A 144,179-nucleotide genomic window follows, 5' to 3' on the forward strand; every position below is an offset into this window, starting at 1 on the left:
AAGGATTTTGCTATGATGGTATATTAAAACTTTTGCTTTGTGTTTTATTTTTATTATCTAAATGAGAGATAAAGTTTAGATTTGACTCACTGTAGATCAGATGATTCCAAGTGTTTTCAATAAATAATGTGTCGTCAATCTTCTTTCTATTCCCTACAAATTGTTGCTAAATTAAAACATCAGACCAAGCCCTCGACCTGCCCCAACATTTTTCAGTTTTTGAAGGATGTCACTAGCCTGACAAGCCAGATCCACATCAAGATGTTTGGTCTGGAAACTCACCATTGACAGCTCAATCCGAGGGGCGGATAAACGGTTGTCTTTCAAACTCCCTCTGCACGCGATAGGATAGCGCTACACCAACCAGAGCAACGAAGGTGAAACAGAGCTAGCTGACTGATTAAACATTCGCCGTATCCGGTCGGCTAAACTCTGAACACATCTTCCCTTTTTAAGAATGACTTCAGTGCCGTTCTTTGTTCTTTTCTCAGAGAAAAGCTTAACTCCAAGTCTTCCAGAGTCACGGTTAATGCTGATTCGAAAGACCGCCGTTCGCCAGTTTCTGTGTTTACTAGAAGCACGCAAACGCAACTCGGCCGTCGTCATTATGGCTCCGCCCACCAACTCTATACTCGATGTGATTGGCCCGACCAGAGTTAGGGGATTACAACTCAGAAGGGTATTGAGAGTTGCTAGACGACACTCGCGGGCAGATTAGATTTGCTGCCGCTAGGGTGCGTCTAGATTTCTAGGATGGTCACAGCTTTCAGTCGCTCTCAAACGTAACAGCTGCGCGCACTTGTGACTGTAGCTCCGCCCACACGATAAGCTTCCAGCCGCTTGGTTTTATTCGGAACTGTACAGCGTATCTTTCTTTTATAAATGTGATAAAACTAAAGACTTTTAGGAGATGTGAAGTCGCTTTACTGAGACAGTCATTACACAAAAAATCATATATTTTTAAGCTTAAAAGTTACTCTGGCATGTTGGCAACCATCTGGGCACAGGGCTCTGGTGTGCACATCAGCCCACCACACATCAAGCTCCAGTGGCCACAGAGTTTGGCCCATTACAGTCACTAGCATGTCCCGGTTTAATGAGTGCTGATAAATCCATGCAAAGGATGATGGGTAACGTAGTCTTTGATGGAATGACAGTCTGTGGTGGTGGAGTGCCCTCTGGTGGTAATCAGGGGCACTCTCACCGGCGAATTGCCACAGTTACAAGCAGAAGAAAAGTCAAATCTGAGCATTTGGTGGCACTAGAGGGTACATTATTGTTATTTTAGACTGTTATTCAAAATATAATATAACAAATTTGGATGATGATGATGAAATGATTTGGTTGTGTTAATTTTTTTCTTCTTCAGAAGCTCCATTGCCAGTTCTCTCAGCTCTTAAACTGGTCAGTTTTCTTCTGGCAGCTTCTCTATATCTGCTCGTGACCGTCATTATAGGAGTCAAATATTACAGAGCTCATGGTGAGACTCTCTCTCTCTCTCTCTCTCTCTCTCTCTCTCTCTCTCTCTCTCTCTCTCTCTCTCTCTCTATCTCTCTCTATCTCAATTCAATTCAATTCAAGAAGCTTTATTGGCATGACAAAAACATACATTTTGCATTGCCAAAGCATTAAGACAACATAAAGTGATTTGTAACAACTGATCATAAAAACTTAACAAAATATTAATAATAAAATAAGTTAATAATAAAATAAATTAATAATAAAAACAACACAAAATTCAGAGTAAAATAAATTAATAATAAAAATAACAAAAATATGAATAGTAAAATAAATAAAGATTTATGATAAGAAAATCAAGCTAATTTTAATATAGAAAACATGTAAAGGCTGAACATATATACACTATATACATGGGTGCAGGTCTAAAGGGAGTGTGTATTGGCTGTGAGAGTGTGTGTTTATCTCTCTCTCTCTCTGATCTGTTCTCTGAGAGATTAATTTAAACTGATCTATCATTTTTACACTGTGAAAAAAAAAAAGGCTCCAATTGAAAATGTTCTAGTGACTGATCACATCTAAATTTTTCAGTTGGCCAAATTGAATTTATGTGAATTAAATTGCATCAATTCACAGATTTTCAATTCGGCCAACTGAAAAAAATGGATGTGATTAGTCACTAGAACATTTTTAATTGGGGACTTTTTTTTTTCTTTTTTTTTTACAGTGTATGAATTATTAAGATATTAATCAGTCACTAATTCTATATTTTGTGTGTTTAACAGCTCAGTCTGCTGAGATCGATCAATATGCAGTCCCAGAGGAGTGAAAGTCTGGATGAATGAATCCTATTCTGTGTTTCTCTTTTTTAACATTATTCAGTTACACCTATATATGTGTCTGAATTTGACAAAAATAAGGCTCAAATTTAACTCTGCCTGAGCTACTACAGCTTTCCTTTAAATCGTATCTTTATCATATTTTTTCTTCTGTTTTTAAATGTTCAGAATATGTTGAAGTAAATTGTCAAATGATTTGTAATTGAAAGGTTAGTTCACCCAAAAAAATAAAGAAATCTGTCATTAATTACTCACCTTCCCGTCATTCCAAACCCGTCTCATATGTTTAATAAACACTGCAGTGTAGCTGTGTAAAGATCTAAATCTAAAAAAAAGGGGGGGGGGGGAAACAGTCACATTTGTCTGTGTGAATACTCAATCAAAGAAGCAATGGCGAAAAATCAGTTTTTTAATAGGCTTGGTGGGGCCGGAAACTGCACAGGGGTCATTTTACCTACACTTCCTTTGGCTTTGAGTTGCCAAATGGCTCAATATAAATGACATTAGTTTCATTTTCTTAGTTCTCGAAATCCTCACCACTGGGTTTCAACATTGTTGTCGCAACCGATCTGACTGACCTGCCCTTTATCTGAAAACCTCATCAGTTCCTCAAAACACTGACGGACACACGTCTATCTGTTGTTGTTCTTGTAATGTTAGGCAGTATTGTTATACATTTAACTGCATTACCCAAGATGCATAGGGGGTACCCAGAACGGGAAGGGTTTAATTCCCTCAACTTGCCTGATGCATGGAGGAGATTTTGACAATAGGCCGAGATGATATTCAAAGGGCAAATCGAAGGAGGAACATTGCAGCTATCTCAGGTTGTGGGTAGGGGAGAAAGGCAGAGACATTTACATATGTGATGCCGAAAAATAACCACATCTTCGCACGCTACGAATTCCAAGAGAAAATACAAGCGGAAGGTGAATGTTTTGATAATTTCGTCACAAAACTAAAATTGTTAGTTAAAGACAGGGGATATGCCAATCCAGAAGATGGTAAGAGACAGGATAACTGTCTCTTAATAACTGTCTCAGCATAAATGCCATAAACTCCACAAAAGTGAAGGAGAAATTGCTAAACTACGGACCAGATTTAACCCTTTGAAAAGGCCATAGACATTGCACAATCTCACGAAATAGTAGCCTAGAAATCTAGACGCACCCTAGCGGCAGCAAATTTAATTTGCCCGCAAGTGTGGTCTAGCAACTCTCAATTCCTATCTGAGCTGTATTCCTCAGAATCTGGACGGCCCAATCACATCGTGTAGGCTATAGAGTCGGCGGGCGGGGCCATAATGACGACGGCCGAGTTGCGTTTGTGTGCTTCTAGTAACAAAGTCTTCTAGTAAACACAGAAACTGGCGAACGGCGGCGGTCTTTCGAATCAGCTCTGCCCGCGCCTCCGGAAGACTTGGAGTTAAGCTTTTCTCTGAGAAAAGAACAAAGAGCGGCACTGAAGTCATTCTTAAAAAGGGAAGATGTGTTCGGAGTTTAGCCAACCGGATACGGCGAATGTTTAATCAGTCAGCGAGCTCCCCTTCACCGTCGTTGCTCCGGTTGGTTGTAGCGCTATCCTATCGCGTGCAGAGGGAGTTTGAAAGACAACCCTTTATCCGCCCCTCGGATTGAGCTGTCAATGGTGAGTTTCCAGACCAAACATCTTGATGTGGGTCTGGCTTGTCAGGCTAACGAAATAGCACAGGGACAGCTTAAATCTATGGTCGGACAGCACAGTATTATGCACGCAACAGGTTATGCATGCTGTGTTCAAACGAGGCAACAAACAGAACCTTACAAAAAACGCCATCCGATCAAGACAGCATGAGATCTGCAACATGCTGAAGAAGCGCGCAGGTGCATAGAGACAAGGAGAAATGCCCAGCTATGGGTAGACAGTGCAAGAAGTGCAGGAAACCAAACTATTTTGTGAAGGCCTGCAAATCGTAAAGCAAATGTGAAAACAAAAAACTGTACATGCTGTGAATAACCACATCGACCAAGTTTTCAAACCGCCCCAGGAACTCTCATCTCCACTATTATAAAAGAGCACAACAACGTGACAAATGAAAAGGCTTTTGCTAAAATTGAAATAGGCTTAAAGCTACAGAAAATAAAATATAAATTGGACACTGGGGCGAAAGTGACCATAATCCCAGACAATAAAATTGGTGTCAGCCAGTGATGCGCGGTTTGATCCAAAACGACCGGGTGCCTGCGGTTACGAGTCATCCAAAAATATTTTTAATGATATTCGGGTCGCGGACGGGTCGGGTCGTTTGAAATAAAGATGCCTCGGGACAAAACGCCCGATTTCCCAACACGTTAAACTGAGCAATTGTACCATTTTAATAGGCTATCCTTTTTTAAACGCATATAGCCTAGCTCAGTAATGTCCAACACGATCACATGATAATGCGTAGTAGTGCAGTCTCGTGGAATGTACAGTCTTGTTCAAAATAATAGCAGTACAATGTGACTAACCAGAATAATCAAGGTTTTTCGTATATTTTTTTATTGCTACGTGGCAAACAAGTTACCAGTAGGTTCAGTAGATTCTCATAAAACAAATGAGACCCAGCATTCATGATATGCACGCTCTTAAGGCTGTGCAATTGGGCAATTAGTTGAATTAGTTGAAAGGGGTGTGTTCAAAAAAATAGCAGTGTGGCATTCAATCACTGAGGTCATCAATTTTGTGAAGAAACAGGTGTGAATCAGGTGGCCCCTATTTAAGGATGAAGCCAACACTTGTTGAACATGCATTTGAAAGCTGAGGAAAATGGGTCGTTCAAGACATTGTTCAGAAGAACAGCGTACTTTGATTAAAAAGTTGATTAGAGAGGGGAAAACCTATAAAGAGGTGCAAAAAATGATAGGCTGTTCAGCTAAAATGATCTCCAATGCCTTAAAATGGAGAGCAAAACCAGAGAGACGTGGAAGAAAACGGAAGACAACCATCAAAATGGATAGAAGAATAACCAGAATGGCAAAGGCTCAGCCAATGATCACCTCCAGGATGATCAAAGACAGTCTGGAGTTACCTGTAAGTACTGTGACAGTTAGAAGACGTCTGTGTGAAGCTAATCTATTTTCAAGAATCCCCCGCAAAGTCCCTCTGTTAAAAAAAAGGCATGTGCAGAAGAGGTTACAATTTGCCAAAGAACACATCAACTGGCCTAAAGAGAAATGGAGGAACATTTTGTGGACTGATGAGAGTAAAATTGTTCTTTTTGGGTCCAAGGGCCACAGGCAGTTTGTGAGACGACCCCCAAACTCTGAATTCAAGCCACAGTACACAGTGAAGACAGTGAAGCATGGAGGTGCAAGCATCATGATATGGCCATGTTTCTCCTACTATGGTGTTGGGCCTATTTATCGCATACCAGGGATCATGGATCAGTTTGCATATGTTAAAATACTTGAAGAGGTCATGCTGCCCTATGCTGAAGAGGACATGCCCTTGAAACGGTTGTTTCAACAAGACAATGACCCAAAACACACTAGTAAAGGGGCAAAGTCTTGGTTCCAAACCAACAAAATTAATGTTATGGAGTGGCCAGCCCAATCTCCAGACCTTAATCCAATGGAGAACTTGTGGGGTGATATCAAAAATGCTGTTTCTGAAGCAAAACCAAGAAATGTGAATGAATTGTGGAATGTTGTTAAAGAATCATGGAGTGGAATAACAGCTGAGAGGTGCCACAAGTTGGTTGACTCCATGCCACACAGATGTCAAGCAGTTTTAAAAAACTGTGGTCATACAACTAAATATTAGTTTAGTGATTCACAGGATTGCTAAATCCCAGAGAAAAAAAATGTTTGTACAAAATAGTTTTGAGTTTGTACAGTCAAAGGTAGACACTGCTATTTTTTTGAACACACCCCCTTCAACTAATTGCCCAATTGCAAAGCCTTAAGAGCGTGCATATCATGAATGCTGGGTCTCGTTTGTTTTCTGAGAATCTACTGAACCTACTGGTAACTTGTTTGCCACGTGGCAATAAAAAATATACTAAAAACCTTGATTATTCTGGTTAGTCACATTGTACTGCTATTATTTTGAACAAGACTGTATATGCTAAAATTAGTTTTGGCATGCATATGCAAAGCAGTTTTTCGCATGCTTATGATACACACTTTATGGCGTGTATATGACGCTCTTGGGTAGGATGGGGGTGGTGGGGTATATGAGGGGTGGGTGGTTTGTGCGTATAATACGCCATAAAGTGTGTGCATAAAACTCATTTTGGCGTATACATTCCAGGGCAGGATTTTTATTAGGAAAGTCGGGGGAGAGACGCACACTTCGATTACACTAGATAAACACATGCACCACCTTAATTGTTAAGAAAACGAAACGAAATAAATTAATAAATCAAGCCTTTATTTACATTTATGCATTTAGCAGACACTTTTATCCAAAGCGACTTACAACTCAGGAGTACAAGAAGCGATCCGTCAAGAAGAGGCAAAGAAAATGCAAAACGTCCCCCAAATACCAAGATTTGTATACTGCTCAGAGTAGCTAAAACCAGAAAAGTGAAGAAGAAAAGAGAAATAGAGGAGGAAGAGGTTTTTAATTTTTAATTTAATTTTTTATGATAAGATTAAGCGCTCATGGAAGAGATGAGTTTTTACCTTTTGTCTTTTGAATGAAGCGAGTGATTTTGTCGTGCGTAGAAAGGAGGAGGGAACCGGCGAACGTTCAACAAACTTTAATTCAAAATAAATAAACAAAACGGAAGTAAACTGTGGGCAGCCCTTCACGGACAACTGCCCGCACACACACTTAAAATAAGTTTTGCTTAAATGTTTTTATCATCTCATACATCTGTTTTGTAATTATTTTAAGTGTACCCATAACCAGATTTTGTCATTGAATTTGTTCAATTATAAATGATTTGCTAGCTAGTTTTGATTTGGTATTGAGTGTGTACTTATTGCAATACAATATAGTCACTTTAAAGCAGCGCTCTCCTACATATTTTGCTATTGTAACTGCGCTTTCTTCCGCCGTTGGTATAAGTTGCATTGGTTGGTTATAGACAAGAAATCTTGCTGATAATGTTTCTTTAGTCTTTCGGCAACCCTGCAGCCTGAACCACCGTAGACGATCCACCCTTACAGTAACATCTTATTCAGCACTGGTTGTCTGTGTCCACACTGGATTTAATGGTTCATCTAAAGCTGGTAAGTACTACCAAATATGATCTACACAGTAATACACTAAACACAGTGTGTAATTCAGTCTCATCACATCCATGTCTACCTAACTCAACCATAATTCTGGCCTGTTCTCCTCTGCGTGTTTGTACAGGAAGTGATGCATCTATAAGACAGGCCGTGTGTTTGCCAGTGTGTCATTAACGGATCAGTATGGAGCTCAGGTCACTTCCTCTAATGCTCTGTGAGTATTATTTTCTCATTTATGCTTCATTTTGCATTTTGTATAATGAGGTGGTGAAACAGTGTTTACCTGTATTTCATCTTTTTAAATATTCATTCAGTTTTTCATTTGTGCTGCGAATATTGTGAGTATTAAATCCATCTGCAGCTCATGATATCTGTGTGTGAAAGTGAAAAACACTTGATGTGCTGAATGAGATCAGTGCATTACTGTGATTCTTCAGTCGTCCAGTGAGCGGTTTATAATGGCTTTGTTGAATTTCATGTTCTGTCATGTTCTGTAAAGTTGTCTTTGTTTTCTTCAGCGGATCTTCACTCTCTACATTTAGTCTTTAATTGTGATGTGGAACTCAGATGCTCAGATGTGGATTTAATTTCAGGTTTTGTTGTTCTGGAAACTCCTGGAGTTGTTGAAGAGTTTAGAATAACCATGTATAGGATGATATTGTAAGACGGTTGTGCAGTTTATGGAAACTCTGACCAGGGATATTAATATCCATAATTATGCAACTTCCCATGTGAAGCAACTTCACACTGTAGTTTGAGTTCTGTCATGACAGCATCGGCTTAAAGGGTTAATTCATTGATTTAGCATTAAGCTTTGTATTTAAACTGGGTTATTAATGTAGTAGAAATATTAAATTATTTTTTTGACTTTGGTGCCTTCTAGACTGAGAAAATACAGAACGTTTTATTTTTGTCTCATGGGCAAAGCATTATTCTGCTGTAAGAACCACTAACCCAACAACACAATCTGTGTTTGTCTGAAAAGAACTTGAATTGGTGTCCAAAAATAATAATTATATATAATCAGCAGAAGATTTTAAGTTTTCTTGAGTGACTGATATTGTAAATTAATATTGTATTTTCTCAAGAATGAAGATGTGAGAATGCAGCAGGTGTGTCTTTTGATTCTTCAGTACTGCTCAACACCACAAAAGAGATCTCAACACACAAGATTAGTGTTTCATAAATAAAATAATAATTTGTTACTTTTCTTAGAGTAACATTAAACCTGGTAACATTTTAACATTAAAACTTCTTAGAGTAAAATAAACCTGGACTGTCCATTAATTGATTATAAGGTAGATGGACTGTTTCATGAGGAATGACCCAATTAAACTTTTCAAGAAATGGCTAAAGACGCAACTTTTTCTGCAACACTTTAAAGGGTTAATTCACCTAAAAATGAAATTGATGTCATTAATGACTCACCCTAATGTCGTTCCACACCCGTAAGACATCACCATTGGTACATCTGTCACGTGATTTCAGCAGTATGACGCGATCCGAACTGCAGAAATCACATTGGTGTCCCGAATCATTGATCGATTCACTGATTCATGAACCATTTGAATCTTTATTTGAGGATTGAACACAAACGCGGAAGAGAGGTCAATGCTGAATAAAGTAATCGTTTTTGATATTTTTGGACCCAAATGTATTTTCGATGCTTCAAGAGATTCTAATGAACTAACTGATGTCCCATATGGACTACTGTGATGATGTTTTTATTCCCTTTCTGGACGTGGGCAGTATAGTGTGCATACACTTGCATACGCTCTCAGACTAAATATAAAATATCTTAAACTGTGTCTGATGATGAACGGAGGTCTTACGGGTGAGGAACGACATTAGGGAGAGTCATTAATGATATAAATTTCATTTTTGGGTGAATTAACCCTTTAAAGATTAATTTTTAACACTTACTACTATATATACTTTTTAAATAATATTTAATATAAATACTTTAAACAAGTAATGTTATTTTGATTGCTTATATTGCTCTTCATTTGTAAATTGCTTTGGATGAAATAATCTGCTAAATGAGTAAATGTCAACATAAAATATTCAAATGCTTATTTTAATTATGCATTTATGTATGAAAATGAATGTGGAATTTCTAACCAATGTTTTGTAATATATTAAAATAGGTCTGTTCTGTAACAACTAATAAATCACTGTGATTTGTCTCTCTTTTGATTTGTAGTGCTGATTTCAAACATCCAGCCTGGACAAACTCAAGGTGATTTATACATTTCTTTAAAATCTTCACACATTACATTGTGTAACAGACAGAGAAAGTGTTTAGCAGTGTGTTGAGTACAGCAGGAGTTTGTTTATGCACAGACGAGCTGTCTGACACACATATCTAATATTATTTGTGTTTAGACTACATTTTACATGTGATGATGCATGTAGAGAGACCAAAAGCTGTTCCAAAGATGTACAACTTTTTTGTTCTGTGCATAAAACACAAAATAATATTTTATTTTATTTTATTTATTTATTTAAAAAAAAAATGTTTTAATTCTTTTATTTTAGGACAGGTTGAATTCATTTAATTTGACTCATGAAAAATGTTAGATATTTAATCTTAACTTCTGTTTGTTCAGTTCTTCCAGAGCCACCTAAAGCTGTTCTGACTGTAAAGCCTGAACCATCACAGTTATTCAGAGGAGAGACTGTCACTCTCACATGTGACATACAGGGGGAAGGATGGACATACACATGGCTGTGTAATGAAAGACTGCACGACTCTAAAGAGAAAGAGTTCAAGATCATTGCAGAGCGCACAGGGATGTGCAGGTGTTACAGCTGCACACACTCAGGCTGCTCTAGATTGAGTGATAAAGTGACTCTGACTGTGTTTGGTGAGTGATCATCACTGATAGAAAGGGTCTTGCACAACTGGTATATCAGCCCAAAAAGTGTCTATTTTCTTCATTTTTGCAGTGAGTGACAGTTCTATTATGCCCTGTCTAGGTCAAAGGATGTAACATGAAGAAAAAAAATATTTTTTAATTTATTTATTTATTTTAGTTTTTTATGTAAAAACGAAATGGAACAATGTTTATTAAAAATAAGAGATTTATAATAATACAGTTGGGGATTTAGCTTCAGGGTCCGCCAGAACCAACATAACAAACAAAATTTGTATATGCCTCAAATTCACTAAAAATAACATTTAATTACTTCATTAACTTCCTCATCCAAAAACAGGCAATACAGTTTAACAAAATAACTATATACAATTATATACAACAGGGCTCTGGCTGGGCCATTCAAGAACAGTCACAGAGTTGTTGTGAAGCCACTCTTATTTTAGCTGTGTGATTCGGCCCAGTCTGAGGTCTTGAGCACTCTGGAGAAGGTTTTCGTCCAGAATATCCCTGTACTTGGCCGCATTCATCTTTTCCATTCGTCGTCCTGTCCCTGCAACTGAAAAACACCCCCACAGCATGATGCTGCCACCAGCATGCTTCACTGTTGGGACTGTATTGGACATGTGATGAGCAGTTCCTGGTTTTTTCCACACATACCGCTTAGAATTAAGGCCAAAAAGTTCCATCTTGGTCTCATCAGACCAGACAATCTTATTTCTCACCATCTTGTAGTCCTTCAGGTGTTTTTTTTAGCAAACTTTCATGCATATTGCACTGAGGAGAGGCTTCCGTCGGGCCATTCTGCCATAAAGCCCCGACTGCCAATTACTGTGGAGGACTACAGTGATGGTTGACGTTCTACAAATTTCTCCAATCTCCCGACTGCATCTCTGGAGCTCAGCCACCGTGATCTTTGGGTTCTTCTTTACCTCTCTCACCAAGGCTCTTCTCCCCGATAGCTCAGTTTGGCCAGCTCTAGGAAGGGTTATGCTCTTAAGAACCTTAAGTGCAACAGATTTTTTTTTTGTAACCCTGGCCAGATCTGTGCCTTGCCACAATTCTGTCTCTGAGCTCTTATCACTTCCCGAGTAATTTTGAACTGGATGTGGGGAGTAATACCAACACTTTATCTCCCGGTGCGAATTGACGCAGTCTAGCTCCCCTGTTGTACAGCTGCCTTTGTCTGTCCTGGGCCTATAACAAATTCTCCATTGATAGCCGCCCCAACGTGTGGAGTTTTGTTCTCAGGTCCAGGACATACTGAATTTCATTTTTCGCTGCGGAAGGTCCGTCCTGCCAAGCCTCTCTAAGGACATCCAGCACCCCCCGAGGCTGGTGCCCATAGAGAAGCTTGAAGGGGGAAAACCCCGTGGAGGCTTGTGGGACGTCGCGTACAGCAAACAACAGAGGTTCCAGCCACTTATCCCAATTTTTTGCGTCTTCGTGAACAAACTTACGAATCATGGTCTTCAACGTGCGATTAAAACGTTCCACCAGACCATCTGTTTGTGGGTGATAGACGCTGGTGCGAATCGATTTAATGCCCAATAATTCGTATAGTTCGCGGACCGTCCGTGACATGAACGCCGTGCCTTGGTCGGTGAGAATCTCTTTCGGGATTCCCACCCGGGAGATTAACAAAAACAGTGCGCCTGCCACACTCTTCGCCGAAATAGTGCGGAGGGGCACGGCTTCCGGGTATCGCGTTGCATAGTCCACTAGGACCAATGCAAAGCGATGCCCTCATGCAGACCGTTCTAATGGCCTGATGAGGTCCATACCAATTCTTTCGAAGGGGACCTGCACTAGTGGAAGGGGGCACAATGGTGCTTTTGGGGTGGCCGGTGGATTCACCAACTGACATTCACGACAAGACGCGCACCACCTGCGCACGTTCTCGTGAATGCCCGGCCAAAAGAAGCGGGCCATTAGACGGTTAAGTGTTGCTTTTTGTCCTAAATGCCCTGCCTGGGTTGTATCCATTTTTGTCTGGGTAACTTGGGTCACCCGATACAACCTATCCTTCAAAACTGCAAAATACGGATAGGTGAGCGGTTGTCCCGGTTGGAGGAGGTGGCCGTCGATGGAACGGACCTGCTCAAATGCATGTTTAAGCAATTCATCTTGGGACTGTTCCAGGGGAAAGTCGTCGCGATCTGTGAGAGGAGCCATCTCCCGACCACTCGGTTCCCCTGAAACAGCTTCCCGAGGTCCCGAATCCACCTCTCCCAACTGAGCGACCACCTCCCTCCGCTGCATATCTTTCCCCCAAGAGGCATCCGCACATAAATGCCCTAATAATTTATGGAATGCTGGCCAATTGGTTCCCAGAATCAAAGAATGCTGGAGATGCGGGTTAACTGCAGCCCCCACACTATGCTTTTGTCCCCGAAATTGAATAACGACCGGCACTAAAGGATACTTCACCACTTCCCCGTGTACACACCTCACCGTAACCGTGCGGCTGTTACCCAATGCCTTGGGCTGTATCAGGCTTTGGTGGATGGAGGTCTGGTTACAACCTGAATCCACTAAAGCCTGATAAGTACCCCCCTTGATACTCACAGGTATTAGGTACAATCCAGCTTGATCGAGGGCAGCTTGCGGCGCGTCGGGGACCCAGACCAGCGTGCCCACCTCCATGATGGGACACCGATCAATGAAATGTCCCGGATCCCCGCAGCGGCAACAAGCTGGCCCAGGCCTCACCGCCGCCCTAGTGGCCGGAAGCAGGTCGGCAGATTGGCGTGGAGAGAAGGCGGGATTGGAGGGAGAAGAGACAGTGTCTGGCGCTGTCGCCCCTCCCCTCGGTGCCGGGCGGGGAGGTGGCAGAGGCTCCCCAGAGCCGCCCGTCCGCCATCTTGGGGCCGGTTTGGACGGCACTCCCCCGCGAGTCCTGGGAAAAGGGATAGGGCGAGAGAGAGGGGGGTTTGTAGCAGGAGAGAGAGAGAGAGAAGCAGATGGTAAGTGTTCGCCGACCCCGAGGCACGCCACCAGCTGATCCTCCGCCAATTGGATGGCCTGGTTCAGCAACGTCGGGCGGTGGCACTGGACCCATTGCGTGGTCTGCTTGGGAAGCCGCATGACGAACTGCTCCAGTACCACTCGATCTATGATGCCATCGACGTCGCTTCCATCGGCCATCAGCCACTTGCGGCAGGAGTCCCGGAGCTGGTGCGCGAAGGCGAAGGGCCGGCCGGAGTTGTCGAGGGTCAGGGTCCGGAACAGCTGCCGATGTTGTTCCGGACTCCGGCCGACCCGCTGTAGAATGGAGCGTTTTAGGTCTTCTTAGACAAGGAGATTCTGGACTGGCAGTTGGTGGGCGGCTACCTGCGCCTCCCCGGACAGTAATGGCAGGAGCCGCATTGGCCAGTCCGAGCGGGGCCATCCCCTGGACTCGGCGGACCTCTCGAAGAGGTCGATGAATGCATCCGGGTCATCCTCGGGCCCCATCTTCGATAGCTGGAATAGGGTCGCCGAGTCAGATGTAGCAGGGGGGGTGGCCCGAATCTCCCGGTCGATCCAGCTCCGGAACAGCTCTCGGTCTTCATGCTGGGCGCGAAGGAGGACTTCAAACCGTTTTTCTTGCTCCTCCCTGACGGCCAGCAGGTTTTGATGTTGCTCTTGGTGAAGACCGGCGAGCGACTGGACGATGTCCGCAAGTGGCGTCTTTGGCGGGGTCTGCATTACGGCGCCGATCTTCTTCCTTCCCGGGTTTCGGCACCAGTGTAGTGAAAGTTTGTGGGATGTGAAGGAAGAAGACGGGTTCGGCTTTGACTGGGACTTGCTCTCTTTATTCAGTCTTGTCAAAAACAAATAACAAACACACGTGTGTGTGTGTGTGTGTGTGCAAACTAAGTTTCTCCATGATATGGATCGCTCCTTCTCAATCAGACTTTCTTTGTCAGTATATCTCAGTTTCTCTGCTGTGCATGCGAAGTCTCAGTCCAGGTCTCTCTCCCCCTCTCTCAGTTCTGCTGGGGTTTAAATGCTGTCTCTCCACGCCAATTACTGCAAACAGACACAGGTGTTAGTGATCTGCACTTGACCTACTTGCTCACCGCTCGGCTCCGCCTCCTCTCGCCCACTACAGACCTCGCAAAACCACGCCCCTCCTGCCACAGAGGTGATGAAGGAGACTTTTATAAACGATGAGGAGTTAGCTGACCAAGCAAGGATGGCACCAATCAGACTGCAGAAAACAATCCGTTCTTCTTCCTGGACAGAATACAAACAAACACCTCCCACAGAAGAGAACATAAATACAGTTTAAAAGAGATGTGACACTTCACTTACACTCACCTAAAGGATTATTAGGAACACCTGTTCAATTTCTCAAAAAATGCAATTAACTAATCAACCAATCACATGGCAGTTGCTTCAATGCATTTAGGGGTGTGGTCCTGGTCAAGACAATCTCCTGAACTCCAAACTGAATGTCAGAATGGGAAAAAAAAGGGGATTTAAGCAATTTTGAACATGGCTGTGGTGCCAGACGGGCCGGTCTGAGTATTTCACAATCTGCTCAGTTACTGGGATTTTCACGCACAACCATTTCTAGGGTTTACAAAGAATGGTGTGAAAAGGGAAAAACATCTAGTATGCGGCAGTCCTGTGGGCGAAAATGCCTGGTTGATTCTAAAGGTCAGAGGAGAATGGGCCGACTGATTCAAGCATTTGCTGCTTAGTTGTATTTTTTTTTTTTTTTTTTTTTTTTTTTTTTTTGTGGTTTTATGTTCTTATGTACAGCGCTTTGAGAAGCTGCTTTTAAAGGCGCTATATAAAATAAAGTTATTATTATTATTATTATTATTAAGCTGATAGAAGAGCAACTTTGACTGAAATAACCACTCGTTACAACCGAGGTATGCAGCAAAGCATTTGTAAAGCCACAACATTCACAAACTTGAGGCAGACGGGCTACAACAGCAGAAGACACCACCGGGCACCACTCATCTCCACTACAAATAGGAAAAAGAGGCTACAATTTGCACGAGCTCACCAAAATTGGACAGTTGAAGAATTGAAAAATGTTGCCTGGTCTGATGAGTCTTGATTTTTGTTGAGACATTCAGATGGTGGAGTCAGAATTTGGCGTAAACAGAATGGCCCTCATTTATCAAAAGTGCGTACACCCAAGCCCACGGTGACTTTGAGATTTATCAATATGGACGTTGGCGTACGGCACGCTCAAATCCTACGCCAGCTCAGGAGGCGGTGTACGCACGTTTTGAGTTAGTGCGAAAATGCACAGAAAAACTATTCCTAACACCACAAAACGCACTGACAAAGATATGCTATATTATGACCCACTGTAAAAAAACAACAACAACAACATAGTAATTATAAACTTCAGTGTTTATTTTTGTGCAACGTAGACTTCAATGTTTAATTTGTGTGACTACAGGCTACCAACGCATTTGATTCCTCCAGTTGCGAGCCTGCCCCGGCAGCTGCGCACGGACTGGGACTGAATAATTCAGACCCACAAAATAATAAAAATTACATTCTTCTTCTTTTAAATAATAATAAAATAAATAATAATGACATTCTTCTTCTAAATAACAGCGTCATTAATAATAAAAATCATAATAATAATAATAATAAAAAGAATCTTACAAATTGTCATGCAATTATTAATGTGAATGAATGGTACTCCACATCACATCATCATCATATCGTACACCCCAATACATGTGCCGTGATACGAAATTAAATGCTAATTGTTTCAAAACGTGCTGTAAAATAATGCATTGTGATAGGTCATTTATCCTCCAAACAGCTATTTAAACTGCTGGAGTGCGCTTCTCAACCTCCGCATTATTAACAGTACTCGTAATTTGGGTCCATATTTGTTTTTTTTTTGGGTGCCTTTAATATCACTCTTTAAACTCCCAAATAAAACAACTTCTTTTTTTTCCACTTCCCTGATGGTCTTGATGGGCGCGTCTCAATCATCTCACTTGACCATTGACTTATGTCCTAATCAGTGCCCTGACTAGTGGACTAGTAAGATGATTGAGACACGCCCGATCTCCACGCCGGAGTTAATCGCAAGTTTTGCTTCTTTGCCTGTTTGGCGTGTTATTCTAATAACGATCGTTTTCAGCCGCGGCATTTATCAAGGGCAAGAATTGCGTACATTTGGATTGCAGAGGTGCGCATAGCTTCATAAATCAGGCGGTGAGAGGAGTGTAAGCATAATCTTACGCCAACATATACGCCCGTTTCTACGCAAGATAAATGAGGGCCATTGAGAACAGGGATCCATCATGCCTTGTTACCACTGTGCAGGCTGGTGGTGGTGGTGTAATGGTGTGCGGGAGGTTTTCTTGGCACACTTAAAGCCCCTTATTGCCAATTGGGCATCATTTAAATGCCACGGCCTAGCTGAGCATTGTTTCTGACCATGTCCATCCCTTTATGACCACCATGTACCCATCCTCTGATGGCTACTTCCAGCAGGATAATGCACCATGTTAGCCTGACAAGCCAGACCCACATCAAGATGTTTGGTCTGGAAACTCACCATTGACAGCTCAATCTGAGGGGCGGGATAAACGGTTGTCTTTCAAACTCCCTCTGCACGCGATAGGATAGCGCTTCCACCAACCAGAGCAACGAAGGTGAAACAGAGCTTGTTCACCGTATCCAGTCGGCTAAACTCCGAACACATCTTCCCTTTTTAAGAATGACTTCAGTGCCGTTCTTTGTTCTTTACTCAGAGAAAAGTTTAACTCCAAGTCTTCCAGAATCGCAGTCAAAGTTGATTCGAAAGACCGCCGCCGTTCGCCAGTTTCTGTGTTTACTAGAAGCACGCAAACGCAACTCAGCCGTCGTCATTATGGCCCCGCCCGCTGATTCAATACACGATGTGATTGGCCCGTCCAGAGTGAGAGGAATATAGCTCAGAAGGGTATTGAGAGTTCCTAGACGACACTTGCGGGCAGATTAAATTTGCTGCCGCTAGGGTGGGTCTAGATTTCTAGGCTAGCACCATGTCACAAAGCTTGAATAATTTCAAATTGGTTTCTTGAACATGACAATGAGTTGACTGTACTAAAATGGCCCCCACAGTCACCAGATCTAAACCCAATAGAGCATCTTTGGGATGTGGTGAAACAGGAGCTTCGTGCCCTGGATGTGCATCCCACAAATCTCCATCAACTGCAAGATGCTATCCTATCAATATGGGCCAACATTTCTAAAGAATGCTTTCAGCACCTTGTTGAATCGATGCCACGTAGAATTAAGGCAGTTCTGAAGGAGAAAGGGGGTCAAACACAGTATTAGTATGGTGTTCCTAATAATCCTTTAGGTGAGTGTATATTGGCCTCTTTGGATGTAATATCATAACCTCTGTTTCTCCAATTACAGAGAGACCTAAAGCTGTTATGACTGTTCAGCCTGAACCATCACAGATATTCAGAGGAGAGACTGTCACTCTCACATGTGACATACAGGGGGAAGGATGGACATACATATGGAAGTGTGATGATGGACGGTACAACTATAAGAAAGAGTTCAAGATCACTGCAGAGAGCAGACAGTTGTGCACCTGTTATGGCTGCAGAGGAACAGGATCAGACTGTTCATACCAGAGTGATGCAGTGACTGTGACTTTGTTCGGTAAGTGATCTTCACTGACAGAAAGGATCTTGCTCAGATGGTATTTTAAAACTTTTGTTTTGTGTTGGATTTTTATTATCCAAATGAGATAAAGTTTAGATTTGACTCACTGTAGATCAGATGAATCCAAGTCGTTTTCAATAAATAATGTGTCGTGAATCTCCTTTCCATTCCCTACAAATTGTTGATAAATGAAAACATCAGACCAAGCCTTTAATCTGTCAAAGTACACAACTTCATTACTTGAGTAAAAGTAAAAGTACTGCTAATCAAATATTACTCCATTACTAGTGAAAGTTGTAAAAACAGAGTAAAAGTACAGAAGTATTTGCTTTCAAAAGTACTTAAGTATCAAAAGTAAATTTCTTTTTTTATTTCAACGCATTATTTTATTATTGTTGTATGAATGTACACTATGCCATCATGGTTTAAGCAGGTCAGTGATGCACCATCACTGCATACGACTACCTTAAACTAATTTAAATACTTGTTTAAAAGTTACAAAGCCCTTTACAGAGCTACTGTCACTTTAATGCACGGATCCAATACACTGATACACATCTGATATTCTCCCAACAGTTTCCATTCACTTAAGACAATCAACTTTGTTTATGTGAATACTCACCAAAAAGGAACATTTTTACATCCGTTTTCTTCCATTTTGCTATAAACTGATCAGTGTTCAAAAAATACTGGGAAATCATTGAACTTCATGAGACTCTACAAGAATGATTCCTGATAGGCTTTCTGCAAAACTCCAAACACCTTTTAATGAAGAAAAAAAAACACGAAAATACGTTTTCAGAAAATATAATACTCAAGTAAAGTGCAGATACTCAAAATGTGTACTTAAGTCCAGTACTCAAGTACATGTACTTAGTTACTGTCCACCTCTGGCATTTGGTCAATGTACATACATGTATGAAACGAAACGCATTTCTTTGTTAACTGTCGCATAAATGTTACTTGCTCGTTTTTATTCATAATGCAATCTTTCCCTTAATAATATACAGCCACAATATTATACAGCACAAAACCACCCACCAAAGTCATATTAATTATTTTATTAAGTAAATAAAAAATGTAAATTGTACTTTTAAGATCAAATTAATCATTTAATTCTTTGAAGCACTGGATTTATCTGAGAGTTTAAAGTTTACTTGAACCTCTTGAACCTCCCATTCTTGGCTAAAGTTCTTGAGCTTGTTTTGGCTACTCAGTTAAATAATCACCTAGCACTGAACAGTCTATTTGAACCTTTTCAATCTGGGTTTCAAACCGCTTTAATCAGGGTCGTAAATGATCTCCTTATTGCAGTTGATTCTGGTGCATGCAATATTTTGGTCTTATTAGACCTCAGTGCTGCTTTTGACACTATATGTCATTCTATTCTGCTTGACAGGCTGGAAAATTGGTTAGGTCTTTCTGGAGCTGTCCTTAATTGGTTTCGGTCCTATTTAACAAATTGTGCCCAGTTCGTTGGCTTGGGTAACTACAAATCAGATACCGTGCCTGTTCAACAGGGAGTTCCTCAGGGTTCAGTACTGGGTCCAATTTTATTTGACATTTAAATGCTTCCGCTTGGGCAGATCATCAGGAAATATGGTCTTGGTTTTCACTGCTATGCGGTAGATTTACATCAACACTAGTCCTGATGTTCATTGCTCATTAATAGCTTAGTAAAGCTGTCTAGCAGAGATCAGTATTTGGATGCAGAATAACTTCCTGAAGCTGAATAGCTCCAAAACGGATTTCATGCAGATTGGTAAAGTGGCGGCTACTCGTAAAGCCGAGCAGATCAGTTTGATTGGTGATTCCTCCACGGTAATCCTTCACAGGTGCGAAATCTTGATGCCATTTTTGATCCACAATCAACATGACATCATGACTTTGCGTAAACATACACCCCACTTTCTAAAGGCAAGTGACGTGTTATCTATACGCATTTTGAGCTATCCGCGTGCATGTCTACGCATGTGATTCCGCGTGTATGTCTACGCCGTGTGATTCCGCGTGTATGTCTATGCCTAAACGAAAATCATCATCTCCACGTGTATGTCTATGCCTAAACGAAAATCATCATCTCCACGTGTATGTCTACGGCGTGTGATTCCGCGTGTATGTCTACGCCATGTGATTCCGCGTGTATGTCTACGCCGTGTGATTCCGCGTGTATGTCTACGCCTAAACGAACCATCATCTCCACGTGTATGTCTACACCTAAACGAACCATCATCTCCACGTGTATGTCTACGCCTAAACGAAAATCATCATCTCCACGTGTATGTCTACGCCATGTGATTCCGCGTGTATGTCTACGCCGTGTGATTCCGCGTGTATGTCTACGCCTAAACGAACCATCATCTCTGCGTGTATGTCTACGCCTAAACGAACCATCATCTCCACGTGTATGTCTACGCCGTGTGATTCCGCGTGTGTGTCTATGCCTAAACAAACAATCATCTCCACGTGTATGTCTACGCCTAAACGAACCATCATCTCCACGTGTATGTCTACGCCTAAACGAATCATCATCTCCACGTGTATGTCTACGCCGTGTGATTCCGCGTGTATGTCTACGCCGTGTGATTCCGCGTGTATGTCTACGCCTAAACGAACCATCATCTCCACGTGTATGTCTACGCCGTGTGATTCCGCGTGTGTCTATGCCTAAACAAACCATCATCTCCACGTGTATGTCTACGCCTAAACGAACCATCATCTCCACGTGTATGTCCACGCCGTGTGATTCCGCGTGTATGTCTACGCCGTGTGATTCCGCGTGTATGTCTATGCCTAAACGAACCATCATCTCCACGTGTATGTCTACGCCTAAACGAAAATCATCATCTCCACGTGTATGTCTACGGCGTGTGATTCCGCGTGTATGTCTACGCCGTGTGATTCCGCGTGTATGTCTACGCCGTGTGATTCCGCGTGTATGTCTACGCCTAAACGAACCATCATCTCCACGTGTATGTCTACGCCTAAACGAACCATCATCTCCACGTGTATGTCTACGCCTAAACGAAAATCATCATCTCCACGTGTATGTCTACGGCGTGTGATTCCGCGTGTATGTCTACGCCATGTGATTCCGCGTATATGTCTACACCTAAACGAACCATCATCTCCACGTGTATGTCTACGCCTAAACGAACCATCATCTCCACGTGTATGTCTACGCCGTGTGATTCCGCGTGTGTGTCTATGCCTAAACAAACCATCATCTCCACGTGTATGTCTACGCCTAAACGAACCATCATCTCCACGTGTATGTCTACGCCTAAACGAATCATCATCTCCACGTGTATGTCTACGCCGTGTGATTCCGCGTGTATGTCTACGCCGTGTGATTCCGCGTGTATGTCTACGCCTAAACGAACCATCATCTCCACCTGTATGTCTACGCCGTGTGATTCCGCGTGTGTCTATGCCTAAACAAACCATCATCTCCACGTGTATGTCTACGCCTAAACGAACCATCATCTCCACGTGTATGTCCACGCCGTGTGATTCCGCGTGTATGTCTACGCCGTGTGATTCCGCGTGTATGTCTATGCCTAAACGAACCATCATCTCCACGTGTATGTCTACGCCTAAACGAAAATCATCATCTCCACGTGTATGTCTACGGCGTGTGATTCCGCGTGTATGTCTACGCCGTGTGATTCCGCGTGTATGTCTACGCCGTGTGATTCCGCGTGTATGTCTACGCCTAAACGAACCATCATCTCCACGTGTATGTCTACGCCTAAACGAACCATCATCTCCACGTGTATGTCTACGCCTAAACGAAAATCATCATCTCCACGTGTATGTCTACGCCATGTGATTCCGCGTATATGTCTACACCTAAACGAACCATCATCTCCACGTGTATGTCTACGCCTAAACGAACCATCATCTCCACGTGTATGTCTACGCCTAAACGAAAATCATCATCTCCACGTGTATGTCTACGCCATGTGATTCCGCGTGTATGTCTACGCCGTGTGATTCCGCGTGTATGTCTACGCCGTGTGATTCCGCGTGTATGTCTACGCCTAAACGAACCATCATCTCCACGTGTATGTCTACGCCTAAACGAACCATCATCTCCACGTGTATGTCTACGCCTAAACGAAGCATCATCTCCGCGTGTATGTCTACGCCGTGTGATTCCGGGTGTATGTCTACGCCTAAACGAACCATCATCTCCACGTGTATGTCCACGCCGTGTGATTCCGCGTGTATGTCTACGCCTAAACAAACCATCATCTCCACGTGTATTTCCACACCGTGTGATTCTGTGTGTATGTCTACGCCTAAACGAACCATCATCTCCACGTGTATGTCTACGCCGATTGATTCCGCGTGTATGTCTATGCCTAAACAAACCATCATCTCCACGTGTATGTCTACGCCTAAACGAACCATCATCTCCACGTGTATGTCTACGCCTAAACGAACCATCATCTCCACGTGTATGTCTACGCCTAAACGAATCATCATCTCCACGTGTATGTCTACGCCGTGTGATTCCGCGTGTATGTCTACGCCGTGTGATTCCGCGTGTATGTCTACGCCTAAACGAACCATCATCTCCACGTGTATGTCTACGCCGTGTGATTCCGCGTGTGTGTCTATGCCTAAACAAACCATCATCTCCACGTGTATGTCTACGCCTAAACGAACCATCATCTCCACGTGTATGTCCACGCCGTGTGATTCCGCGTGTATGTCTACGCCTAAACGAACCATCATCTCCACGTGTATTTCCACACCGTGTGATTCTGTGTATGTCTACGCCTAAACGAACCATCATCTCCACGTGTATGTCTACGCCGTGTGATTCCGCGTGTATGTCTACGCCTAAACGAACCATCATCTCCACGTGTATGTCTACGCCGTGTGATTCCGCGTGTATGTCTATGCCTAAACAAACCATCATCTCCACGTGTATGTCTACGTCTAAACGAACCATCATCTCCACGTGTATGTCCACGCCGTGTGATTCCGCGTGTATGTCTACGCCTAAACGAACCATCCTCTCCACGTGTATTTCCACACCGTGTGATTCTGTGTGTATGTCTACGCCTAAACAAACCATCATCTCCGCGTGTATGTCTACGCCTAAACGAACCATCATCTCCGCGTGTATGTCTACGCCGTGTGATTCCGCGTGTATGTCTACGCCTAAACGAACCATCATCTCCGCGTGTATGTCTACGCCTAAACGAACCATCATCTCCACGTGTATGTCTACACCGTGTGATTCCGCGTGTATGTCTACACCGTGTGATTCTGCGTGTATGTCTACGCCCTGTGATTCTGCGTGTATGTCTACACCGTGTGATTCTGCGTGTATGTCTACGCCGTGTGATTCCGCGTGTATGTCTACACCGTGTGATTCCGCGTGTATGTCTACACCGTGTGATTCCGCGTGTATGTCTACACCGTGTGATTCCGCGTGTATGTCTACACCGTGTGATTCTGCGTGTATGTCTACACCGTGTGATTCTGCGTGTATGTCTACACCGTGTGATTCTGCGTGTATGTCTACACCGTGTGATTCCGCGTGTATGTCTACACCGTGTGATTCTGCGTGTATGTCTACACCGTGTGATTCTGCGTGTATGTCTACGCCGTGTGATTCTGCGTGTATGTCTACACTGTGTGATCCCACGTGTATGTCTACGCCCAAACAAACCACCATCTCCGCGTGTATGTCTACGCCGTGTGATCCCACGTGTATGTCTATGTTACCGGCCTCAGACCTAGGGGATATCTGGGCAGGCAGCAAATGATACACAGGCAGTGTGCACTGTGGATCGGTGATTACACTGTGAAAAAAAACACGAGAGGACAGGTTTGATGTCTTTCCACAGCGGCAGTCAGTTTATTACTGATAATTTCTCTTTAAATCTCTTTTCTCTTTAAAAGGATTTAACATTTCAAAACTTCGACACTCTTAAAGTGCATTTGGTGAAAGACAAGTTAACAAACAACAAATATACAAAAATACATATAGTTGTATGCAAAACATACCAGTTTGTACATATTATTATGTATGTATGCTTATATGCAGGTCAACATTATATGCATTTAGATTCTGGCATAAATTTACATTATAAATCAGATACTGTATACAAAAAGTGTCAAAATGCACACAAAGAGTTTATCAAGAGACCAGAAAGTGTTAAAGACCAGATTTCAGAAGAAAATACATTAGATGTCATTACACTTGCTGTATCAATTTGATATAATTCGTCTCTTATTTAACTCATGCACATACAGAAAAAATACATGTGGTGACCACTCAAAATGGAGACTGAAACGAGAATACAACATACTCCCAGAAACGTAATTCTAAAACACATTTAAACAAGAAGATATTGACATGAACTCAATATTTCAGCATGATAAACACTTTTCTAATGTCAATCAATTTAAACCATGCACAAATAACGATTAAACTCATTTTAGCTGTCTTTTATAATCTTTTGTAAATTAAAACTTTTTTTATAGATTAAATACACTTTCCAACTCACTTAAACTCTATGCATAACACTTGTTCATTTACCCAAGTTCAATGAAATTAACCTTTTATTGAGTGAGGTTCATACCTGTGCAAAAAACACGAGAGGACAGGTTTGATGTCTTTCCACAGCGGCAGTCAGTTTATTACTGAGCGCGCTGAACTGGGGGAAGTAACTCTCTCGCGTCTTACATGTGCGCAAAATGCGCCATCTAGTGGTGTGGTGGCGTAGTGCCACAAAGATGTTATATACACTCTAAAAACTTATACTATGATTTACTCAATTTTTTTGGTGAAACATTTTTACACTAAAAAAATTGAGTACATTTTAAAGCAGTGAAATCAATTATAGACACCATATGAACTGAGTAAATGTACGTTAAGTAAAGAAATTAAGTAGATCTGAGTAACTGCATTTGTTACATTAACAAATTCAATTGAGTAGAAAAAATTGGGTAAAAAGCATTTAAAAACCAAAATTTATGACTAATATGAACTGTTTTTATTTATGAGTATTACTAACTTGTGTAGTATAACTTTAATTCCCTCTAAACCTTTGTAAAATACTCCACAGTCCACACAAACACACTTATACATGACATGGCCTTTATTGTCGACGAGTAACGTTACAGCATATATTACTGTTTTGACATGTGAAGAATAACAGTTATTTTACAACATTTAAACTCATGTAAAAAACATTTTAGAAGTAAAAATTAAACATTTAAAAGTATTTCAAGTGTAATCAACCGGTCTGTTATCCCATTTCCACCGTATCAGCGCTGTTTCTCGAGCCTGAGATGGACTAACGTTAGCGGTCTGCGGGTGGACTTTGAACTCGAGACCGCTGTCCTGCGTTTCATTCGTAGCTGAAAGATGCTGCGAGGCGCCAGACTCCATAACCTGACAATAAACAAACAGTGCCCAGTTTTAATAAGATTTTATTATCCGAATTAATTATATTCATTATCTTTACGAATAAAGTTGTGTGGTTTGAGCAACACAGCAGACGTTTTAAAGACCAACGCCACACGTTAACTTAAGGTGACTCACACTGTCCCTGTATGTTGTTTTGAATTAAATAAAATGCCTTTTAGCACAGTAATGATTATATAGATAAAACAAAACATACAAACCTGAATTTCACAGACGAAATGCCCCAATTCTGCGACGCTGAGAAGAAGAAACTGCTCTGGTGACTGAGGAGAATTCAAATATCCGCACTCACTCAACCGTCGAGCTGTCGTGGCGTCAGAGGGTGGGGGAGGGTAATTTCTTCAGTGTGTGTTAAATATTAATAATCTTGATTTTAAATAAGTAATATTGTTGGTTCTTGAAACAGATCGATTTAATTCTCAAATATTTTGAAATAAATTTCACAAATGTATTTAGTATATTTAAAATAAATAATTGGTTATTTGAATACTAAATTATTTTAGACAAAAAAACTTAAAAATAACTATACATTTTAGACAAAATTAACTGTTGGATTTTTAGTCAATTATTTTGGTATGTTTAACTAAAACCATCAAGTAAATGATATTGAGAGATTTTATTTAATTAATAAAGTTAATTATTACTGTGATATTTACTAAGCCACTGAATTATTTTTTAGAGTGTATTAACTCAGGTCTTAATAGAACAATACCCCTTTTGTGGAAAAGGAAAAAAAAAAAACTTTACGAAATGTGTACATATTAATGAGGGGGGGGGGGGGCAACTTATATATTACATTTTCTCAACCCCTTACATCTACGCATTACATTACTCACAGTAACAGAGGAACATATAGTAAACATCATTAATATAAATGATAGAAATCATAAGTATTAAAAAATGATGATTGTATATTAACTCAAGAAGATCGTGAAATATTTACAGGCAAACCCAGAGTAAGTGTGAAGCCCCAGAGTTCAGTGTTCACTGGAGACACAGTTACTCTGAGCAGTGACGTGAGACGCTCGACTGGAGAGAGACTTATCTGGTACAAAGACTCCAAGATAATAAAAACTGGAGATGAAACGAACACACTGAGAGATGTGAGAGTCTCTGATGGAGGAGAGTACTGGTGTGGTGTAGAAAACTTAACAGACGGTCATAGAGTCACGCTAACAGTAAGAGGTGAGAGCTGAGGGTAAACTGATTTATATTATATTATAGAAATGCATCAACACTATCTTGTATTGTCAGTTAAACGTCAAATAAGGTCTTTGCTCTCTTCACAGAGAGACCCAAAGCTGTATTGCATGTTCATCCTGATGGACGAGTGTTCAGAGGACAGACGGTCACTCTCACATGTGACATACAGGAGACAGACGTCACTCGCTGGACCTACACCTGGAATAAAGATCATTCAGAGATTCATGACAGTCAGTCACAGGAATACAGAATCAGTTCTGTTAATGAATCTCACACAGGTCATTACAGCTGTAGAGGAAGAGAGACGGGAGGATCACGACACACACACACCAGTGATGAAGTTACACTGACGCTCTCCGGTGAGTGTGAGAATCTCCTCTTCACATTATCTGACTACAAATCTACATTCAGACCTCTCTGATTATTTTATCTTGTTCATTTCTTAACAAAATAACAAATGTTGAAAGAAAATGTGCATTATTGTGTTTAATATTTATTATTTTTTTAATCATAAAAAGTTTTGATGAAGATTTGGTTTTGTGTCATTTATCGGGTTCAGAAGCTCCATTGCCAGTTCTCTCAGCTCTTAAACTGGTCAGTTTTCTACTGGCAGCTTCTCCATATCTGCTCGTGACCGTCATTATAGGAGTCAAATATTACAGAGCTCATGGTGAGACTCTCTCTCTCTCTCTCTCTCTCTCTCTCTCTCTCTCTCTCTCTCTCTCTCTCTCTCTCTCTCTCTCTGATCTGTTCTCTGACAGATTAAATTAACCTGATCTATCATTAAGTTTTGTTTTGTGTTTTACAGCTCAGTCTGATGAGATTGATCAATATGCTGTCGCAGAGGAGTGAACGTCTGCTGTCCGGATGAATGAATCCCATTCTGTTTCTCTTTTTCAACATTATTGAGTTATATTTTAATGTCTGAATTTGACAAAAATAAGTTTTCATTTGAATCGTATCTTTATCATATTTTTTTCTTGTTTTCAATGTATTGAATATCCTTATAAGGGAATTATTCTATAGTTAAAGGAACTGTATGTAAGAAATGTATTTCAATAAATCATAAAAAGGCCCTGATATGTCTCTAGACATTAAGAAATCATGTTAATTTTAAATACTTATATCACTGACAACGGTAGTCCGGCCAGGATATTGTCATTTAAAAGTTGTTGTTGCAGCCCTCAACTGATGTGGATGTTGACATGTTGTGTTTTGGCCTGAAGCTCCAAACACAAGCACTTACTTGTATCTTGGCTTGAAGCTGCTTGCAAGTCATCTGGGCTGTTAAAGTGGGCTTCGGATGTGTCCGCAAGGCAGCTTATCAGCCTATGTGGTATCAGCTGGAGGACTGAGTGTTAGAGCTGCAACAGGGCCAGTGAGGTCATGTGTGGAACTGGGGAGGTCAGCTGCTTCATTCTGCAGTGTTTCACAGTGTGCTGTGTGCTGATACAACCTCCCTTTGGTGGGTGTGTGGTGTTTGCTTGTTTGTGACTTGAGATGGGTTTTTGATGACCTCCGAGTTGCAGCTGGCCTGCCTGGTTCCCACTATTACTGGCCCTGGGTATTATAATTCTGCTTGGTGTGTCTTTGGATTCTAATCAGCGCTTGTGATTTTTATAATGAAGTCTATTTGATTGTATTGCCACTCACGTCTCTCTTAAGTCCTTGCCTTCAGTTGCTAAAACTTATCTGTGTGTCTTTTACTGGGAGTTATTTTCCCTGGCCTCTCAGCAGGGTGGCGTAGTCGGATAAAATTTAAATGGTGATTAACATCTCCCTCCATTTAATATAGATAAACATGCCACATAAGGAACATCTGGGGGGGCAATTTGCAACTTAGTAGGTCAATTGGCAACAAGATTGGGTATAAAAAGAGCTTATCCGAGTGGTAGTGTCTCTCAGAAGTCAAGATGGGCAGAGGATCACCAATTCCCCAAATGCTGCAGCAAAAAAAAAAAAAAAAAAAAAAATTGTGGAGCAAGTAACAAGTTTCTCAGAGAAAAATTGAAGTTATCATCATCTACAGTGTATAATTTCATTCAGAGATTCAGAGAATCTGGAACAATCTCTGTGCGTAAGGGTCATGGCTGGAAAACCAGACTGGATAACTTGTGCTCTCCGGGCTCTAAGACGGCACTGCATCCCATACAGGAATGATACTGTAATGGAAATCACAACATGGGCTCAGGAATACTTCCAGAAAACATTGTCGTGAACATAATCCACCATGCCATTCATCACTCTATGACTAAAACACAATAGGTCACAAAAAAAAGCCCTATCTAAAAATGATCCAGCAGTTTTTTAGGCCAAAGATCATTTTAAATGGACTGTGGCAAAGTGGAAAACTGTTCTATGGTCAGTTTTGTGTGCCATATCATCCGGACTAAAGAGGACAAGGGCAACCCAAGTTGTGATCAGCGCTCAGTCCAGAAGCTGCATCTCTGATGGTTTGAGGTTGAATGAGTGCATGTGGCATGAGCAACTTACTCGATAGGCACCATCAATGCTGAAAAGTATATCCAAGTTATAGAACAATATATGCTCCCATCCAGACGTCGTCTCTTTCACCTTGCATTTTTCAAACTGACAATGCCAGACCACATCCTGCTTCAATTACAACATCATGGCTGCGTAGAAGAAGTATCGGGGTACTGAAATGGCCAGCCTGCTGTCCAGATCTTTCACCCTTAGAAAACATTTGCCGCATCATAAAGAGTAAGATGTGACAAAGAAGACCTAAGACAGTTGAGCAACTAGAAGCCTGTATTAGACAAGAATGGGACAGCATTCCTATTCCTAAACGTGAGCAACTTGTCTCCTGAGTCCCCAGAAATTTGCAGTGTGTTATAAAAAGAAGAGGGGATGCCACACAGTGGTAAACATGGCCTTGTCCTAACTTTTTTGAGATGTGTTGATGGCATGAAATTGAATCTCAACAATTGATATGTCATCTATGTTGTATTCTGAATAACATATTGAAATTTGAAACTTTGAAACACATCATTGCATTCTGTTTTAATTCAACTGAAGCGATGATCGTCAGTCCTTTGCGCTATAGAATGGCCGTCTACACAATACTCGTTCCCTTATCTCAGGGAACCGAGGTTACGCTAAGTAACCGTAATCCTTTCGAACGGTCAGTCATATTGCGTCTGCTAGACGCATTGTAAAGCTATTCAATCACACCGTTATGCATTTACGATGGCATCTCTGACAACAAATCCAGCCCATTGGAAATCTTGTATATCTTGTATCTTGGATCAAACAATGACAACACTCTCAAGATGAAGTTGTAAGAAATGGCATGTAGCCTCTTTATTTTCTCTACACTTAAAAGTTTAGTTAACCCAAAAATGAAAATTATGTCATTAATTCTGGGCCATCGGATTTCAACAAAAATTTCTTCATTTGTGTCAGAAGATGAACGGAGGTCTTATGGGTGTCGAACGACAAGAGGGTGAGGAATTAATGACATCATTTTTTATTTTTTGGTGAACTAACCCTTTAATTCTTCTCTGTTGCTCGCACTCTCTTCTTTAAGTACAGGAAGTAGTACGTCTATAAGACAGACCGTGTGTTTGCCAGTGTGTCATTAATAGATCAGTATGGAGCTCAGTTCACTTCCTCTAATGCTCTGTGAGTATTATTTTCTCATTTATGCTTAATTTTTGCATTTTGTATAATGAGGTAGCGAATCAGTGTTTACCTGTATCACATTTTTTAAATATTTATTGAGGTTTTAATTTGTGCTGCTAATATTGTGAGTATTAAATCCATCTGCAGCTCATGATATCAGTGTGTGAAAGTGAAAAACACTTGATGTGCTGAATGAAATCAGTGTATTGATCATTACTGTGATTCTTCAGTTTTTCATTTTGCGGTTTGTAATGGTTCATGTGTAAATCGAACATAGTGTTACGTTCTGTAACGTTGTCTTTGTTTTCTTCAGTTGATCTTCACTATCTACATTTAGTCTTTCCTTGTGATGTTTTGTGGGTTTTAGTTGTCATGACAGCATCAGCTAACTATTCTTAGGAGCGTGCATAAGCTACGTATCCACCACAGGAACTTTCCCCAAGAACAAGAGTGGGTGGTACTTGTTTTTTGACTGCAGTATCCTGGGTCTAAAGTGAGAACTTGGAGTTGGCTGGTTTTGTTGTAAAAACTGCTTGCACGCTTGCTGGAATGAACGATCTTTGGTGAATGCATATACAAACAAGCTCTCCATTTAGGATTTGAACAAATATAACCCAAGCCCCTTTGATGACGTGGATGATAACGTTACTGTTCATCATCTGTCTGTCATCGTCTAAAGCCCGCCCTGATGATTTGATTGGTTTAAACAGTTTCTGTTCAGGCATAATTACTCCTCTATGGATCAAGTCCAGACCGAACCACCCAAGCTCAAATGTTGTGGGTGGGGATGAGTTCGGCTGCCATCCAGGCTAATAATTTTCAATGTCGCCAACATAAACTTGTTGATCTTTCCTTGCTGATCTTGTATGCTTTAGTAGGTTCTGGAAAGTGTTACCCAAATGGCTAACATTCCCTCTTGGCCTATAAGGTGCGATGACGCATTGAGGAGAAATCCCAGGGCCTTGTTCAGTTCTTGGTGTCATGGCAGCCATGGTGGTGTGTTTTTTAGTAGTGCCACATACAGCAAATGATTTCATAGACATAGGTTTCCCTTGTCATGTCATTCTCTAAATAAATAGGCCTACTCTCTGGCTTCATCTAAAAATATTGTTACAATCTAGCCTGACAAGCCAGACCCACATCAAGATGTTTGAGGAAATGGTCTGGAAACTCACCATTGACAGCTCAATCCGAGGGGCAGATAAACGGTTGTCTTTCAAACTCCCTCTGCACACAATTGGATAGCGCTACACCAACCAGAGCAACGAAGGTGAATTGGAGCTAGTTAAAAGATTAAACTTTCGCCGTATCCGATCGGCAAAACTCCAAACACATCTTCCCTTCTTAAGAATGACTTCAGTGCCGTTCTTTGTTCTTTTCTCAGAGAAAAGCTTAACTCTAAGTCTTCCAGAGTCGCGGTCAAAGCTGATTCGAAAGACCGCTGTTCGCCAGTTTCTGTGTTTACTAGAAGCACGCAAGTGCAACTCGGCCGTCATTATGCTAAGCCCCGCCCACCGACTCTACGATGCAAATGGTGTTGTCTATAAAGACCTGCATATAGTTGTACCCCCTTCCATGCAAGAACATATTTTTCTACGATGTGATTGGCCCGACTAGAGTTTGGGATTTACAACTCAGAAGTGTATTGAGAATTGCTAGACAACACTCACGGCAGATTAGATTTGCTGCCACTAGGCTGCGACAAGATTTCTAGGCTAGGTACAATCTTAACTTTGACAGAAATCCTTAAACTCATTCGCTGAATATTGTGGACCACTGTCTGTTTGAAGGATGGTGGGGACAGCATGATAATGTAAGTCCTTCAGCTGATCCACTTCAATGAATTTTGAAAAGTAATCCACCAGTAGAAAATAATAGTTTCCTTCAAACTCAAACAGGTCAGAAGCTTTTTTTTTTGGAATATCGGGTGTTTCTGTTGATTTGCTCGATTTCAGAACTCATGCCCGGCAATTATAGGACTTTGCAAGCTCTTTGCTTGCTCTTCACTATTCCTAAGTGAGACTGATGTATAAGCCTCAAAATATGTTCTTGCACGGAAGGGGGTACAACTATATGCAAGCCTTTATAGACAACACCATTTGCAAAGAAAAGTTGGCTTTGTGAGTCCCAAAATGGCTGTACTGCATTAGGCATATCCTGTCTGTGGTCTGGCCATCCTTGACCAACTGTTTGTTGAAGACAGCTGAGCTCCTTGTTTGTGCAGTCCCGGAGCTCTGAATATTTCTGCTCACTGACTGAAACAAAGTTGAGCATGGAGACACACTCGAAGCCTTCCATCTCTGGCTTTTTTTCCGGTAACTGAGCTCTAGGTAGTGTGCCAGGCGGTTCCATATCTTTTCCTCGTCTGTACTTAACGTCAGGTCCTACCACTGCAGGCGGAGGCGCATTCTCTGTATGTGCATGGGAGTAGAAAGTAGCGGCTTTCTAAAAATATCTTTCAGAGGCTTGTGATCATTGTACACTGTGACATGGTTTCCAAATATGTAATTGTGCAACTTGGCACATGCATGAACTATTAAGAGCATCTCTTTCTCAATTTGCGGATTTCTGTATTTGTCAGTTACCTGGATGAGAAAGCAACTGGATGACTGTCCTGTAGTAAGACATCACTGAAGCTGCTGGTATCACAGAAGATCTCTACAGGCTTAGGGGGTTTCATGACCCTTATATGCGGAGAATGTAATCCAACGGGAACTAGAAAGTTGTGCGCAGTCCTATATCTCCGGGCTAATTTATCTAATCTTCACAGTACTTTCCTGGGACAAATTGTTCTGGGTAATTTTGGTTTTCTTCACTCTTCCTCTTTCACCCCAATCTCTCCACTGATTGACTTCTACTATAGATCTTGAAGAATATATACAGTTGGTTTGATATAATAGTGTTATTTCGCTCCCCAGTATTAGGAACTGGAACTAAGTTAAATATTTGAGAGAGACAAAGAGGTTTTCCTCCAACCCCAGCACTACAGCCAAGACATGAAATTTAGTCTTTTTAAGAAATAAAGAACAAACAAAAATATTTATAGTTTCAGGAGGGGGTAAAGCGGAAACAACAAACAAAATCAAATTCTTTCCATTGTTAAAGTAACTTACACTCTCAGAAAAAAAAGGTTCAGTGCTGTCACTGGGGCGTTACCCTAAGGTACAAAAGTGAAAAGGTACATCTTTGTATCTTACTCACCCCCAAATGGTACATATTAGTACCTTAAAAGGTACATATCAGTACTTTAAGAGTGCAAATTAGTACCTTAAAGGTACATATTAGTACCTTTTCGGTTTTGTATCTTAGGGTACCGCCCCAGTGACAGAAATGTACCCTTTTTTCTAATTATTGTGTAATCGACGCGTCATCCTCAATAAACCTATCTCTTACCCAGAAATTTTGAATATTCCGATCTAATATGATTTCTGACCTGTAAGGTTACCAGATTAATAATCATACACTGAGAGAACTGGCACCCCATGAGTCTTGTTTCCCCAAGGTTTATTTTTTTCCATCATGCCCTGGTAGAGTTTTGGTTCCTTGTCACTGTCGCATTTAGCTTGACTTGCTCAGTTGGGGACACTCAAATTTCTACTAAATATTTAAATAAAGTAGATTTATTAGGTTTTGATTAATGGTATAATACTAATAATACTATAATACTGATCTGCCAACATTGTCGGTATATAATAAATTAAAATAAGCTGATAGCATCACCGTTTTCTCCAGAATTATTGTACAGAACGAGTGAGAACATACAAATTACCGGACAAAAATGTTTCATTACGGTGATTCTTCAGTTGTTCAGTGAGCGGTTTATCATGTGTGACTCGAACATGTTCTGTAAAGTTGTCTTTGTTTTCTTCAGCTGACCTTCACTATCTACATTTAGTCTTTACTTGTGATGTGTAACCCAGATGCTCAGATGTGGTTTTGATGTCAGGTTTTGTTGTCCTGGAAACTAAAATATCTGGATACCAGCCGAATTTAGCCCTGCCCACAACATTCGAGTTTAGGAAATTCGGTCTGGACTTGATCTGTTGTGGAGCATAGAGGAGTAATTATGCCCAAACAGGAGCTGTTCAGACCAATCAAATTGTCAGGGCGGGCTTTAGACGATGATGGACAGATGATAAACAGTATCATTCATGCCATCAAAGGCGCTTGGGTTGAATTTGTTCACTCTAAAAATGGCTGGGTTAAAAATAGGGATGCACCGATCCGATACTCGGGATCGGTATCGGCTCCGATCTGACATTATTTGCCGGATCGGGTATCGGACAGACAGGACTGATCCAAATTCGATACTGTGCGCATAATATTATGTGTTATTGTTAAGCCCCAGCGCCATACAAAAGGCACAAAAACCTTATAAAGCATCAACGATTCGTGCACTATATTATAAGTGTTCTGAAGCCATTCCATCGTTTAATGCGAGTACAGATTAGTTCACGTCAATGCTTCCCTCCACTGCGGCTGTCAGTCACTCTCCATTCAGCTTTAAACTGTCGCGTTCGGTTACGACACTCAACACGATGAAACTTTCCAAGATTATTTATTGTTTCTGTTATTATGCTTGATCTGTAGATAACGCTCTAACGTTATGGTTTCTCAAAAAAAAAATGGCTATCTGCTGGCGTTTATTGCTGTAAACCGTGTTACTTTCTACCAGGTGTCAGTTAGATCACAACACTGGACTAGTTATTATATTGTTTTTCACACACAGTAACTGAAATGTTAAACTGTTAAAATAAACGGCTTATAAGAATACTGCATAGATATACTACGCGTCTATATCTTGTTTTAAACTTCTCGATGCGGCGGCGCGCTGTGAGCGTCTATGACTGTGGCTGTGAGCATGTGACTCTGTGTTGCTTCAAGCGCATCATCCTGCGCACGGGATGCGCATAAGCGCTTTGTGCCACTCTGTATTATGCTACTGTTGCGCTATGAAAGCCTTATTAATAGCCTTTCTTGTTCTGCTCTATCTATATGTTGCTGCCTCATTAAAAATATGCATTATACATTTAAAATAAATGCAATTTCTTAGTATATAGGCCCTATTTCTATAAATATATTTACTTGTTTTTCATGAATATATTTTGTGTAACATATTTTACCAGATTTACAGCTACAGTTATTCACTTTTGTGGTTTCCTTTATTTTTTCCCAACTAAATGTTTAGATTTTATACAATTATTCTGCACTCGTGATTTTATAACTTTTGCTGCTGTATTATTCACTAATCTAATTTATTCAATTCTACACACTAAGGCTGTGAAATTCTACATAGACAAAACTGCATTGGTATCGGATCGGTTTAGTATCGGTATTGACCGATATTCAACATTTTCAATATCGGATCGGTTCTGGAAAAATGGTATCGGTGCATCCCTAGTTAAAAACAACCCAATTGGCAACCCAGCGCTGGGTAAATATTGGACAGAACACGTGCTGGGTTAAATGAACCCAGTGGCATTTTAACCCAGCAGGCTGGGCTGTTGAGAAAACCCAAAATGTAGTCAATTTTTTACCATTAATGGTTTTGCTATTCTGGGTTGTTCTTAAAATTTCTCCTGTGCATTAGTCTAAAGTAAAACTAGACAATCACGAAAGAACAAATGAAGAATGCATGTTTAGACTGTTAAAACAATAATTTGTATTGCTTGACAAATGGTACAACACAGAAATGTGTTAAAATTGGCAACAATGACAACTACAAACCTAATATATTCTGTCAATTTATTCACGTTTAAATCGAACTTTTATTTTGACGGGTTGCCGTGACTTGAGTCTGTGTTCATGATATGACACGCGCCCCCGTCATTCACACAGAGATGCAAAACATGGAAGAGTAACGTTAATATTTAAATAGAATTTACAGACACTGGAATATATTCGGCACCAGTCTGGAGCCCTGCGTGACGCGACTGAATGCAGCTTCGGGACCGAATATGGTCTACTTGTGAGTCGATGCTATACAGATACTATCGTCACATTTTTAACATTTTAGTATGTAACTTACTTGGTACCGAAGTACCGGAACTTGTGACAACCCTACATAAAACGTCTCGGTTACGTATGTAACCCTCGTTCCCTGAAGGAGGGAACGGAGACGTACGTCAGAACTGAACCGACGAATGGGATCTCATTCCATTCGTCGGTTCAGTTCTGACGTACGTTGAACGTGACCGACTGAAAGGGAACCATGTTTAATTTTCGTGAGGGGATCATGGTTCTGTGTAATCACAAACTGTATTAATCTATCGTCTCACATGCCTATCATTGCCTAAACTAACAGGAGTCAGTTACATTGCATCGGATTCTGAGGTAAAACTTTTCTTGTCTTAATGTCATAACATAAGATTAAGAATTGTTGCCGCGAAAAAAAACTATAATTATGCTAATTAAAATGATTATGGAAGCACGTGAAACAACCAAGCGCTGGGTAGAATCAACCAAGCATTGCGACCCAGCAGGTTTAACCCAACGACTGGAAATTTGAAACTACCCAATGGTGTTTAAAATGTGATCAAATAAACCAACAAAAATTACCCAACAGTCTTAACCCAGCATTTTGGGTTAAAAAAACAACCCAGCATTATTTAGTGTTATAATCCTAAATGGAGAACTTGTTTGTATACATTCACCTTTACTATTTCTCTTAAAAATGATGATCGTGTTGGTAAGTAATAATGATAATAATATCCTTACATCCTCATATTCTGACTACAAACTCTGACCAGTGATATTAATGGCCACAATGATGCAACTTTCCATGTAAAGCATCTTCACACTGTGGTTTTAGTTTTGTCATAACAGCATCAGCTAACTATTCTTAGGACCGAGCATAAGCTGCGCATCCTCCTATTCAAATGCTAACTTAAACGATGCATTTATTTATGAAAATGACTGTGGAATTTCTTTTGAAATATATTCACAAAGTCCTGTTTTATCACAGCAAATATTTTTAATTTTTCTCTTTTGATTTGTAGTGCTGATTTCAAACATCCAGCCTGGACAAACTCAAGGTGATTTATATATTTATTTAAAATCTTCACACTTTACATTGTGAAACAGACTAACAAAATGTTTAGCAGTGTGTTGAGTACAGTGGGAGTGTTTAAACTACTTTATTTTATATGTGATGTTGTAGAGAGAGCAAAGTTTGTTCCAAAATTCCAAACCAGTAGGATTCAATTTTTATTTATTATTTATTATTTTTATTAATTTTTTTGCATAAAGCAAAAAAATGTTTTTTTTTAGTCCATACATTGAAAAACAATTGGGGGACAGTATTGTTTGGACCTCATCTTTCTTTTAAATATATATATTTTTGTGCAGTGACATTTGTGGGTTTAGGACAGGGTGAATTCACTTATTAGTTTCATTTTGTTTGATGTTTAATCTTAACTTCTGTTTGTTCGATTCTTCCAGGGAGACATATACCTGTTCTGACTGTTCAGCCTGATCCGTCACAGATATTCAGAGGAGAGACTGTCACGCTCACGTGTGACATGCAGTGGATAGGATTGTCATACGCATGGCAGTGTGATGGTATAGATTACAGATCTAATGGGAACAAGATCAAGATCATTGTAGAGCGCACACAGAAGTGCAGGTGTGTGGGGTGCTTCTGCAACTCTGACTGGAGTGATGAAGTGACTCTGACTGTGTTTGGTGAGTGATCATCAACGATAGGATCTTGCTCAACTGGTATATTAGGCTAAAAGTAGCCATTATCTTTGTAATGCAGTTTGTTCATTCAGGGAAGGAAGAAGACCATTTAACAACTTTAATCAAATAATGAACAAAACGAAAGTAACACGGGCAGCCCCTCACGGACAACCTCCCGCACACACATTAAACAAAACTCAACGTAAAGTCCAGGCCTGGTGCTCTCTCATCCTTCACTGGTGTCGCTCGTCCTTATATGCCTCCGAGCTCCCTCATGAGAGGACTTGAGACCCGTGTGCCTCGCAGGTGACGCTCTTTCGCAATCACGTCCCCGGTCTCGCTCGCTTCTCCCACGTCTCTCGCTCGTCTACCTCGCCACAATCTTATCTTTATTTTTGCAGTGATTGACTATTATGTTAACATGAAAAAAGAGAGAAAAAAGCTAAACTATATGTTTTTTTATGTAAAAGCTGAATGAAACAATGTTTAAATGAAACATTTTTTATTGAAAATAACAGATTTATAATAATACAGTTGGGGATTTAGCTTAGGAAGACGACAGAACCAAAATAACAAACAAAATTAACTCATTTGTATATGCCTCTTCCTGCCCAATTTCACAAAATAAAATACTATTACTTCCCTAACTCCCTATCCCCCCAAAACAGGCAAAGTTTATACAAAAAGTGTTGTCTGTCTCCCTACCTCCCAAATTACTATATACAATTATATACATGTACAGGTGCTGTTCATTAGAATATCATCAAAAAGTTGATTTATTTCACTAATTTCATTCAAAAAGTGAATATATTATATTCATTCATCAAACAAAGAATGATATATTTCAAATGTTAATTTCTTTCATTTTTGATGATTATAACTGACAACTAAGGAAAATTCCAAATTCAGTATCTAAGAAAATTAAAAATATTACTCAAGACGAATTCAAAGAAAGGATTTTTAGAAATCTTGGCCAACTGAAAAGTATGAACATGTAAAGTATGAGCATGCACAGCACTTAATACTTAGTTGGGGATGTGTGATTTCAAAAGAAAATGCAAAATTTAATTTCATCAGCGAACATAACTTTGGACCACTCAACAGATCTTTTTGTCTTTAGCTAAGGCGAGACGCTTCTGATGCTGTCTGTTGTTCAAGAATGGCTTGACACAAGGAATGCGAAGCTGAAACCCATGACATGCATACGTCTGTGTGTAGTGGTTCTTGAGGCACTGACTCCAGCTACAGTCCACTCTTTGTTATTCTCCCCCACATTTTTGAATGGGGTTTGTTTCACAATCAATCAACAATGTGCTTGGACACAGCGATCTGTGAACAGCCAGCTTCTTTTGCAATTACCTTTTGTGTCTTGCCCTCCTTTTGCAAGGTGTCAATGGTTGTCTTTTGGACAACTGTCAGGTCAGCAGTCTTCCCCATGACTGTGTAGCCTACTAGGACTAGGACTACTAGAACTAGATTGAGAGACCATTAAAAGGCCTTTGCAGGTGTTTTGAGTTAAATAGCTGATTAGAGTATGGCACCAGGTGTCTTTAATATTAAACCTTTTGACAATATTCAAATTTTCTGAGATACTGAATTTGGGATTTTCCTTAGTTGTCAGTTATAATCATCAAAATGAAAAGAAATAAACATTTGAAAATATATCAGTCTGTGTGAAATGAATGAATATAAATACAAGTTTCACTTTTTGAATGGAATTAGGGAAATAAATCAACTTTTTGAGGATATACTAATTATATGACCAGCACCTGTATAAGAGCTATCAACTCCAGAGCAGGTTCGCTTCAGATGTGTTCACATGCGTGCCCTGTTTATTAGGCTCCAGTCTACTTTTCTCTCAATCAAACACTCGCATGAACACCCACAAATAAATACTCAGTCATATACTACAGTCTTACTAATACACTCTGGAACTAACTAGTAAAGGCAGGCAAGGAAATCACAGCGAGTGAGCACAAGTAGTGATGTTACATATGACACTGAAGCTTCAAAGTGTGTATAGAGTTTGCAGCACAATTTCTCATGAAGCTCATGTCGGAGCATGTGTTGTTTTCAGAGAAACACGTGATTAATGATCAACAAACACCTCCCACAGCAGAAGAGAACATAGAAACAGATCAAAAGAGACTTGACAATTCACTTATATTGCATAAACTCTGTTTCTTCAATTACAGAGAGACCTAAAGCTGTTCTGACTGTAAAGCGTGAACCATCACAGATATTCAGAGGAGAGACTGTCACTCTCACATGTGACATACAGGGGGAAGGATGGACATACAGATGGGACTGTGATGGTAGAGGTGGCACCTCTAATACGAAAGAGTTCAAGATCACTGCAGAGCGCACACAGATGTGCAGATGTTACGGCTACAGAGGATCAGGAATCTCCTCTGACTGGAGTAATGACGTGACTCTGACTGTGTTTGGTGAGTGATCATCACTGATAGAAAGGATTTTGCTCAGATGGTATATTAAAACTTTTGCTTTGTGTTTGATTTTGTTTATCCAGATGAAAGATAAGGTTTTGGTTTGACTCATTGGAGATAGTGTTAATCCAAGCCATTTTCAATAATCAATAATCAATCACGGAGAAATCACAACACTAGAGCGTTTTCCTGAATACCATCATGACTGAAAATTACAGTTCCATAAACAACTAATTAACATTCACTTAGTCACTTACATTTTAAATGCAATATTTAGTGTTTTTGTTCCATTTCAGCAGTGATAATCGTTCACAGCAGAACCGTAACACGTCTTACTCATAACAACAAGTGTGAACGATTCAGCGTTTGAATGAATCATTTGAATGAACGACTCAGTGACTCACTCATTAAGACGGTCACCTGCTGCCACCTACTGGAGGTTTAGTTTCATGTTTGCACATACTTTCCAACATTTCTTTTTGTCACTTGTAATGAAGCTTGCTTATTAGTGAAATTATTAATATCACGGAATGGTAATTATTGACTTTAGCCTGGATTGATGACTCTCAATATCGCAATATATATAGTTGGGGAAAAATATCGCAATGTAATTTTTTTTCCAATATCGTGCAGCCCTACCCCAAACCATCACTGACTGTGGAAACTTTACACTGGACCTCAAGCAACGTGGATTGTGTGCCTCTCCTCTCTTCCCCCAGACTCTGGGACGCGGGATTTCCAAAGAAAATGCTAAATTTAATTTCATCAGAGAACATAACTTTGGACCACTCAACAGATCTTTTTGTCTTTAGCTAAGGCGAGACGCTTCTGATGCTGTCTGTAGTTCAAGAATGGCTTGACACAAGGAATGCGAAGCTGAAACCCTTGACATGCATACGTCTGTGTGTAGTGGTTCTTGAAGCACTGACTCCAGCTGCAGTCCACTCTTTGTTATTCTCCCCCACATTTTTGAATGGGGTTTGTTTCATAATCAATCAACAATGTGCTTGGACACAGAGATCTGTGAACAGCCAGCCTCTTTTGCAATTACCTTTTGTCTTGCCCTCCTTGTGCAAGGTGTCAATGGTTGTCTTTTGGACAACTGGCAATTCAGCAGTCTTCCCATAATTGTTTAGCCTACAGAACTAGACTGAGATACCATTTAAAGGCCTTTGCAGGTGTTTTGAGTTAATTATGTTACATATGACACTGAAGCTTCAAAGTGTGTATAGAGTTTGCAGTACAATTTCTCAAGAAGCTTGAAGCTCATGTTGAAGCATGTGTTTTTTTTCCAGAGAAACACGTGATTAATGATCAACAAACACCTCCCACAGCAGAAGAGAACATAGAAACAGATCAAAAGAGACTTGACAATTCACTTATATTGCATAAACTCTGTTTCTTCAATTACAGAGAGACCTAAAGCTGTTCTGACTGTAAAGCCTGAACCATCACAGATATTCAGAGGAGAGACTGTCTCTCTCACATGTGACATACAGGGGGAAGGATGGACATACAGATGGGACTGTGATGGTAGCGTTCACACCTCTAATACGAAAGAGTTCAGGATCACTGCAGAGCGCACACAGATGTGCAGATGTTACGGCTACAGAGGATCAGGAATCTCCTCTGACTGGAGTAATGACGTGACTCTGACTGTGTTTGGTGAGTGATCATCACTGATAGAAAGGATTTTGCTATGATGGTATATTAAAACTTTTGCTTTGTGTTTGATTTTTGTTATCCAGATGAAAGATAAGGTTTTGGTTTGACTCATTGGAGATAGTGTTAATCCAAGCCATTTTCTATAATCAATAATCAATCACGGAGAAATCACAACACTAGAGCGTTTTCCTGAATACCATCACGACTGAAAATGACAGTTCCAGAAAACAACGAATTAACATTCACTTAGTCACTTACATTTTAGATGCAATATTTAGTGTTTTTGTTCTATTTCAGCAGTGATAATCGTTCACAGCAGACCCGTAAGTCGTCTTACTCATAACAACAAGCGTGAACAATTCTGCGTTTGAATGAATCATTTGAATGAACGACTCAGTGACTCACTCATTAAGACGGTCACCTGCTGCCACCTACTGGAGGTTTAGTTTCATGTTTGCACATACTTTCCAACATTTCTTTTTGTCACTTTTAATGAAGTTTGCTTATTAGTGAAATTATTAATATCACGGAATGGTAATTATTGACTTTAGCCTGGATTGATGGCTCTCAATATCGCAATATAGATGGGGGGAAAAATATCGCAATGTAATTTTTTTCCAATATCGTGCAGCCCTACCCCAAACCATCAATGACTGTGGAAACTTTACACTGGACCTCAAGCAACGTGGATTGTGTGCCTCTCCTCTCTTCCCCCAGACTCTGGGACGCGGGATTTCCAAAGAAAATGCTAAATTTAATTTCATCAGAGAACATAACTTTGGACCACTCAACAGATCTTTTTGTCTTTAGCTAAGGCGAGACGCTTCTGATGCTGTCTGTTGTTCAAGAATGGCTTGACACAAGGAATGCGAAGCTGAAACCCTTGACATGCATACGTCTGTGCGTAGTGGTTCTTGAAGCACTGACTCCAGCTGCAGTCCACTCTTTGTTATTCTCCCCCACATTTTTGAATGGGGTTTATTTTTCTCTGTTGTTTTCAGAGAAACACGTGATTAACGATCAACAAACACCTCCCACAGCAGAAGAGAACATAGAAACTGATCAAAAGAGACTTGACAATTCACTTATATTGCATAAACTCTGTTTCTTCAATTACAGAGAGACCTAAAGCTGTTCTGACTGTAAAGCGTGAACCATCACAGATATTCAGAGGAGAGACTGTCACTCTCACATGTGACATACAGGGGGAAGGATGGACATACAGATGGGACTGTGATGGTAGAGGTGACACCTCTAATACGAAAGAGTTCAGGATCACTGCAGAGCGCACACAGATGTGCAGATGTTACGGCTACAGAGGATCAGGAATCTCCTCTGACTGGAGTAATGACGTGACTCTGACTGTGTTTGGTGAGTGATCATCACTGATAGAAAGGATTTCGCTCAGATGCTATATTAAAACTTTTGCTTTGTGTTTGATTTTTGTTATCCAGATGAAAGATAAGGTTTTGGTTTGACTCAATGGAGATAGTGTTAATCCAAGCCATTTTCAATAATCAATAATCAATCACGGAGAAATCACAACACTCGAGCGTTTTCCTGAATACCATCACGACTGAAAATGACAGTTCCATAAACAACGAATTAACATTTACTTAGTCACTTACATTTTAGATGCAATATTTAGTGTTTTTGTTCCATTTCAGCAGTGATAATCGTTCACAGCAGAACCGTAACACGTCTTACTCATAACAACAAGTGTGAACGATTCAGCGTTTGAATGAATCATTTGAATGAACGACTCAGTGACTCACTCATTAAGACGGTCACCTGCTGCCACCTACTGGAGGTTTAGTTTTATGTTTGCACATACTTTCCAACATTTCTTTTTTGGAAATGTTATAAATGTTATAAATGTATAAATGTTACTTGTAATAAAGCTTGCTTATTAGTGAAATTATTAATATCACGGAATGGTAATTATTGACTTTAGCCTGGATTGATGACTCTCAATATCGCAATATATATAGTTGGGGAAAAATATCGCAATGTAATTTTTTTCCAATATCGTGCAGCCCTACCCCAAACCATCACTGACTGTGGAAACTTTACACTGGACCTCAAGCAACGTGGATTGTGTGCCTCTCCTCTCTTCCTCCAGACTCTGGGACGCTTGATTTCCAAAGAAAATGCTAAATTTATTTTCATCAGAGAACATAACTTTGGACCACTCAACAGATCTTTTTGTCTTTAGCTAAGGCGAGACGCTTCTGATGCTGTCTGTTGTTCAAGAATGGCTTGACACAAGGAATGCGAAGCTGAAACCCATGACATGCATACGTCAGTGCGTAGTGGTTCTTGAAGCACTGACTCCAGCTGCAGTCCACTCTTTGTTATTCTCCCCCACATTTTTGAATGGGGTTTGTTTCATAATCAATCAACAATGTGCTTGGACACAGAGATCTGTGAACAGCCAGCCTCTTTTGCAATTACCTTTTGTGTCTTGCCCTCCTTGTGCAAGGTGTCAATGGTTGTCTTTTGGACAACTGGCAATTCAGCAGTCTTCCCATAATTGTTTAGCCTACAGAACTAGACTGAGATACCATTTAAAGGCCTTTGCAGGTGTTTTGAGTTAATTATGTTACATATGACACTGAAGCTTCAAAGTGTGTATAGAGTTTGCAGTACAATTTCTCAAGAAGCTTGAAGCTCATGTTGGAGCATGTGTTTTTTTCAGAGAAACACGTGATTAATGATCAACAAACACCTCCCACAGCAGAAGAGAACATAGAAACAGATCAAGAGACTTGACAATTCACTTATATTGCATAAACTCTGTTTCTTCAATTACAGAGAGACCTAAAGCTGTTCTGACTGTAAAGCGTGAACCATCACAGATATTCAGAGGAGAGACTGTCACTCTCACATGTGACATACAGGGGGAAGGATGGACATACAGATGGGACTGTGATGGTAGTGATCACACTTCTAATACGAAAGAGTTCAGGATCACTGCAGAGCGCACACAGATGTGCAGATGTTACGGCTACAGAGGATCAGGAATCTCCTCTGACTGGAGTAATGACGTGACTCTGACTGTGTTCGGTGAGTGATCATCACTGATAGAAAGGATTTTGCTATGATGGTATATTAAAACTTTTGCTTTGTGTTTGATTTTTGTTATCCAGATGAAAGATAAGGTTTTGGTTTGACTCATTGTAGATAGTGTTAATCCAAGCCATTTTCTATAATCAATAATCAATCACGGAGAAATCACAACACTAGAGCGTTTTCCTGAATACCATCACGACTGAAAATGACAGTTCCAGAAAACAACTAATTAACATTCACTTAGTCACTTACATTTTAGATGCAATATTTAGTGTTTTTGTTCTATTTCAGCAGTGATAATCGTTCACAGCAGACCCGTTAGTCGTCTTACTCATAACAACAAGCGTGAACGATTCAGTGTTTGAATGAATCATTTGAATGAACGACTCAGTGACTCACTCATTAAGACGGTCACCTGCTGCCACCTACTGGAGGTTTAGTTTCATGTTTGCACATACTTTCCAACATTTCTTTTTGTCACTTGTAATGAAGCTTGCTTATTAGTGAAATTATTAATATCACGGAATGGTAATTATTGACTTTAGCCTGGATTGATGGCTCTCAATATCGCAAGATAGTTGGGGGGAAAAATATCGCAATGTAATTTTTTTCCAATATCGTGCAGCCCTACCCCAAACCATCACTGACTGTGGAAACTTTACACTGGACCTCAAGCAACGTGGATTGTGTGCCTCTCCTCTCTTCCCCCAGACTCTGGGACGCGGGATTTCCAAAGAAAATGCTAAATTTAATTTCATCAGAGAACATAACTTTGGACCACTCAACAGATCTTTTTGTCTTTAGCTAAGGCGAGACGCTTCTGATGCTGTCTGTTGTTCAAGAATGGCTTGACACAAGGAATGCGAAGCTGAAACCCTTGACATGCATACGTCTGTGCGTAGTGGTTCTTGAAGCACTGACTCCAGCTGCAGTCCACTCTTTGTTATTCTCCCCCACATTTTTGAATGGGGTTTATTTTTCTCTGTTGTTTTCAGAGAAACACGTGATTAATGATCAACAAACACCTCCCACAGCAGAAGAGAACATAGAAACTGATCAAAAGAGACTTGACAATTCACTTATATTGCATAAACTCTGTTTCTTCAATTACAGAGAGACCTAAAGCTGTTCTGACTGTAAAGCCTGAACCATCACAGATATTCAGAGGAGAGACTGTCACTCTCACATGTGACATACAGGGGGAAGGATGGACATACAGATGGGACTGTGATGGTAGAGGTGACACCTCTAATACGAAAGAGTTCAGGATCACTGCAGAACGCACACAGATGTGCAGATGTTACGGCTACAGAGGATCAGGAATCTCCTCTGACTGGAGTAATGACGTGACTCTGACTGTGTTTGGTGAGTGATCATCACTGATAGAAAGGATTTTGCTCAGATGGTATATTAAAACTTTTGCTTTGTGTTTGATTTTTGTCATCCAGATGAAAGATAAGGTTTTGGTTTGACTCACTGTAGATAGTGTTAATCCAAGCCATTTTCAATAATCAATGTGTCGTTAATCTCCTTTCAAATCCCTACAAATTGTTGATAAATTTAAACATCGGATCAAGCCTTTATTCTGTCCTAATATTTATCAGCATTTGGTCAATGTAAATATACAGTATGTATGAAAGGCAAGTATATGCATTTTATTGTGAACTATAGCATTAATTACATTTGTGAATAGCAAAAAAAATCCACACATATATTTGTATGCACAAACACCTTGCGTTCATTTGTGAATCACTTCCTGTGCATTTGTTGATGGCTTACTCTGCATTTGTGGATCTCCTGTGAGGCTCCACCCACTGTCTACTTAAGCCAGGGTGGGACGTGAGGAACAGACCAGGGTGGGACAGACCGGGGCGGACAGACCGGGGCGGGACAGACCGGGGCGGGACAGACCATGGTGGGACGGGGGGGACAGACCAGGGTGGGATGGGAGGGACAGACCATGGTGGGACGGGAGGGACAGACCAGGGCGGGACAGACCAGGGTGGGATGGAGGGACAGACCAGGGTGGGACAGACCAGGGAGGGACAGGCCAGGGAGGGACAGACGGGACAGACAATATTAGGAACCGGGGAAACAAAAAAGCTCAGGCGGCCAGGGTGGCGTGGTCAGCACAGGACGCCTGGGCAGAGCAGGACGCCAGGGCAGAGCAGTCAGTGCAGGACGCCTTGGTGGCACTTCCACCACAGCAGCGACCACCGGAATACGATCCGCCGGAACACGATCCGTCGTAACACGATCTACCAGAACAGGGACCACTGGAACACAATCCACCATAACAGGGACCACTGGAACACAATCCACCATAACAGGGACCACCGGTACAGGGACCACCGGAACAGGGACTACCGCAACTAGATCCACCGGAACTAGTTGCACCGGAACTAGTTGCACCGGAACTAGATTCACCGGAACACGATCTACTCGAACACGGTATACTGGAACACAATCCACCGGAATAAAATCCACCAGAGCTAGATCCACCGTAAATAGATCCACCGTAACTAGATCCACCGGAACAGGGACCACCAAAACAGGGATCATCAGAACTAGATCCACTGGAACACGATCCACCGAAACAGGGACCACCAGAACTAGATCCACTGGAACATGGACCACTGGAACATGATCCACCGGAACACGATCCACCGGAACACGATCCACCGGAACACGATCCACCGGAACAGGGACTACCGCAACTAGATCCACCGGAACACGATCCACCGGAACTAGATTCACCAGAACAGAATCCCCTGGAACACGATATACTGGAACAATATCCACCGGAACATAATCTACTGGAACACAATCCACCGGAACAGGGACCACCGGAACACGATCTACTGGATAACGATCCACCAGAACAGGGACCACCGGAACATGATATACCAGAACAGGATCCACTGGAACATGATCCACCGGATTTAGATATACAGGAACAGGGACCACCGGAACACGATCCACCGAAACTGGGACCACGGGAAGTGAGACCCCCGGAACGGTCACAGGTGGAGCCTTCCTTCGCTCTTCTCTGTTTCGAGACCACCGGAATGGAGAACACTAGAACTTGGACCACAGAAACTGTATTCATCTCCTTGGCCACTCTCTCCGGCTGGCAAGCAAGACCCTTCATTTAGTTTTATCTCTCCGTTCCAAGGAACTTGACCAAAAACCTCCTCAGAACGGTCCCCTGTTGGTGGAGGGATGCTAAGGTCTGAAATCTTAGTATGCACTCGTAGTGAGGGCACGAGAAAGTGGGGCAAAATCAGCAGGTAGATGGGGCAAAGTCCTCAACATGGTCGTATCGTTATGTGATGGGTAATGAAGGAAAAACTAAAATGAGAACTCGTATGCGAAGGAAAGAGGAATTTATTAACACAACAAACATAAACAGAAAACAATAACCCACAATGGGGCAAACACAAATCAATAAATAGAAACATAAAACATACCCAAAATGGGAAATTACAGGAAACCAGGAAATGTAGACAAGACAATGATCCGACAAAAAGTAACAAACACAAGGAGCCTATGAAGGGAAGAAATCAAGAGGGAACAGGTGGGAGAAATCAAACACTAATTAGATGACAAGGGGGAGGGATCAGACAGATGCCCAAAATAGCGAAACACCCATGTGCTACACAAGACGCATGTGACAACAAGACTTGAACAAGACTTCACCCTGAATGACTGAGTGAACAAGATATATATAGGCAGAGGTAATGAGGTGATGAGACACAGGTGTAAACAGTGAGTGCTAATGAGTCCTAGGCAAAAGATTATGGATAATGTAGTTTGTTATGGAGTTACAGTCCGGGGTGGAGTCCTCTCTGGTGGTGATCATGGGCACTCACACTGGTGAATTGTGACACCTTTCTATTACCTAAAAAATGTTGATAAATTAAAACAGACCAAGCCTTTAATTCTGTCCTAATATTTATCAGCACTTTGTCAATATACATATACGTATTAAAAAGGGATGCAACAATACAGTTAGTCCACGGTTCAATACATACCTCGGGTTTTAATCATGGTTTTCGGTTTGGTTTTTTGCTATTATATTCTTAGGCGACAGGAACAGAAAGAGGTTAAGGAGAAAATGTTTTTTATTGCAATACTCTTTCTTAGTATTAAGAATAATAAGACTAATTCCTTAGCAGAATTTTGCCTAGGGCCCCAGGGAGGTCAGGATCGGCTCTGACAATGACAATCAAATGTGGATAAAAGGATTTTAATAAATAATACTGACTAAACAAGAACATATATATGCAGAATAATAAAAGTAGAGTACGAAAAAGAGAAAGAAAGAAAGAAAGAAAGATCAAGGAATGGCAATTTCACAAACAATTAACCCCAAGAGCCAGCAAAGAATAATATCACCTTAAACAGGGGCACAAATCTTAAAATGCATCTAATTTAAAAAAAACAAGATATGTGTCACAGGCCGGAGCGGACCGCCACTTAGCGCGAGTCCCGCTCCTCCCCTAGTTTCCACCCCGAGGAGGTCCCAGAAACACCCCAATGACCAGACAGACGAGGACGGGTAAGTTAAGAACCAATATTTATTAATTTAAAAGAGATTTATGAAAAAGGGGAAGGAGGGATACTAAAAAGGGGAACACCAGTCCTCCAGGACTGGGGCCTTGGGATCTGAGTCACTCCTGATTTTCAACAGATCTTCCCGGTCTCTTCTCTCTCTTCTTCGTACAAGCCGAGTTTTGCAGGTGACTATGCAGGCGGTACACTGGGCTCTCAGCTTTGGGCATACAGGTGAGTATACAGGCGGTACACTGGGCTCTTAGCTTTTTGGCATACAGGTGAGTATACAGGCGGTACACTGGGCTCTTAGCTTTGGGCGTACAGGTGAGTCTACAGGACCATACACTGGGCTCTTAGCTTTGGACGTGCAGGTGAGTATACAGGACAGTACACTGGGCTCTTAGCTTGAGACGTACAGATGAGTATACAGGACCGTACACTGGGCTCTTAGCTTTGGACGTGCAGGTGGGTATACAGGACAGTACACTGGGCTCTTAGCTTGAGACGTACAGGTGAGTATACAGGACCGTACACTGGGCTCTTAGCTTTGGACGTGCAGGTGAGTATACAGGACAGTACACTGGGCTCTTAGCTTTGGACGTACAGGTGAGTATACGGGCGGTACACTGGGCTCTTAGCTTTGGGCATACAGGTGAGTATACAGGCGGTACACTGGGCTCTTAGCTTTGGGCGTACAGGTGAGTATACAGGACCATACACTGGGCTCTTAGCTTTGGACGTGCAGGTGAGTATACAGGACAGTACACTGGGCTCTTAGCTTTGGACGTACAGGTGAGTATACGGGCGGTACACTGGGCTCTTAGCTTTGGGCATACAGGTGAGTATAGCGGCGGTACACTGGGCTCTTAGCTTTGGGCGTACAGGTGAGTATACAGGACCATACACTGGGCTCTTAGCTTTGGACGTGCAGGTGAGTATACAGGACAGTACACTGGGCTCTTAGCTTCGGACGTACAGGTGAGTATACGGGCGGTACACTGGGCTCTTAGCTTTGGGCATACAGGTGAGTATACAGACGGTACACTGGGCTCTTAGCTTTGGGCGTACAAGTGAGTATACAGGACCATACACTAGGCTCTTAGCTTTGGACGTGCAGGTGAGTATACAGGACAGTACACTGGGCTCTTAGCTTTGGACGTACAGGTGAGTATACGGGCGGTACACTGGGCTCTTAGCGTTGGGCATACAGGTGAGTATACAGGCGGTACACTGGGCTCTTAGCTTTGGGCGTACAAGTGAGTATACAGGACCATACACTAGGCTCTTAGCTTTGGACGTGCAGGTGAGTATACAGGACAGTACACTGGGCTCTTAGCTTGAGACGTACAGGTGAGTATACAGGACCGTACACTGGGCTCTTAGCTTTGGACGTGCAGGTGAGTATACAGGACAGTACACTGGGCTCTTAGCTTTGGACGTACATGTGAGTATACGGGCGGTACACTGGGCTCTTAGCTTTGGGCATACAGGTGAGTATACAGGCGGTACACTTGGGTAGATACAACTCACAGCTCCGTAGTCAGACAGATGTCGGCTTTAGTGCTTCCTCTGATGCAGGGCTTTCTCTTCGACCTAAGGAGGGATCGCTGACAACATTTGCACAGCACAACACTATAATTCTTCAGGTGGACACACATCAAAAGAAAGACTCACCCACTGTACTCCACACACACTCACGGTGAATTAGGGTCAGGATCACCACGTTGGGCCGGGAAATAAGTCCTGGATAGTAGAAAGGGTCAGTGCAGAGGATGACCATATGAAAACGTCAAGACCACGATCTTTCAGCACGCTCCTTCCTCTTTTCAATACGTTCCCAATGACTTCTCAATGTAAACAATCTCTCCAAGGCAGTAACAATACATATCAACACAGTTGTTTCAACAACGAATGCTTCAAACACTTAGCTCATGTTTTCTTCAGCCCAGTACTTTGTTCTCACTTCACCCAGTCTGTATCATCCGCCTCAAGACGTCCCTCTGATTCACCGATCGCTCCGTCTCACCCACCGCGATCGCCCAAATCAACTTCACTCACCCTGCAGCGTTGGCCCGAATCAACTTCACCCCCCCGCCCCCGTTTGCCGGAATCAACTCCACCCTCCCCTGTTCTCCCATTACCTTCTTTATATGCCTCCTTTGCTCTAATTTGTCCAACCATCGATCGCCACGTCCATGCGCACACCTGTTCCCAATAACACTCCCTTTTAGTTGCCCGGAGCTACCGGAACTAGTCGCGTGTTCCATGAACAATGGTCCGGGCGGACAATTTCCGCCATTTTAGGTTCCGCCATTTTAAGTTCCGCCATTTTAGGTCACTCCGTGACATATGCTTTTATTACATTCTTTGAGCTGAAGCGTTCTCTTCCGGAAGGGGTGTCTCCGATCTGTGGGAAGTTTGAAGAGTTAACTTGAAAGTAAAGTCTTGCTGGAAAGGGAGGAAAGAACGGTTGTCTCGTCAGAAGGTGTGAATCAATTGAGAAAAGATGCGCTTGTGTCATTGTGCTTTAAGGCACACTAACATACACCGATCTTTTCTGAAATAACCAATCATGTGTGAATTTTAGGCAGGAGAAAGTTCCCGTTGTCTACATTTATGACTCTATTTGCCTAATTTGTGATGGTGTCAGAATTAGTCCAGTTTTAATCCAAAGGGCATGGTTAGGGACATGGAACAAGACTGTGATCTGTTTGAAGTACTCAAAGGATCTGAAAGGTGTTTTCTGCTTTACGTCGGCCCAGCCACAAAAGTGACAGTGGAGGCTATTCACTGTAGACTTCTTGGCACCAGGGGCATTAATTTATATGTCACAAGGCTAAAAGCTTTCTGAAGCTTAGAGCAGAATCAACTAATCTTGATTCGGGCCAGATCCTACATTTGAGGAACATAAAGTGGCGTAAAATTACATTACTCACAATAACAGAGAAAATAATATAAATGTGATGAATGATTGATACATAACTCCGCTTTGAATGACATTAATACTTTACTGGAGAATTGTATATTTATGACATGCAGTTTCAGGCAATTTCCTACCGCACACGTTCGGACCAATACATCTTTGCCCTGTAACGGCTTTATGAGGTGGCTCAGTGCAAGATGTTCTGCTAGCAACTCGAGGCAGTTGATGTGCAAATGCAGTTTTGGGCCTATCCAAATACCTGATGCTGCATGCTGATGTACTTGGCCCCCTAGCCCTTGGCAGAGGCACCCGTGAACACCGCAGCATGCCTTGACACCTGTTCTAAGCGCAGAGTGTACATGAGAAGGCTAGGCTGCATCCTCTAACTGTCCAATGCTGTCCGCTTGCAAAGGAGGAGGATGAGTGTGGTCCAGCATTGGACCATCTATAGCTCTCTGAACCCCCTTGGGACCCAGAGATAAGCTCTTGATTGCCTCAGCTTGCTACTGACTGCAAAGAACTGTTGGGCCTAGGTCTCAACAATGTCGTCAAATGGCCACTTTGTGAGATAGGAGCATCGAGAAAGCATATTTTGATGTCCACCCGCACCTCAGCAAGGCAAGCTTGGGGGCGATTCTGGACCACCAAGATGGACATTGTCCGACCGGGGGCCTGGGCCATGATCAAAGTTCAGTAATCACAGTTAGTCAACTTGCGTCAACTGGCTTGCCAACGTGGTCATGTTTTCATGCAAAAACATGAACAGCTCCCGAACACTGTCTTAGCATGTATATGTCTAGGCTTGTGAGAAAGAGATTGTGGCCATAAGCGAGGACAGGAAACAAACACATCCAGAAACACAGGTAGAATTTAAAAAGACACAAGCTCTACCCGTGTAAGCTCTTTAAGGCTGAGTTCAGACTGCTCGATTTTCAAACTGGTCAGATCACTGCTCTTTTCACAATGCATGACTATCTGTAGTATCATTCAGTCACTGCTGTTATCACACTGCACGATGGATCGGTTGCAGGAGTTTTCACACTGCATGACTTTAAAATAGGAAGAATCACCGACAACTCTCTCTCTGTTGCGCAAACTGTTTCCCAACTAAACACACGTGCGTTGTGACAAGTAAACAATGCGTCAGACTACTACTGTAAACACTCTGCGCTTATACTGACGTCATAGCTATGGATACGCTTTAGGAACAATTTTGAATAAGGTATTATAACATATAATCAATGTTCTACAAAAAAGAGTATGAAATAGCATTATAGAAATAATAGAAATTATAAGCATTGATAGATGATGACTGAATACTGTATATTAACTCAAGATCATCATGAAATATTTACAGACAAACCCAGAGTACGTGTTAAGCCCCAGAGTTCAGTGTTCACTGGAGACACAGTTACTCTGAGCTGTGATGTGAGACGCTCGACTGGACGGAGGATTATCTGGTACAAAGACTCCAAGATAATAAAAACTGGAGATGAAATGAACATACCGAGAAATGTGAGACTCTCTGACGGAGGAGAGTACTGGTGTGGTGTAGAAAACTCAACAGACGGTCATAGAGTCACGCTAACAGTAAGAGGTCAGTGCTGTTGTTTTTACATGGCAATGTGATTTAATAATAGTAATATTATGCAAATTAATGTCATCCATCAACACTGCCATGCGCTGTCAGTTAAATTAAACTGAAGATCATTTTTCAAAGAGAGACCCAAAGCTGTATTGCGTGTTCATCCTGATGGACGAGTGTTCAGAGGACAGACGGTCACTCTCACATGTGACATACAGGAGACAGACGTCACTCGCTGGACCTACACCTGGAATAAAGATAATTCAGAGATTCATGACAGTCAGTCACAGGAATACAGAATCAGTTCTGTTAGTGAATCTCACACAGGTCATTACAGCTGTAGAGGAAGAGAGACGGGAGGATCACGACACACACACACCAGTGATGAAGTTACACTGACGCTCTCAGGTGAGTGTGAGAATCTCCCTTATATACGGCTGGTGCGTTCCTGGCATCTTTGTCGGAGTGAAGAGCTGCCATAAATATATTGTAGTATAGCTTGAACACTTACACTTCTTAGTAATGTTGCCATCAAACTAGCGGTTTGAGTCTTTCGAAGTCTTCCGCCATTTCAAACAAAGTTAGCAAAACTTTTTTTGTATTTCCCATGAAAAAAAAACATACATGCACGCTCTCCTTCGTATTCAAGCTAAATCATCAACACTATCATCCCTTAAATGTTTTATTGAACTTAATGGATTGTCATCTGATAAAACACATTTGCAGTTAGCTTTTCTTGCGCAACCGAGTCTGTGTTGCTTTCACATTCACGTGAATCGCGGCACAGTTCGAGTGCAAGTTGTGCAACCAAACTCAGACTCATTCTGGCAATCCTTCTCAAATTCGGTACACCCGAGCTCAGCTCACTCAGGTCCGCATGACTGCTTTCACATTACCAATGTTTCACGCGAACCGTGTCCCGTTTTGAACTAAATTACTCGTGTGAAAACACCCTCACATTTAAGTTATATCTCACGAGTTCTGTTTTTTTTTTGTCCAGAAGAGTGCAAATGCAATACTGATCTTATACAACATATTATTAAAATAAGTACGTTAATATTATGTTGTTTTAGACACAATATTGTCAGTATTGCTCAGTTTTGGCAATGAAAATATAAAGACAAAGCAGAACTGTTTGTCTCCGACTCCGAGCTATACGCAGTGGTGTTTAATTTTTCAATCTGTGTTTTTGGACGAAGGGGTAAACCAATGACTCAATGGACCATAAAGAGAACCATTTACTTCACTCCTGAATGAATCAGCCATTTGAACTAAACTAATGAATAAATAACTCAATGACTTAATCTATTAGACATTTGTCGCCACCTACTGACAGTTTTTACTATAGAAATCATAAGCAGTAATAGATGATGACCGAGCGCTGTCTTTTAACTCAAGATTATCATGAAATATTTACAGGCAAACCCAGAGTAAGTGTGAAGCCCCAGAGTTCAGTGTTCACTGGAGACACAGTTACTCTGAGCTGTGACGTGAGACGCTCGACTGGACGGAGGATTATCTGGTACAAAGACTCCAAGATAATAAAAACTGGAGATGAAACGAACATACTGAGAAATGTGAGAGTCTCTGACGGAGGAGAGTACTGGTGTGGTGTAGAAGACTCAACAGACGGTCATAGAGTCACGCTAACAGTAAGAGGTCAGTGCTGTTTTTTTTACATGGCAAAGTGATTTAATAATAGTAATATTATGCAAATTAATGTCATCCATCAACACTGCAATATGCTGTCAGTTAAATTAAACTGAAGATCATTTTTCACAGAGAGACCCAAAGCTGTATTGCGTGTTCATCCTGATGGACGAGTGTTCAGAGGACAGACAGTCACTCTCACATGTGACATACAGGAGACAGACGTCACTCGCTGGACCTACACCTGGAATAAAGATAATTCAGAGATTCATGACAGTCAGTCACAGGAATACAGAATCAGTTTTGTTAATGAATCTCACACAGGTCATTACAGCTGTAGAGGAAGAGAGACGGGAGGATCACGACACACACACACCAGTGATGAAGCTACACTGACGCTCTCAGGTGAGTGTGAGAATCTCCTCTTCACATTATCTGACTACATTCAGATACAAAATCAAACCAAAACAATTTATATTTTAATATCCTTTTGTAAAAAAAACAAAATAGCAGTCAGTGGGCAGGAATTAAAATCAATGGCTTAACTAAGCTCTACATGAAACAATAATTTATTTTAATCGAAAGGGTTAAAAGTAAAAAAAAAAAAAAAACAGAAGTAAAATCTGAGCAGTTGGTGGTGATGCTTCCTGCTTAGCTACTGTTCGGACGCTCTCGCTCTTGCTTACTGCTCCGCACTTTGCTCTATTGCTTCTATATTTTATCTCATCATTTTAACTTCAGCAAATCAGCACAGTGCTCAAACAACTAAGCTTGACAAAATTTGAAACTCTGGTGACTAGAAGATTACTACAATATAGCAGAATATTTTATCCGACCAGCCTCCCACTGTCATCAGCTTACATTCCGGAGAAGGGAAAACACAGCTGCCTACATTAAAAAGGATAAGAAAATGACTTTTCTAGTTCAAGAATCTGCTTGCTGCACAAACTGCCACAGCCTTTCACAAAGGATTGCAGTTCTTGAAACAAAATTAATTGCAGAACCACCAAACCAGACAAATCACACAGCAGAGCTTCATCATGAACATGCATCGTCTGCATCCCATCTCCCCCTCCACCTGACTCGAGGTTGCCAGATTGTCTGGAGGATCAGCAGGAACGTTTGTGGATCTGCAGCTGTGGTAACTAGAGCAGATTTGGCAACCCAGATGCCGAAACACTACTGACTTTGGGATTGGTCGATAGGTGGAGGGCGGAGCTTCAGGCCAAAACACAACATGTCAACATCAACATCAGTTGAGGGCTGCAACAACAACTTTTAAATGACAATATCCTGGCCGGACTACTGTTGTCAGTGATATAGGTATTTGAAATTAACATGATTTCTTAATGTCTAGTGACATATGAGGGCCATTACATGATTCATTGAAATACATTTCTTACATACAGTTCCTTTAACACAATTCAGTATTCAGTAAATACAAATAACAGAATAATTGGTAATGATTAACGTTATAAGTAAAATATTTGGAATTTAAAACCACATAATGCAATGCAATGTCACACCATGGTTTGTCCAGCAGAGGGAAACTGAGAGCACAAGACCTTCCACATCTTCCTAGTTCACTGTTCATTATCAGTTCAATGAAATCACCTGTGCCTAGCTTGTTAGAGTGTTAACTATTGTATATTTAAAGACTTGCATTTGCTTGTACCTTTGCTCAGTCTTGAAGTTCTCTTGCCTAGCCCATGCCTTTGTGTTTACTCGTTCAGACTACCCTGAAAGACTTTGCTTAGACTCTTTTGACCAACGTTTCTGGTAATCTTTTATTTTATGTCTTTGGACTCTGTTGCCTGCAAAATGCTTCTCAGAGAAAATTGAGTAAATTGTTGGAAATTGTCAGTTGCTACGAGCCCCCAAATATCAACCAATAAGCGTCAAGCCCCACAACCACCAAAACCTGTGGTCCTAACTCGCCCTCCCCCTCCTCCTGTGACATTTCTTTGGTCACAACTCTCTATTTCTGTTTTTCTGTTTCTCTTTCTCTATTTCTGTTTTATGTGATAAAAAGTGTAAAGCCTTCTCAGGCCGTATAGCAAACCCATATAATCTGCTGCCTGTTACTTGTCAAACTAAGATTACTGTGGGGGACTAGCACTTTAAAACATCCATTCATTTAAGATTCAGAACAAATGATTTCTACTCAACGACTTAACCACAAGCAACCAGAGTTTTTGCTTCTAAATGAAATGTAGCTAGAAGACAACTGCAGTGCAACAGTCCTCAATAAAACAGTCGCTCCTAACTTTACTTTTATGAGAGTCTGCAGAGCGGTTAGGAGAGGAGGAGGTGTTGCTGCTCTTTTTAAAGATGAATGAATGAATGTGGCATTTATATAGTGCTTTCACATGTATTACTGTACACCCAAAGCGGTTTACACTCATGACAGGGGTTTCTCCTCAACCACCACCAATGGATGTCTATCAATGTAAGCAAGTATCATTTGGCGATTACTTGTCTTTTTAATTTTTGGGTATTGTGTTAAAAGGTGCTCCACGCATTCTACTTATCATCTGTCTCCAATCTCCAGCCTTTGTTGAGGACTTTACAGAGCTATTATCAACAATTTCCTCAGTTTTTTCTATTGCTGGGGATTTTAACATTCACATAGACAATGCTAAATCCAGTGCAACAGAAGATCTCATGACTGTTCTTAACACTTTTGATTTGACTAAGTATGAACATGGACCTACACATAATTGTGGACACACTCTAGATTTACTTATCAGTAAGGGTGTAAACATTTAATCGACTGTTATTAAGGATGTGGCACTGTCTGATCATTTCTGTATTTTCTTGAATATGTTGCTCTCTCCTGCCATTGAAGCTGCCATAGATCTGTCTCTGTCAAAAAGAGATGCTTAAATGAGAACACTAATGTGCTGTTTATGAAGGCTATACCGCTAACACCAAGCATATCTGTTGATTTTCTCCTTGACTGTTTTAACTCAAAAGTTAAGACTGTAATTGATGATATTGCTCCTCTGAAAATCAGGAAAAAAGTGGCAAACACAAAGCACCATGGAGAAACTCAACAGCAGGGCAAATAATGAAAAGACAGGATAGCTGAACGCATCCGGCGGAATTCAAAACTTGTAGTCCATTATAACATCTATAAAGACAGCCTTCGTGCTTTTAGTGTGGAACTAGGCAAAGCTAGACAGACCTTCTCAAATATTATAAACAGAAACATAAACAGCACCTTAAAACATCAACCTGCACCCTTGACACACTTCCCACTTCTTTTTTAAAAAAAGTGTTTAACTGTTTAGAAGAAGATCTCCTAGAAGTGGTAAACTCCTCACTTCTTTTTATGGGACTTTTCCAAATGCCCTTAAAACTGTAGTAGTTAACCCTAGAGAAATCTGGATAACTCCATATTGAGCAACTACAGACAAATCTCAAATCTTCCCTTCATAGGCAAGATCACTGAAAAGTAGTTTTCACTGGTTGGCTGTGCATTTACTGAATGAGCACTGTTCCACTGTACTTCCGACCTTATCTAATCTATGCATCTGTTAGTTATTATTTTTGGTTAGGGCTGTCTGACTGGCAGAGATTGGAAAAGAAGAGCAGTGTGCTTCGTATCACTCTGCTTTTTAATGGTAAAATGGTAGCACACAGTGCAAAGAAGCGGACTCAAGAAAGGGGAGGCCCTCTGGGGCATAGGTAACATCCCCTACTGGAGCCCGTCTTGGACTGACTTGTAAGGTCCAGGAGATACTGCAAACCTGCTCCATCTCTTCCATCTCAGATAGGGCTACCCCTAATCTATTTATCACCTTTTAATTTTTATTTTTTAAATTCTCTTTTCAACTGTTTTAATTATCCTTGTTTTTATTTCTAATTCTGACACATGGTATTCTCATTTCTTATGCATATGTTTTCACTATTTTAATTAATTTTCTATGTAAAGCACTTTGAATTGCCTTTGAGTATGACATGTACAAATAAAATTGCCTTGCCACGGTGCTAGAGGACACATTGTTTTTAATATAGATACGAAAACTAAAAAGTTTTGATGCTGCATGAAATTATTTGGTTGTGTGTATTTGTCAGGTTCAGAAGCTCCATTGCCAGTTCTCTCAGCTCTTAAACTGGTCAGTTTTCTACTGGCAGCTTCTCCATATCTGCTCGTGACCGTCATTATAGGAGTCAAATATTACAGAGCTCATGGTGAGACTCTCTCTCTCTCTGATCTCTGACTGATTAATTTAACCTGATCTATCATTTTTTATAAATTATTAAAATGTCACTTATTCCATATGTTGTGTTTTACAGTCTGCCGAGATTGATCAATATGCAGTCGCAGAGGAGTGAACGTCTGGATGAATTAATTCCATTCTGGTTTTCTCTTTTTAACATTATACAGTTATGCCTATATTTATAATGTTTCTGAATTTGACAAAAATAGATCTTAAATTAACTCTGTCTGAGCTACTGCAGCTTCCCTTTGAATTATATATTTTTATCATATTTAATCCCTGTTTTTCAGTGTTCAGTGTTTTCAGTAATTTGTCAAATGTTTATCCTCATTGTTTGTCCAAATTATTTTGTAACTAAAAATGCAGCTATAAATTTAATATCAGATTAAGTTTTTATTTGTTTCATTATGGCTTAAATTTCTGCTCTATTTAATAAACAAGTGTAGCGACTCAGGCGAATCAAACACACAATCGCCAGTTACATTTAACAAATATGTTTTGAATGCTTTGTGCTTAGTAACAGACCTTCCCCCAACACAACAGAGAAAGATTCTCCGTTACCCTGGAAACCATCTGATAAGATGTTTTATGGCCCAAAAGAATTTGGCCACAGAAAAGTGTCTTAGACACAAAGAGTTTAAGACACGAAGCTTGTAAAACACACGTTTTTGCCTCAAATTATAGACAACCATCTATAAATGAACATGCACCCCAGGACATTGTATGTAAACACATAACTGTTTTGTAAAATGTTTCTTCTGTATGGTATTTTGCATCTTTTTGTCTTTGTCTTAACAAATTACTAGTACAGATAACCTCATATATGTTATGTCTCCTATCAAATTAATGCTCACTTCACGACTTACACTTCCATGTATATCACTTATTCAGAAAATGCAGTGTGTGTTTGTTGCATTAATTAGAATATGAATGGTCAGAGACCAACTGATTCTCGCTTGGAACAAAGAGCCATAAAATCTTCTGAGGAATTTCCCGCCTGGAAATCCCAACAATCTCATTGGTTAAGTCTACCCCAGGAGGGCAGGACTACTCCCAGACTTTAAAAGGACTGCGCTCGCTCTCTCCTCCCTCTCTTCTCTCTCTGGCGGAACCAACACCCACGGTGGCTGGCCCTTGAGCCAGGCCACCAATGCAGGCCCTCCAAGCAGGCCCCAACTCTTCCCCTCTTCCTCCTCTTCCCTCCTCGCTTCGCTTTTGCATCGCATCAAATTCCTAGCCCCGAGGGCATTTCTTCAGGGAGAACACAGAGCATCTCTAGAGCAACCAGCCGCTCCCCCCGACCTCGGAAAGAACCGCCGGACACGCAGGACATTTGAATTCGGAACACACGCACACACGCGAGAAGCCAAAACTAAAGCAAGTATTCTTATTTTCCAAATTCAAACTGCTGTTAAGAGGGTGTGTTATTTTCCCGTTGGGACAAGTTAACTCCGTGAAGGTTGTATTTGATGAACTGAAGGAAGCTGTCCCCCCCCCCCCCCCCCCCACTCTCTTTGTCTCTCTCTCTCTCTCTCTCTCTCTCTCTCTCTCTCTCTCTCTCTCTCTCTCTCTCTCTCTTTTTTTATCTCTCTAAGTTAAGTCTATTCCTTATCTTCGTTTATGTACCATATTCTTTCGTTTACTATCTATATTTCTACTCTCTCGATGCATATTTAGTGTGTACTTTCTGTGTGAATTGTAGTGTTATTTTTAGTCTGTGTTTATTAAACCTCCAAAAGACATTTAATGAGTTGAATCTGTTATTCTGCCACATACACGAAGTCAATGAAACTTACGATCTAACGTTACCTAACTGCTTATGCTACTATTTTGGTAAAGTAAACCGTACGACCACTTGAAATATTGATTTTGGTCCTGATCAGTAAAGTTAATGTTTCTTATGTGCTCGTAAAGCAGTAATCCCTTATTGAGAATTGATTTGAGAGTCTATAACTAATTTGCAGGACAAACTTAGTAAGATAATTTCAAGCAATTCCGTAAAGGGTTACTTTTATTTAATTAAACATTTTTCCCTATCGGAAAATTTTAATACGTAATGAACGACTAGCAAATTATATTCATAAATTCATGAATATTGAATATTAAATCCCTTTTGAGTTAATTATTCCCCGAGACATTAAATTCATAAGTCATTGTCGTTACACAAGTATACATATTCAAACTATAGTGAGAATAGCTCATCTTTCCCAAATATTTCTTCAAAAAAATATCACTGACAACGGTGTTGGGAATGTGACACAATTGGTCACAGAGTGCTTATCGAGTTAGCATTGTTGTAAATCAAATAAACAATTTAGAGCCATGCAACCAAATAAATTGTTGTTGGAGGTTTTAAATGAGCTATAGGTGATAGAAATCCTTTGTGTAATGCAGGTAACGTAATTTATTCAAGAATGGGGAGAATAATGGGGAGGTATGGTTGTAACACTTTTTGCTGAAACATCTGTAACAAAGTTTTTGAGCTTGAGTGCGCAAATTTTTATACAAAGTAGCCACATTTGTTAACTACATAAGTCACCCATTCAAACATCAGTAAGAATATCACAGCCCTTCTGAGTTGATGTCAAATACATGTTGTGCCTTTGTTAAAATTTACCAGGATAGGTTGTAACACAAGTTGTAACGATTAGACAAAATAAGCAAAAACAGCAGCCACTCCATGAGAAATGCTCAAACACAGGTTTACTGAAACAATCCAAAATAAAAGAAAAATATATTTTCTTTTTGAATTAGGAGTATGTGCATGTTTCTGCAAGCGAGTCTACTAGAATAAACTTCCTTAGTGGTATTTATGCTTAATTTATGCTTAATGAGCACTTTTAATTAACATTTAATTAACACTTGACGCACCTGTGCAAAGAACATGTAGATATAGTTTTAGGCAACAGAATTACATTCTTACCTAAACATATATTTTTACTTTATAAAATCTCCAGGTTTCAGGTTACTAACCTGAAATAATGGGAACAAGTTTTTACTCCAAATTCTAAAGCCTGATTTGTCATGATCTGGCCTATACAAGCTGGCACAAAATGCAATTTTGTTAGAATCTTTCGCCTGAGAAGCAGCAGCTTCGACTCGCATGCTGCTGTATAACACAGTAGAATACGCAATCCTTTTTCCCGCTATCTCAGGGAACCGAGCTTACATCAGTAACCGGACCATTCCATTTCAAAAACGGTCACTCACATTGGGTGACTCACTCTTCAGGGAACGATATAACACAGCACTGTGCTAAAAGTGCAGTACAGAAGCTACCCTGCGAGCCCAGCCCTATGGTACCACTACGAGGGCCCTTAGGATGCATAGGCTAACTAGCTGGTCTGGGGACCACTTTTAGGAGTACAGGACAATTAAGCGGACAAGATCCGTGACTGAAGAGCAGGGAAATCCAGGTTGTAAAACTTAGCAAAGGTGGAGGCCCAGGAGGGGCTGGCTAGAGCACTTCACGTAAGTTATGAGGGCCAAATGGGAATAGTAATTTAACACCCCACTCATTCCCTGAGGCAGGGAGAGCCAACAGGGTACTGACCTGTGCACTGAATGGAGTAGGGAGCACTTTAGGAACATATCCATGCCTGGGTTTGAGAACGAACTTACAGTCATTAGACCCAAGCTCCAAACAGAAAGCGTCCATCAAGAGCGCCTGCATGTAATCCACACACTTAACCCTCGCAAGGCATCGATGAAAGAATCCATATCTGAAGATGCAACCACTTCGACATGTAGGACTCTTTAATCTTGAAAGAACATCACTGCCCATAAAACGATGAGACCATGAAGTCTTTGTTCTTGATCTGGGATCAATTATCACCACCCAATAGATCTCCCAGACCTTCACCATCTCTAGATTTGCCAGAATGGGATTTTGAGCCTTGGGTCAAGCAACCTCCATTAGCGTCTGAGCGAGTGGATTATGTAGCTTCGCCACTGGCCTATGATTGCCTTGCTCCGTCTCAACCTTTCACCCTGGCTCCTCCAATCTTCGACTCCACTAGACCCCCTCGGCCTTTCGACTCAACAGAGATCCCTTGTCCCTTGCTGCAATGCCACAGGTGGCTTTTACTCGGGGTGCTGGAAGTGGCAGCAGTTGTGGCACCTTCCATGGAGATCCCAATTCCCAAGTCTTAAGGCAACTAATTTATTAATCCAGAATAATAATAAAAAATGTCTTGGAATGTAAGATATTTCAAACCTCTCAGTTCCCAGGTTCCCTTCAGCTCTTTGCTATCATGACCAAACTATTTGACATTGTGTTGGATGAGATATAGGAGGCATTTGTGTAATGCCTCCTATATCTCTGTGTTTGACGGTTGTGCCCATCAGTTTTTCCACCTTCTCCACCAACGGTGATGTGAAAATATATACGTGGCACTATCACTTCCCCTTCAGCTAAGCCAAACGTGCAACTAACGCTCCTCACGTTCTGTGCAGTCGCTGTGTTTGTTTTTTCTCTCTGTTTCAGATTGCTGTATCATAACAAGCCTTCCAAAAAGTTCTTGAACATCACATAAATCACTATCCCCATTAATTGCATCTTCCGTCATACTGTAATCTTCAGTTAATCAGAAATCCATTTAGTAGCACGTTTTTAACAATTCACCAAAGTCAATTGTGATTCGACAATAAAGTTTGTATTTTATTGCTAGAGTGATCCTATTTGAAATAATTTCATTTAATGCAATGGTTTGTTTCTTTGAGGTTGGAAAGTGAGGTGAAATGCATCTTTACACAATAGAACTCTTTAATATTTTTTTATGAAAGTATTTCATCAAGTGATCATTGAGGTTGTGATGTTTAACTTAAATGTGAATGTTACATGAGTGTAATATACCAATCAGGCATAACAGTATGACAGGTGAAGTAAATAGCTGATTATCTCTTCATCACGGCTCCTGTTAGTGGGTGGGATATATTAGGCAGCAAGTGAACATTTTGTCCTCAAAGTTGATGTGTTAGAAGCAGGAAAAATGGGCAAGCGTAAGGATTTGAGTGAGTTTGACAAGGGCCAAATTGTGATGGCTAGACGACTGGGTCAGAGCATCTCCAGAACTGCAGCTCTTGTGGGCTGTTCCCGGTCTGCAGTGGTCAGTCTCTATCAAAAGTGCTCCAAGGAAGGAACAGTGGAGAACCGGCCACAGGGTCATGGGCGGCCAAGGCTCATTGATGCACGTGGGGAGCGAAGGCTGGCCCGTGTGGTCTGACCAAACAGACGAGCAACTGGAGCTCAAACTGCTTCAGAAGTTAATGCTAGTTCTGATAGAAAGGTGTCAGAATACACAGAGCATCTCAGTTTGTTGCGTATGGGGCGACATAGCCGCTGACCAGACAGGGTGCCCATGCTGACCCCTGACCCTGCCGAAAGCACCAACAGTGGCACGTTAGGATCAGAACTGGACCACGGAGCAATGAAAGAAGTTGGCCTGGTCTGATGAAAAATGCTTTATTTTACATCACATGGACAGTCGGGTGCATGTGCATGGCTTACCTGGGGAACACATGGCCCCAGGATGCACTATGGGAACAAGGCAAGCCAGCAGAGGCAGTGTGATGCTTTGGAAAATATTCTGCTGGGAAACCTTGGGTCCTGCCGTCCATGTGGATGTTACTTTGACACGTACCACCTACCTAAGCATTGTTGCAGACCATGAACACCCTTTCATGGAAACTGTATTCCCTGGTGGGTGTGGCCTCTTTCAGCAAAAATGGTTCAGAAATGGTTTGAGGAGCACAATAATGAGTTTGAGGTGTTAACTTTGCCTCCAAATTCCCCAGATCTCAATTCAATCACGCATCTGTGGGATTTGCAAATTTTGGAATTTACAACTTACAGGACTTAAAGGATCTGATGCTAACATATTGGTGCCAGATACCAAAGCACACCTTCAGGGGTCTAGTAGTGGAGTCCATGCCTCGACGGATCAGGGCCTACAATATTAGGTCATAATGTTATGCCTGATTGGTACAAATCCTTACTAGTACAAGTACTAATGCAATTAATTTAGCAAAACAGTGAATTAATAATCATAGAACACATGCATGCATGCTTGATGTTACAGGCGGTCAGACACCACTCTTAACATGAAGGAGAGACGCACACAAACCAGCTCGTATCAAAAAAATAATAATGTAGGGGTATTTTATTTAACAGAGTGGACCTTAAAGGTAGTTTAACAACAACAACAACAACAAAAAATACGGAACTTTTTCTACTGGGTGGACGGCTGAACGGCACCCAAAGCCAGCAGGTGAGCCCGGTTGTGCAGACTCTCAAGGATCCGTGTGTGCCCTGAAATGCTCCAGGAAATCTTTTATAGCGCTAACACAGGCTCCGCTCAGGTGTGGCTCATCTGCAATCAAGACACACACTGCATGGACTCACTCACTCAAACACCTGTAGCAACAAACACCAGAGCTGAGGGACGTAACACTTGAATTAAATATTGTGTAACTTCTTCAAAATTCATCATATTTGTTATTGGAGGATTCATAACTGAAATAACTGAATTATTGAGAGGGACAAAAGAAAAAAAAGAAAATATGGTATGGTATAGAATGTTTTTGTGCCACATACAAGCATGAAGAGGAAGCGGGAGGAGTGCCCATGGTAAACCACAGTCTGAAATATGAGCTAAAGCAAAAGTGAAAGCATCTCGGAGCACCTATGTCAAAGCCCAACACAACAACCGATTAGAGATGGAGAGCAATGAGCACTCTGTGTTTTTTGAGGCAAATGATCTCTCTGATGCTGAAGTTGAACAAATACGTAAATACTTTAGCATAAGGAGAAGATCAGGAGGAGAACAATGTGAAATCAGCAAAGTGGGTGACAATACTTACAAGATAAGTTTTATAAACAAAGAAGGTAAGTGTTTTTTGTTATTGCCTTTACTTCACTGCTTTTTCATATTAAACTATGTTATTCCCTTAACTAAAACGAGTTGATACATACCTCTCTCGTCTCAGTGCGTGCACTTAATCTCTCATGACGCGCGGTGATGATCTGATAGCATTTAGCTTAGCCCACTAAGTCCTTCACACTGCAAGTCCTAATGCTCAATTCTGATTTTTTGCTCAGATCTGATTTTTTGTTTGGCTGTTCACATTACCTTTTAAAATGTGGCCTATATCTGATTCCAGTGTGAACTGTTTCAGGTTTCAAACTAACCCGCATGTGCAAAAGTACAATATCAATGACATCAGACGCAGCACGCTGTTGCACTAAAGTTCGGGAGGTTATAGAGGATGTATGTATTTTCATTTTTATTTAAACATGTTTGTGTAATGGAAGCCATAACATTAATGAGCAGGTGCTGAAGAGGGGAAGAACGAAAAGAAAGAGAGCAAAATTGGTTATTTTGGCCTTTTGTCACCTTCCTTTGGCATTGAAGCCACGTTTTTCTGTGTCCCCGTTCTTCCATTTCGTGTGCTTTCAAAAACGGAGCGGTTTAGGATCCTTCTAGTTTAGCTTGAATTGAAGTATCTCCCCATATACTAATTACACTCTAAAAAATAATTCAGTGGCTTAGTAAATATCACAGTAATAATTAACTTTATTAACTTAATAAAATCTCTCAATATCATTTACTTGATGGTTTTAGTTAAACATACCAAAATAATTGACTAAAAATCCAACAGTTAATTTAGTCTAAAATGTATAGTTATATTTAAGTTTTTTTCACTAAAATAATTTAGTATTCAAATAACCAATTATTTATTTTAAATATACTTAATACATTTGTGAAATTTATTTCAAAATATTTGAGAATGGAGAATTAAACAGATATGTTTTAAGAACCACAAATATTACTTAATTAAAATCAAGATTATAAATATTTAACACACTCTGAAGAAATTGAGTAAGTTTACTCGATTAAAACAATGCGCCCCTCCCCCACCCTCTGACGTGACGACAGCTCGACGGTTGAGTGAGTGCGGATATTTGAATTCTCCTCAGTCACCAGAGCAGTTTCTTCTTCTCAGCGTCGCAGAATTGGGGCATTTCCTCTGTGAAATTCAGGTTTGTATGTTTTGTTTTATCTATATAATCATTACTGTGCTAAAAGCCATTTTGTTTAATTCAAAACAACATCTAGGGACGCAGTGTGAGTCACCTTAAGTAAATGTGTGGCGTTGGTCTTTGAAATGCCTGCTGTGTTGCTCAAAACACACAACTTTATTCGTAAAGATAATGAATATAATGAATTTGGATGATAAAATCTTATTTAAACTGGGCACTGTTTGTTTATTGTCAGGTTATGGAGTCTGGCGCCTCGCAGCATCTTTCAGCTACGAATGAAACGCAGGACAGCCGTCTCAAGTTCAAAGTCCACCCGCAGACGTTAGTCCATCTCAGGCTCGAGAAACAGCGCTGATACGGTGGAAATGGGATAACAGACCGGTTGATTACACTTGAATTACTTTTAAATGTTTCATTTTTACTTCTAAAATGTCTGTTACATGAGTTTAAATGTTGTAAAATAACTGTTAATCTTTAAATGTCAAAACAGTAATATATGCTGTAACGTACTCGTCGACAATAAAGGCCAGGTCATGTAAGTTATTATGTGTGTTTGTGTGGACTGTGGAGTATTTTACAAAGGTTTAGAGGAAATTACCGTATATATAACTTGTTATACTATACAAGTTAGTAATACTCATAAGTAAAAACAGTTCATATTAGTCATAAATATTGGTTTTTAAATGCTTTTTACCCAATTTTTTCTACTCAATTGAATTAATTGTTAATGTAACAAATGCAGTTAATCAGATCTACTTAATTTTTTTACTTACATTTACTCAGTTCATATGGTGTTGATAATTGATTTCACTGCTTTAAAATTTACTCAATTTTTTTAGTGTAAAAATGTTTCACCAAAAAAATTGAGTAAATCATAGTATTAGTTTTTAGAGTGTAGGTCTAACACCTCACTCTCCCTCCACTGACTCGCTCCATCACTGTTCTCCATATCTAGTCAAGTTTTTAATGTTACTGTCTGTGTCTGTTGTGTCTAGGGCTAACTCGCTGGTGCATAATTGTGACAAATGTCGACATAGATTGATGTAAAATACGCATCATATCCGCATCAAATCCGCTTTGGTTGTTCACACTGCGGCCACATTGGAAAAAATCAGATCTGGGTCTGATTCAGGACCACATATGTATGTGGTCTAAATCTGATTTGAAAAAATCAGATCTGGGCTAGATTTGAGTGTTCACACTACCTCTGAAGAGGTCTGACCTGGTCACTTGACCCCAAAAAAATCAGATTTGGGCCACTTTTGCCTGCAGTGTGAACGGGGCCTAAGCCCAGTTCCTTCACTATGGTACCAAACAGAGATCAAGTTAGAAGTACCAAACACCTCCATCTTTTCCCTATTTAAATACAGTTACACAAATAGTTGAACGATCAAGTATGGTGAGAAAATAAAACGTGGTACTTTCTCTAATCGGATTAAAAAGGAGAACTATAATGTATGGCGGATTAGCACTTCTGAGAGCACTTCGGCTCGGCGCAGTAAAAAGTCCCGGCCGAAACATCTTTCCTCACACCTCCCCCTCACTCTCTCATTTTTGTCAATAGAGGGAATGCATCGACGTCACTTTCCCGCCGTAACGCCCCCTCAGCCGGGGCTGAGTGGCAGAAGAGCTGCTGCGTGACTGGAGTTAATGGAGGAAAACACGAGTAGAGCAAACGATCCTTACAACTTACCAAAGATTCAGTGATCCATGGGTGATATGCAGCCAGGAATCGTGTTTTCCTGAGATTTTTAGGAGCCTCATTTCGACAAGAACGTTTATAACTGTCATTCATCACATTTTTCGAGTGAATACCGCATGTATATGTGGATGGGTCAGTGTTTTGAAGCGTGTAGTGGTGGTAATATACTTTATATTCACTAAAAGCTGTCACTCATTCAATAAACGCAATCTCACAAAGTTCCGCAGTGACGTTGGTATACAATAAATCTCTTATTTTCACAATATCTGCACTTACAGAGGATTGCTGCGCGTGTTTAACTGAACTCAGCGCCTGGACAAACGCTCGAGCGGTGAGTGATTCCAAATTGAACACTTGCGATTGGCCAGTTCCGTTGTAGAAGTCCACAAACATGTCTGTGATTGGCTACATTACTCACCGAGGCGAAAACACGTTGGAAATGTAATCATTTGACGAGTGCAAATACAGATACACACTGAATCTTTTGCTAGCTCCTTTTCACTGATAATATGCAGTTATTACGAATTATTACAGAGGACTACATGTCCTAGACAAGCAGTTATGTGCAGCGTTTCACTCTAAAAGCAGAAGCTGCAGCAGTTGGCAGTGGTTTGAGTGAGAAAATTACACGCTATTATCAAGTCCGTCTCAAGCTCAGAACAGCGATGACTATGCGGTCCGTAGACAAGCCTCCCCCTACCCCCCTTCTGGGGCCGGGCCTGGTTTTGTGAGTTTTCGCTGCATTCGCGCTGTAAACCAATGCTGCCTCTCTGTCTTTCTGCCACTCAGCGGGGCGTAATCACAGGCACTCCAGCTGACGATGACGCCACGTGCATTCCCTCTATAGGGAGATGTGAGGGAAGATGTTTCGGCCGGGACTTTTTACTGCGCCAAGCCGAAGTACTCTCAGAAGTGCTAATCCGCCATACATTATAGTTCTCCTTTTTAATCCGATTAGAAATGCGCCACGTTTTATTTTGTTACCATACTTGATCGTTCAACTACTTGTGTAACTGTATTTAAATAGGGGAAACGTGGAGGTGTTTGGTACTTCTAACTTGATCTCTGTTTGGTTCCATAGTGAATGAACTGGGCTTAGGGAGCTAAACTGAATTTTATCAGATCGTCACCGCGCGTCAGAGAGATTAAGTGAGCCGAGCACTGAGACGAGAGAGGTATGTATCAACTCGTTTAAGTTAAGGGAATAACATAGTTTAATATGAAAAGGCAGTGAAGTATCCCTTTAAGCTTGTCAGAACAACTCTAGTAATATATTCCATTTCAAATTATGACTTCTTATAGTTTTTATACTCATCAACATGCATTTTTGTATTCAAAGCCCAGGAAAGAGTACTAAGCCGGGATCATGTCATCAAGATACATGGACGAGAGGAGCTCCGTGTTTTATTAAGCCGTGACAATATTGCTGAAAGCAGCAAACAACCTGAAGCATCTGCCAATCAGGTAAGTGGCAGAATCATAATACAAACAGATATTTATCTCAGATTTATAGCTTCGCTCTACCTTATTTTCTGCTGACACAATGTAGCCAAACCTGTTTTTCCAACACTCAGAGAGAGAGAGAGAGAGAGAGAGAGAGAGAGAGAGAGGGAGTGGGTAAAGTAAATACCATGAGTAGTTCTCGGAAATCACCTGCTATTTAAAGCTTGACAATAAGGATGGCCTGGGGCTAGTAGTGTGTAATATTGACCTAAAATGACATCCTAATATTTTCTGCTTTGCTGTCACTAGTTCATATAAGTGACAAATTAAAGGCCCATAGTTGTGTCTTTAAATTGATTTGTAGACATTTAATATTTTATGTAAAAATCACACAATAAATGTATTTAGAAATGTTATGAATCTTTTAAATCAGTTCACCAAATTAGATTGACCCGTCAGAAACAGTAGCAGCTCTAGTCAGCACAGATCTAGTTACTCATTACTCAAACACACACACACACTTCCTGTCGTGCTTGACAGTCACTCTGACTCTAAATGAGCCATTATACATGAGTATATGACCCTTTTTTTCATATTTGGGTTGTTGACGTGACATGGCTTTTTCACTGTCACACCAGATACAAATTATATGAGTTGTCATCATTTAAAATGCAGTAAATCGTTAAACATTTATTTGTCTGACATGGACCTGTTGATATAAAAATAACATAAAATAAAACATTTAGATTTACTCAAAATTATTATTATGTGGCTGTCCCAAGCATGGTTTGTTAAATTACAACTTTTATAAATTAAAAAGAAAAGCATACAAATGTTAATAAATACATCAGGCATAATTTTACAAGTGTCTATTTTACTTCTATTTTATACAAGTGTCTATTTTAAGTGTCATAATTTTACAAGTGTCTATTTTTATCACATAAAAAACAACAACGTCACTTGCAAAAACCTGCACATCCATGACGTCCCTATACATTTGATTTATTAAAGCGTCTCTGTTCACAAACCACTTCATTTTACCAGAAAAGCAAGCATACTGTATGCATGATTTGGCATGGCAGCCAATACAAATAATAAATAACAATTGCCTTTCTGAAATTTTGAATATATTAGGTCTACATTATGTATCCTATGGCCTACGGGCAAAGTCACAGTCTCACAAAGTTCTGTTATATTATTGTGAAGCAAAATGAATCTCTTTTTACACAATGTCTACACATGTCAGACAAAAACTTGAGTGGTGAGTAGATTCTAACTTTAACACCTATGATTGGCCATTGCTTTCAAGAAATCAACAATCATGGCTTGGCTACATTGCTCACTGAAGCAAAAACAAGTTGGATTCAAACTAATTTTTAAAAATGTATGGTTTTTTCATGATTTATGTAACTGAGTTGATTAACAGTAGTTTATTTAATTTATATGCTTTAGACAACCGCTTTTCAAATCATTATTGGATGTGAATGATATCATTGCCTGATTGCGTATACAAACTGGTGAATCTTTGTTTTGTTTTTTTACAGTTCATTGAAATTAACTGTCTAAAAAAGAACCAGTTTGCGGAAAAGCAATCAGACTTCCCATCGCTAATCAGGCACTGATAAATGTATTTCACTTGTTTTGCATTTATTAGCATTATTGTCTTTCATTATGAAGAGCTTTCTGCAAGCAATTAATGCATGTCTTTATCATTTGTTTTTTTGTTTTTTAGAAATGTGCAAGCACTAAAATTGGGGAGAAGGTTTTTAAACTGGACCATTTTCTGTTACGCTATCTCAGCGAGTGTAAAAATGCATATTTAGAATTGGACAAACTTCTCTCTGCGGTCTCCAGCACCTTTGACATCCACATTGACTCTGAAGAGGTGGTGGTGAGGAGGGACTCTCACGTTTGTGCCCTGAAGAAATGGGAATCTGCAGTCGACCAAGTGCTCGAGAACTTTAGGTCACGCTATAATATCTACTTTGAGGTTGATAGGGAAAAATCTGAAATTTTGAGAGAACACCTTTGCCTCACTGGTGAGAACTTAAAAATCTATTTCGAAGAAGTGACGAGTTTAGCCGTCGTGGTTGGAGAGCAGAAACAAGTAAATAAGCTTTTAAAATTTGTAAATGGCTTGTATGATCAACAGCAGATTCAGGAAGAGTGCCCTGTCTCTGAGAAGCAATTCACCTTCATCAAAGAGCAGTTTGAGTTTTTAAATTTTCCTTCAATTCAGATCGCACAGGGAAAAACGGGTGTTCTTTTGAAGGGTCCCGAAAAAGAGGTCCATGCAGGCAAAAAAGAGCTTTTAGACTTGGCAAAAGAAATCAAAGAGAAGAGGATCCCATCACATCGTCCTCTTGTGACCTTCTTGGAATCAAGTGGCGGTATACAGCACTTCCAAACCCGATTTCAGAAGAGCCTCCGCAGCCCAGTTATGCTCGAGACTTTAGGTTCAGATCTGCTTCTGTTGAGTTTGTCTGATGGAGCGCTTCAGGAGGCGGCCGCTGCCATGCAGAGAGAACTGTGTTTGGAGACTGTGGGCCTGGAAAACACACAGAAGTCGTCTGCGTTTAATACATTAAAGGAGGATTTGAGTGAAGCCATCAAGCAGGCCAATCGTGACAGTGTTAAAGTAGAGCTTAAATACCTGGATGAGTCAAGTTCAGACCCCAAAGTGCAAATGGTGGGCTACACTACTGAAGTTAGTACATTGAAGAACATTGTGCAGGAATACAAAAGAAACCATCTGAAACATCATGAAACCCTGCCTCTTCCCAGGCTAGAAATGGCAGACCATTTCTCTGAGATCTTGTCGATGGCTGGCGTGAAGAAGAGCAGCGTGGAAATAAAGCCAATGAGTTCGCCTTCCCCTTGCATCCACCTCACAGGACCTCGTTGCGAAGTTGAGAGTTTGAAGGACAGCCTTGAATCGTTTCTTCTCTGTCTTGTCACTAAAGAATTTAAGGTGAAAGGACCTGGAGTTCAACAGTTTTTTCAGAGTGATGGGTCAAAGACTTTGAAAATAGTGAGGGATTCTTGTCAGGTTCGGATACTGCCAATTAATGATGGGCGTAACATGCCCATATACATGAACATTATGAATTTGCAGAGCTTACCATCTGCTGCATTCACCCAAGACTTTCTGGACAATGACATACACATTAAAGTTGTTGTTGGTAGTCTTGAGCAACAACAGGTATGGCTATAAAACTTATCTTTTTTTTCAAATGACTTTCCCTTAAAGGGATACTCCACCTAAACACAAAGATTATTTCATCATCTGCCATCCCAGATGTATATGACTTACTTCCTTCAGATGAACAATAATCCATATGAGTCCATATGTGACCCATGCTGGCAAATTAGTCACAAAGAGTAATTGTTATTGTCAAAGAGTTATTGTTATTTTGTATATTGATATTGAATCAGCAAAGTCAATTTGGAGAAAAATCTAGTTAAATTTTCCAAACAAAATTAACAAGCAAATATCACTGGTAATAACACCAAATTTGGCACACGCCAAGTCAAAACCCATAGACCTAAAGGATTATTAGGAACACCCTACTAATACTGTGTTTGACCCCCTTTCGCCTTCAGAACTGCGTTGCATTGATTTAACAAGGTGCTGAAAGCATTTTTTAGAAAGTTTGCCCTATATTGATAGGATAGCATCTTGCTGTTGATGGAGATTTGTGGGATGCACATCCAGGGCATGAAGCTCCCGTTCCACCACATCCCAAAGATGCTCTATTGAGTTGAGATTTGGTGACTGTGGCGGCCATTTTAGTACAGTGAACTCATTGTCAAGGCATGATGGATCCATGTTCTCATTCTGTTTACGCCAAGTTCTGACTCTACCATCTGAATATCTCAACAGAAAGTGAGACTCATCAGACCAGGCAACATTTTTCCAGTCTTAAACTGTCCAATTTTGGTGAGCTTATGCAAGTTGTAGCCTCTTTTTCCTATTTGTAGGGGAGATGAGTGGTACCTGGTGGGGTCTTCTGCTGTTGTAGGCCATCTGCCTCAAAAATGCTTTGATGCATACCTCGGTTGTAACGAGTGGTTATTTCAGTCAAAGTTGCTTTTCTATCAGCTTGAATCAGTCGGCCCATTCTCCTCTGACCTCTAGCATCAACATGGCATTTTTGCCCACAGGACTGCCGCATACTGGATGTTTTCCCTTTTCACACCATTTTTTGTAAACCCTAGAAATGGCTGCACGTGAAAATCCCAGTAACTGAGCAGATTGTGAAATATTCAAACCAGCCCGTCTGGCACCAACAACCATGCCACGCTCAAAATTGCTTAAATTACCTTTCTTTCCCATTTTGACATTCAGTTTGAAGTTCAGGAGATTGTCTTGAACAGGACCACGCCCCTAAATGCATTGAAGCAACTGCCATGTGATTGGTTGATTAGATAATTGCATTAATGAGAAACTGAACAGGTGTTCCTAATATGAGTGAGAGCATGGATCCATCATGCCTTGTTACCACTGTGCAGGCTAGTGGTGGTGTAAGTGGGGGATGTTTTCTTGGCACACTTTAGGCCCCTTAGTGCCAATTGGGCATTTTTTAAATGCCACTGTCTATCTGAGCATTGTTTCTGACCATGTCCATCCCTTTATAACCACCATGTACCATCCTCTAATGGCTACTTCTAGCAGGATAATGCACCATGTCACAAAGCTTGAATCATTTCAAATTGGTTTCTTGAACTTGACAATCTGTTCACTGTACTAAAATGGCCCCCACAGTCACCAGATCTCAACCCAACAGAGCATCTTTGGGATGTGGTGGAACGGGAGCTTCGTGCCTTGGATATGCATCCCAAAAATCTCCATCAACTGCAAGATGCTATCTTATCAATATGGACCAACATTTCTAATGAATGCTTTCAGCACCTTGTTGAATCAATGACACATATAATTAAGGCAGTTCTGAAGGTGAAAGGGGGTCAAACACAGTATTAGTGTGTAGTGGACAGTGTGTATATATATATATATATATTAGGGCCGGGACTCGATTAAAAAAATTAATATAATTAATTAGAGGCTTTGTAATTAATTAATCGAAATTAATCGCATTTTAATCGCATATAAATATTTGACCTGAGAACAATGAGAAGTCATTTTTCACATGTATTTTTAGTATACCATTGAATAATGACTGAATACATAAGCTTAATCAACAAAATATTGTTTATTTATTTCAGTCCAGCAGACCAGTGCAATGGTTGCCATTAAGTTAAGCAAAAGCATACTTGTGATATTTGAGGCTCGATGTGCTGCGGTGATATGCAAATTCCTTGTTGTATAGCTTGCACACTACCATGCTCTTGACGACGCTTCCATTCTTTCGTTTTTTAAAACAAAATTTCCCATCCACGGGGCCAAGCAAAGCAGTCTCATCAGCTTCTTCGTTCATGTTCACGCATGCCCTGCGTCTCAATCAGCTCCCTAGTTCCCTAGTCAGGGCACTGATCAAGACATAAGTCAATGGGCTGTCTCCCTGATCAGTGCCCTGACTACTGAACTAGGGAGCGGATTGAGACGCACCCATGGTTTGTTGTTGTAGTTGTCGCGCTAGTTGGTGTTCCAGTATAATCGGTCCGTCGAAACTGATTCATTGAAAAACGTTCCGCGGTGCAAAAATAAATGCGGTTAATTTTTTAATTTTTTTGCGTAATTAATTAACGCGTTAAAGTTACGTAATTAATTAATGCGTTAAAGTCCCGGCCCTAATATATATATATATATATATATATATATATATATATATATATATATATATATATATATATATATATATATATATATATATATATATATATATATATATATATATATATACAGTGAGGAAAATAAGTATCTGAACACCCTGCTATGCAACCCATCCTCGACCCATCTTCAATGCGCTAACTGAGGGAAGGAATACATGGCCCCGGTCATCCTCTTCTTAATACAGTGCAGTCGCCCTGTCCCATGTGCAGAAAAACACCCCCACAGCATGATGCTACCACCCCCATGCTTCACAGTAGGGATAGTGTTCTTGGGATGGTACTCATCATTCTTCTTCCTCCAAACACGTTTAGAGGAATTATGACCAAAAAGTTCTATTTTGGTTTAATCTGACCACATGACTTTCTCACATGACTCCTCTGGATTATCCAAATAGTCATTGGCAAACTTAAGACGTGCCTGGACATGTGCTGGTTTAAGCATGGAAGCCTTCCATGCCATGTCTTAGTGTTTTACCAACAGTAACCTTGGAAACAGTGGTCCCAGATCTTTTGAGGTCATTGACCAGCTCCTCCCGTGTAGTTCTGGGCTGATTTCTCACCTTTTTTAGGATCATTGAGACCCCACGAGGTGAGATCTTGCATGGAGCCCCAGTCCGAGGGAGATTGACAGTCATGTTTAGCTTCTTCCATTTTATAATGATTGCTCCAACAGTGGACCTTTTTTCACCTAGCTGCTTGGCAATTTCCCCGTAGCCCTTTCCAACCTTGTGGAGGTGTAAAATTTTGTCTCTAGTGTCTTTGGACAGCTCTTTGGTCTTGGCCATGTTAGTAGTTGGAGTCGTACTGATTGTATGGGGTGGACAGGTGTCTTTATGCAGGTAACGACCTCAAACATGTACATCTAATTTAGGCTAATAAATGGAGTGGAGGTGGACATTTTAAAGGCAGACTAACAGGTCTTTGAGGGTCAGAATTCTAGCTGATAGACAGGTGTTCAAATACTTATTAGCAGCTGTATCATATAAATAAATAGTTAAAAAATCATATATTTTTTTTTCCTATATTTTCAGTTCTGAAACTTATAGTATAATGACCTCTTTTAAAAGTCAAAAGGTCAAGGAACATTTTATTTCTCAGTTCTTGACCCCTTTAAAAAAAAGTCTGGGTGGAGTATCACTTTAACAAGTAAAACAGACCAGTGACCATACGTGATACTTCTAAACAGACCATACGTGATACTTCTCAACTCTTCTAAATAATTTTTGTGATTTGCATCAATACAGGCCGATGTGTTTGTTGCTCCGATGACAAACACAAACATGACCTCAACTTTGATTGGATCATCCCTGTTGAAAAAAGCCGGACAGCAGCTTCAGAGCAACTTCAACAATGCCAAGGGAAAACGCACACTTACGCCTGGAGAAGTGCTGGAGGTGGATGCGACTCCAGCGTTGGGATGCTCAAAGGTTGTCTTCGTTGAATGTGTGCCCAAAGGAAAAAAGCACAACAGTGAAAATGTAAGAAGTCATATGACATTTAAAAAAGTTTAAGACATGTTTTGATGCAAGAAGGGTTGAATATTGGATTTACAGAAAAGATTTAGTAGATTTGCCATCAATAATCTATATTTTGTTATAGGCACTTCACTGCGGACTTGGCAGAGTTTTTGAACTGTGTGAGCTGAACTCTTGGGGTTCAGTTGCACTGCCAATAATCGGACCTGGTATAGTGCTGTCAATGCCAGTCAAAGATGCTGTCAATATCCTTACTCATGAGATCTGCACATTTTTACCTAAATCCACTGGTCGCCTGCACACCATTTGTATCGCAGTAATGCCTAATTACGCCCATTCTGAGGAAGTAAGCAATCTACATATTATACGTCCTCTTTACAATTACATTTATTTCAGTGATGTTTATTACTAACCCTTTGGAAATATTTTGCAGATGTTCCAGACAGTCTGTGGGAATCTGAGTGCAGAAATGGTGGACAGCAAAGGACAAGGCAAGAGATTCAAAGATCATGTATTGCATTCATTGATCCTTGTTATTTTGAACTGCTCCCGACTTATAAGAGCAAAAACAAATATTTGTCGTTATTGCACATGGGCATCAAATAGCATGAATAAAATAAATATGAACAATAAATAAATAAGAGAACAATAAATAAATAAGAGGATCAAATATTTCTGTTTTCAAATAATTTTGGCAGCCCAGTTCTCACAACAAAGATTCTGCAAAAAGGATAAAAAGGTTTTTCTTCACAGCTCTGTTTCACTCACTGACCTCTGACCTCGATGAGATCCTCATGCGAGTAGATGGGATTGAACTTCATCTAGTGTTTGGGGACATCACCAATGAGACTACGGATGCCATCGTGAACACCACTGACTTTAGGGACTTCCAGACAAGTGGTATTCATGCAGATTTCTAAATAACCAAAGCATTGTTGACATCAAATTTTACAATTTAAGCCATAAGAGTGTGTTTGTTTTTTATCTAATCTGTCACAGGAGTGTGTAAAGACATTCTCACCAAGGCAGGACCTCTTGTCCAGGGTCAGCTGACAGGGGGTAAGGAAATAAACCACAGCTTCTTTTATAAAATAAGCTTTCGATTTATAATTTATTATTAAATGAAAAGTTTTAAAAAACAGTTTAAATGCAGTACAAAATCCCAGTCTGTAAGTATTTTGGTTTACACCATTACACCAAGTCTTGCCCAGCACTTGCCCTCAGACGCTCCGATTTTTAACCAATATTCGCTCAGATCATCTTCATACCATGTGAGCAAAAAGTTATCAAAAGCTTTTTGACAGAGCAAACGTTTTAATGTTCATCAACAAATGATGCCAGTTTGATTCTCAGGCTGCAACTTGGCAATGCTTTGGCGTATGACACAAAACGTTTTTTTATCTGTCAGTGTCTCATTGGTCCTTTCTATGATTGGCCCTGATAATTGCTATATTTTTTAAACATGATTTTATTTGAAAATAATTTTCTTTATTAAAGACAAGATTTGGTCCTCGAAAAGCCTTTCCGGGGGGGAACATCTTATGACTGTGTGTTTTGACTGTGTGTGCAACAAGTTTCTTGCTTTTATCTAAAGATTAAAAGCAAGTAGTTTCTGTGTGAGTAAACCTCACTCCTCCGATCTCAAGAGACGCTACCGCTTTTAACCTCCTCGTCCGACTGAGCGAGTGGTTCGAACTGGAGGGGTTACACTGACTGCATAAAAGTAAAATGCAATGATATATGCAAAATCATCTAACACTACCTCTTATATATGTTCTCTAGCTCAGGTACCGAGTGGAAAGATCTTTACGACCCCACCAGGAGGATTCCCATGTAAGACGATCATGCATGTGTGTGGAATGAGGGACGCTGGTGTTATCAAGACCTTGGCGAAAGAAATAGTGGTTCAGTGTGAGCACGGCCGCTACCAGTCTGTGGCCATTCCTGCAATCTGTGCTGGTCAGGAGCTTACTTTTTACTTATAATGCCAAATAATAAACCATTTGTCTTTTAAGACCATTTGGTGTATATTGATGCATTTTTTTTTTTTTCATTTGCTGGAAAAAAAAATTGCAGGACAAGGAGGTTTGGATCCTAGTGTGGTGGCCAAGTCCATTCTAGAGGGGGTAAAGGATGGTATTAAAGGAGCGAATCTTCAATATCTCAGAACTATTCGGATCATTCTGCTGAAGATTAATGTTTTCCTGGAGTTTAAAGCAATGGCAGAGCAAACCTTTGGTGGCAGTACGCAGTTGACAGGTGAGGATAAATCTGTGCCATCTGTGGTAATGTCAGTAACATATTAAATATGTCCATCTCATACTTTTAAATAAATATGTCTTAGTTTTTGTCAATGTTTATGGTATTTTACAATGAGACATGATGTATTTTTGTAAGTTAACAGTGACATTAGCATCATCCTGGTTCCCTCGACAAGAAGCCAATAGGGTTTTTCCATTGGCTTTTGGATTATTGCAGAAAAAATAAGCTCTAAATAAAGCTCTTTGCAAGCACGCAATAATAAACATTTAAGTTGCAAAAGTGAATTAGTTAGCAGATTAGTTTAGGGTAAAGGCTTTAAAAAAAAAAAGTAGTGTTACTGATTTACTTCCTGTTGTAGAATAACAATGTGAAAATATCTTGTTTTACCACTTCAGGTATTTAAAAAAAAAAAAATTCTTTGACTTCCAGACAATGAAACCAAAATGCTCAAATGTTACCTCGGCCTATAAAAATATGTCACCCCTGCATCACTTTACTGACAATATTGCACTTTCACCTTTTTCAGTTCCTGCACCTACAAGTGTAACCTCCAGAGGGCGCAGTGCATCCGCTAGATCACACAGATCACAATCACTTTCTTTTCAAGGCTCTTTTGAAATGAAATCTCTAGTCACAGCTTTACCAGTCAAAGAGAACACAGCAGAATTTCTAGTCGTCGGTTACACCGATAATGAAGTGTCTGATGCCTGCGGAGAACTTCAGCGGGCGTATGACAGCCAGTGCTCCACACACTCTTTCCACCCGGAGGAGATCGAACACCTCACTCGGGATGAGATGGACCAGCTGTTCTCTAAAGTCGATTCACTGCACCTGCAGCTGGAACAGATCAGCTCTGGACAATGGGCAGTGAAAGGGCTGAAGGATGGAGTGAATGAGGTGGTCAGACTGACACAAGATGCACTTCGCAGACAGGTGAGAGAGACAACATTAAAGGAGTCCTATAATACCCCGTATTACAAGATGTAAAATAAGTCTATGATATCTCCAGATACTCCACAGATAATTTATTATTGCATGTTAAAATGGTAATTTTTTTGGAGGGTGAGAAAAAAATAGTTGGAGGCTGAATTTTTAGGACTGCATTTCTAGGATCGTAGCAACGATTTAGTTGTTTAAAGGGGGGGGGGGGGGGGGGTGAAATGCTGTTTCATGCATACTGAGCTTTTTACACTGTTAAAGACTTGGATTCCCATACTAAACATAGAAAAAGTTTCAAAAACTAATGTTGGACGAGGATTTCTATGTTAAAAATACTCCTTCCGGTTTCTCACAAGTTTCGGCGAGTTTTTTTCGAGTATGGGTCTACTTGACGTTAATAGAGCGGAAGGTCCTTGTATGGTCCGTACGGGCTGTTCTCCCGGTAGGGTGCGCGCGTGCGTGACTAGAGCGAGAGAGGAAATGCACGCCCATAAACACTTGCTCAGCTGCAGATCCAGTCGTCCGTGAACACTTATGTTGCGCCGCGCTCCACTTTATTCCTATGGGTGACGTCGAGCGACTTCAACGCTTCAGCACAGCATTCCGGGAAGGCAGCGCTGCATTTGAACCGATTTGAACGCAGAAATGACGGGAAGCTTCACAACATCGCTTCAGTCGCGTCTCAAAGTGGATTTCCACGGTCACTGCTGTCAGGACTTTACCAAATCATACCAAAGAAGTGTGTTTTTGACGGAGCGTTCCCAGTGATAAAGGTTCGGTCCTGCTTTGGAAGCAGCCGATGAGTAAATCTGCTTCAAATGTCTGTGCTGTCGGCTACCGTCGCGTGAGTAAACATCAGTAAACGACACTGTAGCAAAGTTCGATATAATGAGGAAGGAAGAGGACAAGGGGTCGGCTGGACGGTTGATGCTTTCTCTTTATTTTCTCAATAAACTTGTCAGCACACACACATTCAAGTGTGGAATCTCATAACACGATCTCTCGATCACTTCCGGGTCGGCACTTCCGGCTTCCGGTACTCAGTCTCAATACATGGGGGGTTCGCATCAACCGTCCGGGTTCTCTCTCTCCTCGATCTCCGGTTCCACTGCTGTTTTATCCCCTCTCCGCGCTCATTACTAGAACAAGAGACAGGTGTTATTAATCTGCTTCCAACCCACTCACGTACCGCTTGTCCCGCGGCTCTCTCTCCCGCTGCAGACCTCGCTGAACCACGCCCCCCTTGCCACATACCCCCACCGCCCGACTCAGGCCGGGGAGCCGTCCGGCCTGCAGCCCCCCCCCCCCCATTTCTGGAGAGGAAGTCGGCCACAGCCATCTGAGCACCCGGCCTGTGGACCACCTGGAACTTAAAAGGCTGAAGAGCTAGATACCAACGGGTGATCCGCGCGTTGGTATCCTTCATGCGGTGGAGCCACTGGAGAGGAGCGTGGTCCGAACAGAGGGTGAACTCCCGCCCCAGAAGGTAGTAGCGGAGGGTGAGAACGGCCCACCTGATGGCAAGGCACTCTTTTTCGATGGTGCTGTACTTAGCCTCTCTCTTCGAGAGCTTACGGCTAATGTACAGCACCGGCCGCTCTCCCCCCTCCACCTCCTGGGCCAGGACTGCGCCCAGCCCCCTGTCCGACGCGTCAGTCTGCAGCAGAAAAGGGAGAGAAAAGTCAGGGGAGTGTAAAAGCGGCCCGCCACATAGAGCAGCCTTAACTCGGGTGAAGGCCTGCTGGCACGGCTCCGTCCATTGGACCGTATCTGGTAGCCCCTTTTTAGTAAGGTCAGTCAGGGGGCTGGTGAGGTCCGAATAATTTGGTATAAACCGTCTATAATATCCCGCCAGCCCCAAGAACTGCCTTACCTCCTTTTTGGTCTTGGGCCTCGGGCAGGTTGCAATTGCGGTGGTCTTATCAATTTGGGGACGCACCTGCCCATGACCCAAGTGGAAGCCCAGATACCTTACCTCCACCCGCCCAATTGCACACTTTTTCGGGTTGGCCGTGAGCCCCGCTCCCCTCAACGACCTCAAGACCGCCCGGACATGCTGCATATGCCGCTGCCAATAGCCCTTCGTTAAGTCCAATGTCGAATAAAATCGAGCCGTGCCGAGCCGATCAAGCAACTCGTCAACCCGCGGCATTGGATACGCGTCGAATTTCGACACTGCGTTCACCTTGCGGTAGTCCACACAGAACCTGACCGAGCCGTCGGTTTTAGGGACCAAAACGATCGGGCTCGCCCAGTCACTGTTGGACTCCTCTATTACTCCCATATCGAGCATTGCCCCTAATTCTTCCTGAACTACTTTTTTTTTGTGTTCAGGTAAACGATACGGCCGGCTGCGAACTACCACGCCCGGCTCGGTCTCGATATGGTGCTGAATTAAGTCGGTACGGCCCGGTAGGGGCGAGAACACGTCGGCGAATTCCGCCTGTAGTTTTGAGAGATCAGTGAGTTGGGAAGGTGAGAGGTGATCTCCCCCAGGGGCCAGTGCGACCGATTGTGCTTTGATGCTCGCCTCTGGCCCGAGATCATCCTCTCCCCCGATCACCGTCGCCAACAACACTGATTCGACCTCATTCCATTTCTTCAGGAGATTAAGGTGATATATTTGCCGTGCTCCATTCCTATCGGACCGTATCACTTCATAATCGAGGTCTCCAACCTGTCGAGCGACCTCAAACGGCCCCTGCCATTTCGACATTAATTTAGAGCTCGATGTTGGGAGTAATACAAGCACTTTCTCTCCCGGTGTGAATTTGCGTAGTCTCGTACCCCTGTTATACGACCGGCTTTGGCGGTCCTGGGCTTGCAACAAATTCTCCCTAGATAGCCGCCCCAAGGTGTGGAGTTTTGTTCGCAAGTCCAGCACATATTGAATTTCGTTTTTGGCCAAAGAAGGCCCCTCCTCCCAAGTTTCCCGTAGGACGTCCAGCACCCCACGGGGCTGTCGTCCGTAGAGAAGCTCGAAGGGGGAAAACCCCGTGGAGGCTTGCGGGACTTCTCGCACAGCGAATAAGAGGGGTTCTAACCACCGATCCCAATTTTTGGCGTCTTCCTGTACGAATTTACGGATCATGGATTTAAGAGTGCGATTAAATCGTTCGACCAAGCCGTCTGTTTGTGGGTGATAGACGCTTGTCCGAATCGATTTGATGCCCAATAACCCGTATAATTCGCTTAACGTGCGTGACATAAACGCCGTGCCTTGATCAGTGAGGATTTCCTTCGGAATCCCCACTCGGGAGATTAAACGGAACAGTGCGTCCGCAACACTCTTCGCCGAGATGTTGCGGAGAGCCACTGCCTCCGGATATCGTGTTGCGTAGTCCACGATAACTAGCGCAAAACGATGTCCGCGTGCGGATCGCTCTAATGGCCCGATGAGGTCCATCGCAATTCTCTCGAAGGGGACCTGCATTAATGGAAGGGGGCGCAATGGCGCTTTTGGGGAGGCCAGGGGATTCACCAACTGACATTCAGGACAAGACGCGCACCACCTGCGCACATTGTCGTGAATGCCTGGCCAAAAAAATCGGGTCATTAAACGATTCAGCGTGGCCGCCTGTCCCAGGTGGCCCGCCATCGGGTTAGAGTGAGCCGCCTGGAAAAGCATTTCCCGGCGGCTCTTTGGTACTAACAACTGGGTTGTATCCACTTTTGTCTGAGCGTCTTGGGTCACTCGATACAACCTATCCTTAATTATGGCAAAATAAGGATACGTGACGGGCAAGGCGGGTTGAAGGGACTGACCGTCGATAGTGCGGACCTGTTGGAAAGCATGTTTTAGGGTATCGTCTTGAGACTGCTCCAGAGGGAAGTCATCGCGGTCCGAGAGAATCAGTCTCTCGACCCCGCTCGGTTCCTCTGAAGCAGTTCCCGAGGGTCCCGTATCAGTCTCCCCAACCTGCACTCGCACCGCCCCGTTCCTAGCCTTGTTCCCCCAAGCGGCATCCGCACATATCGACCCCAATAACGCCGGAAAGGCGGGCCAATTTGTCCCCAGAATTAGCGGATGCCGGAGGTGGGGACTAACCGCCACCTCAACACTATGATTTTCTCCCCTAAACTGTATCGTGACTGGGACAACCGGATATTCCACCACATCCCCGTGCACACACCGCACCTTAACCATGCGGCTTGTATCCAATGCCCCAGGCTGCATCAGGCTTTGATGGATCGAGGTTTGGTTACAGCCTGAATCCACCAAAGCCTGATATGTACCCCCCTTGATACTCACAGGAACTTGGTACTCTCCTGCTTGATCAGGGGTGGCCCGCTGAACGTCCGGGACCCGGACCATTGTCCCGATGTCCATCATTGGACATCGGTCCACAAAATGGTCCGGGTCGCCGCACCGCCCGCAGGCCAGCCCAGGCCTGCCCGCCGCCCCTGCGGCGGGGAGTGGGTTGGAATATGAGCGCGGAGGGGGGGTGGAACCGGAACCGTTATCCCCGCCCGACCCCAGCAGCCCCGCCCCCCTGGGCGGGGCCCTCGAACTCCCGTACTGCCCTGGGCCCATTCCACCCCGACCTCTGGGGGGAATGCGAGGGGGCCCTGGAGGGCGGGACCTAGGGTGAGGGACAGGGTGAGAAGGAGAGACAGAGGGGGGAGAGAGAGAGGGAGAGGTTAGTCGGGGTTCGCCGACCCCTGGGCACGCCACCAGATGGTCCTCCGCCAGGTTGATGGCCGTCGTCAGCGACGTGGGCCGGTGGCACTGGACCCACTCGGCGGTCTTCTTGGGTAGCCGAGCGATGAACTGCTCCAGTACCACCAGATCGACGATGTGGTCCACGTCGCTTCCACCGGCCAATAGCCATTTGCGGCAGGCGTCCCGGAGCTGGTGGGCCATCGCGAAGGGCCGGCCGGTCTCCCCCCACTCTAGCGAGCGGAAACGCTGACGGTGCTGTTCGGGGGTCCGACCGACCCGCTGGATGATGGCCCTCTTCAGATCTTCGTAATCCAGGAGGTTCGCCACCGGCAGTTGTTGGGCGGCCGCCTGGGCTTCTCCGGTGAGCAGTGGAATAAGGCGCACCGGCCACTGTGCCCGGGGCCACCCGCAGGCCTCCGCCGCTTTTTGAAATAGGTCAATGAAGGCCTCGGGATCGTCCTGTGGCCCCATCTTGTGTAGGGGCACGTGGACCGGTGCGCTGGCGAGCCCGGCGGCTTCGGTGCGAACCTCCCGGTCTATCCAGCTCCGGAACCTCTCGCGGTCCTCTTGCTGGCCGCGGACGATGGCCTCGAATCGGCGCTCCTGGTCCGCCCGCAGCTCCAGCATGGACTGATGTTGTTCCTGGTGGAGGGCCGCGAGAGAGGTGATAATGTCCGCAAACGGCGTGGCGGAGGGCGTTGGAGTAGTCATGGCGGCGGCGCGGTCCTACTTCCTTCCCGGGTTTCGGCACCACTGTAGCAAAGTTCGATATAATGAGGAAGGAAGAGGACAAGGGGTCGGCTGGACGGTTGATGCTTTCTCTTTATTTTCTCAATAAACTTGTCAGCACACACACATTCAAGTGTGGAATCTCATAACACGATCTCTCGATCACTTCCGGGTCGGCACTTCCGGCTTCCGGTACTCAGTCTCAATACATGGGGGGTTCGCATCAACCGTCCGGGTTCTCTCTCTCCTCGATCTCCGGTTCCACTGCTGTTTTATCCCCTCTCCGCGCTCATTACTAGAACAAGAGACAGGTGTTATTAATCTGCTTCCAACCCACTCACGTACCGCTTGTCCCGCGGCTCTCTCTCCCGCTGCAGACCTCGCTGAACCACGCCCCCCTTGCCACAGACACCATCGCGTGCTTCGTCATTCAAATGCACTAACGGACTCCATTGTTGTCCTCTGTATAACGTTACACTAGTCTGACGTGCAAAACCGTTTTGCTTGCTACTGCTAAGGTTTAGTCACATACAATAGTCCATAAACCGAATCATGTCCTCATAAACTGCGAGTAAACACACACAAATTCTGACAGGCCACTAAATACAGTACATACCACAGAGACTCCTGTTCAATTTATTTCAGCCTCCGAATCTGATTCTGGATTATATCTCTATTAGCTGAGATCGATAGCCATGGGTTCCTCCACGCTTGAGGACGTCACCGCTTTGTGCGCACTCGTCATTCTTTAGCTCCGCCCACACGATACGCCTCCAGGCGCTCGTTTATTTCATTAAAGGTTTCATTAAAGGTGCACTATGTAGTATTTTTGCAGTAAAATATCCAAAAACCACTAGGCCAGTGTTATATATTTTGTTCAGTTGAGTACTTACAATATCCCAAATGTTTCCAAATATTTGTAAATTGTGAGAAAATTGCTATTTTAACTCAGGACCGGGACGTTTCAGCAAGTCTGTTAATCGCGTCATATCTGAACTACTCTCGGTTTCGGGTTTTATTTGTCAGGTGCGCTTTAAGCCGGGTGCACACTGTGCGATTTTGGCCACGATTTGGCCGTCTGGGACAAATTTAGCAAATCCTAAAAGATTCCTCAGATCCTAGGCTAAAATCTGACGTCTTTGGTCGTTAGTTTGACATGTTCACCGGCAGCCGATTAATGAGTGCTGCGATCAAATTTTACCTCAGACAAAATTCTGGCAGTGTCAGAAGATTTGGCACACAATCCTGCAGTGTGACTTCTCCTACGACGAGTCAAATATCTCCGTTTTTCAAGACAAACTATGACCAAAACGAGTACTATAGATTTCTTTGTAGCCAGCATTTCAGTCCCGCGTGTAATTCAGCTCACTGTCACTGAATGCGTCATTCATTGATGATATAAAGCTCCGGGTGAGTTTTCTTGCACGCGTCCGTTTTTAGCGCGCCTTCACTATCGTGCAGTCTGACATTAATGACAACTGAGATCTTACAGTGTGACATGGCGATCATGTTCGTACAGTCTGACAAGGGACATTCGCAAAGGATTTTGAAAAATCGCACAGTGTGCAGGACCCATTACTCTTAGAAGTGTGAGCAAGTGAACACACGGAGTAACGTCATAACATCATTTTAAACACACTTAAATGTATCTAATATGAGAGCTCCATTACCTCATCATTACCTCACCGGAAGAGCGGATCAGTGCAGGCGCCCGGCGACTGTGTCCCGTCCCGTCATAATAAAAGTCCCGGTGTTCGCGAGCCGTGTGTGTGTGTAACAATCGCTCCAGCGGCCGTGCTCAGCTCCTCAACACTCGGTCCTGCTCTGCTTCACACTACAGTAACGTTAATAACCGCATGCATGAACATGATTTCTGCCCGAGTCCTATTTTCCACCGGCTGTGAGGTGAAGACCACATGTCCCAAGATGCTGCGCTCACACTTTGCGTCATCAAACTACGCCTTTGTTTAGAATAGGCGCCCTCCAGTGGACGGAAAGTTGCATAGTGCACCTTTAAATAATTTTATTAATAAATGTGCAGTTTTAACTAAGCCTAACTTTTTGTCCCCCCAAACTCTAAGGTAAGAGATAAGGAGCAGGCATCCCTCTACACGCAAGTCACGTGGTGCATTCTGGGTCCACGGGGGGTTTGGCAGAAGGTGCCCATAGATGCGAATTATAAGCTTGAGAGAGGAGATGTGAAAGATGGAATTGTGGATGCACAGGGTGTGAAATGGACTGTGGATTTGAGAAAGAGCGAAGCCACAGCCTGTGATTCAGGACAGGTGACGGCTCTCAAACGACTGGAGAACCTTCCAGGTGAGGAACCTTGATTATGTTACATACAAGTTATGCTTGATTCTGTGTTTGATACAATTTAGTTGTCCAGTTAAAAACCCCTGATTTATGTCTACAATATATTGCAAAAGTATTGGGACATCCCTCCAAATCATTGACTTCGGGTGTTCAAATCCCTGCCATGACCATGTGTATAAATCAAGCACTAGGCATGCAGACGCTTCTACACAGATTAGTGAAAGAATGGGTCGCTCTCAGGAGCTCAGTGAACTCAAGCGTGGTACCGTGATAGGTTGCCACCTGTGCAATAAGACCATTCCTGAAATTTCTTCACTACTAAATATTCCACAGTCAACTGTTAGTGGTGTTATAACAAAGTGGAAGCAAATGGGAATGACGTGATAGGCCATGTAAAATCACTGAGCGGGGTCAGCGCATGATGAGGTGCACTGTGAGCAGAAGTCGCCAACTTTCTGCAGAGTCAATAGCTCCAAACTTCATGTGGTCTTCAGATGAGCTCAAGATCAGTGTGTAGAGAGCTTTTCTTGGTTTCCATGGCCAAGCAGCTCATCCAAGCCTTACGTCACCAAGTGCAATGCAAAGCAGTGGAGTAATGCAGCTGCCACTGGACTCTAGAGCAGTGAGACGTGTTCTCTGGAGTGACCAATTACGCTTCTCTGTCTGGCAATCCCATGGACGAGTCTGGGTTTGGCGATTACCAGGAGAACGGGACTTGCCTGACTGCATTGTTTGGTGTGAAGGAACTTGACTGGCCTGCACAGAGTCCTGAGCTCAACCAGATAGATCACCTTTGGGATGAATTAGAGCGGAGACTGAGAGCCAGGCCTTCTCGTCCAACATCAGTGCCTGACCTCACAAACGCACTTCTAGAAGAATGGTCATAAATCCCCATAAACACACTCCTAAACCTTGAGGAAAGCCTTCCCAGAAGAGCTGAAGCTGTTAGAGCTGCAAAGGGTGGGCCGACTCCATTTTAAACCTTACAGTTTAAAGGGTTTTTGTTATTTTTGACCCAAAATGTATTTCCGATGCTTCAAGAGACTAATCAACTAACTGATGTCACATATGGGCTACTTTGATGTTTTTATTCCCTTTCTGGACATGGACAGTATAGTGTGCATACACTTAGATATGCTGTCGGATTAAATATAAAATATCTTAAACTGTGTGTGAAGATGAACGGAGGTCTTAAGGGTGAGGAACAACATTAGGGTGAGTCATTCAAGGGGTACTTCAGCACTGGGAAGATGAATCTATATTTAAACTGGGTCATTAATGTAGTAGAAATGTGAAAATATTTTTTTAATTTGGTGCTTTCTAGACTGAGAAAAGACAGAAATTTTATTTTCGTCTCATGGGGATGAAAGACAATAATTCCCAGAATGCTTCGCTGCCCAATGAGGCCACTCCCAAAGCCACCGCTACTGGATCACTGATCACTTTCCCACCACGACCGCGTTCACTTTCATAAAATCAGTTCAGTTAGAGAACAGACACTGCAATTAAAAACTGAACGTGTCTGTTCAATATATTGTGATTTAGCCGCTGAGGGAGTGTCAGCACAAACGCAGCAGGAGTCAGATTACATACATTCGTGATGAGCTGAGTGAGCTCTCGTGATGAGAGCTGAGGTAAATGCTTCAGCACTCGCGGCATAGATTCTCAGCGCTCGTTCAGCAGTTCATGCCTTTGGAAGCTTAACTTTTCACATTTAATTTGAGAAGTTGAATCATTTGAATCATTTGGCATGATCATTTGAATATATTCCAGGGTTTCTAATACAAAGCCATATGCTTATCGCTGAAGTAACCCTTTAATGACATAAATTTCATTTTTGGGTCAACTAACCCTTTAAAGGAACTGTATGTAAAATGGCCCTGATATGTCACTAGACATTAAGAAATCATGTTAATTTCAAATACTTATATCACTGACAACAGTAGTCCGGCCAGGATATTGTCATTTTAAAAGTTGTTGTTGCAGCTCAACTGATGTTGACATGTGTTGTGTTTTGGCCTGAACCTCCGCCCTCCACCTATCGACCAATCATAAAGTCAGTAGTGTTTCGGGTTGCCAGATCTGCTCTAGTTACCACAACTGCAGATCTACAAACGTTCCTGTTGATCCTGCAGCCAATCTGGCAACCTCGAGTCAGGGGAGGGGGATAGTGATTCCAGCACCAGTTTTGGCCACAATCTTACATACACTTCCTTTAAGAATGGGATGCCATTAAAGTTCATGTGCATGTAAAGGCACAACACTTTTGGCAATATAATGTATAATATAAAATAAAACATCCTTTTTAACATTATCTTAATCTTTTTTAACATAATCTTTTAAAACATTTTTTTTTTGGGTACAAATTAAATCAAAACAATCACTATTTTGCATTTCAGATTTCTCTTTGCCCATCAACTGGGACAACATGAGTCAAAGTGACCTGTTAAAGGTGATTCCTTTAGATCCTCAATCTACGGAGTACCAGACCGTGAAGGCAGACTTCAAGAAGACCGTTGCAAAAACAGTGCTCAAGGTTTGACACTCAACACCATCTTAGTGTGCTTTACATGACAAAAAACACCCTGAAGGACACAAAAGAACCACATAATGTCTTAAATTATCTAAACATGCAGAAGTTTTGTATCTCTGAATTAGAGTTAGTCTAGATTAGCAAACCTAGATTGCTGGACTAAACATAATCTATGTGTACATCTTGTTTTATTTTAAGCATATTGAAAGTGTTTGTCTGTTTTGTATGGCAGTATAGTTGTGACCATTTGAAGAACAAGAGGTGTGAATGTGAAGTCCATTATTTGTTCATGCATGTTTGTGCACAAATGCATTTCAATAGATTGAGCGCATCCAGAACATGAGTCTTCGGCATTTATACGAGGGGCGTAAAAAAGATCTGGAGGTCAGAAATGGTCCTCCTAATGGGGCAGGAGAGAAGATCCTTTACCACGGCACATCAGAGACGTCCTGCTCATCCATCATGAAGACAAACTTTAACCGCAATTTTGCTGAACAAAATGGTACTTGTTTTTTATTTTTTTTATTTAAAACATTTTTATTCATTTAAATGAATAGTTCACCCAGAATTATGAATTCTGTCACTATTTGTGTGTGACCGATATATATCGTCATGGCTGAAATGTAACTTTTTTAATGATGCACATTTTTCAGTTTGACCAATAAGCATCATAAGCAGGACTTTTATTTTGTTGTTTTCAAATTATTTATTTTAAATTAATTTAAAATGATACATTTCTGCATTTGTGTTAACACATGTTAAATTGTAACACTTTTATTGTTTATATTTATCTTATATATATATATATAGCCTACACATATACAGCTCTGGAAAAAAAAATTAAGAGACCACTTAACATTTAAAAATCAATGTTGAGGAGTCTCTTAATTTTTTCCAGAGCTGTATAAAAGAATAAATATAAACAGAGATAGTACTGGTGTTCATGTTACCAACAAGCCCGAAACTAGTATTAGTATTGTGTTTAAATATTTTCAATTTGTAATTATTATTATTTGTGTGTGTGTGTGTGTGTGTGTGCGTGCGTGCGTGCGTGCGTGCGTGCGTGCGTGCGTGCGTGCGTGCGTGCGTGCGTGCGTGCGTGCGTGCGTGCGTGCGTGCGTGCGTGCGTGCGTGTGTGTTCTTGTTTAAGAATTTCAGTGAAAGTCCCCTCCAAAAAAAATACATATGACTCATTTAAAGTATTCTGAAGTCATGCAATAACCCCAACAAACCCAAATTTAGCATTTGTTCATTGAACAGCAAGTCATGACAGAATTGTTATATTTAGGTGAACATTTCATCTGATGAACTTCCTCTTTATAGTTTAATGGCCAACTGATCCGCCACTGATGATTTCATTGGTTGTTCATTGGTTAGTTCAAGACTGATCTGTGACTGGGACTTCGATTTACTCATAATGGTGACATCTTATTTATTCTCAGCCACTGTCTACGGTCATGGGACGTACTTTGCTGTGGACGCCAGCTACTCTGCCAATCCTACCTATGCGGTTCCTGCAGCAGACGGGACTCAGCTCATGTTTGTGGCTCGTGTGCTTACGGGTTACTATGATAAGGGTCAGCCGAACATGAAGACTCCCCCTGTTCGTCTCCCACCTGACCACTGTTTTGACAGCGTGGTGGATAACATCCAGAATCCCTCCATGTTTGTGGTTTTCCATGACTGCCAGGCTTATCCAGACTACCTCATCACATTCAAATGAACTTCAACCAAAACCAACATTGGATTGTTGCCTGTAAATTCAACAGGGTGAGCTCTGGATGATTTATAAACCATTTGTTGATTAGAAGGTTAGTAACGGTTAGATTTAGTTATCTCATAGCATTTACCTCTTTGAGCTTTATGTCATGCTAATTGGATATGGAGAGTTTAAGAGACCAATATAATTTAATGATAGCAAATCTCAAAATTCACAAAAACATACAAGAGCAGAAAAAGTTTGTAGATTGTGGAACAGTTATGCAAATGAAATACTTCAGTGATTAATACATAGTTGTAATCTGACAAAGCACACAAGTGATATTTAGCTTCAGGGCGATCGAGTCGTCTCTCCACCATAAAAAAAAGAAAGGCTTCGAAATTTGTATTGGCCATATTCCATCTCTACTTTCTCGGTTCCTGTGTCTCCTTCAGGCTTCTCACTGTCATGACGAAACCATTTGACCTTGTTTTGGATGAAATTCAGGAGTTTGTGCAATTTTAAGTTGCTGCCACTGCAGTGCAATTCTTTGAAGCTTATTATATTTTTGAGCAACACCGTCTGTTTTGTGACAGAAAATGTTTTGTTGTCATTTAACTCAAGTTCTATTTTTATTTTATTTTCTGAAATTAATTTAGTTTGTTAAACTGCAGAATGGACATTTTAATGTTAATAAAATACCCGATTATTCATGTTTCTGAATGTATTTATTGTTTTTAATTTCACCTCTGTAACCACCGCGCTCTTCCCCAAATCTGCTGAATCTGAAACACGAGGGGAGGGGAGGCTAATCCATAGCCGTAGACTTGTGCCTCCATTGGGACAATAATTTGTCAATCACCATCGTGTATTTCACTTTCAGCGATTAGGAGTGTTGAGAAAAGTAACATGACGGAGGAGGCTAACCTCCCTTGATACATCAACCAATGATTGAAGGAACAAAAATGATGTGATATTAGTTTGAACTGCTACTGCTGATGTACTAACTAAATGGGAAGAGTAGCGATAATGAATATTTGATCGCAAACAAATTTACATTTACATTTTGGGGACTGCAGATGGAAACTAGCATTAGCTAATTCTGGTACAAAACATCTTTTCGTAAGATTAATGTATTTTGTACATTGTCCCTGATAAATAAACTAATTAAATAAATAAAATTTACATTTACATTTATGTATTTAGCAGACGCTTTTATCCAAAGCGACTTACAACTCAGGAGAACAGGAAGCGATCCGTCAAGAAGAGGCAACGAAACACAAAAAGTGCCCTAAATACTAAGATTTGTACACTGCTCAGAGTAGCAAAGACCAGAAAAGGATAGAAGAAAGGAGAAATAGAGGGGGAAATAATTTTATTTTATTTATTTTTTTAATGTAAGATTAAGTGCTCGTGGAAGAGATGAGTTTTTACCTGTCTTTTGAATGAAGTGAGTGATTCTGTTGTGCGTATGGAGGACGGAAGATCGTTCCACCAACCAGGAACAATGAAAGAAAAAGTCCTGGAGAGGGATTTCATGCCTCTCTGTGATGGTACCACAAGCCTCCTCTCATTAGCGGAGCGAAGGCTTCTGGTGGGTGTGTAGACGCGTAGGAGTGAGTCGAAGTATGCGGGAGCTGAGCTTGTGGAAGATCCATGAGCAAGAGTCAGAGCTTTGAATTTGATCCGGGCAGCGAGTGGTAGCCAATGCAGAGAGATGAATAGAGGTGTGACATGAGCCCTTTTGGGCTCATTGAATACAAGACGTGCTGCAGCGTTCTGGATCATTTGCAGCGGTTTGATTGCACAAGATGGAAGTCCAGCCAGAAGCGCATTGCAATAGTCAAGTCTAGAAATGACCAGGGCTTGGACGAGAAGCTGTGTTGCATGCTCCGTAAGGAACGGTCTGATTTTCCTGATATTGTGCAATGCAAACCTGCATGACCGAGCTGTCTTCGAGATGTGGTCTTTGAAGGACAGCTGGTCATCAAAGATTACTCCAAGATTTCTGACCGACCCCGAAGGAGTAATCAAAGATGAACCTAGCTGGTAAAATCGTGTTGTATGGTGGGGTTAGCAGGGAAGACGAGCAGCTCAGTCTTTGCTAGATTGAGCTGCAGGTGATGTTTTTTCATCCATGCCGAGATGTCCACCAGACAGCTTGAGATTCATGCAGCTACTGTGGGATCATCTGGTGGAAATGAGAGGTAGAGCTGTGTGTCATCAGCACAGCAATGATATGAGAGACCATGTGCCTGATTGATGGGTCCCAGTGATGTAGTGTAAATGGAGAAGAGGAGAGGTCCAAGCACTGAGCCCTGAGGAACCCCCGTGGTCAGTTGATGTGTTTTGGATACCTCTCCTCTCCAGGCAACCTTAAAAGACCTACCTGTGAGATAGGACTCAAACCAGTGGAGTGGAGTCCCTGTGATGCCCAGTGATGAGAGGGTGGACAGAAGAATCTGATGATTCACAGTGTCAAAGGCAGCAGACAGATCAAGGGGACAAATTTATCAAACTATCATTTAAACAGAAGCTACAAATTAAAAATGAAGGAAGACCCCACACCTATGTGCAACCTCCCCCAGTTTCTGTTGAAGCCAATACAGAAGTGACTTAAACTACAATTCCTCGGCTGGCCATCAATCTATGCAGAATCTCATTGAGCCTCATGTTAAAATGCCCAACTTTACAGAAGAAAAAACATATTTACAGCCTGGTACAAATTGTGGTTTTGGTCTATACAGCTAATTTTGCCCTTCATGACGACTGTGAGGGGGGTTTATTTTTGTTTATAACTCGTTTGTTTACATTATATAAAGCTTTAAAGTTCTGCATAATTAAGATGTCACGGACACTACGTCCATATTTTTTTTGTCTATGGCTAAGATATAAGCTACATATGGAAGTAAAATTATTCACCTCACAGCTGGTGAAAAATAGGACTCGGGCAGAAATCATGTTGATGGATGCGGTTATTAACGTTACTGTAGTGAAGCAGAGTGTTGAGGAGCTGAGCACGGCCGCTGGGGCGATTGTTACACACACACACGGCTCGCGAGCAGTGGGACTTTTATTATGACGGGACACTGTCGCCGGCACCATTTTCGCTTTTCCGGTCATGAGTATGAGGTAAAGCAGCTCTGTTTATCATATTAGACACATTTAAGTGTGTTTAAAATGATGTTATGACGTCACTCTGTGTGTTCGCTCAGCACCTGCTGTGACACTTGTTCACACTGCTAAGAGTAAAGCGCTTCTGCAGAATAAAACCGGACACCGAAGGTAACGCAGATATGACGCAATTGACAGGCGACTCCCTCAGACGTCCCGGCTCATTGGTTAAAATTAGTGATGGGGAGTCGACTCCAAAAGAGTCTCCTCGACTCTGAATAGCCCCAGAGTCAGGGTCGACTCCAGTACAGGAATCAACTCTCGGTGTCGACTCTGTTGCTGTGTCCGAAATCGCTCTTGTTTACTGAATGTTTACTGAATCTCTCATCTAAAGTGCATGGCAGTTGAGTGCACTATAAGCAAGGAGTGAATAAAATAAACTGATCTGTGAGGTAATACACTAACGTAATACACCGGGGTCAGACAGCTGTCACAGAAACTGTCACACACATTTATTTGAGTGCTTACTTTAGAAATAGAAAACAATCACAGCGACTTTAGTTTGAAAATATAGATTTAGTTTCACATGGTTAACCATGTGTTCATTAAGACTAACCATAAATCATGAAAATATCAAGAAGAAACGCATCAATAGTGTGCATTATTTTATGTATAGTATCTTTAACTCACCTTTTAAGACAATGATCATGTGTGTTTAGAGCCATCACTCGACAACATCTTTTTTCGTGACTTTTCCTGTAAAATGATGTATTGGCAATAGATACTGAAATGTTGATAGTCACGAAAGTCATCACTAAATTGGACTAATTTGGATGGTCACACTAAAAGTGTGTGGTTTTAATAAGAGGATTTTAGGACTTTGTTTTGGGGGGAAATAATTTAAGTGTGTAACAACAGCAATTTTGTCTGATTTCTAACCCTGTTTTGATGTAAAGTAAATGGAGTCGATTCCACAGTGGGAGTCGGGAATCGGAATCGACTCCAAAAAACCTGGAATCGAACACCTCTTGTTAAAATAGCAGTTTTCTCACAATTTACAAATAGTTGGAAACATTTGGAATATTGTAAGTACTCAATTGAATAAAATGTATAACACTGGCATGGGGTTTTGGGATATTTTACTGTTTTTGTGTGTGTTATTTTTACATAGTGCACCTTTAACCATATGCTTGTGTTTTAATGCATTGTATTTTCAGGGCTTGTATTTTTATGGGCTGAAATAGAACAAGGTTGTATATTTAAGATGTGAATATTTCAATTCATAACATTTCACACACAATTTAATCCATAATTCACCTCTCAGATTTCACTTCCAAAATATTCATTCTTTTTAAAAATGCAATCTATAATATTAGACAGGTTTGGATCGATTTTATTTTGCTTTACAAATTCAATCTAAACTCTCTTCTATACGGTAAATAATAATAAATAATAATAAAGTAATACTAATAATTAGGTTAGCCTCAACCAAGTTAATGTTTTGTACGATTGTCATGGCAACATTGCGTGAGCGGCTGCTGACTCGCACCGCAGGCCCTTACAAGAGTTTGCTAGCTCGGTATTTTGACTGAATATAATAAGGTTTCTTTCTCGCAAACCCTTATACTGTGCCTCCTGGACACTTTCATAGAAGATAGAAGGACATAGGAGGACATTGGAACAACAGCAGGGTGAGTAAAACATGACTTTATTCTCATTTCATGGTGAACTAAGTTATCACTTTAATGAATAATCCAACGAAGCATGTAAACTGTGTTGTTTGTTTATTTAGAGTGGAAAGTATGTGGTTCATGTAATAATTACAATGTGAAAGCCATGTTCATCAAATTAGGAATAATATTAATAACGAATGTGTAGATATTGTTAATGAATTTATAACATTTATTTAGGCCGAACCAGCCTATCTAGCTCAAATGTATGACCTCTGTGATTATGAAACCCTTCCTACGGCCCTCCCCGTACATGACTTAAATAACAATCATTGTGTGTGCTGATTTTTTTTTTTTTATATAAATCTGTTGTATTCTGCATTTCCTAAGTACAATAATGGACTCGCGCTACGAGTACGAGTTCAGCGGCGACGCCGAAGCCCCGCGAACAGCAGAATAGAGCAATGACGTAGGAAGTTCTCGGCGGCTCTGTTACGTCATTTAGAATGTGACATCACAGTAATCAGGTATAAAAAGGCTTATGTTGTTGAATCTTCACAACTTGCTGTTCGTTGATGATCATTTCAGTTTTTCTTGTGTATTTCACTTGATTCGTGCTTTAATCACAACAACTTGCTTGCTTTTTGGATACTTTGTTTTATTACGCAATAGATTTGCCAATATTACAACATTTTATCTGTACGCGACTCAAATCGGCACCGATAAATAACAAACCGCTGACCTCGCTTCACATCTTGCAGTGACAGTTGGCGGTTAGCCTAGTTAAGGCATAAAAATGCTTTTTACTTTACTAGGACTGTATGCTTTTTACCAACGAGAACGGAAGAAACCCAACAACACCCAAAACGAGGACCAGAGTGATGATGGTAAGTAAATGAGATGTTCATGTGGCCCCACTTTACATTAGGTGGCCTTAAGTAACGTTACTATGTACATACATCAAAAAATAAGTGCAATGTACTTACTGTGTTCAAATTGAGGTGGGATACGGGTACACTGTAAAAAATTTCTAGTGCTTTCAACAAATTATTATTTAGTAACTAGTTCCACAGATGTTTTACCTTCACTCAATTTCGTTCTAGAAATTGTTAACTGAATTAATATTTTTTAATTGGCTCAAACTTGACTTCAACATTAAAATGTACATTTGCTCAATTATTTTTAAAGTTAATTGAATTAATAGTTTTTAGTTGGCTCAAACTTGACTTCAACATTAAAATGTATGTTTACTCAACCTGTTTTTATAATTAATTCAACTAAAACATTTTAATTAAGGGTTTCATTTTTAAATGGTTTTAATTTTTACTAGAAATTGCAGTGGTGGAACTAGTTACAACATGTTATAGCGAGGATAAAAACAAATTAAAGCACATTGTATCATCTGCATTTATAACATTTGTCATACAAACAATACATTTTCATAAGAAATAATTTCAAATTTCTTTAAATAATAAAAAAATGACCAAAGCCCTTGTCACTTTTCTATAATGTCTTTAATGCACCTTTAGTTTTGAAACTACACACACAGTCAAAGTAGATACAGTGGAGCATTCTTGCTACTTGTCAGTGTTTCAGCTGGTAAAGGGATAGTTCACCAAAAATGAAAATTCTGTCATCATTTACTCGCCCTCATGTTGTTCAAATCCTGTATAATTTTCTTTGTTCTGCTGAACACAAAATAAGATATTTGGAAGAATGTTTGTAACAAAGCAGATAGAGCAACCATTACCATAGTATTTTCCCCCTACTATGGTAGTGAATGGTTGCTCCATCTGCTTGGTTACAAACTAGGGCTGCACGTTTTCAAGTTTTTCATTAACCGTTAACCGAGGCCCTTAGCGGTTAATACTCAGTTAACCATAGTGTGTGTCAGGGTTATTATTATTTTTAGTTTATTAATTTGACGACCGCCATCTCCGTATAGTGAACGCGCCTATAGAGAGAAATGCACATCATGGATTACATAATCAGAGAGTAGCCTATTTATTTTCGTTTTAAATTGTTAAAAGATATTTCAAGCTTTCTTAAGATCTATTTCATGTCTGTGACGCCTACGCTGAGTTTTGTTAAATTAGGATGAGATGCGAGCTCCAGTTCACAGAGAATGCGAGTGGCCGCGAGGGCGCCTGCATGATTAGGGCATGCAGTAAAATATGCAGCCGAGAACGATTCCCACAGCGTTTGACTCGCGCGGCTGAGCCTCTCCCGGCAGAGTTCAAGCATCTGTGGACTCGTCCCTTCAGCTCTGGCCATCTTGCTTTCAGTCCGCGATTAGCTTTTTTTGTTTTCTTCATTACAGTTAAAGTAACCTCTGCTTTTCGCTAGTTCTCACTTCAAACTTTCTTTCTTCTGATCCGTTATGTACAGCGCGCGCGGCTCCCGCTCTGCTTCTGCCCTAATGCGTCTTATAGTCCAGTGCGACTTATAGCCTGAAAAATGCGGTAAGTACTGCATTGCAATACTTGCATTTTGCCCCGTCACTCTCAATTTTAAAGTGCTCCCACGCTGTATTTTTCATTGCCCGCTTCATTGCCCGCTTAGAAAGCTGGTCATGACTTCTTGTGGATATTACAAATGTCTGGCAGCGCTCTGGCGATCTCTAGTGGTGCAAAAATATATTACAACTAAATTCAAAGCACGTCATTGACGCCACTTAACCGAGCAAAATGTTTCACTCGGTTACACAGTTTTTAATGGTTAATCGGTTAACCATGGACACCCCTATTACAAACATTCTTACGAATATCTTATTTTGTGTTCAGCAGAACAAAGAAACTCATACAGGTTTGGAACAACATGAGGGTAAATGACAGACTGGCTTGGATGAGAAACTTTGCAATGACAAAGCATCAATGGATATCTTGGTCACACCCTGTTGGAGAAAGAAAGAGAAAAGTTGATAAAAATAAAATAAAATTATATTCTTTATACATTTTATCAATATTAAGATTTTACTAGCATGTGTGACTAAACTAAAGTTTAGAATTCGTCCCACTTGCGAGGACGATGAAATGAGCGCCATTTTATCATAGGATTCATGGTTATGTTGTTCCCTTAATTTACGGGACAATTTCAAAAGTTGGAACGCGAAAAAAATCACGTTCAACACAACCACGTAACCCTAAATAACGTACATTATTTGGCCTACATTAAGTTACACGCTTGACATGTTTCAGTAAATTTGCACGTATAAAAATCATCACCAAGCGAATAGAGGCAAAATGTTCACGCATCCATGTTCGCGCGAATTGCGCTATTTATTCACGTCACTCTCGTCTGGTGTGAACGCAGAATAACTGTTATGTGTGCTAGACCGGAACTGAGATACCGTCAACCGGAAGTATCGAGTGGCATGGCGACGCCAACTAAGACTTGCAGGAAAGTTGTGAATAGCTAATGAGAGAAAGTTTGTCTGACACAAAAATAGCACACAACACGCTGAGATTAAATCTAAAATACATTATATAGTATTATAGTTTAAAACAAAATTATGTATTATTACTTAGACATGGTTAAAGACCACATTAACGTAACGAAAATAATTTATTCGATGACGAGTGAACTTGACGTAGCATCACTTAGGCCTAAATAATCCGTATTTTTCTTGGATATATTTACTTCTAATTTACTTCTTACTTCACGTCTAACGTTAAATATCCACACAAGCCTAATATGTTCGACATATTTGTCTGCAATTTAATCATTAACACTTACCTGACGCTTGAACTGCATCCCCTAAATAGCTGCTGCTGCCTCTCTGGTGAACCTGGAAGAGATCCTTCCGCGAAAAACGAGCAATACAGATCCTTCCGCGTAGTCAAACAAGCTCTTGTACGTATTCATTAAAATTAGGCAGATTAAATGCCACAATTAACTACATATGTTCATGAATTATATATGTATATTAAATATGTAATATGTAAGTGTTGTAGGACCCATCTTCTCATTATAATCATAAACAAAACATCGAAAATACATCTAATTTCACAAATATTGTTCTTATATTGGCTATTTTATCAAATGTTTCCAACAGCCCATTTCAACAGCACAAACAATAATCTATTTACCATAGTAAAATATTGTGTGTAAAATAGGCTATTGTGTTGGCCATATAGCCTACTTTTATAAAATGTTGACTGGATTTGCGTTTTTTTTAGTCCAGTCAACATTTGCAATTCTAAATGTTAACTGGATTTGAAAATATCAATTCATTTAATGTTTTTCAAATATATTTCTGCAGACTTAATATAATATGTCTTCTTAACTAAGCACAAGTAAGAAAATTAGTTCAACATATATTTTTTTTGCTCTTCCAACATTTTATTAATTGGAGTTTTTAGAGTGTAGAGTTAGGGTCAGGTGTGGTGGTGTGGGTCAGTTTAAGGGTAGGGTTAGGTGTAAGGGAAGTGCCAACTGTGTAATTACAAATGTAACTACAGAAATTAATTACAGACGTAATTACATGCAGGTATTTTTAAAATGTAAGTACAATGTAAAAACACACATGTACACAATAAGTGCATTGTATCAAATGATTAATTCAAATGTTAGTACATAGTAGTTAAGGCCACCTAATATAAAGTTCATGTTATGAGAATATGTAACTCTTTTTGCTTATTGGAGTCTGCACTGGCTCTATGCTTATTTTTGTTATTTGTTTTTTTTTTTGGGAGGAAAGTCAAAAATTTAGAAACAGTTGTAGTAAATTTTATTGATACTGTAATATTTATGTCATTACTATCTTTAGGTGAGCCTTCTTATCAGGATATCACCAGTGACCCTGAAGTTTGCTGCACTGCAGAGGAGCCAGTCACTGGTGACCCTGAAATCGATGATCAAGATCATCAAGACCAGTCAAAGCAAGAACTAGTCAGCAGTGACCCTGAAGTCGATGATCAAGACCAGTCAAAGGAAGATCTAGTCACCGGTGACGCTGAAGTCGATGATCACGACCAGTCAAAGCAAGAACTAGTCACCTGTGACCCTGAAGTCGATGATCACGACCAGTCAAAGGAAGAACTAGTCACCGGTGACCCTGAAGCCGATGATCACGACCAGTCAAAGGAAGAACTAGTCACCGGTGACCCTGAAGTCGATGATCACGACCAGTCAAAGGAAGAACTAGTCACCTGTGACCCTGAAGTCGATCATCACGACCAGTCAAAGGAAGAACTAGTCACCGGTGACCCTGAAGTCGATGATCACGACCAGTCAAAGGAAGAACTAGTCACCGGTGACCCTGAAGCCGATGATCACGACCAGTCAAAGGAAGAACTAGTCACCGGTGACCCTGAAGCCGATGATCACGACCAGTCAAAGGAAGAACTAGTCACCGGTGACCCTGAAGTCGATGATCACGACCAGTCAAAGGGAGAACTAGTCACCTGTGACCCTGAAGTTGATGATGACCATTACGACCAGTCAATTGAGGGCCTAATCATTAGTGACTCTGAAGTTGAAGATGACCATTACGACCAGTCAATTGAGGGCCTTATCATTAGTGACCCTGAAGTTGACCATTACGACCAGTCAATTGAGGGTCTTATTATTAGTGACCCTGAAGTTGAAGATGGCCATTACGACCAGTCAATTGAGGGCCTTATCATTAGTGACCCTGAAGTTGAAGATGACCATTACGACCAGTCAATTGAGGGCCTAATCATTAGTGACTCTGAAGTTGAAGATGACCATTACGACCAGTCAATTGAGGGCCTTATCATTAGTGACCCTGAAGTTGACCATTACGACCAGTCAATTGAGGGTCTTATTATTAGTGACCCTGAAGTTGAAGATGGCCATTACGACCAGTCAATTGAGGGCCTTATCATTAGTGACCCTGAAGTTGAAGATGACCATTACGACCAGTCAATTGAGGGCCTTATCATTAGTGACCCTGAAGTTGAAGATGGCCATTACGACCAGTCAATTGAGGGCCTTATCATTAGTGACTCTGAAGTTGAAGATGACCATTACGACCAGTCAATTGAGGGCCTTATCATTAGTGACCCTGAAGTTGAAGATGGCCATTACGACCAGTCAATTGAGGGCCTTATCATTAGTGACCCTGAAGTTGAAGATGGCCATTACGACCAGTCAATTGAGGGCCTTATCATTAGTGACTCTGAAGTTGAAGATGACCATTACGACCAGTCAATTGAGGGCCTTATCATTAGTGACCCTGAAGTTGAAGATGACCATTACGACCAGTCAATTGAGGGCCTTATCATTAGTGACCCTGAAGTTGAAGATGACCATTACGACCAGTCAATTGAGGGCCTTATCATTAGTGACCCTGAAGTTGAAGATGACCATTACGACCAGTCAATTGAGGGCCTTATCATTAGTGACCCTCACGACGATGAGGACTCGAGTGACGACGACGTCTTTTACAGTGCACTAGAGGACATTGTGGCACCTCAGTTGAGCCCGCTGGATAAAAAGAGAACCCTTAGGGGTCAGTTTGTTAACAGAACCCTAACATAACCCAACACAAACACACACACACACACACACTTTAATCAGCAGTGTAATGGTTTATACTTTAAATTGACTTTAAAACATGCTTTGGTTAAGGTTGGTGGAAAAGTGTGTTTTAAATATTTCATTTAATATGTATGGGTGAAGTTGTATATTTTATACTTATTTTTTTGATGCCTACTACATAAAAAATGTAGTTTCTTAAATAGTCCTGTAGTGATGAAAGCACAAAATTCTATTTAGTAACTTAATTAATATATGTATCATATGGTTTTAGATAATGTAGCTGGTGTCACTGCTTGACATTTCATGTCAAAACATCTTTTTTTTCTTTTAACAGACATAAATTCCTGCTGCTATGGAATTGGCATCAAACTGGGTCAAGGAGGCTTTGGAGCTGTTCATGCAGCGACTCGTTTAAAAGATAACCTTCAGGTATCAATTTTCATTCCTTACAATATCTATCTAGAAGCTAATTTATGTTGTATTATACTTGTCTGACTCTCTCATATCCAAGCACTCTTAGTGTGTCTTATATTCACTATTAAGTGCACTTGTCATGTCAGACCTGCTCTTCATGTTTAAAGTGTTATTTATGAAACTGTACGTGTTTCATGAATTCAGGTTTAATGACTGAAATATATAAACTTTGAACATATGAATTCTAACGCAAATCCTGTGTGTTTTTTTCATCAGGTGGCGGTGAAATTTGCGTCCAAAAAACATGCAAAATTTGTCAGTGTTGTAAGTACTCTGCGCTCTCTCTTTTTTTCCACTCAGTTACTGATTTTAATTTCATACATCTCATATTTACTGGTTTTTGAATAGACAAAGTACCTGTGTCAAGTTTAAATCCTTCTACTCCTCATAATATCTGTGTTTTCTAGGACCGCTATTCCACACCAGTTCCCCTCGAGGTTGCTCTACATATTCGAGCAAATCAGCTCAGGGTTCCTCAAATAATCCAGCTTCTGGACTGGCAGGATGAAGCTGACTGCTACATTATGGTGCTGGAGCGGCCCATGCCCTGTCAGTCCTTGGATGACTTCTTAGAGAGCTACACGGGCACCATGGATGAGGAGGATTTAGCCCGTATTATCATGTGGCAGACAATATTTGCAGTGCAGACGTGCTGCCAGCTTGGAGTGTTCCACAGGGATATAAAGCTAGAAAACCTGCTGATTAACCCGGACACTCTTGAAGTCAAATTAATAGACTTCGGATGCGGCGAATTTCTTACCTCTGCGGGTTACACATCCTTTGCTGGTATTTATGGTTTCTCAAAGTTAAAAATGTTGTTAGCATCAAATAATTTCTTGCAAGGTAATAAATATTCTAGTCAAAACTTACAAATAAAATATTTTTCTCCAGGCACAGAAGAGTTCTTCCCTCCAGAGTATTGGATCAAGGGCAGGTACTACGGGGAACAAACAACAGTGTGGTCACTCGGCATACTGTTGTTTGTTATACTGTGTGGGCATTTTCCCAAGAGCCGAGACATGGAGAAGCTCCTCAAAGAAAACACGTGGAGCAGAGATGGCTTGTCACAAGGTGAGATCTTAATTTGAGCAGAGGACAATCTGAATTCGGAAACCTTCTAGATGCAGAAAAAATGAACATGTGAGCCTAGTGGTGTTTGTGAAGTTTAAGGTAATAATCAGACATCTTTCTCCACAGAATGCTGCGATTTTATTGGCTGTTGTCTGAAGCTCGACCCAGAGAAGCGGATTAAACTGGACAATGTCAATCTCCACAACTGGTTTAAGGTATTAATTACAAGCTTTGAAGTCTTTTTGATTCAGTTTACTTATCAGACTTAGCTTTTTTATGGGCTGCAACTGTCATCGAGTCAATCATGATACAGATGACAAGTAGTGCCGAATATGTACACCTCCTAAAATATTATTACTATGTTCTTAGCTGTCCAAATGTAAGAATATTACCTCTCTTTATTGCACATTTGTTTTTTATGCAGTTTTTGTAATGTATTTAGACAAATAACCTGATTTCTGTTTTTATTTCAGATGTGAAGAATGACAACTTAAGAATTATGGGTCTGGCACCAACAGCCTAACATACAGAACACACACATACACACAGCAGCACCACATACCGGACCAGCAAACCAGCACCCCATACTGGACCAGCAAACCAGCACCCCATACTGGACCAGCAAACCAGCACCCCATACTGGACCAGCAAACCAGCAGCCCATACTGGACCAGCAAACCAGCACCCCATTTTTAACTTAAACTTGTTCTTAAATCTCAATTTTTTAAGAATGTTGTTTCTCATTGTTGCTCATTTATTTTCTATGCAGTATCATGTATTTAGACACTAAACATGATTTCTGTTTTTATTTCAGATTGATGACGTGGAGAATAACAACTTAACGATTATTGGACAGTCTGACACCATCAGCCTAACATACACCCAGGGGTGGTAAGTAATCAAGTAAAAATACTTTGATACTTTACTTAAGTATTTTTTTCGGGGATCTGTACTTTACTTGAGTATATTTTATTTGCATCTACTTTTACTCTTACTCCACTACAATATTAAAGGCAAAGTGTACTTTTTACTCCAATACATTTCCCCATGCCCGCTCCAAGTATTAAGTATTTATTGCACTTGATTTCCAAACCGGTCTGGTCATTCATGGATGATCCAGTCGGGTATAGACTTGGAAAAGCTGACAAGTCAGGTTTGCCACACTAACGTTAGCTCAGTGTTTCCCCAACTTTTTTATTTTGCGGCACACTATTTACTATGAAAACATTGGTAACATTTCACAATACAGGTGCACTATTATAATTCATGCCTAACTAATGCACAGATAATCATGAGTTAATGTATTACTAATGAAGAACTAAACCATTTATTAATGATTTCTGCATCAGCAACTAATGAACATTCTCTATGATTAATAGATTAAGTAATATATGAATTGCTATTAATTAAATATGACATCATTAATTCCCTAATAACATATTACATGAACTAATAATGTAAATTCATGTATTCAAAGCCATGCATTCCGACTCTCAGTTGTGTTTAATTAATCATTAATAACAATTGGCAAAATTATAGTATGACTTTACTTGTTGAGGCACATGACTATTAACTAATTGTTACGTAATATGTCATTGTGGTTATGGCTTTTGAATTCATTTTGAATTAATTAATAGTATCTTGCTCCTCATCTGTTTTATGGAGCTAATGTTATGGAACATGTCTATTTTAAGTTTAACCCCTATACTGCGTTAAGGTGCTTCATTGTCTCCTATTAATTGCAAATCTAACAAATTCTAAGTTGCAGTATCTAATCTTATCATTTGTTCAATTAAAGCATTGCATATCAGTCCCAAAAGATTTTATCTGCTTATTGATATTTACAGTTAATTTGAATATTTACTTTTTACTTTCGGTACTTGAGTATGTTTTAAATCTGATACTTTTGTACTTTTACTCAAGTGATGTTTGAATGGGGGACTTTCTACTTTTACTGGAGTATTTTTTTATTTAGGTATATATACTTTCACTCGAGTATAACTTTTGAGTACTTTTACCACCTCTGCATACACCACATACACACACACACACACAGACTTTTTAAACAATTTATATTCTTACTCAGGCATGAAAAAGGCAAACCAGCAGCCCATACTGGACCAGCAAACCAGCACCCCCATACTGGACCAGCAAACCAGCACCCCATACTGGACCAGCAAACCAGCACCCCCATACTGGACCAGCAAACCTGCACCCCATACTGGACCAGCAAACCAGCACCCCATACTGGACCAGCAAACCAGCACCCCATACTGGACCAGCAAACCAGCACCCCATACCGGACCAGCAAACCAGCACCCCATACTGGACCAGCAAACCAGCACCCCATACCGGACCAGCAAACCAGCACCCCATACCGGACCAGCAAACCAGCACCCCATACTGTACCAGCAAACCAGCACCCCATACTGTACCAGCAAACCAGCATCCCATACTGGACCAGCAAACCAGCACCCCATACTGGGCCAGCAAACCAGCACCCCATACTGGCCCAGCAAACCAGCACCCCATACCAGACCAGCAAACCAGCACCCCATACCAGACCAGCAAACCAGCACCCCATACTGGACCAGCAAACCAGCACCCCATACCGGACCAGCAAACCAGCACCCCATACTGGACCAGCAAACCAGCACCCCATACTGGACCAGCAAACCAGCACCCCATACTGGACCAGCAAACCAGCACCCCATACTGGCCCAGCAAACCAGCACCCCATACCAGACCAGCAAACCAGCACCCCATACCAGACCAGCAAACCAGCACCCCATACCGGACCAGCAAACCAGCACCCCATACCGGACCAGCAAACCAGCACCCCATACCGGACCAGCAAACCAGCACCCCATACTGGACCAGCAAACCAGCACCCCATACCGGACCAGCAAACCAGCACCCCATACCGGACCAGCAAACCAGCACCCCATACCGGACCAGAAAACCAGCACCCCATACTGGACCAGAAAACCAGCACCCCATACTGGACCAGCAAACCAGCACCCCATACTGGACCAGCAAACCAGCAGCCCCTACTGGACCAGCAAAAAATACAAAATAAATTTTAAAAATATGCATGAATTGAAATTATATTCTCTACATCTTATCTGATATTTTAAGAGACTTATTGACCTTTCCTTGTGTGGTGTAAAGTTCGGGTAAATATAAAGACTCACTTGTTTATGAATTAATTAAGGAAAATAATGCAGGACATGTCACATTAGAGGCTGTTTTTCACAAACTATTTCTACCCCTTTATTTAGGGATCAACATTAGGAACGACAGAGCCTTCTCCTTTATGGTAAGTTCTTATACTGTACCTCATGCTTATTCATAATGATCTGCAGGAGGCTGTTTTATGCTTTTGGTATGATGTTTATATATAGTTAAGCTCTGAGCATAGCTATATCTTTTCCAGAGAAGGACAACAGTTAGAAATTCAAAAAATAATGATATCTGCTAAAAGGGCCAAAGCAATAATGGTACCATCATCAGGTCAGGTGACGTAGAGTAGCATCTCCATTTTACAGTCATCAGCTTCTTTGTCTTCAGGAAGCCGCTTCTCTGAGTGTTTGTCATATTGTTAATCTATTTGGTATCAAATTAGATCAGTAAATATGGCAGCAAGTTGTGCATTGTCATGTGTCAAGGACGACACACATTATCTGTTTGATCTGTGTATGAGCGGAGCAGGCTTGGTCAGCTCTCAAGGGAGTTGGCTGGAGAGGTGGACAGTAACTAAGTGCATTAACTTGAGTTCTGTATTTAAGTACACTTTTTGAGTATCTGCACTTTACTTGAGTATTATTTTTTCTGGAAACTTTTGACTTTAACGTCACTATATATGAAAGACAAATATTATACATTTTACTCCACTACATTTCTGTCAAGATCTACAATGTCGAAAGTCGTTTCTGTAGCAGCTTTGAAAGTCAGTGGATGATTTATTTTTTTTCTTCTTTAAAAGGTGTTTGGGGTTTTGCAGAAAGCCTTTGAGGAATCACTCTTGTAGGGTCAACAAGGGAGTATTCAGATAAACCAAGTTGATTATGTCTTAAGTGAACGTAAACAGTTTGGAGAAATCAGATGTGTATCAGTGTATATGATCCGTGCGTTCGGTCTTAAAGTGACGGCAGCTTTGTAACTTTTATACAAGTATTGAAATGAGTTTAAGTAATGCCACCTTCACGTGCTATCGTAAATTTGATATTTCCACATCTGAAGTCGTGATTACGAGCTCATCCCATTCAAATTTTGAAATGGGAGGGCGTTCATGTGAAATTTTTACCCAGGAAACTCGTATTTACGATAATTCCAAGAGCACATGAATGCAGCATAAGTCATATGCTAGTATGTCGGATGGAGCATTACTGACTGGCTTAAACCATGATGGCATAATGTGCATTTTATACAACAATAATAAAATAATGCTTCACTCCCGCCTGGCTCTCTTCTTGAGTGATGGAAGTAGAAGTCTTCACGGGGCAACAGAGACCCGTGGACCTGGGATCCGACCCGGCACCCGGACGGGTTCGGGTCTATATTTGAAATGGTCAGCCGGGTCCGAGTCGGGTCCCAATCTATTACTTTGGGTCCCGGGTCTGTTTGACGTTGTAGCCTATGTAATGCGTCCATAGGACTCGGAGAACACCTGGCCGTGATAGTCAGCACGGCTTGTGTGTTTTATATAACTTGCAAATTGCTAAATTAGGATGAGAAAAGTTAAGCCGGGAAATAAAATTTAGAAATATAACAAAACAAAAAAAACTCTTTCATGCTCGCTCAGCCGTTTAGAAAGTGGGCTGATTTAATGCATGCGCACAGTAAATGTACTCAACAATATATTTCAAATCAGCAACAAGACCTCAGGTGAACTGTCACATAAATGTTTTCTGTAACGCTCAAATTGCATAAAAAAGCTCATATTTCAGGTTGCTCCAGCTAACACGCGAGTGCAGTCTCCTTCCGCTACGACTGTAAAAATAATGGGAATGATCCGTCTTGTTTGAGAGTCAGCCGAAACTTTAATGTTTTGGTAGTCAGACGCAGCTGATTATGGCAAATAAATAATGCTAACGTCAGCAGCCATGGCACTGAACGGGCAATCGTTATTAGTTCAAAAGGGCAAACAGTCAAAGTTATTATATGCGGGTTAACTCGAGTCGAAATGCCCTGCTGTAAATCCGTCACCATGACATAAAGTAGACTTTTACAGCTGAAATGATGAGTGAATCAAGCATGCTTGGAACAACAAGAGAGGAATATTGTTAAACATCACAATCAGGTACAAGGAGGGAGACGACAGCTATAACGTTAGGGAGGCTGAGACAAAGTTATTTTTCGCAGCTTGTTTATTGACTTGTTAAGAGCAGTTTATAGTAGAATATGAGATATTCGGGTCCAGTCGGGTCTGTGTCTTCCCGCTGGGTTCGTTTTTTCCCCCAAAAAAAATCAACATACTAGTCTTTCTGTCTGTATTAGGTACCTTGCCCTACATAATCATTGAGTCACTGTGGGGGCAACCTGGTCTCACGGTCTCAAAAAATCCGTGGGACAGTCAGCATCCCTGGTCCACACATGGATTCACACATTTAATTATTTGCATTAGTAAAAGTAGACATGTTTTTATGAATATTTATAGGCTACTTTTATATTTCGGAGAAACTAGCTCCACTCCTACCCTAAACCTACCCACTAATCAACAATATAAAACCCATAACAGGACAACTCCGGCTAATTTTTAAGTTTATCTTGATCGTTATATCTTTGTGAGTACAGTCTATGGAAAAAAAACGAACCGGACTGGTGCTTGCAACGCAGAGTTATTACAGTTAATGCCCAGAGCCCCCCTCAGCTAAAACAGCAGCTTTGGGGGCATAACGTAAAGGGTTTCTTTGTGCCTCTTAACAGACACAAAATGCAATTAAAATGTCTGTCCAACATGAACAGGGCCCTCACACGACAACGAGATGCATTTAGCCACTTAGCCATTGTTTAAATTCACCTGTTTTAGCCGGCTAGTTGTGTCTCGCGCTGAAGTCCCGTGGGAACGCAGCGGTAGCCGGAAAAATAGGCAGTCCAGTTGGGAAGAGCGTTGCGTGTGTAAAGCACGATTATTTTATTAGGCTACTGCACATCTTTCCTCAAGCTGTGTGTGCCCAAATGGAAGGATAAATAAAGTTTACATTACCTCCACAGTGGCTGCACCCGTCTTTAACAATGGAATGGCATTTTTCTTCAACCGGCCCGGCTGTGTTGTGTCTATATAAGTTAGTCAATTGTTCGCTGCAAATTTTTACAATTCAGAAAGGCACAAACTCGACCCATTTCTTCTTCACTCGTGAGCCCGATTAGACCATCACTCTAGTGATGTCTGGTCACGAACGATTCGTACTTTTGAACCGGTTCTTTTTAGTGAACCGAGCGAGCCAGTTCACCAAATCGGACTGAATCGTGCTCAACGGTTCACGTCTCAAATCAGCGCTGACCACACACGTTATTGTAGTTACTCACTTTCTGACATGAGTGACAGTCCCTCCGAATATAAATAAACTAATGTCTTGAATTATATTTTGCATCTCCAACCGTTCACTGAACTGAGTCATGTTTTGCCGAGAGATCTGATGAACTCACGAGCAGCTGATACTGAGCATGAGCGAGTAAATGAATGAGCAGCGGTCCTCTCCTCAGGATCAGCAGTAACATTACAGAATCGAAAACAGTTTCTCTCGGACACGTTCAATACTGTGGACCGATGAGCAGAGCCTCTTCATAAACATGATGCTCTTCTCGACTTTCCGGCTACCGCTGCGTTCCCACGGGACTTCAGCGCGAGACACAGCTAGCCGGCTAAAACAGGTGAATTTAAACAATGGCTAAGTGGCCAAACACATCTTGTTTTCATGTGAGGGCCCTGTTCATGTTGGAAAGACATTTTAATTGCATTTTGTGTCTGTTAAGAGGCACAAAGACACCCGTTACGTCCATGCCCCCGATGCTGCCGCTTTAGCTGAGGGGGGCTCTGGGCATTAACTGTAATAACTCCGCGTTGCAAGCACCAGTCCGGTTCATTTTTTTATATATATATAGACTGTACTCACAAAGATATAACGATCAAGATAAACTTAAAAATTCACCGGAGTTGTCCTTTAACTAATGTTGCATTCCAAGTCTTCTGAAGTCATACGATATTTTTGTTTAAAAAAATCTAATTGTGCAGAATATACACACAAAAAAAAGAAAGAAAAATAAAAAGTCAAAAACTTTTATACCGCTTCATTCGAGTACAAATAGTAAAACAAGACTTACAAATTAATTTAAAGTTGTGTGTGGGTGTCGCTTGAAAAGATGAGGGTGTATGACAATTAAAATATTTCATTGATTAGTTGTCTATGAAATATGTAACAATACAATATTTGGATGGTTTTACCCTACACTGTAAAAAAAACACGTAATTTTACGGTAATAGTCTGTATTTTTTTACAGAATTTTCCTGTTTTTTCATTATACAGTGAAATGCCTGTTGTTTTACAGATATTTGCTGTAATTTATATTTTGACTATTAAATTTACGGGAATTCCTTGTATTTTGGTATTACATCAAATTTCCGTTTTTTAAGAGGAAATTTCTGTATTTTTACATAAGTTTGATTAATATTTTACAGATTTTTTCTGTAAAAATAGAAAACAGGAAATTAATGTATACTGTAAAAAAAAACGTAATTTTACGGTAATAGTCTGTATTTTTTTTACAGAATTTTCCTGTTTTTCACTATACAGTGAAATGCCTGTTGTTTTACAGATATTTGCTGTAATTTATATTCTGACTATCAAATTTACGGGAATTCCTTGTATTTTGGTATTACATCAAATTTCCGTTTTTTAAGAGGAAATTTCTGTATTTTTACATAAGTTTGATTAATATTTTACAGATTTTTTCTGTAAAAATAGAAAAAAGGAAATTAATGTATACTGTAAAAAAAACGTAATTTTACAGTAATAGTCTGTTTTTTTACAGAATTGTCCTGTTTTTTCATACAGTGAAATGCCTGTTGTTTTACAGATATTTGCTGTAATTTATATTTTGACTATTACATTTACGGAAATTGCTTGTATTTTGGTATTACATCAAATTTCAGTTTTTAAGAGGAAATTTCTGTATTTTTACATAAGTTTGATTTATATTTTACAGATTTTTTTCTGTAAAAATTGAAAAAAGGTAATTAATGTATAGAAATATAAATATATATATATATATATATATATATATATATATATATATATATATATATATATATATATATATATATATATATATATATATATATATATATATATATAGTTTTTCACATAAACACTGGAATTGGCCTACATATGCAAATGTATCAACACTTCAGAAATAATATTTTTATATTATATAGTTTAATATTTGTTTAATATTTTATAATTAATAAAACACATTTTAATACATTCAAAAATAATGTATATTTACATAACATTAATTAATAGATGAGTATATATGTAGCCTACCTTTTATAGAAATGAAAAAAAAGGTTTATGGAATTTGTCTTTTAGTTTAATTATTTGCTTTTTAAATAATTATAAGATTATTTAATAATATAATAATGTGTGTATGCACGTCATTTCGTGTTTGCGTAAAAGAGCTGGTAAATCGGGTAAATCAGTCTTTGAAGTTAACAGACTTCCATCACTACTGCAACTGATCACATCTTGTTCCGCTTGTCAAAAGTAAGCCTATGTCTGCTGCGTTTGGTGTTTTATTACGCATTTATTTTCATAATATCGTAAAATAAAATAATATAATAACACTTTCTTACTTTAAGTACGATGATATTTAAATGACAGTCATAAAGATTTTAAATATTCGAACCGAAGGAATTCCCGCCTTGGCGCAAGGATACATTCCCTTCTAAGCACACAGTGGGGCAACTGCGCGTGCGACAGGATTCACTTGACCTTCAGCTTTGCCGTGGCCCGTCAATCTTGGATGATGTGAGGCGCAAATAAACAGGTAAAGTGCATGTATTTTAATTTAAAAAAAAAAAAAAATGTTTTACCGCTTTGAATCGTGTTGACTGTGTTTATATTAAACTTGGGCTCAGCCCGTTAACGTAATGATTTAAATTCTTTATAATGTTTAAACTTTATAATGTTAAGGCTTCAGGTGATGGTACCGTGTAACGTTAGTTTTGTATCTTAACTTACTTTATAGTTTTAGTTTTAGCTTTCTGTTGCATTTTGTTACCAAATGCTATTTTTCCGTCGTCTAAAAGCTCAAAAATGCCGTCGACGAAATAGGGCGATTTTTTATTTTTTTTTCCCGTCGACGGCTGTTTGGCAATAAGTTTACCTCAGGTGAAAAACGGCATTTTTTGAGCTTAGACGACGCATACATCCGACTATATAGCGCAAGTAGTCAGTTTTAGACGTCGTCTAAGCTCAAAAATGCAGTTTTTCACCTAAGGGAAAAATTATTTGACAAAAAGCCGTCAACGGAAAAAATCTCGCTGTTTCGTCGACATGTCCCATACACTTAACGTTACACGCTTGTTTTTGTCTCTCCCTGCAGATAAGTTGAGAGCTGCCAGAGTCAAGATCAGGAAGAAAGGTGATCGTTGTTGCACCATGTAAATATGTTTGCAGATTACACTTGTAATAGTTGTAGTGTTTCAGTGAAAACTCTAAAAGGTTATGTAACGTTAACATCAAGCACTACACAGAAATGAGCCACATTACCTAACTTATATGCATGTTGCATGTCATGCTTCAGAAATTACAGCGCGTAGGCAGTCATCTTCATCAATAAGTCTCTGAAAAAATACTATGGCTGCATGGATCTGCTTGGTTACAAATATTCTTAAAATATCTTCCTTTGTGTTCAGGAATAATTAATGACTGAATTTTTGTATTAACTAACCCTTAATAAGAAAATAAGCAATCAATTAAGAAATCAATTTTTTGTTTATATGATTTTACCGGATGTGTATTACTCTTGCAAAATATATTACTCAACATGAGTCTTGTATTATGTGCTTTATTAAGGTCAAAGTGATGTCTGATAGCCCTTCAAGCAACTCAAATGCAGCCTGTGGCATTCTTGATAGAATGTCCCTTTCTGGTGAGTACATGGTGTACTATATAGTGATTTTTGGGAAATTATGATGTCATAATACATTTATTGTATCCTCACATACACTTTCACGCGCATCCTCACACACACTCTCACGCGCATCCTCACATACACTCTCACGCGCATCCACACATAAACTCTCACTCGCATCCTCACATACACTCTAACGCGCATCCTCACATACACTCTCACGCGCATCCTCACATACACTCTCACGCGCATCCTCACATACACTCTCACGCGCATCCTCACATACACTCACACGCGCATCCTCACATACACACTCACACGCGCATCCTCACATACACACTCACACGCGCATCCTCACATACACACTCACACGCGCATCCTCACATACACACTCACACGCGCATCCTCACATACACACTCACACGCGCATCCTCACATACACACTCACACGCGCATCCTCACATACACACTCACACGCGCATCCTCACTTACACTCACACGCGCATCCTCACATACACACTCACGCGCATCCTCACATACACACTCACGCGCATCCTCACATACACACTCACGCGCATCCTCACATACACACTCACGCGCATCCTCACATACACACTCACGCGCATCCTCACATACACACTCACGCGCATCCTCACATACACACTCACGCGCATCCTCACATACACACTCACGCGCATCCTCACATACACACTCACGCGCATCCTCACTTACACTCACGCGCATCCTCACTTAAACTCACGCGCATCCTCACATACACTCACGCGCATCCTCACATACACTCACGCGCGCATCCTCACTTACACTCACGCGCATCCTCACTTACACTCACGCGCATCCTCACTTAAACTCACGCGCATCCTCACATACACTCACGCGCATCCTCACATACACTCACGCGCATCCTCACATACACTCACCCGCATCCTCACATACACTCACGCGCGCATCCTAACATACACACTCACACGCGCATCCTCACTTACACTCACACGCGCATCCTCACATACACACTCACGCGCATCCTCACATACACACTCACGCGCATCCTCACATACACACTCACACGCGCATCCTCACATACACACTCACGCGCATCCTCACATACACACTCACGCGCATCCTCACATACACACTCACGCGCATCCTCACATACACACTCACGCGCATCCTCACATACACACTCACGCGCATCCTCACATACACACTCACGCGCATCCTCACATACACACTCACGCGCATCCTCACATACACACTCACGCGCATCCTCACATACACACTCACGCGCATCCTCACATACACACTCACGCGCATCCTCACATACACACTCACGCGCATCCTCACATACACACTCACGCGCATCCTCACTTACACTCACGCGCATCCTCACTTAAACTCACGCGCATCCTCACATACACTCACGCGCATCCTCACATACACTCACGCGCATCCTCACATACACACTCACGCGCATCCTCACATACACACTCACGCGCATCCTCACATACACACTCACGCGCATCCTCACATACACACTCACGCGCATCCTCACTTACACTCACGCGCATCCTCACTTAAACTCACGCGCATCCTCACATACACTCACGCGCATCCTCACATACACTCACGCGCGCATCCTCACTTACACTCACGCGCATCCTCACTTACACTCACGCGCATCCTCATTTAAACTCACGCGCATCCTCACATACACTCACGCGCATCCTCACATACACTCACGCGCATCCTCACATACACTCACCCGCATCCTCACATACACTCACGCGCGCATCCTAACATACACACTCACACGCGCATCCTCACTTACACTCACACGCGCATCCTCACATACACACTCACGCGCATCCTCACATACACACTCACGCGCATCCTCACATACACACTCACACGCGCATCCTCACATACACACTCACGCGCATCCTCACATACACACTCAAACGCGCATCCTCACATACACACTTAAACTCACGCGCATCCTCACATACACTCACGCGCATCCTCACATACACTCACGCGCGCATCCTCACTTACACTCACGCGCATCCTCACTTACACTCACGCGCATCCTCACTTAAACTCACGCGCATCCTCACATACACTCACGCGCATCCTCACATACACTCACGCGCATCCTCACATACACTCACCCGCATCCTCACATACACTCACGCGCGCATCCTCACATACACTCACGCGCGCATCCTCACATACACTCACGCGCGCATCCTCACTTAGACTCACGCGCGCATCCACACTTAGACTCTTGCATCCTCGCATACACTCTCACACGCATCCTCACTTAGACTCGCACATCCTCACTTAGACTCGCACGTCCTCACTTAGACTCAAGCGCGCATCCACACTTAGACTCTTGCATCCTCGCATACACTCTCACGCGCATCCTCACTTAGACTCGCACATCCTCACTTAGACTCACATGCATCCTCACTTACACTGACGCGCGGATCCTCACTTACACTCACGCGCATCCTCACATACACTCACACGCGCATCCTCACTTACTCTCATACGCATCCTCACTTACTCTCACACGCATCCTCACTTACACTCATGCGCATCCTCACTTACTCACGCGCATGCTCACTTACACTCATGCGCATCCTCACTTACACTCACACGCGCATCCTCACTTACACTCACATGCGCATCCTCACTTACACTCATGCGCATGCTCACTTACACTCATGCGCATCCTCACTTACACTCACATGCGCATCCTCACTTACACTCATGCGCATCCTCACTTACACTCATGCGCATCCTCACTTACACTCACACGCATCCTCACTTACACTCATGCGCATCCTCACTTACTCACGCGCATCCTCACTTACACTCACACGCATCCTCACTTACACTCACACGCGCATCCTCACTTAGACTCGCGCATCCTCACTTACACTTACGCACATCCTCACTTACACTCATACGCATCCTCACTTACACTCACGCGCATCCTCACTTACACTCACGCGCATCCTCACTTACACTCACGCGCATCCTCACTTACACTCAAACGCATCCTCACTTACTCACGCGCGCATCCTCACTTACACTCACGCGCATCCTCACTTAAACTCACGCGCATCCTCACTTACACTTACGCACATCCTCACTTACACTCATACGCATCCTTACTTACACTCACGCGCATCCTCACTTACACTCACGCGCATCCTCACTTACACTCAAACGCATCCTCACTTACTCACGCGCGCATCCTCACTTACACTCACGCGCATCCTCACTTACTCACGCACATCCTCACTTACGCTCACGCGCATCCTCACTTACACTCATACGCATCCTCACTTACACTCACGCGCATCCTCACTTACACTCATACGCATCCTCACTTACACTCACGCGCATCCTCACTTACACTCACGCGCATCCTCACTTAGACTCACGCGCGTCTTCACTTATGCTGCGTTCACACCGCACGCGAATGACGCAAATATATTGCGGTATTCGCGCGAAGATGGACGCGTGAACAATTTGAATCCATTCGCGCGTGAAATTCGCTTCATTCGCGTGTGACATTCACTACACAACAGACGTGAATTTGCGTCATGGGAGGGGGTTCTGCCAGGCAGCGGCAGTCGGCAGAAGGACTAGCCGAGTTAAGGCTGCTCTCACCGAGGTTGATGAGCGCTGAGCTCCGGTGATCGCCTGGGTCTCACACCTCCGAAAACACCAGATCAAATTTTCCAGATCAAAAAAGCTCTCTTAATAAATAAATCACATATTTGAGCTTTAAACAACTACATTCTCACCTGAACAACTATTAAAACTACATTTTGTGACACAATACAGCAGTATTTTTAAATTACTCTGGCCTCAGGGTTTCCCCAATGGGTTTCCCATCCGTCACTTCACCAAGTGACAGCAGTAAGCAGGCTCCTCATTGGTTAACGCGGCGCGAATATCCACCAAAGTTCAGATTTTTCAACTTGAGCGATTCGCGCGAATCACGCGTTCAAAACGCTCAATTCGCGTGATCATTGCCGCGTCATTAGCGCCGCAGAATGCCTATTCGCGTTGCTGCATTGACTTAACATGGAAATCACTCGTGCGAATTGCGTCATTCGCGTGCGGTGTGAACTAGGGATGTCAATTTTCACAAATTCCCATGATCGATCGTTGTTTAAATTAACGATCAATTAATCGATTAATCGTTAACCATAATACTGAAATATGCGTCTACAGCATGACAGTAAGCCTATGTGCAATGCTGCTCAAAACGCCATGTTCTTCACCAAATGAATGAGAAGGATTTTTTTTTATCTAAACATAGGGCTATGGGATTGTAAAATTAGTCGATGTTATTTATAATTTAATTTAATTACTTATTTAATAACCGAATATAACATGTAATACAACACGAACGCCGCCTCAGATCTGTTATTCAGAATTTGTGGACGCACTTGCAAGAGCAACGTGCTGAAACGTCACCTAAACCCAGTTAATTCAAAACGATTTATTAAAATATTGTTTTCATTAATGTTATGTAATGTGACAGTCCCAATCAAAGTTATTATTAGTCGTGCGTTGCTGTTTGAACTGCGCGAGCTGAAGCCGATGCGCTGAATCAACACTGGTAAGCTACACTGAAACTTTGCTAGCACGTTAACTCAACAAAAAGCTTCCTATATGAGATTAATCAGATTTATATAAAGTTAACAAAATGTTACAAATTATATATCTTCACAAAATGATGCGAATGGACAAGTGAACTTGAATTGAGTTGCTGATATTCATATGCAGAATGGGAGACGCGTGGCGTTCACGCGCTCTAGGAACAACGCTCTGAACACGGCACCTAAACCCGATGACTTTACAACCATTTATTAAAATTGTGTTCTCATTTGTTATATAATATGACTGTCCCAATCATCGTTATTATGCATTGCTCTGTATGCGCTAAAGCCGAAGCACTGAATGAAAACCAGCCATCACTGACTGAAGCCATTTGTTAGTGCGTTTTATTTCGCTGAAAGAAACGCATCCTATATGATTGATCACATATATAACGTTACAAAATAAATGTAATATTACAAATTACTTCAGCACAATCTGATGCGAATGCACAAGTGAACTTGAACTAAGTTACATGCGTTAGTCAGAATGCGTGACTCATGTTGTGCATGCGCTCTTCCTGGATCAACGTAATGAAACACACGGCAAATAAACCCAAATACTTAACAATCACAATGTTTTATTACAATAGTGTTCTCATTAATGTTGTGTAATATGACAGTCCCAATCAGTCATTATTAGTGCTGTTGGAGCTGCACGCTGAAGCTGATCACCGCCACGCTTTTACTACCGCTCACCTCTAACGTAATTATTAACCAAATGCATCCTTATGAGATAAATCAGCTAAAAATAGGCCTGAACAAAATAAACACAATATTACAACTTACAGCTCCGCGTCCGGTGTGCGACCCCCTTTAGACTCACGCGCATCCTCACATACACTCACACGCGCATCCTCACTTAGACTCGCGCATCCTCACTTACACTCATACGCATCCTCACTTATACACGCGCATCCTCACACTCACGCGCATCCTCACACTCGCGCATCCTCACTTACACTCACACGCATCCTCACATACACTCACATGCGCATCCTCACTTAGACTCGCGCATCCTCACATACACTCAATGATTTATTACTGAGGTTTCTTTTCTCTCTCACAGATGCCTTTTCAAGATAAACCCTGAGACGGGATCAAAAGTCGAGATAGAAGAACACGTCAAGAAAGGAACTGGCAGTCAGTCTAAAGGTTCTTTCGTTGATGAGCAGAATTGTGGATTATGGATGGATGGAGTAAAAACTTTCGTAAGCGTGTCAAATCTCTCTTTATTACCATAGAGAAATTCTTGAGTGTTACAGACTTTTTCGTGATTTAATTATTTTATTTTCATGACTCATCTGTTGATGAGACAAATCCACTTTTTCGTCATATATGTGTATAACAAATTGCTATTGTACAATATCTTACATTGTTGCAGTTATTATTAAAAAAAATTGTATTGTTGTAGTTATGAACTAATTGTTATATTGTTAAAGTGTTGAAGTCATGAACTAATTTTATTATTGGTATGCTGCTTTGTTTTTTTTATATTTTTGCAGTTATGATATAACTTTGTATATATAATGTGGTCATTATGAACAAACTATATTGTGATCACATTACTATTTTAAAACAACCTTACAGTTCAATTTTTTAAATAAAAACTACAAAAACAATCTTTTGCACTCTAGGGTGGTTATTTGAGTTGTAGTAATGTCCAATCTAATTGGTAATTTCATGGTTTTTACATAATTTTCCACAATTTGTAATCCTTATTTTTTTACATAATTTTCTTGTTTAAATATAGAAACTCATATAAATGACAGATAAAACCTGTATTTTGAACTATGGAAAATTACTGTAATTTTACGTGTTGGTTATTTTACAGTTTTTTTCTGGCGCCCCAGCTGCCGGAATATTTCCGTTTTTTTACGTGTTGGTTATTTTCTGTTATTTTACAGTTTTTTTCTGGCGCCCCAGCTGCCGGAATATTTCCGTTTTTTTACGGGTTGGTTATTTTCTGTTATTTTACAGTTTTTTTCTGGCGCCCCAGCTGCCGGAATATTTCCGTTTTTTTACGTGTTGGTTATTTTCTGTTATTTTACAGTTTTTTTCTGGCGCCCCAGCTGCCGGAATATTTCCGTTTTTTTACGTGTTGGTTATTTTCTGTTATTTTACAGTTTTTTTCTGGCGCCCCAGCTGCCGGAATATTTCCGTTTTTTTACAGGTATTTTTTTTACAGTGTACATGATTCAACATATTGGCACAAAATCTATTTGAATCCAAGTTTCGAGTCCAGTTGTTTGATCCATTTGCTTGTCTTTTCTGTAGCTGTCGGCAGTCTGTAAAGTCACGTAAAGTTTAAAGGTGCCCTAAAATGAAAAATTGAACCATTGCCTCCTTACAGACCCTTTTTATGTATTTTTAGAAACTTGGTTAAAACAATTGTAGAACAGAATTAAATGTATATTAACAGGAAAATCTTGTGAAATAAAACCATTTCAGCCTCGTTACACTCACCCCCACTGATTTCACTAGATTTTGCGTAACACCATGAATAGCATACAAAAGATTAATTTATCATCAAAAAGAAACAAAATAAAATAAACAAAATCATGCACAAAATACTCAACTCCACAATGAGATTACTTAGCAATCAGGTGTAACCCCCAAACATAGACTGAAGAAAGTCTACCAACATTATTGCTGTCCATTGAAGGACTAGGAAAGGCAAAGGTTAGCTACTCCTTTACCCAACCATAGGAAGACATGCCATATACACATCCTATCGACAGATTACATCCAAGTTTGCATAATTGTCTATCTTAATAGACTACACACAAAAGTGCATTACTCCTTATAAAGAAATTCAAAGTGCGAAATACATGAAGTAATAAGAAAAAGGAAAAAAAGAGAGGAAAAAAAAGAAGTAATGCCCAAACTCTGTATCAACTCATTTCGTTTTCTCCAAACGAAATTCACAACAAATAGGTGAGACATAGTCTGAATGAGCCTATTTAACGCCTTTACCAGTCTTAACAGACTACACACAATTACATATTCTTTTCTCTTTACGAAAATATAACACAGAAATTGTATCAATAGATAGTATATTAACAACAACAGAACCAAAAACAAACAAACAAAAAGTTATACAAGAATAAGTAACTCATAGTATCATTTTGGTTTACCCAAAGAGATTCTTAACAAATTGACTAGACATAGTCTGAATGAGCCTATTTAACGGCTTTACGAGTCTGCCATGTCTAGTACGATAACCCTCACTCTGATCAGGTTCTTTCCCTGACAACGCCGTCTTTTCAGAGGTAGATGGTTGTACAGTAGGAGAAGTCTCATTAACCGTGCTATATTCGTGAACTGCCATAACTTCAGTGACATACTCCCCACTCAAATTGACACCTGAGGCAGAATCATCCTGATTCCTATTTGTGTATTCAGAGGGGTCACAACCACGGTTATCATAGCCCACATGGAAATCAGCACCAGCAAAAGTAACCTCACACTCACTGTTAGCAGATGTCACCAACTCCCCTTCAACTTCCACACCATCACTTGCCTGAGCAGTTTCCTCACACATCACATTCTGCTCATCCAATTCATCTCTGTTTGCTACAGAACCACCAGAGCTGCTAGAGAGGTCAGCAACCCACTGAGTAGTCCTTTCTTCTGCAAGCTGCTCAAAACTAGAGTCCTCAGGTTCATCACCACTCAAACTGGATAACTGTTCCTCGACAGCATCTGATTCAAGCAATGGCAGAAAGTCAACCGGCATAATCAAATTCCTATGAACAGTTTTAACAATACCCGAAGGGCTTCTGAGTTTGTATGTGTTCAACACAGAATTTTTGTCAATCACTACATAAACTGTGCTCTCCCAACAATCTGCCAGTTTCTTTTTACCTCTTTCGCCTTTGTTGGCCAATAAAACTCTTTGGCCAATGTCAACTGGATGTCCCTTACTTCTTTTGTTGTACATTTCTGCTTGTTTGTGTTGTTGTTTTTCTGACTGTGCAAGCTTCATAGCTTTGCAGAGGTCTCGCTTGAGTGACTGCACATACTTGTCAATGTCAACTGTTTCTCCACTCAAAAGTACGGGTTCAAACATAAGGTCAACAGGTAGTCTCGGAGTATGGCCGTACATGAGAAAGAAAGGCGAAAAACCCGTTGTTTCATGAACTGTACAATTATATGCAAAAGTCAAGGTGTTCAACATTTGCGGCCATCTGGCTTTAGATCTGGGGGGCAATGCACGAATCATGTTACCAAGAGTTCGGTTCATTCTTTCCACCTGACCATTGCCCATTGGGTGGTATGGTGTGGTGTGCGATTTGTCAATACCAGCCAACTGACACAGCTCCGCAATCAATAACCTCTCAAAATTGGCACCCTGGTCAGAGTGAATACTAACAGGGAAACCATACACGCAAAAGAAGTTGTTCCAAAGAACCCGTGCCACTGTCTTCGCAGATTGATTAGGACACGGATATGCTCACGCCAATTTCGTAAAATGGTCAGTGACTACTAAAACGTCAACAGACTTATTGTTGTGATCTTCAGCTGACCAAAAGTCTATACAGACTAGTTCAAGTGGCGACGAAGTGGTAATGGAAACTAATGGGGCCCTAGCCTCTGGTTCAGGAGCTTTGCTCACAATGCATCTCTTACAATTGTGGACGTAATCCTTGACATCTTTCTCCATTGTATCCCAATAAAACCTCTGTCTGGCCAACCCCAATGAACGCTGCTGACCCTGATGGCCCGCATCATCATGGACGCCTTTCAAAACTGCCATTCTAAGCGCTTCAGGTACAACATATTGGTAAGCCTTCTGTTTTGTCACTGGGAGCTTGGACACACGATACACTATCCCCAGGCGTGTAGTCAGTTTACCCCACTGTCTCAATATCCTTAATGTCCCACGTGATTCCTGAACTTTTTCGCGTCTAGAGGGCCGACGACCACGGTCAATAAAAAACTTGACCCGACCCACAACGGCATCATTGACTTGTTTGGTAAGGAGTTCATCATGACTGAAAACGGGCACCGGGTTCTGCCCCATTGCGACAAGAGATTCTAAGTACTGCACATGTGAAATAGCTCTTATAGTACCTGCATCTTCCCAATGCTGATGTGCTCGCATGACAGCTGAAATCTCATCACTGCGTACATGTACACTCCCTGCCGTATACACAACTTTCACGGTACCGTCTCCAGTCTCAATCTGAGCATTCACACTAGGGCTGGGACAACGCGTCGACGTCATCGATGACGTCGACGCAAAAAATACGTCGACGCAAAATATGCGCGTCGATTCGTCAGATTCAAAATAAAGATGGCGGCGCCGGAGAGTAGTAGCAACCATAGATGTACATAATAAAGTATATTATGTAATTAAGTATATTAGTTATTATGTATATCTATGGTAGCAACACGAGTGGCTCCTCAGACTTTCAGAAGTGCAAGGCTTGCGGGTTGGCCACAGTCTATGCGGGTTGGCGCGCGGTGCGCACGGAGCATCACAGGCATGCGCGTCTGTGTTAAGAGCGCCTGCTCCAGGCGCGCACGCGTTTTGTTGTCACGGCTACATAAACAAATTTCTGCACACAGGAAGACAGATGTTTTGGTAATATTTGATGTATTTTAATCACAAAAACAAACGTTTGCATCAAGTGAAAGCATTGGACACATTGGCTTCGTTACCTACATAATAAGCTGTTTTAAATTAAAAATGTTCAATGTCTAATCGCGCTGATGTGACCGAGGGTATCCATCCTCTAAGTGAGCAGTTTCATCCCAGGACTATTCCGGTTTTAAACGGAATATTGGCGCCCATAATGCACTCTACATGTAACTTTTTTCACTGTCATGCCGCGGATGCGCGTGGCGTTTCTGTTGCGGGTCAGCCACGGGGCTGCGTGGCGTTTTCTCTGCCTTTGCACACTAGAAGCGTGTCTGACGCGGCACTGCTGCTGCTATTGATGCGGAGGGAAGCCCTATTCCTAATGTTAAACATAAATAGCCTACTGATACAGCAAAGAAAACGTCGGGATTAGCCACATATCTATGGTATTGACGGCAAATATAGGCTACAGAATATTTCGTTCTGTATTGACAGTTGCAATATTTCAAAATCGATAATTGACGTTTTTTATTATTACAATTAGGCCTATATCTGCATTTATGTAAACCTACAGACTTTCAAACATGAAAATGTAATTTAATAATATGTATTCGTGTCAAAATTATATATAAACATCTTTTCCTATTCTATTTTGCCTGGAGACGCTCCGAACACACGTGAAAAATAGGCGCTCTTCTATTTCTAGCATGCACGCGTTTTCCGCGCGTCACAGGCAGTGTGCAAACTCCAACCTGTTAACATGTGAGCCGAAACAAAAACGGACACGCCACGCAGCCGAGACGCTCACGCTTGCAGTGTGTCCCCAGATTTGATTAACCAACTTGTTGATATTTAATCGATGGGCATAGCCTGTAGGCTGAGTTGCATACATAGAAAAATCGTATAATATGTTTCTTTGTTGTAGGTTAATACTTATTTATTTGTGTGTGTGTGTGTGTGTGTGTGTGTGTGTGTGTGTGTGTGTGTGTGTGTGTGTGTAGCCTACTTTATGTTTTCAAGGTTTTATTGAATGCATTGCTCTTGTATAGTCTTACTTTGGAATTTTAAGAGCAATAAACATATATTGCAATGTTAAGGAATTCGTTTTTTCATTCAGATAATTAAATCAACATGTATAAATTGCTATTAGGCAATTAATGGGGAGATAATCGGCAATCGAATCGAATCGTAACTGAATCGGACAGGAAAAATTAATCGTTAGATTAATCGATGCATCGAAAAAATAATCGCTAGATTAATCGTTTAAAAAATAATCGTTTATCCCAGCCCTAATTCACACCCCTCAACTCAGGAAGCTCCGCCGAAAGCCGAAACATATTCTGAACTTCATCCGTTTTAAAATTGGCCGCCTGCTCAAGAAGGTTGGAATAAGGAGCCTTAGTTAATCTGTGCAAAATTTTTGACTGTACAAAAGGCTCTCTGCTGAGGGCATCAGCCACGACATTTTTAGTGCCTGGAATATACTGAATGTCGAAGTCAAATGGTGCCAACTGCGCCACCCAGCGCTGCTCGCAAGCATCCAACCTGGGCTTGGTCAGTATGTACTTCAAAGGGTTGTTGTCGGTCCACACAGTGAACCTGTGACCACGCAACCAATGGCTGAATTTGTTACAAATTGCCCATTTCATCGCAAAAAATTCAAGGCGATGTGCGATGTGGGGTATTTTGCCTGAGCATGATTTAGAGATTTGCTGGCAAAAGCTATTGGTTGGGCTTTGTCACTGTTGTGATGAATTTGCGACAATACTGCACCAAGTCCAACTGTAGACGCATCAACAGATAAAATGAACGGCCTACTAAAGTCAGGGTGAACCAAGAGTACTTCCTCAACGAGTGCTGCCTTAAGATTTTGAAACGCCTGTTTACACTCCTGAGTCCAATCATCTGGGCCAAGTTTGCGGGACAGCAAAGGCCTTTTTCTACTTTTTGAATTACGAGGCCTTTTCTGACCACCAGTCAGAGCAATCAAGGGTTTGGCCAGTAAAGAACAATTTTCAATGAAATGCTGGTAGTAGATTACCATCCCTAAAAAGGACCGTATTTTGGAAGGTGATGGAGTGACACCATCTAACTCCATCAAATCAGCCTCTCCCACCTTGACTATAGCTTCCACTTTATCTGGATCCCTCGAAATTCCATGCTGTGAAATTACATGACCCAGATATTTAACTGAGCGCCTCAAAAACTGACATTTTGAAGGTGAAAGTTTCAAGTTATGCTCTTTCAGGCGTTGAAATACCATTTCCAATCGGGCTAAGCTCTCCTCTTCAGACTTGGCGAACACTAACAAATCGTCCAGGTAACACAGAAGACTTAAAAAGTTCTGGTCACCAAATATGGTAAGCATCATACGCATAAACGTGGCAGGGCTATTACACAGCCCTTGTGGAAGACGATTGTATTCGTGCAGACCTAATGGTGATGAAAATGCAGTATACTTCCTGTCAGGTTCATGGAGGGGTATGTTGTAATAGCCAGCTGTCAAGTCCATGGTGCTAAAAAACATGTTTCCCCCCAACGCAGCCAGGACATCACTCTGATGTGGAAGCGGGTGGGCGTCTTTAACAGTTCGGGCATTAAGCCATCTGAAATCTGTGCAGATTCGTAGATCGCCGTTCTTTTTCAACACGAGAACCAAGGGAGAGGCAAATTCACTACAGGATTTACGAATGATGTCTTTTGCCTCCATCTCATCCAAAGTCTCTTTCAATTTGTGATAATGAGCAGGCGATATTCTACGATATGGTAACCTAAATGGTCGGTCATCCGTTAGTCTAATACTAAGGCAGAACTCCCGCGCCTCCCCACAATCTAGATGATGCCTCGAAAAGACCGTTTCGTAAGCCCCAATCAAATCGACAAGTTTCTCTTTGCACTGTAAGGAAACCTCGCAGCCACCAATTGGAATGGAGCTAAGCCCTAGCTTTTCCAACTTATCATTCACATCACAGATGTCACTGCACACGCTTCTGGCAGTAAGGCTCCCACAGGAACTACTTTGCACTTTCCCCACATTTTGGTGAACGGTCAAAGTGTCGGACAACTGATCAAAGTCCTCTAAGGCAACGCAGGGGAAAACATCTGCAATTTTTGAGTTTCTGCGTAGAGTAATTTCTGCAGTAGTGGGGTTGATAATCTTCATGGGTAGCCACCCATCTCCCCACAGCAGAGAAACTATTCGCCCAACCATTATCTGTTTGTTCACACATGGTGATGCACATGGCTCAACAAGTACTGTGCTGCCAGCTGATAGCACAGCACCTGTTGGCAAACGACCCCACACTAAATGTTCCGTCTTAGGCTGAAGGGTTACAGCACTTTTCAACTTCAAAGTTCCGCCCTTGTCTGGGATGTACTCCCCTCGCCATCTCTCTAAGCTAGACAGCAGACGAAGAAACTGGCTACTGTCACTCTGGCCTGGTGCATCAGGTTTACTCACAACACGCCAAAATCCATCATTTGACTTGAAATGTCATATAAGTGGCTTAAGAACATTTGTACCCATAACAATGGGATCCATCTGTCCTTCAACAAACAGGACTGGGACTAAAAACTTGTACCCATAAACCTCAAGTTTCAAATCGCATAGTCCTAAAGGGCTGGTTTGTTTACTCCCACAACCCACTAAAACAATGTCTGCAGGGGTCAGCATGTCTTCTCTCATCACACCTGCTTGTTTTAACATAGGTATCATGTCAGCACTGATGGTAGTTGCCATCGAACCAGTATCCATCATTCCTTTCAACTCAACTTTATCCTGCACTAAAATATTAGTGAAACAAACTTTCACTCTGAGCAGTTCTCATGGTGTTTTGCAGGATTACTTTGCTGGACTTTGGGATATTTTCACAAAAGAAAGCATATACAGACTCAATGTCATCACTATCAAAGGAAGTTGAACTTATGTGCCTACCACCGCCCTCCTCCAGATGGAGGCTCAATAGTTTCCCTGAGAGGGCCTCTGACTGTGACCATCGACAGCAGCAGTCGAGCTGTTTGGCCTAACCTGTGACGCAGACATCTCACACGTGTCACGTGTATGTCCAGGAAGGTAGCAAGTGAAACACAATTTTTGTAATCTACAGTGAGCAATTGTACTGTGGTCAATACTTTGACAAACTTTACACACCTGTGGTCTCTTAATAATCTGTCTGCGATGCGCAACTGCTTTGGAGGACTGTGCGTTACATGTCAATGCTTTCTCTAGCATGTTTAGTATTCTATCCATTGTGTCACTTTCACATGTTGAATGATCAGGCTCAAATGCACCCCCTGAAGCCCTAACCACTTGGGTTCTACAAGGTGGTGTACCACCCACATCAGTACTGACCGCACTAGTTGTTTGTTGTGAGAGCTGACACTCGCACACTTTGCGGTCTCTTACGAATTCATCCAAACGGTCTTGGACCTCTGCAGCTGTCCACTCGCGCTGTGGTTTGCTCAAGAACATCATGGAAAGACCTTTATCAGGACAATTACGTATGAACATAACTGCAAGCTCCATGTCACGATTTTGCAATGTTCTGCCCTCACTTTTAAGATGCTGTTCAGCTAGGTCAGCAGCTTTGTTTAATCTGATCCAATAATCAAAAGGGCCTTCGTTATGGTATGGCTTGGTTGCATAAAAGTCAGCTAGGGGGAGACCTGTAGATATCACACCCCCGAAGTGCTGTTTGAGGATACGAAACACCATATCTACATCACCAGTCCTAGAGACTGAAGCACTATTGCGCAGCCATATCTTAATGACATCTCTTGCCCGGCCCATCAACTTGTTTATGATTTCATCAATGCGCTCTTGATCAGAATAATTCCCTTTTTCAAGGTAAGCTCTCATCAAATCTTCCCATTCAAAGATTGAACACTTATCTGAGCTGTCACCACGAAAGTATGGTGGCTCTCTACCACCTTTCAGTACAAGATTCATTTTTGAACCATCAATGATGGTGGTCCCACACTAATTCACTTGTGAGCACCTCTGACAGTCATGGAACAAGGTGGATGTAGGTAGCTGACTGTTAGGAAACAAGCTGGCTTTAATCGACTGACTGATATCAGAGCTCAATTGTTTTACCTGTTCATTAGATAGTGCTACAGTTGATTCTGAGAAGCTCATTTCAAGTGGTGGTATGTTATGAGACATTGGAGTAGAAAAATGTACTCTGTTACCATCAGAATCAATGCTATTCATCTTCCCGGGAGTACATGGACCAGTAAATGGTAAAACGCCTCTGCCTCTCCCAAAATGGAAGCCACCAAAATTACTGGTATCATTGTTTGAGTGCATCATTGATTACCATACCCCCCAGAAAAAAATAATAAAATAAAAAAAATCTTTCACAGCTGAATAAATGATTCAACCCTTTTGATTTTACATATCTATCAATTTGACGAATTACTTAAAACATTTAATACGCTATCAAATCAATATTTGCTTGCTATGTCTTAATCTCGCTGATTCAAAGATACCGTAATCTTAGTTCATGCGTCTCCTCGATGAAGCAGTAAAACAGCAAAGTCTGACGTCGTCTAATCTCCGTGCATCAGTCCGCGCGTCACCTCACCGAAACTGGAAAGCGGTGAGATCCGACGTCGTCTCTCCGTGCAGCAGTCCGCGCGTCATCTCGCCGAAACTGGAAGGCGGTGAGATCCGACGTCGTCTCTCCGTGCAGCAGTCCGCGCGTCATCTCGCCGAAACTGGAAGGCGGTGAAATCCGACGTCGTCTCTCCGTGCAGCAACCTCGGGAGTTCAGCAGCCGCTGAACAGTCGAATGGGTCACGTCACCAGTGTAACCGTATGCTTCTTGTAGTCTGCGTTGTGTTGAAAATCAGTGAAGAATGACAGGAGATCGTCGGATTGGGTCTGCATAGAAAATGTATTTTTATATAGACAGGCCGTCACGACAGCTTCAGCTCACGTTAGTGACACTCTTTCGTTCGGGAGAAAGACGGAAAAGGACAAGGACCGACAAACGAAAGGATAAGGAGGACAACACAAAACACGGATGGAGAAAACACAGTAACTCCATGAACACAACCTTATACACATGAAACAACAATATAACTTAAAAATACAAAAATATGGTTCATCAGTGCATACCTGCATAGAAAATGTATTTTTATATAGACAGGCCGTCACGACAGCTTCAGCTCACGTTAGTGACACTGCCAACAAAAATAACATTCACAATATATGTTGAGTATATATGATCTTACATTTGTAAGTGCCAAAATGAATAAAATAAAGAGCTTAAACATTGTGTATTTATGTGTGTGGATTATTCTCAAATGCTAACAACTAATCTGCAGCATAGAACACAGCACAACTCTTTTGTTCGGGAGAAAGACGGAAAAGACCGCTAAAAGAGCAAAACGGCAGGTATGGCTGCCTGGCCTGAACCACTTTGTTGTAACAGGAGGGGGGGGGGGTGTAAATGTAATTTAAATGTATATTAACAGGAAAATCTTGTGAAATAAAACCATTTCAACCTCGTTACACGTGCGCGAGAGAGAGCTCGCGTGCATATGGTTGCCAGATTGGACATGTTTAGATAAAAACCGGAGTATATATGGGTTTCTTTTCACAGAAATCAAGCTCTTTCTCGTGCGCGGGTGATCTGAAAACACCAATAAACCAGTAAGCTGCATTTTATCAATCTCCATTTGAGATGTTTGGCTTAAAGTATCATTCAGTTGGTCTGTGTTCTGTCAGGACTCACGAGCCGCTTCACTGAACTGCTGTGAGCTGCTGAAATAAGCCAATCAGAGCAGAGCTCAACATTAATATCCATGACTCTTCCAGATAAGGCGAAAACAGAGCATTACATCCTAGGGGCAATTTATAGAGTGGCAAATGGACCTGTAAAACTGTATCTGGACAATTTTTGCCCTTAAATAAGCCACATACCCTCCATGTAGAAATCAGAGAACAATTTAACATATTGTTTCAAATCATTCTAGGGAACCTTTAAATAATTAAACAGTATACAGTCATTATACACCAATGACATTAATAAAGCATTATTGGACAGTGTTGAGTTATTGTTCTCAGCATCGACACAAGAGGGCGCTAGGAGCACGTAAATGCTCTGAGACTGCCGAGTGGATGTGGAGGATGATGGTCAGAGACCAGACAATGGTGTGAGGTTGAGGTTTATATGGCAGTCCTTGATGAATGAAAGCAGGTGGAGGTGATCAGGATTCTGGGGATTGTGTAGGTTACATATGGAGGAGCTGAGTCTACGAATCTGTGACACTTAGGCAGGCTACGTCTACATTAATCCAGATAGATTTGAAAACTGAGTTTTCGTGTTAAAGGGATAGTTCACCCAAAAATAAAAATTCATCGTTTACTCTCCCTCAAGTTGTTCCAAACCTGTATAATTTCCTTTCTTCTGCTTAAAACAAAAGAAGATATTTTAAAGGAGGTTGGTAATTAAACAGTTCCTGGTCCCCATTGACTTCCATAGTATTTTTTTTCCTACTATGAAAGTCAATGGGGTCCATCAGTCGTTTGGTTACCGCCTTTCTTCGAAATGTCTTCTTTTGTGTTCAGCAGAACAAAGAAACTCATACAGGTTTGGAACAACTTGAGGGAGAGTAAATGATGAATTTTCATTTTTGGGTGAACTATCCCTTTAAAATGCTCTCCGTCCACACTAACGTTTTCCTACAGTTTCTCACCCACACTGAAACGTCAGTAAATGCCAAATTCAGCGTACTGCGCATGTGTAAAAGCTCACTGAGCTAATACAGACGTCATAAAGTCATCACGCAGTTCTTCTGGCAGGATCATTTTATTTAGCAAAATATCTCCGCATTCACTGATGTGTCCAGGTCACACTCGGTCAACCGTTATTATGTTTGGTCTAAAACACAACTCAGTTCGTGTTTTGCCACAGGACCTTGCAGGACTGTGATATGAAGTGTGCAAAGTAACATATTTGAGCAACTGTGTGAAAGCGAATAGCATGATATCTCCATAACTGGCACAATAGCGGTATAAATGTAACCAGTACAGAATGTTTCCTGTTAATTATATATAGGCTATTGTTTATTAGAATTCACCCAAAATTGTTCACATACCTGATATATAACCATAGATATCCATAATAAAGGCTAGATGTCTCGTGCGCGCTGTTGGCCACACAACGCAGAGAGAACAGACCAGTTTCATAAACATGCATATCTTGGTTAAATATGCGTCTCATGACTAAATATGCATCATCGTTTTCAAATCCCTCCGTCTTTACAGTCCACACAGGGGAGAGAGGGGTAATGTGAGACACCCCCTGTATATAGTCAACAGAACACATTTGTGGTCATATGACCATTGTGTTTTCAAGTCCCTCCAATTTCCCCTTGGCCAGATTTCCCAACCAGCAATTTGTTGTTTACCGTAAGGGATTTCTTTAAAAGAAAATATATTTTTGAGTGTTGTAACTTTGCAGATGTTGATTATGCTCAAACAGCAACATTACACTAGCCTAGAAATCTAGACGCCGCCATGCGGCAGCAAATCTAATCTGCCGTGAGTGTCGTCGAGCAACTCTCAATACACTTCTGAGCTGTAAAAGCCAAACTCTGGTCGGGCCAATCACATTGTGTTTAGAGTCGGTGGGTGGGGCTTAGGGGTGGGAATCTTAACGCACTTAAAGATCCGATTCCGATTCTGGGAGTAACACTGATTCCCAAAACGAATCTTAACATGCTTTTTTTGTGACTAATTATCCTGCTGTGCAAATACATTAACTTTACATTTGAACTAAAATTGGAGTTACTATGCTTTTTGTTTAGAGTTAGAATATCTGTTTGGCTGTATTGCCATATTAAAAATGATTATGAAGATTTCTTTCAATATTTTTATTTTATTAACAAAGTTATATCAGGATTAAGCTCCGAATGAAACATGGTATCAAAATCATTAAGAATAAACGGTTCTAAATTTACAACTAGGCCTAAGTGTGACTATTTTTCAGTTTCAGTGTCAAGTCTTTAAACCAAAAAAAAAAGTTATTTTAAGTCAAGTCCAATTGTATTTATATAGCACATTTAAAAGCAACAGAGCTACTCCAGGTAAGCAGGTCGTAGTTTGTCCATTTTATCTTCAAATTCACCTTCACCGCAAGTTTGATTGACAGGTGATCTGACCAATCACATCGCCGAATCTGCCGGTTTGTCCGACAAAGCAGTCAGGAGAGGAGAGATTAAAGGGTTAGTTCACCCAAAAATTGAAATTATTTCATTAATTACTCGCCCTCATGTCGTTGGACCCGTAAGACCTTCGTTCATCTTCGGAACACAAATGAAGATATTTTTGTTGAAAGCTGATGGCTGAGAAAGGCTTCAGAAAGGCCTCCATTGGCATTCAGTACATTTCCACTGACCCACTCACAAGGCCCAAAGGCACTAAAGATGTCGTTACAAAGTCCATCTCACTACCGTGGCTGTACAATAATTTTACAATGCGACGAAAATAGATATTGTGCGCACAAAAATCTAAATAACAACTCCAAAAGAGTCTCCTCGATTCTGAATAGCCCCAGAGTCAGGGTCGACTCCAGTACAGGAATCAACTCTCGGTGTCGACTCTGTTGCTGTGTCCGAAATCGCTCTTGTTTACTGAATGTTTACTGAATCTCTCATCTAAAGTGCATGGCAGTTGAGTGCACTATAAGCAAGGAGTGAATGAAATAAACCTATCTGTGAGGTGATACACTAACGTAATACACCGGGTCAGACAGCTGTCACAGAAACTGTCACACACATTTATTTGAGTGCTTACTTTAGAAATAGAAAACAATCACAGCGACTTTAGTTTGTAATTGCAAGTTTCCTCCATGCTAGCTTTAGTTTAATTGATGGTGTATTATTGCAAAAAATATACATTTAGTTTCACATGGTTAACCATGTGTTCATTAAGACTAACCATAAATCATGAAAATATCAAGAAGAAACGCATCAATAGTGTGCATTATTTTATGTATAGTATCTTTAACTCACCTTTTAAGACAATGATCATGTGTGTTTAGAGCCATCACTCGACAACATCTTTTTTCGTGACTTTTCCTGTAAAATGATGTATTGGCAATAGATACTGAAATGTTGATAGTCACGAAAGTCATCACTAAATTGGACTAATTTGGATGGTCACACTAAAAGTGTGTGGTTTTAATAAGAGGATTTTAGGACTTTGTCTCGGGGGGAAATAATTTAAGTGTGTAACAACAGCAATTTTGTCTGATTTCTAACCCTGTTTTGATGTAAAGTAAATGGAGTCGATTCCACAGTGGGAGTCGGGAATCGGAGTCGACTCCAAAAAACCTGGAATCGAACACCCCTCGTTAAAATAGCAGTTTTCTCACAATTTACAAATAGTTGGAAACATTTGGGATATTGTAAGTACTCAATTGAATAAAATGTATAACACTGGCATGGGGTTTTGGGATATTTTACTGTTTTTGTGTGTGTTATTTTTACATAGTGCACCTTTAACCATATGCTTGTATTTTAATGCATTGTATTTTCAGAGCTTGCATTTTTATGGGCTGAAATAGAACATGGTTGTATATTTAAGATGTGAATATTTCAATTCATAACATTTCACACACAATTTAATCCATAATTCACCTCTCAGATTTCACTTCCAAAATATTCATTGTTTAAAAATACAACCTATAATATTAGACAGGTTTGGATAGATTTTATTTTGCTTTACAAATTCAATCTAAACTCTCTTCTATACGGTAAATAATAATAAATAATAAAGTAATACTAATAATTAGGTAAACCTCTTGAAGTTAATGTTTTGTACGATTGTCATGGCAACATTGCGTGAGCGGCTGCTGACTCGCACCGCAGGCCCTTACAAGAGTTTGCTAGCTCGGTATTTTGACTGAATATAATAAGGTTTCTTTCTCGCAAACCCTTATACTGTGCCTCCTGGACACTTTCATAGAAGATAGAAAGACATAGGAGGACATTGGAACAACAGCAGGGTGAGTAAAACATGACTTTATTCTCATTTCATGGTGAACTAAGTTATCACTTTAATGAATAATCCAACGAAGCATGTAAACTGTGTTGTTTGTTTATTCAGAGTGGAAAGTATGTGGTTCATGTAATAATTACAATGTGAAAGCCATGTTCATCAAATTAGGAATAATATTAATAACGAATGTGTACATATTGTTAATGAATTTAATACATTTATTTAGGCCGAACCAGCCTAGAACCGATCTAGCTCAAATGTATGACCTCTGTGATTATGAAACCCTTCCTACGGCCCTACCCGTACATGACTTAAATAACAATCATTGTGTGTGCTGATTTTTTTTTTAATAAATCTGTTGTATTCTGCATTTCTTAAGTACAATAATGGACTCGCGCTACGAGTACGAGTTCAGCGGCGACGCCGAAGCCCCGCGAACAGCAGAATAGAGCAATGACGTAGGAAGTTCTCGGCGGCTCTGTTACGTCATTTAGAATGTGACATCACAGTAAACAGGTATAAAAAGGCTTATGTTGTTGAATCTTCACAACTTGCTGTTCGTTGATGATCATTTCAGTTTTTCTTGTGTATTTCACTTGATTCGTGCTTTAATCACAACAACTTGCTTGCTTTTTGGATACTTTGTTTTATTACGCAATAGATTTGCCAATATTACAACATTTTTATCTGTACACGACTCAAATCGGCACCGATAAATAACAAACCGCTGACCTCGCTTCACATCTTGCAGTGACAGTTGGCGGTTAGCCTAGTTAAGGCGTAAAAATGCTTTTTACTTTACTAGGACTGTACGCTTTTTACCAACGAGAACGGAAGAAACCCAACAACACCCAAAACGAGGACCAGAGTGATGATGGTAAGTAAATGAGATGTTCATGTGGCCCCACTTTACATTAGGTGGCCTTAAGTAACGTTACTATGTACATACATCAAAAAATAAGTGCAATGTACTTACTGTGTTCAAATTGCATTGCAAAGCATTTGCTGATAATGAGGTGTGATACGGGTACACTGTAAAAAAATTCTAGTGCTTTCGACGAATTATTATTTAGTAACTAGTTCCACAGATGTTTTACCTTCACTCAATTTCGTTCTAGAAATTGTTACCTGAATTAATATTTTTTAATTGGCTCAAACAGGTTTACTCAACCTGTTTTTATAATTAATTCAACTAAAACGTTTTAATTAGGGGTTTCATTTTTAAATGGTTTTAATTGTTACTAGAAATTGCAGTGGTGGAACTAGTTACAACATGTTATAGTGAGGATAAAAACAAATTAAAGCACATTGTATCATCTGCATTTATAACATTTGTCATAAAAACAATACATTTTCATAAGAATGAATTTCAAATTTCTTTAAATAATAAAAAAATGACCAAAGCCCTTGTCACTTTTCTATAATGTCTTTAATGCACCTTTAGTTTTGAAACTACACACACAGTCAAAGTAGATACAGTGGAGCATTCATGCTACGTGTCAGTGTTTCAGCTGGTAAAGGGATAGTTCACCAAAAATGAAAATTCTGTCATCATTTACTCGCCCTCATGTTGTTCAAATCCTGTATAATTTTTGTTCTGCTGAACACAAAATAAGATATTTGGAAGAATGTTTGTAACAAAGGAGATAGAGCAACCATTACCATAGTATTTCCCCCCTACTATGGTAGTGAATGGTTGCTCCATCTGCTGGGTTACAAACATTCTTACGAATATCTTATTTTGTGTTCAGCAGAACAAAGAAACTCATACAGGTTTGGAACAACATGAGGGTAAATGACAGAATTTTCATTATTGGGTGAAAAGGTTTTCCCTTTAAGAAGAACTGAGTGGCTTGGATGAGAAACTTTGCAACGAGCCTACTTTTATAAAATGTTGACTGGATTCGCGTTTTTTAGTCCAGTCAACATTTGCAATTCTAAATGCTAACTGGATTTGAAAATATCAATTAATTTAAAGTTTTTCAAATATATTTCTGCAGACTTAATATAATATGTCTTCTTAACTAAGCACAAGTAAGAAAATTAGTTCAAGTACAATGTAAAAACACACATGTACACAATAAGTGCATTGTATCAAATGATTAATTCAAATGTTAGTACATAGTAGTTAAGGCCACCTAATATAAAGTTCATGTTATGAGAATATGTAACTCTTTTTGCTTATTGGAGTCTGCACTGGCTCTATGCTTATTTTTGTTATTATTTGGGTTTTTTGGGAGGAAAGTCAAAAATTTAGAAGCACAGTTGAAGTAAATTTTATTAATACTGTAATATTTGTCATTACTATCTTTAGGTGAGCCTTCTTATCTTCTTGACCCTGAAGTCGAAGATGACCATCACGACCAGTCAAAGGGAGAACCAGTTACTGTTGACCCTGAAGTCGAAGATGACCATCACGACCAGTCAAAGGGAGAACCAGTCACTGGTGACCCTGAAGTCGAAGATGACCATCACGACCAGTCAAAGGGAGAACCAGTCACTGGTGACCCTGAAGTCGAAGATGACCATCACGACCAGTCAAAGGGAGAACCAGTCACTGGTGACCCTGAAGTCGAAGATGACCATCACGACCAGTCAAAGGGAGAACCAGTCACTGGTGACCCTGAAGTCGAAGATGACCATCACGACCAGTCAAAGGGAGAACCAGTTACTGTTGACCCTGAAGTCGAAGATGACCATCACGACCAGTCAAAGGGAGAACCAGTCACTGGTGACCCTGAAGTCGAAGATGACCATCACGACCAGTCAAAGGAAGAACTAGTCACCGGTGACCCTGAAGTCGAAGATGACCATCACGACCAGTCAAAGGGAGAACCAGTCACTGGTGACCCTGAAGTCGAAGATGACCATCACGACCAGTCAAAGGGAGAACCAGTCACTGGTGACCCTGAAGTCGAAGATGACCATCACGACCAGTCAAAGGGAGAACCAGTCACTGGTGACCCTGAAGTTGAAGATGACCATCACGACCAGTCAAAGGGAGAGCCAGTCACTGGTGACCCTGAAGTTGAAGATGACCATTACGACCAGTCAATTGAGGGCCTTATCATTAGTGACACTCACGACGATGAGGACTCGAGTGACGACGATGAGGACTCGAGTGACGACGATGAGGACTCGAGTGACGACGATGAGGACTCGAGTGACGACGATGAGGACTCGAGTGACGACGATGAGGACTCGAGTGACGACGATGAGGACTCGAGTGACGACGATGAGGACTCGAGTGACGACGATGTCTTTTACAGTGCACTAGAGGACATTGTGGCACCTCAGTTGAGCCCACTGCTGGCTAAAAAGGGAACCCTTATGGGTCAGTTTGTTAACAAAACCCTAACATAACCCAACACACACACACACACACACTTTTATCAGCGGTTTAATGGTTTATACTTTAAATTGACGTTAAAACATGCTTTGGTTAAGGTTGGTGGAAAAGTGTTTTTTAAATATTTCATTTAATATGTATGGGTGAAGTTGTATATTTTAAACTTATTTTTTTAATGCCTACTACATAAAAAATGTCGTTTCTTAAATAGTCCTGTAGTGATGAAAGCACAAATATTCAATTTAGTAACTCAATTAATATATGTATCAGACAAATCTTGTTGAAATGGTTTTAGATAATGTAGCTGGTGTCACTGCTTCACATTTCATGTCAAAACATCTTTTTTTTCTTTTAACAGACATAAATTCCTGCTGCTATGAAATTGGCATCAAACTGGGTCAAGGAGGCTTTGGAGCTGTTCATGCAGCGACTCGTTTAAAAGATAACCTTCAGGTATCAATTTTCATACAATATCTATCTAGAAGCTAATTTATGTTGTATTATACTTGTCTGACTCTCTCATATCCAAGCACTCTTAGTGTGTCTAATATTCACTATTTAGTGCACTTGACATGTCAGACCTGCTCTTCATGTTTAAAGTGTTATTTATGAAACTGTACGTGTTTCATGAATTCAGGTTTAATGACTGAAATATATAAACTTTGAACATATGAATTCTAACGCAAATCCTGTGGGTTTTTTTCATCAGGTGGCGGTGAAATTTGCGTCTAAAGAGGATGCAGAATTTGTCAGTGTTGTAAGTACTCTGCGCTCTCTCTTTTTTTCCACTCAGTTACTGCTTTTTAATTTCATACATCTCATATTTACTGGTTTTTGAATAGACAAACTACCTGTCAACAGTTTGTCCAGGATTAGAACTAAATCCTTCTACTCCTCATAATATCTGTGTTTTCTAGGACCGCTATTCCACACCAGTTCCCCTCGAGGTTGCTCTACATATTCGAGCAAATCAGCTCAGGGTTCCTCAAATAATCCATCTTCTGGACTGGCAGGATGAAGCTGACTGCTACATTATGGTGATGGAGCGGCCCATGCCCTGTCAGTCCTTGGATGACTTCTTAGAGAGCTACACGGGCACCATGGATGAGGAGGATTTAGCCCGTATTATCATGTGGCAGACAATATTTGCAGTGCAGACGTGCTGCCAGCTTGGAGTGTTCCACAGGGATATAAAGCTAGAAAACCTGCTGATTAACCCGGACACTCTTGAAGTCAAATTAATAGACTTCGGATGCGGCGAATTTCTTACCTCTGCGGGTTACACATCCTTTGCTGGTATTTATGGTTTCTCAAAGTTAAAAATGTTGTTAGCATCAAATAATTTCTTGCAAGGTAATAAATATTCTAGTAAAAACTTACAAATAAAATATTTTTCTCCAGGCACAGAAGAGTTCTTCCCTCCAGAGTATTGGATCAAGGGCAGGTACTACGGGGAACAAACAACAGTGTGGTCACTCGGCATACTGTTGTTTGTTATACTGTGTGGGCATTTTCCCAAGAGCCGAGACATGGAGAAGCTCCTCAAAGAAAACATGTGGAGCAGAGATGGCTTGTCACAAGGTGAGATCTTAATTTGAGCAGAGGACAATCTGAATTCGGAAACCTTCTAGATGCAGAAAAAATGAACATGTGAGCCTAGTGGTGTTTGTGAAGTTTAAGGTAATAATCAGACATCTTTCTCCACAGAATGCTGCGATTTTATTGGCTGTTGTCTGAAGCTCGACCCAGAGAAGCGGATTAAACTGGACAATGTCAATCTCCACAACTGGTTTAAGGTATTAATTACAAGCTTTGAAGTCTTTTTGATTCGGTTTACTTATCAGACTTAGCTTTTTTATGGGCTGCAACTGTCATCGAGTCAATCCTGATACAGATGACAAGTAGTGCCGAATATGTACACCTCCTTAAATATTTTGTTCTTAACTGTCCAAATGTAAGAATATTACCTCTCTTTATTGCACATTTGTTTTTATGCAGTTTTTGTAATGTATTTAGACAATTAACCTGATTTCTGTTTTTATTTCAGATGTGAAGAATAACAACTTAAGAATTATGGGTCTGGCACCAACAGCCTAACATACAGCACACACACATACACATACACACACCAGCACCCCATACTGGACCAGCAAACCAGCACCCCATACTGGACCAGCAAACCAGCACCCCATACTGGACCAGCAAACCAGCACCCCATACTGGACCAGCAAACCAGCACCACATACTGTACCAGCAAACCAGCACCCCATACTGGACCAGCAAACCAGCACCCCATTTTTAACTTAAACTTGTTCTTAAATCTCAATTTTTTAAGAATGTTGCTTCTCATTGTTGCACATTTATTTTCTATGCAGTATCATGTATTTAGACACTAAACATGAATTCTGTTTTTATTTCAGATTGATGACGTGGAGAATAACAACTTAACGATTATTGGACAGTCTGACACCATCAGCCTAACATATACCACACATACACACACACACAGACTTTTTAAACAATTTATATTCTTACTCAGGCATGAAAAAGGCAAACCAGCACCCCATACTGGACCAGCAAACCTGCACCCCATACTGGACCAGCAAACCAACACCCCATACTGGACCAGCGAACCAGCAGCCCATACTGGACCAGCAAACCAGCACCCCATACCGGACCAGCAAACCAGCACCCCATACTGGACCAGCGAACCAGCACCCCCTACTGGACCAGCAAACCAGCACCCCCTACTGGACCAGCAAACCAGCAGCCCATACTGGACCAGCAAACCAACACCCCCTACTGGACCAGCAAACCAGCACCCCATACTGGACCAGCAAACCAGCACCCCCTACTGGACC

The 144,179-nt window shown here is 41.2% G+C and overlaps 6 protein-coding genes and 2 long non-coding RNA genes across 10 annotated transcripts; 7 read left to right on the top strand and 1 right to left on the bottom strand.

Moving 5' to 3' along the window:
• The first annotated feature begins 7,646 nt into the window (after positions 1-7,646).
• LOC137087002 (B-cell receptor CD22-like) lies at positions 7,647-27,577 on the top strand. The gene is made up of 8 exons (XM_067452037.1): positions 7,647-7,712; positions 9,702-9,737; positions 10,108-10,365; positions 17,755-18,006; positions 26,408-26,647; positions 26,752-27,024; positions 27,225-27,335; positions 27,474-27,577. Exons 1-8 carry the CDS (start codon positions 7,682-7,684, stop codon positions 27,515-27,517), a joined length of 1,245 nt encoding a protein of 414 aa, XP_067308138.1. The 5' UTR covers positions 7,647-7,681; the 3' UTR covers positions 27,518-27,577.
• A 10,318-nt stretch (positions 27,578-37,895) lies between these two features.
• On the top strand, positions 37,896-61,598 carry LOC137087018 (B-cell receptor CD22-like). Its single transcript, XM_067452038.1, has 12 exons — positions 37,896-37,990; positions 40,183-40,434; positions 41,848-42,099; positions 43,219-43,470; positions 44,914-45,165; positions 46,285-46,536; positions 54,009-54,248; positions 54,372-54,644; positions 55,099-55,107; positions 56,019-56,291; positions 59,958-60,083; positions 60,189-61,598. The coding sequence occupies exons 2-12, from the start codon at positions 40,359-40,361 to the stop codon at positions 60,200-60,202; spliced, it is 2,019 nt and encodes a 672-aa protein (XP_067308139.1). The 5' UTR covers positions 37,896-37,990; positions 40,183-40,358; the 3' UTR covers positions 60,203-61,598.
• Positions 61,599-66,502: 4,904 nt separating this feature from the next.
• On the top strand, positions 66,503-94,403 carry LOC137079152 (protein mono-ADP-ribosyltransferase PARP14-like). The gene is made up of 15 exons (XM_067447118.1): positions 66,503-66,998; positions 71,195-71,319; positions 73,031-74,500; positions 78,333-78,566; positions 78,688-78,909; positions 78,997-79,054; positions 79,317-79,463; positions 79,563-79,622; positions 80,346-80,522; positions 80,640-80,822; positions 81,352-81,758; positions 89,238-89,475; positions 91,872-92,008; positions 92,327-92,507; positions 93,448-94,403. The coding sequence occupies exons 1-15, from the start codon at positions 66,830-66,832 to the stop codon at positions 93,726-93,728; spliced, it is 4,089 nt and encodes a 1,362-aa protein (XP_067303219.1). The 5' UTR covers positions 66,503-66,829; the 3' UTR covers positions 93,729-94,403.
• Positions 82,669-87,542, bottom strand: LOC137087034 (uncharacterized). The gene is made up of 2 exons (XM_067452039.1): positions 86,017-87,542; positions 82,669-82,903 (listed from the first exon to the last, which is right to left on the bottom strand). The coding sequence occupies exons 1-2, from the start codon at positions 87,136-87,138 to the stop codon at positions 82,901-82,903; spliced, it is 1,125 nt and encodes a 374-aa protein (XP_067308140.1). The 5' UTR covers positions 87,139-87,542; the 3' UTR covers positions 82,669-82,900.
• Positions 94,404-109,604: 15,201 nt separating the features above from the next.
• Positions 109,605-125,283, top strand: LOC137087072 (uncharacterized). The gene is made up of 3 exons (XR_010907527.1): positions 109,605-109,713; positions 109,819-109,856; positions 124,954-125,283. It is a non-coding gene; the product is annotated as an uncharacterized lncRNA (long non-coding RNA).
• On the top strand, positions 115,173-122,923 carry LOC137087050 (uncharacterized). Of its 3 annotated transcripts, XR_010907525.1 has the most exons (5): positions 115,258-115,302; positions 115,450-115,585; positions 116,144-116,182; positions 116,617-116,692; positions 122,441-122,923. It is a non-coding gene; the product is annotated as an uncharacterized lncRNA (long non-coding RNA). The 3 variants fall into 3 exon arrangements; XR_010907526.1 differs by having other exon boundaries at positions 115,173-115,585; positions 116,144-116,201; positions 122,441-122,922; XR_010907524.1 differs by having other exon boundaries at positions 115,176-115,585; positions 122,441-122,921.
• A 13,472-nt stretch (positions 125,284-138,755) lies between the features above and the next one.
• On the top strand, positions 138,756-141,286 carry LOC137070555 (uncharacterized). Its single transcript, XM_067437847.1, has 3 exons — positions 138,756-138,846; positions 140,284-141,216; positions 141,267-141,286. Exons 1-3 carry the CDS (start codon positions 138,756-138,758, stop codon positions 141,284-141,286), a joined length of 1,044 nt encoding a protein of 347 aa, XP_067293948.1.
• Positions 141,220-143,783, top strand: LOC137087083 (serine/threonine-protein kinase pim-1-like). The gene is made up of 7 exons (XM_067452041.1): positions 141,220-141,303; positions 141,677-141,771; positions 142,028-142,075; positions 142,236-142,614; positions 142,720-142,899; positions 143,026-143,114; positions 143,366-143,783. Exons 1-7 carry the CDS (start codon positions 141,300-141,302, stop codon positions 143,369-143,371), a joined length of 801 nt encoding a protein of 266 aa, XP_067308142.1. The 5' UTR covers positions 141,220-141,299; the 3' UTR covers positions 143,372-143,783.
• The last annotated feature ends 396 nt before the right edge of the window (positions 143,784-144,179 follow it).

This window comes from Pseudorasbora parva, chromosome 1 (genome assembly GCF_024679245.1).
Source record: "Pseudorasbora parva isolate DD20220531a chromosome 1, ASM2467924v1, whole genome shotgun sequence".
Classification (NCBI taxonomy): domain Eukaryota; kingdom Metazoa; phylum Chordata; class Actinopteri; order Cypriniformes; family Gobionidae; genus Pseudorasbora; species Pseudorasbora parva.

Excerpts from the sequence above, each read along its gene's own strand:
- LOC137087018 (XM_067452038.1), top strand. The coding sequence starts at position 40,359 with ATGTGCAGATGTTACGGCTACAGAGGATCAGGAATCTCCTCTGACTGG. Across the intron at positions 43,471-44,913 it reads CGTGACTCTGACTGTGTTTG|AGAGACCTAAAGCTGTTCTG; the intron begins GTGAGTGATCAT and ends CTTCAATTACAG. Across the intron at positions 54,249-54,371 it reads AGTCACGCTAACAGTAAGAG|AGAGACCCAAAGCTGTATTG; the intron begins GTCAGTGCTGTT and ends CATTTTTCAAAG.
- LOC137087034 (XM_067452039.1), bottom strand. The coding sequence starts at position 87,138 with ATGACTACTCCAACGCCCTCCGCCACGCCGTTTGCGGACATTATCACC.
- LOC137070555 (XM_067437847.1), top strand. The coding sequence starts at position 138,756 with ATGCTTTTTACTTTACTAGGACTGTACGCTTTTTACCAACGAGAACGG. Across the intron at positions 138,847-140,283 it reads CGAGGACCAGAGTGATGATG|GTGAGCCTTCTTATCTTCTT; the intron begins GTAAGTAAATGA and ends TACTATCTTTAG. Across the intron at positions 141,217-141,266 it reads TGACGACGATGAGGACTCGA|TTGAGCCCACTGCTGGCTAA; the intron begins GTGACGACGATG and ends GTGGCACCTCAG.
- LOC137087083 (XM_067452041.1), top strand. Across the intron at positions 141,772-142,027 it reads GTTTAAAAGATAACCTTCAG|GTGGCGGTGAAATTTGCGTC; the intron begins GTATCAATTTTC and ends TTTTTTCATCAG. Across the intron at positions 142,076-142,235 it reads ATGCAGAATTTGTCAGTGTT|GACCGCTATTCCACACCAGT; the intron begins GTAAGTACTCTG and ends TGTGTTTTCTAG.
- LOC137079152 (XM_067447118.1), top strand. The coding sequence starts at position 66,830 with ATGGAGAGCAATGAGCACTCTGTGTTTTTTGAGGCAAATGATCTCTCT. Across the intron at positions 66,999-71,194 it reads AAGTTTTATAAACAAAGAAG|CCCAGGAAAGAGTACTAAGC; the intron begins GTAAGTGTTTTT and ends TTGTATTCAAAG. Across the intron at positions 74,501-78,332 it reads GTAGTCTTGAGCAACAACAG|GCCGATGTGTTTGTTGCTCC; the intron begins GTATGGCTATAA and ends GCATCAATACAG.
- LOC137087002 (XM_067452037.1), top strand. The coding sequence starts at position 7,682 with ATGGAGCTCAGGTCACTTCCTCTAATGCTCT. Across the intron at positions 9,738-10,107 it reads CCAGCCTGGACAAACTCAAG|TTCTTCCAGAGCCACCTAAA; the intron begins GTGATTTATACA and ends CTGTTTGTTCAG. Across the intron at positions 27,025-27,224 it reads AGTTACACTGACGCTCTCCG|AAGCTCCATTGCCAGTTCTC; the intron begins GTGAGTGTGAGA and ends TATCGGGTTCAG.